At 59.4% G+C, this 125,113-nt stretch overlaps 2 protein-coding genes and 1 pseudogene across 10 annotated transcripts; 2 read left to right on the top strand and 1 right to left on the bottom strand.

Annotated features, from left to right (window-relative positions):
• Positions 1–6,026: 6,026 nt before the first annotated feature.
• Positions 6,027–84,957, top strand: AP2A2 (adaptor related protein complex 2 subunit alpha 2). Of its 9 annotated transcripts, none has more exons than XM_059151815.1 (23): positions 6,864–7,131; positions 42,200–42,295; positions 42,583–42,651; positions 51,430–51,572; positions 53,786–53,979; positions 56,754–56,883; positions 60,473–60,574; positions 64,947–65,055; positions 65,757–65,907; positions 67,257–67,425; positions 68,401–68,538; positions 70,803–70,985; positions 71,528–71,625; positions 72,399–72,630; positions 72,731–72,898; positions 78,013–78,173; positions 79,569–79,651; positions 81,141–81,232; positions 82,238–82,359; positions 83,667–83,783; positions 83,871–83,940; positions 84,070–84,204; positions 84,785–84,957. In XM_059151815.1, exons 1-23 carry the CDS (start codon positions 7,065–7,067, stop codon positions 84,860–84,862), a joined length of 2,907 nt encoding a protein of 968 aa, XP_059007798.1. In that variant the 5' UTR covers positions 6,864–7,064; the 3' UTR covers positions 84,863–84,957. The 9 variants fall into 9 exon arrangements, 8 of the variants coding, with proteins under 8 accessions (XP_059007848.1, XP_059007798.1, XP_059007808.1 ...); XM_059151825.1 differs by having other exon boundaries at positions 6,865–7,131; positions 65,760–65,907; XM_059151855.1 differs by lacking the exon at positions 6,864–7,131 and adding an exon at positions 42,072–42,117.
• Positions 48,315–48,412, top strand: LOC131823048 (U6atac minor spliceosomal RNA; annotated as a pseudogene).
• Positions 84,958–86,976: 2,019 nt separating the features above from the next.
• Positions 86,977–111,021, bottom strand: MUC6 (mucin 6, oligomeric mucus/gel-forming). The gene is made up of 32 exons (XM_059143666.1): positions 110,887–111,021; positions 107,971–108,033; positions 107,280–107,520; positions 107,084–107,210; positions 106,862–106,952; positions 106,681–106,790; positions 106,307–106,514; positions 106,044–106,166; positions 105,644–105,764; positions 105,399–105,537; positions 105,210–105,314; positions 105,018–105,090; positions 104,794–104,931; positions 104,421–104,582; positions 104,239–104,333; positions 104,016–104,145; positions 103,669–103,918; positions 103,530–103,582; positions 103,329–103,438; positions 102,688–102,839; positions 102,430–102,571; positions 102,240–102,350; positions 101,705–101,890; positions 101,389–101,628; positions 101,104–101,260; positions 100,850–100,990; positions 100,656–100,718; positions 100,188–100,220; positions 99,162–99,389; positions 89,324–98,482; positions 87,479–87,581; positions 86,977–87,154 (listed from the first exon to the last, which is right to left on the bottom strand). The coding sequence occupies exons 1-32, from the start codon at positions 110,942–110,944 to the stop codon at positions 86,977–86,979; spliced, it is 13,290 nt and encodes a 4,429-aa protein (XP_058999649.1). The 5' UTR covers positions 110,945–111,021.
• Between the last annotated feature and the right edge of the window lie 14,092 nt (positions 111,022–125,113).

The raw sequence follows: 125,113 nt of genomic DNA, 5'->3' as shown, positions 1-125,113 counted from the left end.
CCCGCTGAACAGAGAGTCCGATTTGGGGCTCGATCCCAGGACCCTGATTTCATGACCTGAACCAAAAGCAGAGGCTTAACCCACTGAGCCCCTCAGGCGCCCCCACAGTAAGGTTTAAAGTGAAGCAGAACCAGAGTGTTAGCGCCCACATAGTAAATGAAACCTGGACATGTTTGGTATTTCATGTTTCAGGAACATTTGAGACAACTTGGGGTTCAACGCATTCAAAATTTTCATCTATTGAATATATGAATTCTTTTTTAAAAGATTTTATTTATTTATTTGACACAGAAAGAGAGAGAGCACAAGTAGGCAGAGCAGCAGGCAGAGGGAGAGAGAGAAGCAGGCTCCCTGCCAAGCAGGGAGCCCAATGCGGGGCTGGATCCCTGGACCTTGGGATCATGAGTTGAACCAATGGCAGAAGCCCAAGGACCGAGTCACCCAGGCGCTCCAAAAGCTAAGTTTTGAATTTGTAACTTCAATAAATTAAATCCTATTTAAATTGAATGTTAATTGGAGTATAACCCCCTTGCCCGGTCCCTAAACCCAGGGTCCAAGCCCCATTCCGGGCCCTCTTGCCTTTGAGGCAGCCCACCTTACCTGGGCTGGCTGTGGGTACCCAGACAGAGGTTCAGGCTCTGAATTTCAAGCCCAGGTCTGGCCCGTCCTCACACTGTTCTCCTTGTCCTTGTCTGCGATGGGCACCGGCACCGGCACGGGCAAGGCGAGGGGCGGGGGGGGGGGCGGACAGAAGAGGGCAGGTACACGCCCACATGGAGCAAGGGACTGCGCAAAGACAAGCTTTCCTTCTGCCGACTGAATGACCCCTCCATGCTCTGGGGACACCCTCAGAGCCAAAGCACCCCACCTCAGAGCACTTGGCCAGCTGTGCAACCCTAACCTGGGGCTGCCCCTCTGGGACAGCTACAGAAGTGTCCCTAAGTAAGGCACTTGGCTGGCTCAGTTGGCGGAGCATGTGATTCTTGCTCTCAGGGTCATGAGTTCAAGCCCCATGTTGGGCATAGAGATTACTTAAAAAAAAAAAAAAAGAAAGAAAAAAAAGAAAGTGTCCCTAAGTAACTATGGGGAGTTCATTACACCCCAAGAGCACATGCACCTGGTTGTCAGAGGTGCCTGGTGGCTGCTGGAATTCTGGGTGCTAGGCTTGTACCTTCCCGGGTGTGGTGAGAGTGGGGTGTCCTCATCTCGCAAGTGGCCCTGGGCCTCTCCTCGTTTGCCAAGTCAGCACAAGACAAGGCCCTTCCCAGCAGGGGCAACCCGTGACTTGTCCTATTTGAACTGGGGGAGGCCTCAGCCAGTGGTTGCCCCAAGGACGGGGCCCAGCCCACTGTCACTGACTGTGTACTATCACTCCTGAACCTCAGAACGTTCCAGTTATGAGGCCGGAAGCCCAGGAAGAGAGACCCACATCAGCATTTCCTGCTGCTGAGCCCTGCCCTGCTCATGGACGGAGACATCCTCCCTGGGTCTGGGATAAGCAGAGTCCACAGCCAGAAGGAAGAAGGGGGGGGGCACCCTCTTGTGCAGTGGAGGCCTTCAGATTTAGCTTAGAGCCAGCACAGCATGCTTTCTGTCTGTGTCTCCCGTGGGAGCCCCCGCCAGCCCACCTGGCCTTGGCCACGGTGAGGGCTGTGACCCAGGTAGCATGTGCCGTCAGGTGTGAAGGTGTCCAGGCAGAAGCAAGGCAGGGGATGGGCCCCAGCCAGGTGTCCGCGGTGGGTGCGAGGCCCTGCAGGGGGCTGTGCGCTTTGTGACGCCAGTGCTGCGTTTTCTGCTTCTCATCATCCCACGACCAACCTTAAGATACCCCGTACCAGCAGCAGGGGTAGGATGAGACCAAGGGGTCCAGACTCCCTGCTGGTGGAGTGGGGCACATGGAGGACCCCAGAAGCCTGTCTGTGTCCCAAAGCCCAGCACCTGGGAAGGTGACCTTGTTTGCAAATAGGGTCTCTGATGATGTGACTAAGGATCTTAGAAAGAGATCATCTTGGATTTAAGGTGAGCCCCAAATCCAATGTCAGGAATACTTGTAAGAGAGAGGAGGGAGCTGTGAGACGCGCAGACCCAAGCGAGGACATGGAGATGACAGAGGCACAGACCGGGGATACATAGCTCTGGGCCAAGGGCGCCGGCAGTCGCCAACAGCGGGAAGAGAGGCAGGGACAGGTATCTCCCAGAGCTGACCTCTTTGTCTTTGACTTCGGGTTTCTACAACTGGGAGAGAATTGATTTCTCTCTCTTTGTTCTTTTTTTTTTTTTTTAAGATTTTACTTATTTATTTATTTTATAGAGAGGGAGAGAGAGAGAGGGAACACAAGCAGGGGTGGGGCAGAGGGAGAGGGAGAAGCAAGCTCTCCGCCGAGCACAGAGCCCAGATGTGGGGCTTAATCCCAGGACCCCAGGATCATGACCCGAGCTGAAGGTGGACACAGAACTAAGCCCCCCAGGCAGCCGGATTTCTCTTGTTTTTAAGCCTCGGGTTTGTGTCATTTGTGACGGCTGCCCCAGGCCCCTGGTGCAGTAGAGCAGGGAGGCCTGAGCTGAGGCGGGAGGCCGTGTTTGCTTTCCTGACACTGGGTTTCGTAGGCCGATCTTAAAGTGGACATGTACTGCATCAGGTCACACTTGCTGGGTGGATAAGGGCCCAGAAGGATGCCCTTTTGCCACAAAACACCCAAAGCCGTGAGGTGATGGACAGCTGGCTGGCTGCTGGCACGGTTGGTCTGGCCTTCAAAGTCACAGAGTGGGGACGCCTGGGTGGCTCTGTCGGTTGGGCATCCAACTCTTGGTTTCAGCTCAGGTCATGATCTCAGGGTCTTGAGATCAAGCCTCGTGTCAGGCTCTGAGCTCCACCGGGCTGTGGGGGGCCCGCTTGAGATTCCCTCTCCCTCTCCCTGCCCCTCCTGCTTGTGCTCGTGCTCGCGCTCTCTCTAAAATAAATAAATAAATCTTCAAAAAAAGTCAAAGAGTGTGTTTTTCAACAGGTAACTTGGGAAAACTGAAGGTCATGGGTGCTTCCTTTGGGGGAGGGGACAGGAAGCCTGATCTAGCAGCACCCTGTGGGGACAGCTGGATTTTCATAGATGGCTCCTTTAGCCCTCCCCTGGTTGGTGTTACCAGCTGCGTGGCTCCTAAAGCTGTTTGCTGATGACCGACAGCGCTCTGCAAGCCCCTTGGAGCTCCGTGGGGGTGAGTGTGAGGGGTCTGGAACACAAGCCATGGGGGCGGGGGCGTCTCAATAGGCCTTGGCTCCTACGGTCCCAGAAGCCTCAACGACACCTGAGCTGTCAGGCATGGGAATAGGTGTTAAGTAGGCCCTTGACTGGGTGAGAGGCAGCAGGGCCCCCAGTCATGGTGGCAGTAGTGTGAACACGGGACGTTTGTGGCTGGCGTAGTGACGAGCGGAGGGGCCATCGTCGTCATCCAAGATGGAGCTCCAGCTGTCAGAGCAGCCAGGTTGGAAAAGGGGGCACAGACACCAAATCCTGTCCTGCGTGTGCTCACAGTACCGTCTGCTAAGAGGTGAACCATGTCTCCTAGAAGCTCCCATGTTGGAGTCGCTCAGAATGTGACCTTACTTGGGTCACTTCAGGTGGAATTAATTGAGTTCATACTGGTGTAGGGCAGACCCCATATCCAGTGTGACTGGTGTCCTTGTGGAAAGGGGAAATTTGGACAGAGGGAGAGAGGGGGGGCAGAGAGGGAGAGCTCGTGAGGAGACACAGGGAGAAGCCCGCCATGTCCAAGCCAAGCGGGGTCTGGGTCTTGTCTTCACCCACAGCCTCAGGAGGAACTGGCCCGGCCCGCACCTTGACGTCCAGCTTCCAGAGCTGGGAGAGAAGAAATCTCCGAATTCCTTTCTCTGCATTAGACCCCGGAATTTCTGGCATCTCAAGCCTGTTTTAACCCTGGCCCCAGAGTCCAGCTTTCAGGCTGTCGCTGTTCACGCTCGCCCGGCTGACCCAGATCGCGGGGCGCCCTGGGGGGCAGGTCCACTCTCTCCGAATTCGTCCCCCACATGTTCTGCAGATTTCTGCCGGCACAAGCCTACTTCCTGTGGTTCCCTGTTCTCCTGGTGGCTAAGCCTTCCCCGTTGGAGCGTGGCTTTATGTTGGGAACCGGACTCTCCCAGGTCTGGGGTGGGGGGGCAGGGGACTTTGAGGAAACAGACTTTTCTCCTACAAAGTAACTCCTTCGAGGGACGTCATTACAGTATCTTCAAGGGCAGGGACAACTTCATCCAATGGGGGAAGAGGGGCTGTGGAGGCTGGCTGGCAGCCTTCTGCCAACGAGGGGCAGAGGCCCCTAGCTTATGCCATTTACTGTGGTCCGGTCCCTGGACTCTACAGGTGCCACAGCAGCCCTCCTGCTCTCCCACAGATTTGGAAAGGTTGGAGATTCAGCTTCTGTGGTTGCTTTGCAACAAGCCAATCCAGCGGGCTGGCTTTGAGTTCAGCCTGACGGCTGTCAGAAGTAGGCTCCCCAGACTGGGCAGCTTCCTGCCTCCCCAAGAAGAGTGGTCAGGAGTTTGAGCCCATTACTTTCCTTCTCTAGTCGGTCTGTTTCATTCAAAACAGCAGCCCTGGAGGGGCGCCTGGGTGGCTCAGTGGGTTGAGCCGCTGCTTTTGGCTCGGGTCATGATCTCAGGGTCCTGGGATTGAGTCCCGCGTCAGGCTCCCTGCTGAGCAGAGAGCCTGCTTCCCCCTCTCTCTCTGCTGCCTCTCTGCCTACTTGTGATCTCTCTGTCAAATAAATAAATAAAATCTTAAAAAAAAAATAAAAATATAAAAAAAACAGCAGCCCTGGAACACCTGGGTGGCTCTGTTGGTGAGCCACCCACTGCCTTCGGCTCAGGTCATGATTTCAGGGTCCTGGGATCAAATCCCGCATTGGGCTCCTTGCTTGGCAGGGAGTCTGCTTCTCTCTTTCTCTCTCTCTCTGACAAATAAATAAATATTAATAAATAAAATAAATAATAATAAATAAAAATAATAAATAAAAATCTTAAAAACAACAATACCAACAAAAAAACCCCCAGCCCTCCACAGAGTTCTTGAATTCCTCACGCTCAGCTGTTGTCCATGGCCGGGGACATGTTTGGTTCCCAGAGCCTGGCCTTCCCCAAGCAGGTCATTCCTGGTGACCAGGTGCCTAGGACTGCCTCATCCCTGTCCCTGCACGCTGCTCAGGTCCTCTGGTCACGTCGGGGCCAGCCCACCAGCCCCAGTTTTCTGGAAAGGTCATTGTCTGCAACCCTCTCCAAAGATTACGGGAAGCATCACTTGCGCAAGTGACCAGAGGGCTGGGTAGGCTCAGGTCTGGGACGGAGGAAGGATGGCCAGCTGGAGACAGAGAGTGTCCCCAGACACGGTGGCTGTGCTTCGGGCTCTGGGCTCCCCAGCTCTTGTTTTCTCCCTCACCATGCCTGCAGTGGGCTTGTGTCCTTACTTCGCATAGGCCAGGGACGCTGGAAAGAGACTCTGAGGTCTGCCCTTGCCCCTGGAAACACAGTTGTGACACGGATGTCCAATTCACGCCACGTAAGAAATGAGACTGTTAACGAGCACTTCATATTCTAGAAGGTGGCCTGTCCCCTGCCGAGGAGTCAGGCTGGTTAGGCAGGGCTGAGTGGACTCAGGACTGAGGTCTGGTGGTAGTCACGCCCTGAGGGCTTGTGTGTCTGGCAAGGTGTGGGAGTTAGGAGGAAGTGTGGGGTCTTTCTTATGGCTGCCTGTGTGTCTCATCAGGCTCTGGGACCCCCTCCCCGAACACACACGTGCTTGGTGGAATGCCAGGAGGCTTGGGAGGCCCACAGTCAGCACTGGAAGGGGGCGGGATGTCTGCCCAGCTCCAAGCCCTTCCTCAGAAAAGCCCTCCGCATCGGGGAGGTGGGCCCCCGCAACCTTTGGGCATTGCCCGGCCTCCAGAGGCTGCTGGGGGTGGGTCAGGGTCTGCTCATCTGAGTCCCCTGGCTTGGCCGCGGAGGGTTATCTGCTGGCCTGCGGCCTGCGCTCCCTGGGGATCTCCCCTCCTGCAGGAAGCTGTCTGCTGGCCCAGCTCTTTGGAAGGCGGTGAAATTGCTGCCTTATAAGGATTCGAGTCTGCACAGTTCCAGTCTCCCCCCCACTCCCGGGGGTCTTGCAGGCCCAGAGCCTGGGTGCGGGCCGGGTCTGCGCAAGGGGCCCCACCCCTTCCTCCTCCGGGCCAGGGTCCAGACCGGCGGACCTCTCCCTGGGAACGGAGGAAGTGAGCCAGGGCGGGACAGAGGTCTCTTCCGTGGGTTGGGCCAGTAGCAGGTGGGGGTGGGGGGCAGATAACCCACCCCGCACAGGAGGACGCTTCCCGCTCCAAGCCGTCCGGCTCCGCAGAGGCGAGGCTCAGCCCGGACACCTGCCCTGGGAACAGACTCCCTGGGGGTCCGCGCCCTGTCCAGGCCTCGGGGCCGAGTTGGGTGGTGGCAAAGGACCCTGGCTGGGCACTGAGGGATGGAAGGGAAGACTGGGCCCTGTGGTCATCCGGTGCAGTCGGGGCGGCGGTCCTTACTCCTCAGGCCTCAGGGCCCCCTCTGTCAAGGAAGGGGCTGCTGGCCCTGGACAGCGGGTGACGTGCCGCAGGCCCTCAGGGCCCCCCACGGTGGACACGGTCGTGGAGGGGGTCCTGGGGAGCCCGGACACGAAGCCCGGCTCCCAGAGCCGCCCGCCGCGCGTCTGCCGGCAGGGGGCGTCCTCGCGCCTGACTTTCTGCGTCCGCGCTCGACGGGCTCGTTCCCGCGCCGCCGGCCGCCGCCGGAGCGAACGTGCGCGTGCACGGCACCGCGAGCGTGTGTGCGTGCGCGCGCGCGCGCGGCGGCGGCGGCGGCGGCGGGCCCTGAAAGCGGCGCTCGGAGCCCGAGGCGGCTCCGGCTGAGGCGGCCCCAGAGGCGGCGGCGACCCGCTCCGCGCTGCCCGCTGCCCGCTGCCCGCTCCCCGCTGCCCGCTCCGCGCTGCCCGCTGCCCGCTGCTCCTCCGGGCGCGCCCGCCCCGGCCGTTCCCCGGGGCCCGAAGATGCCGGCCGTGTCGAAGGGGGACGGGATGCGGGGTCTGGCGGTCTTCATCTCCGACATCCGCAACTGTGAGTGGCCGCGGCGCGAGACCCGGCCTGCGGCGGCGGGGGCCCGGGGCGGACCCGGACGGCGGGGGCCCGGGGCGCGGGGCGGGGCGGGATCCTGGCTGCGGACCCGGAGGGCGGGGGTCCGGGCGCGCAGGCCCGGGGGTGCGGGGTGCGGGGTGCGGGGTGGGGTCCCGGGCGCGGAGCTAGAGGGCGGGGGTGCGGGGGCGCTGGCGGGAGTGCGTGCTGGGGGGTCTCGGGGGCGTAGGCTCGGGGTGCGGGGGCGCGGGGCGGGGCGCGGTCCCCGGTGCGGACCCGGGGGGCGGGGGTCCCGGGGCGCAGGCCGGAGTGCGGGGTGGGGATCTCGGAGGGGGGCGTAGGGTCGGGGTGTGGGGGTGCGGGGCGGGGTCCAGGATGCGGACCCGGAGGGCAGGGGTTCAGGCGCGCAGGCAGGGAGCGCGAGGGTCCCACTTGGGAACCTAGAGGGTCGGAGTCCAGGGACGTGGCTTGGCGTGTGGGGGTGCGGGGGTGTCTGGGTGCGGACCCGGAGGGCAGGGGTCAGGGGGCGCAGGCCGGAGCTGCGAGGGACCTGCAGGGCTCTGGGACGCAGGGTCGGGGTGGGACTGGGGCCTGCGGCTAAGGCAGCAGTGGGGCCGGAGTTGCGGGGTGCAGGGGGGGCTGTGGCATCGGTGACCGGTTCCGACGAGGACCCCCCCCCCCCCCATGATGTCATCGACAGCAGACTGCTGTCGTCTGGTGATGGAGCATTTAACCCAGCGTTTTCCAGAGCAGCACGGCTCTCCACTGGGGAGTGGGGACAGCCCTGTCTTGCCGGGCTCTGGTGGCTCCCCCTGATTAAAGTGACCCATTCCCGGGGGGATCCAGACGCAGGGCAGTAGAGGGTGGCATGGCTTTGGGGCGACTGGCCTGGCCGCTGTGTGCGTTCTCGGGGACATGCGTGTCCCCTCACGGTGGGACAGCAGAAGCAGGCCAGGAGGCTGGTGGGGGCACCGCGGGTCCACCCAGAAACCTGGCTTTGGTCTGCAGAGAACCAAAACGCCGTCCTCGTTTTAAATTAGACACAAGCCAGTTTCCTACCTGGTGCTTTGCTGCTGCTGTGCGTCCCGTGGACAGTTGCCTGACTTCTCACCTCTGGGCCGGCGTGGTCTCGAGGAACGTCCCCGCACCGGCCGGTAGATGCTGCCCTGTGGGGCCTGCCCTTGACCCCTCCCCTGCTTAGACCGGAGGACCCAGACGCCCGGCTGGGTCTCCCCAAGACTGGGGACGCTCAGCTCTTCTGTCCCTCTCCGTGCCGTGTGAGAAACCGAGGTCCGCGTGGGGACCTCTGTCAGAGCCGAGCTTTCACACGGAGCTTTTCCTTCCCTTGCTGTTCCGCACGGTTAGGGTTAGGGCTGGGGTTAGGGCTAACCCCAACCCTCACCGCAGGGGAGCCCTTGGCCGGAGGGCTCGCAGCCCTACATTAGCAGGGATGTCAGTTCTCCCATTTTCGGAGGAAAATGCGGTGGGCAAGAGAGACACTGAGACACTCTGCAGGGACTTGCCCACGGACCGTAGGGCAGACTTTCCCCAGCCCCACACTGTGGAGCTTGGGGCCCGGCCCTTGTCGAGCTGAGCTGCCCAGTGGCGGTGGAGAGCGGCCTCCCGGGCCTCTGGACAGTCGCTGCCTCCGTGCGACAACCACCCAAGTTGTGCAGACACTGTCGAGCGGGACACGGTCTGCTCCGGCGCAGGGCCAGGGGATAGACCCGCGCTCTCCCGGAGGAGTGTCAGGAGGGAGGCGCGCCTCGCCCTCCTGGGGGGCAGGTCTCTGTTTATTATGGCCCCTTCCTCCGGAAACACCTTTGCGACCGCACTGTGCCCTGACCTGTGTCCCATCCGTCGTAGTGCTGCGCTCCTCCTTCCGGGCAGTGTCGTGGGCTTGGGGTGCTGTGCCCGCGCTGCCCCGGAAGCCCCGTGAGGCAGGCTCCGCGCCCGTCTTGTTCGTCATGTCTGTCCTCAACTGCTTGCACAGGGTCCGGCATGAGACATGTGCCCAGGAGGAGCGTAGGCGAGCGAGCCAGAGAGGACGTCCCTGGAAGATGGTTTGTCTGACGGCACTGCAGGTGGAGGGGCCGAGACGTGCTCGCGGCCGGCCGCAGGGGTTAACCTTCGAGGCACGTGTGGGCCGGTGGCTGCGGGTGGTCTCGGAGAGCTAACCCTGGCCAGAGCCGGTCTGCATAACCCCGGTGGGGCAGGGAGAGCAGTCCCTGTGGCCCCCTTTCCTTGCCCACCTCTGATTTTGTGTGTGTAGTGGGTTCTTGGTATGATGTAGGCAGGCTCCATGCAGAGAGGTCACTGAGTTTGTGGCAGGGGTCTGGACCCTGACTGCTTCTCACCTGCTTCACGATCCAAAGCCGGGGGCCGCTGACCTCCAGGTTTCTCAGCTGATGAAGAGGGCGCATTCTGAGCTAGAGTGTCACTGAAGCCTGGTTCAGCTCTAAAACTGCGGCTCTCCTTAAATTGCTCCCTTTAAGGTCTTCAGGAGTGGCCGTGTGCCTCTGCACCTCATGTGAGTCGTTCACTTCGGGTGACTGGCTGGGAGCCTTCCTCCTCTTTTTTTTTTTTTTTTTTTAATATTTTATTTATTTATTAGACAGACAGAGATCCCAAGTAGGCAGAGAGTGAGGCAGAGAGAGAGGGGAAGCAGGTCCCTGGTCAGCAGGGATGCTGAGGCAGATGCAGGCTCGATCCCAGGACCCCGAGATCATGACCTGAGCCGAAGGAGAGGCTTCACCCACTGAGCCACCCAGGCGCCCCTCACTTGATCCGTTTTGATTAACTTCAGCCGAGAGCCGCTGAATTTGGCTAATGTGAGTTTGGTGTATGGGAGTTAATGAACTCTTTCTTTCTGTCTGTTTTTTTTTTTTTTTTTAAAGATTTTATTTATTTATTTGACAGAGAGAGATCACAAGTAGGCAGAGAAGCAGGCGGAGAGAGAGAGGAGGAAGCAGGCTCTCCGCTGAGCAAAGAGCCCGATGTGGGACTCGATCCCAGGACCCTGAGATCATGACCTGAGCCAAAGGCAGCGGCTTAACCCACTGAGCCACCCAGGCACCCTCTTTCTGTCTGTTTTTAAATTGATATTTAAAATCCTAACCCTTTTATTTAGTCCCAATTTTTAAATAATTTTTTGTTTTGAAATAAATATAGATTCACAAGAAGTTGCAGAGAAACGGAGCGACAGGGAGGTCCCAGCACCCTTCACCCCACCTCTTCAGAGGGGTCTCTTGCATAACAGTACAGTTTCAACACCAGGAAACTAGCATTGCTACACTCCACAGGGCGTAGTCACATTTTATCAGTTTTACCTAATGGGTGTGTGTGGGTGTGGGTGGGTGTGGGTGGGTGTGGGTGGGTGGGCCTTTGTACTTTTATCACATTTAGCTTCACGCAAGCCCCACATGAATCGGAGGGAGAGCTTTCCCATCATCCCAGAGCCCCTGTGTTGCTCCGTAGAGCCCGCCTACCCCTTCCCAGCTACTAGTCTGTTCTCCCAAGGAGGTTGTGTGACTCGTGTTGTGCGGTATGTGACCGGTCCAGGTGGGCTTTTCTCACTCTGCACAGTCCCCTGAAGCCCATCCAGGCGGCTGCATTGATGTTTATCATAGCCAAATGGTGGATTTAAAAAAAAAATTCTTTAAATTTTTAAAATTTATTTTATTTTATTTTTTTAAAGATTTTATTTATTTGTCAGAGAGGGAGAGAGAGAGCGCACAGGCGGGGAGAGCAGCAGGCAGAGGGGGAAGCAGACTCGCCATCAGCAGAGAGCCGGATGCGGGGCTCTAGCGCAGGACTCTGGGATCCTGACCTGAGCCGCAGGCACATGTTTAACTGATGAGCCAATCCAGGCATCCCGGATTTTGTTCCTAAAGATTTATTTATTCGCAAGAGCGAGCGAGCAAGAGCACGAGCGCGGGTGTGCAGGCGTGTGCGTGTGCACACGAGCAGGAGGGAGCAGAGAGCGGTCAGGCAGGCTCCGCCCCCCACCGGCTGCCTGCTGCTGGCGCCATCTCAGTACCGAGATCGTGACCTGAGCTGAAACCTAGGGTCAGACCCTCAGCCGAGGCACCCAGCGCACCTCAAGGGATGAATTTAAAGAAAATGAGAGAACTGCTGACATTGGGAAGAGAAGAGCTCTTTGCTCTTCAGTTACTTTGGCACTTTTGTTTACGTTCACACGTGTGCTTTGTTGGCAGACGGTCGTACAGAACTTAATGCGTGTCTTTGTGCACCGCCGTGGACGGGTCAGCGCTGTGACCGTGCTGAGAATGTAAAACCCTGCTGAAAACACTAGACTTGGAGTGGATTGCAGAGTAATCAAGACTGCAGTGAGAGAGAAGTGATAGGTCTTCATTCTTGTGAGACCCATGGTGTAGCCAGTGGGCAGGAGATCGCCACTTACTCCTCTGCGCACGTGGTGGCGGGGGCTGTGCTGTGCAGATGAGTTGAGGCCTGTCCTCGGGCTTGGGCTTGGAGGCATTTGGATTCATCCCTCGGGGCACTCCCTCGAAGGAAGGGAGACCAGTGGAGAGATGTAATCAGCTGTTTGGCAAAAACCACATTTCCCGAGTTCTTGGAGAAAGCGTGTGGTGTCGCTGCAGGTGCAGCGACAGACTGGGGGAGTGTCTGTGCTCTGCTCGTTGTGTTGGGCACAAAACGGTGTCCTTTCTGTCTCTGGTAGCCTTGTTGGCCTTGGGCATCCCTTTGAATTGGTTTTCAGCATGACTAAAGTTTAAAACACTTATTTGTTTATGAAATTCCATTTGTTCCGAGTCACAAGTTGAACGTGGAGAAACTGAACATAAAAAATTGAAGTTCCGCTTAAGCATCAGTGTAGGAAGTGAAACGCGACGTTGGTACCTGATTTTCCTTAGTAATGATAGAGATCAGAGTCAGAGTTTGCCAGTCTGCTTTTTAACTTCTACAGTTCTTAAAAAAAGATTGATGGTCATTTTCGTCTTGACAGGACGTTTAAAAAATGCTGACTTTTTGAAAAAGAATGCTCTTCTTGCTTTTTCTTTTGCACTCTTCTGCATGATTTATATTCCTTGGAAACGGATTTAGGAAGTGTGTGGCAAAGACGGAAGGGAGGGAGGGAGCGGCATGCCGGGAGGAGGAAGGAAGTCTTTGATCCAGGTTGAATTTTTCTGCCGAGGTGGGTGGTCACTGCTGCTCGGAAATACCTGTGTGTTCTTCCCCGTTTCCCTCCTGGCTCCTCTGGAGCGGGGACCCCGTTTCTTCCATGACAAGCTGGAGTGTTGTGTACGCAAGCTCTCATGCCAGGTACTTCACATCACTTCTCTTTTCTCTCTCTGTCTCTTTGTTAGAGACTTTATTTATTTATTTGACAGACAGAGATCACAAGTAGGCAGAGAGGCAGGCAGAGAGAGAGGAAGGGAAGCAGGCTCCCCGCCGAGCAGAGAGCCCGATGCGGGACTCGATCCCAGGACCCTGCGATCATGACCTGAGCCGAAGGCAGAGGCTTAACCCACTGAGCCACCCCGGTACCCCGACTTCTCTTTCCTCTTAAAGTGATTTTTGCTCTGTTGTTTTGGCGACAGCATGTGTCAGGATTTTGTAGTTGCAGAATTATTGGGAAGACTCTCTTTGGGACATTAAGTAGCATCTCCTTGGCTTTTAAAAAATTGCAGAGCCAGAGCTGAGGGGTGGATTCAGGCGTGATGCCCCCCCCCCCCCCCCCAGACAAGGGGCTCCCTGGTGGGAGCTCCTGAGTGGGCGGGGCTCGGAGCACCTTGGAATTCCTCAGGCCAGGGCTGTCTTCCCTTAGTGCAAATTTCAAAGCTTATAAGACTCCCAGAACAAAAAGTGTTTTTGTGAGTCTTTGGTGAACTCATTTGGCGAAAATACAGCGACGAAGCTCTGTGTGGCCTCCCTCCTGTGTGAATGTGCACAAGTGCATCGTGCTTCTAGGCCAGTGACTGGGTCCTGTGCTTCCTCCTAGAGTCTGAGCCCTTCTGGATTCTGGGACTCATCGGGACTTGGGTTTTGGGTAAGGGATGGCATCTGGACCTGTTATGTGAAATTTGTGGAGTTCAGAGAAATAGAATGTGTGGTCCCTGTTCCCCCGAAGAGCTTGCAGACAAACGACGAGTTCTGGCCAGTGGACGCATCCTTACTGAGCGCCGCCTGTATTCAGGACTCTGGATCGCAGAATTAGGGGAGTAAGCAGTTGTCTGGTAACAAGATGAATCCTTGCCCTGAAAGCACGTGGGGAGGTCCTAGAGGGCAGACGGAATAGCAGAGGAACACCAGGAGCTCCGGCACCTACAAAAGGTAGTTCTGAGTCAGACTTGGGAGTGTTTCGTATTTACCCTTGACCTTGTGGAATATTCTTCTTTTGTTGAAGTGTGTGTGGTCCGTTCCCTCCTTGGACCAGCAGGATGAGCTGAACGTGGGATAGCTAGATAGGAACGGTGCCTGGCTGTCCGCCTTCATGGTGCTCAGCGCCGGGCTCTGATGCTGAAACCGCAGGTGGGACGGGGCGCCTGGGGGCTCAGGGGGTTGAGCCTCTACCCTTGGCTCAGGTCAATCTCAGGGTCCTGGGATCGAGCCCTGTGTTGGGCTCCTGGCTCGGGGGGGCCTGCTTCTCTCTCCGCCTGCGGCTCCCCATTTGTGCGCTCTCTCTCTCTGACAAATAAATAAATAAAATCCTTAAAAACAAAACAAAATACACGTTTGGGAGCTAGAGTGTTGGTGGTTTCTGCCCTCTTCCGTGCAGTGTGAAGTAGATTAGATAATTTTGCCCTCACCTTAACACAACGAGTGGTGCTCTTAAGTCACTAGAATGAACAGTTTTCACTGGGTCGTGTGATGTCTGAGATTTAGGTGATCCAACTGCGCTTATTGATTCTGGCATTGACCTTTTTAAACCTAACTGAGTTCGTGATGCAAGTTTACATGGTTGAAATGTCATGAGACGTTGTATGTGCCTCTTGCTTAGGCCCCGTTCAGGGCGGACGGGTTCCGGGGGGTGGTCCGCAGGGAGGTGGGAGCTGAGGCTGAGCGATAAGATTAGCCCTTGCCCTCGCCCTCGCATGGAGGGCCGGATGGAGGGCCGAGAGGGTTCTTGGCGGTGCTTGGGGGAAATGAGCAGGGAGGAAGTGGCCTTGTTGGCCACTAGTCCTGGTCGGGAAGAAGGGCAAGGAGAGCGTGGGGGTGGCGGGGTGCGGGGTGCACGGGCCAGAGAGGGAGAGGCGAGTCCTCGCCGTGCCGGACTGTCGGGACTGCTTAGGAGATGCGGCCTGACCTTGTGACACTCGGGGTCCTGCCCGCCTTCACGCGCCACTTCCCGCCAGCAATTGGTTCTTCTTCCCTCACTGTTCTCGGCCAAGGGGACGAGGGCTGTGGCCCAGTCATCGAACCGTGGGAGTGTGGGGGTGGAGTCAGGAGAATTCAGTGGGAGTGGGGAGCTCCCAGGTGGGAAGGTGGGGGGCACGGCCGGCGAGGGGATGGGGCCTGCGGTCGGGCCCTTGGAGTGGTCGTCTGTGTTAGTGCGGGTGCGACAGGTTGGAGAGGGCATGATGTGCCCCACGAAGAGAGGACGGTCTTTGCAACAAGCCTGAGACCCACTCCTTTGCTAGGCTCTGGCCTGGGACGGCTCCCTCAGCTTCCTGCTGCCTCAGGAAACAGGGACTTGAGGGGGAAACCAAAGTTTCTGCGGGTGCTTTGGGCCAGATGCTGGTACTGCTTCCTTTCGTCTCTCACTTTTGCAAACTGTGGCTCTCTGGAGTCTGGAGTCTTCAGTTTTGCTCCAAATTTGAACCCAGGGACAGCTGTGGCGGTTTTGTGTGTTCCTTGTGTTCTGGGTGTTTCCCATCTCCCTCGTCACATGCCCAGGATTTGTCATCTGTTCACGAGTAAAAGTGTGGGGTCAGCATCCACATTGGGCTGCCTTGTTTCTGTTTGGCATCGTAAGGTGTTTTCCTTCCCATTAAACTCCCTCCTGGTGCCAGGTCAGGAGCATCATAAGGACTGGTGACGTCGCGGACCTAAAGCACTCGCAGCTCCTTAGGCAGGCAGGGCCGTATTGGGATTTGCGTGGCCGGCCTGCCTTCATGTAATGTGCTTGAGAGCAATTTCATGTTTCTAATACAGTTTAAAAAGCACAGAGAAGGGGCGCTGGGTGGCTCAGTGGGTTAAGCCTCTGCCTTCCACTCAGGTCATGATCCCAGGGTCCTGGGATCGAGCCCCGCATCCGGCTTTCTGCTCAGCAGGGAGCCTGCTTCCCCCCTCCCCACCCCCGCCTGCCTCTCTGCCGGCTCGTGATCTCTGTCTGTCAAATAAATAAATAAAATCTTAAAAAAAAAAAAGCATTGAGAAAAGATACTCAACTGATGCTGTTTTACTTTTTTATTTATTTTTTACTTTTAAAAGATTTTATTTACTCATCTGACAGAGATCACAAGTAGGCAGAGAGAGGGAGAGAGGAGGAAGCAGGCTCCTTGCTGAGCAGAGAGCCCGATGCGGGGCTCGATCCCAGGACCCTGAGATCATGACCTGAGCTGAAGGCAGAGGCTTTAACCCACTGAGCCACCCAGGCGCCCCACAACTGATGCTGTTTTAGATAACTACTGAACTGATAGAAAAAATAGAGCAGGAAAATGAGTATTTTGAAACACTTTTGGGTGGCATTTATTGCTACTGAAAAATACAGTTCTGTAGCTTTTTATTTTTTTTTTTAAAGATTTTTTTTTTTTTAATTTATTTATCAGAGAGAGAGAGGGGGAGAGAGCAAGCACAGGCAGACAGAACGGCAGGCAGAGGCAGAGGGAGAAGCAGGCTCCCCGCCGAGAAAGGAGCCCGATGTGGGACTCGATCCCAGGACGCCGGGATCATGACCTGAGCCGAAGGCAGCCGCTTAACCAACTGAGCCACCCAGGCGTCCCACAGTTCTGTAGCTTTTTAAAAAAAAAATTTTTTTTTTTAAGATTTGGTTTATTTGTGTGGGGGGGGTCCGGGGGTGCGTGCTCTCATGAGCAGGGGGAGGAGCAGAAGAGGGGGAGGGTGTTCCGGAGTCATGAGCCAAACAGCAGACGCTTCACCCATTAGGCCACCCAGGTGCCCTCCCCCCTGCCTTTCTTTTCAGTGTCAGGTACGGCACGATCAGATCAGAACCTGAGTTTGAACCTTGTTGTGCCCATGGGAATCAGAGTCTTCTGTGACAGTTCATGCTGGACGGTGCCAGGCAGGGGATGTGGTGGAAACATGCCTCCTTCCGCGAGTCTTCAACAGGCCTTTCTTCTATAGGACACATTCTTCACAGTCTCTGTTCTTTCTTTTCTTTTTTAAATTTAAATTTTTTATTTTGAAAAGATTTTATTTGGGTGGCTCAGTGGGTTAAAGCCTCTGCCTTCTGCTCGGGTCATGATCCCAGGGTCCTGGGATTGAGCCCCGAGTCAAGCTCTCTTTGCTCAGCGCGGAGCCTGCTTCCTCCTCTCTCTCTGCCTGCCTCGCTGCCTACTTGGGATCTCTGTCAGATAAATAAATAAAATCTTTAAAAAATAAAGGTTTTACTTAATTATTTGACAGAGAGAGAAAGAGAAAGAGCGTACACAAGCAGGGGAGCAGGCAGAGGGCGAAGCAGGCTCCCCACCAAGCAGGGATCCTGATGCGGGGCTCGACCCCAGGACCCTGGGATCATGACCTGAGTCAAAGGCAGACATTTACGAAGCCACCAGGCGCCGACCCCCCTCCCCCGCAGTTATTTCTTTTAATTAGCTTGTAACTTTTGTTCGAGTACCAGAGGTGGGGGGGGAGGTGATTCATTGTCTGAGGGGCCTTTTGTGCCAAGTTGTTCAGTTCCTGAGGTTTTCTCTTTTTTCTTTTCTTTCTTTCTTTCTTTTTTTTTTTTTTTTTTTGAGATTGTCACCCATGGGTTGGAGTGGTGGACCGCTTGCACAGATGCTGGTCGCAGAGGGGCAAGAGATGCTTTTCTGTTGGGTGCTCACGTCCGATGTGTGTTCTCTCCTGCGGCACTTGCTGCAGATCTAATTGAAATCTCTTTAATATTAAGTGGTCAAAAAACCAAAGTTCTTCCTACAGTGTTCTTATGGTTTTGCTATACACTTGGTACAAGCCCAAGAGCAAAGTATATTTTGAAGGCATGTGTTTCAAAATTCGTTTATTTTTCTGGATTCTGTTTTCTGATTTAATTGTACAATTCATTTGTTCGTTCATTTGCGAAATCTGTTGAGCGCCTGGTATGTGCCAGGCACTATCTCTTCTAGGCCCCGGGATTCAGTGGTTAACCAAATGGACAAAAATTCCTCTGCTTTCAGAACCTCAGTGCTTACGAGAGTAGGCGGACAAAATAGATGAGAAAAATATGTATTTATTTATATCCATTCATCTTTTTGTTGATCTGTTGTGGAGGAAAATCAAGTAGGGAAGATGAACAGAGAGGGGGGAAGGTTCTTGATATCAAAGAATGTGGTCAGGTCAGGTCGCCTGAAGAAGGTGTTTTTTTTTTTTTTTTTTTTAAAGATTTATTTATTGGGATACGTGGGTGTCTCAGTTGGCTCAGTGTTTGCTTTCAGCTCAGGTCATGATCCCAGAGTTCTGGGATCTGACCACTGGTTGGGCCTTGTGAGGGTTGCCCTGTGGGGAGCCTGCTTCTCCCTCAGCCTCTGCTAAATCTTTTTTTTTTTTTTTTTAAAGACTTATTTATTTGGCAGAGAGAGAGACAGCGAGAGAGGGAACACAAGCTGGGGAGTGGGAGAGGGAGAAGCAGGCTCCCTGCTGAGCAGAGAGCCCACACTGGGATCATGACCTGAGCCAAAGACAGAAGCTTTAACCCACTGAGTCACCCAGGGGCCCCAAATAAACAAAATCTTAAAAGAAATATTTATTTGATAGAGAGTGCGAGCAGTGGGAGGGGCAGAGTGCGGGAGAGAGAGTCGTAAGCAGACTCCCTGCTGAGCCTGGTGTACCACTGGGTTCCCTCTCAAGGTCCTGAGATCGTCTCCTGAGCTGAAAGCAAGAGTCTGATGCTTAACTGACTGCGCCACCCAGGCACCTAGCATATCTAACTTTTTACTGGATGCCAGACGTCGTGAATTTCACCTTGTCAGTCCTAAATATTGTTGTATTTCTTTAAATATCCTTGAGTTTTGTGCCAGGATGAAGCTCAACTACCTGAAAACCGTTTGATTCTTAGAAGGAGGGACCAGAGCAGCCTTTAGTCTGGGACTGATTTGACCCCACCCTGGAGGGATAGCGCTCCTGCTTAGAGCTCAGCTCCGTGCCCTGGTTTTATGAGATTTCCCTCTGGCTTGCTGGCCCTATGCTGCCTTCCATGGTTTACCCTCTGGTTTCTTTCCAGTGGCTCTTTCAACAGCCTCAGGAGCTTCCTGTCTTGCTTGAGCAGAGAAGTAGTGCGACCGAGACGCCAGGACCCTTCTGCAGCCCCCCGGCGCTCTGCTCTCCCGGCAGCAGGCTCTGTTCCAGCGTTCCTCCCTGCACGCTCTAGCCTCCTCGGTCTGTCTCCTCGCTTCGCAGAGACCTCAGGGCTCTGTTTGGGGTCCCCCTCCCGAAGCAGAAAGCAGGAGCAGTTGTAAGCCTCATCTTGGTTCTTCTCTGCCTCTTGGTGATCACTCTTGTCCGTAGTCTGCTGTCCAGTTCCTGAGAACAGGTGTTTAGTTGCCTGAGGTGGGAAGGTAAATCGTGTCCCTGTTTATCACCTTTAGGTTTTGGGGAGAGGCGTTGAGTCTGCAGTTGGATATGAATTCCAAGACTGGAATTCCGAGAAGAGGTCTGGGCTGGGGTAAAAGTACGGGGGCATTCCTTGTAGGTGTTGTTTGAAGCCATGAGCCTGGGAGCTCACCGAGGGAGTGAGTAGAAGTCACCTGTAGAGAGAGCTGTACTCTCACTCCTATAGCTTTACTGCGTGCCCGGCATGCTTCCGAGTCCGCTGCCTTCGCTGCTGTATCAGACCGTCATGGTAACCTCACGGTAGGTACTGCGGTCCTCCCTGTCCATAGATGGGCAGCCTGAGGCCCTGAGCCCATGGCCATGTGACTGCCCAGGAAGAGGTAGATCCGGGGTCACACCGGGGCGACCTGCTCCGAGCGTTCTCTCCTGAGCTCAGTGCTGGCCCGGCTCGCGGGCCGGTGGCTGGAGCTCCAGGCATGCAGACCGGAAGCCGTCAGGAGCGCCGCGTCCAGCTGGGAGGCACGCAGGCCAGTGAGGAGGAAGCAGTCTGGTGCAGAGGTGAACGTAATGCGGTCGTTTAAGGGAGAATAATTGGAAACCCGAGAGTCAACCCTCGAGGAGCTCTCCCGTAAAGGGGAGAGAGAGATGGTGAGTGCAGGTTGCGGAGGGCGAGTGAGCTCTGTCGCTGCTGCGACGGGTGCACAGAGTGAGCGGCCGGGCCCAGCCTCCTGTGCTCGCTCCTGTTTGTGGGTCAGGAGCCCTGCACGGCCGGGCCCAGCAGGGTCCTCTGCCCAGAGCCTCACAAGGCTAAGATCAGGGGGTTCCTTCTGGAGACTCTGGTGGTGACGCTGCTTCCAGTCAGTCCTTGTAGCACAGGGATGGGGTCCCCTTTCCCTGCTGGTCTCCTCCTAGAGCCAGCCCACCTGCCTTCTCAAGGCTCGCAGGAGGCCTCTCCAGGGAGTCCCTCTCAAAGCACGATCTCTCGATCTCTCGACTTGGCTCATGTTCCGCCTCTAGGCAGAACGAGTTCTCTGCTTTTAAGGGCTCAGATTCGATTGGGCCGGTCAGCAGGACGCAGGTCCATCCCCTGTCTTAATTACACGTGCGGAGTCCCTTTTGCCCTGGAAGATGTCCCAGGAGGCCCTAATTTTAGGGTGTGGGCGTCGTTGGAGGATGGGGCGGCGGGGTGGTGCGTATTCTGCTATCACAGTGGGGTCAAAAAGTTTTTTTGAGTTTAATTCATTTGTTCATCAGTTCACTGAGTGCCAGTTCTGGACAGTGAGCAAAATAGACAAGAGCATCGCTGTGTGGCTTACATTCTGGCGAGGGAGACGTGATGTAAGCACGATACTCCGCACCCCGTGCACCGCGTGTGATGGGGGGACAAGGCAGAAGAAGGGAACCGCAGTTGAGGTAGTGCAGCTGGGGGTCAGGCCCCCCCTTCAGTGCTGGGGGACAATGCGGCCGGACTGAGGGTTCGGGAGAGAGCCTGGGACGTTGGAGTTGGGTACAGGGGGCACGGGAGATGCTGGGGATCTCGTGACTATTCGGAGAGCTCTGGGTTTCATCCTGAGTGACGGGGAGCCAGTGGGGAGGAGGGGCGGGCGGTTAGCAGAGAAGGGACTTGCTTCGGGAAGAATTCTGCTGGTGGTGTTGGGAAGAGGAAGGGTCGGGAAGCAGGCAGAGGGTTAGGAGGCTCTGAACCAGGGAAGGAAGGTGAGGGCCCTGGGGCGTGGGGGAGGTAGAGCCTGTTTGTGGGCTGCTGGGAGAGAGAAAGCAGAGCCAGAGAGAAGGTGCGGCAGGGGCGGTGGTGTGGGCGCACCGGTGCTGTCGGTGGGGGGGGGGGGGGCTCTGGTGGCCAGCGGGGGCGGTGAGGGAGCGGCTCTTGGGGGTAGAGGGGAAGCCGTGGGGTGGCGGTTCAGGACAGCCTAGGAGAGCCGGGCAGGGCCTCCCTGGCTCCCCGCGCGTGCGAGGCCGGCCCAGCGACTGGGTGTGTGCTTTCCGCAGGCACACTCGGCTGTCCGGGCCGTGTGTGGTGCCAGGTGGCCAAGAATTGGATTCAGCAGGGAGGGGTTTCTACCAGGCAGGTGCACAGACAGAGAAGCAGGGCCAGGACTTGGCATGTGTGGTGGGACTGAAGCTGGCTCAGACGGGGTGACCATGGGGAAGGAGCAGGGAGGAAGGAGGGAAAGAGAGAGGGAGAGAAGATCAGGCCCTGGGGTCGGGGGCTCATGGCTGCCAGGAGACTGGGCTTACCTGCCGGAGTGGGCTGGAAGGTTGGGGCTGGCAGGACACCTGCGGTGGACCATGGGTGGGAGGGTGACTTTGGCGGGGTGTCTCGGGCGGGGACCAGACCATGTGAGGAGCCATGTGCGTGGACATTCATCACCAACGGTGGTGAGCCGGGTGTGGCGCCGAGAGAGGTCGTGTCACGGTGGGCAATGGTCTTCTCCGTGGTGTGCGTTCTTGTTATTTTCCTGTCTCGTCTGGTCCTGAAGGTTTTGAAAAGTTACAAGGAGGTTAAAATCAAGAGTGCAGTTTAAGCAGTTCCTTGTAAAACACTTGACCTCGGCCTCATCTCCCCACTCCTGAACCGCAGAGTCATTTATTTTCGTTTCACGGCATTTTTTGTCATATTTACTGTAAAAAAATGTAATTACTGAATGCCATGTTATACCACTTATGGGTGTTTCTTCCCACTTAGTTATGATTTACTGACTTCTTACTTTGGAGGGTAAGGATTTAATTTACCTGAGCTTTCCTTGTGTCATTCTCTAACATGCCGCAATATTTTGTTTAATTAATGTATAGCATTTAATGTCTGAAAATACTCTCAGCTGAGAATGGTAGTCAACTTTTTTTTTTTTCCTAAGGAAATTTTTTTAAAAAAAAATTTAATTAATTAATTAATTTATTTATCAGAGAGAGAGCGAGCGAGAGCGAGCACAAGCAGACAGAGTGGAAGGCAAAGTTAGAGGGAGAAGCAGGCTCCCTGCGGAGCAAGGAGCCCGATGTGGGACTCGATCCCAGGACGCTGGGATCATGACCCGAGCCGAAGGCAGCTGCTTAACCAACTGAGCCACCCAGACGTCCCAAGGTAGTCAACTTTTTTTTGAAGAAGATTTTCTTGGGGCGCCTGGGTGGCTCAGTGGGTTAAGCCTGTGTCTTCGGCTCAGGTCATGATCTCAGGGTCCTGGGATCGAGCCCCGCATCGGGCTCTTTGTTCTGCAGGGAGCCTGCTTCCTCCTCTCTCTCTGTCTGCCTCTCTGCCTGCTTGTCATCTCTGTCAAATAAATAAAGAAAATCTTAAAAAAAAAAAGATTTTCTTTATTTATTAGAGTAGGAGAGAGAAAGCAGCAGAGGGAGAGGGAGAAGCAGGCTCCCCATTGAGCAGGGAGCTCGACGTGGGGTTCACTTCCAGGACCCTGGGATCACGACCTGAGCCAAAGTCAGATGCGTTACCAACGGAGCCCTCCAGCTGGCTCGGTAGTTCAACTTAATATCTTTGGTGTTAATTACTGCTTTTGTACTTTTGTTGTTTTTAAAGATTTTATTTTTAAGTAATCTGTACTACTACTACGAGCCCGTGTGGGGCTCGAACCTATGATCCTGGGATCAAGAGTCACATGCTCCACCGACTGAGCCAGCCCAGTGGCCTCTACTTTTTTGTATGCATTAACGCTCCGGTTGCTTTTCAGCCGTGACCGTCTGGGTGTGAGTCCAGGTCACGTGGCTGGTCCCGGCAGCCTCTCAGCCCCTACCTTGCGTGTTGGACATGGCCTTCGTGCGGTGATCGGTTCTGCCGTCGTCGTCTGGACTGGTCGGTTCTGCTCACGCTGTCCTGCTGGGACTTCCCTTCCTTGTAGTCCCGAGGGCCTTGTCTCTGGCTGGACCTCCGTGTCTGTCCTCTGGGCTGGTGTTGCTTTGTGCTGGGTGAGAGTGTGTAGCAGGTAAAATTCTTCAGAGATTTTGCATTTTTGAAAAGAATGCATTTTTTTACCATTGTACTTTATTGAGAATTTGGCTCTGGTAGAATTCTAGCTGAAAGTAACTTTTCCTCAATTTTGAAGGCTCAGCTGTATTCCTGGTGTCTAGTGTCTGCGATTTTAAGGTGCTGTGCCAGGGGCGTGGCACATGGTGACCTTTCTCTCTCTCTGTTTTAAAAAATTTTATTTATTTATTTGAGAGAGAGAGAAAGAGAGAGAGGATGAGAGGGGAGAGGTCAGAGGGAGAAGCCGACTCCCTGATGAGTTCAGCCCTGGGACTCCGGATGGTGACCTGAGCCGAAGGCATCGGCTTCTCGGACTGAGCCCCCCAGGCTCCAGGTGACCTTTTTCGTCTGGGTGTGGGCGTTCGTGTGGGTGTGGGCGCGCTCGTGTTTTATCTCTTTGATAATTCCCTTTCACTTTCTTCTCCTTCACCGGTCTTCTATTAAGAGGTGAGGGTTGACCTCTTGACTCACATTTTCTTGCCTTTTTATCTTTCCTCTTCCATTTCTTTTTCCCTGTGCTCCTTCATTTCTGACACTTGCAACTTTGTCCTCTGGCCCTTCTTTTGAACTTTTAAAAATTTCTGCAAGTACTCTTATAATTCGAGGCCTTTCTTATTGTCTGAGTTCTCCTTTTTTTGGTGTTATCTGGTTCTTAAAACTGTATTTTCGGGGCACCTGGGTGGCTCAGTGGGTTAAAGCCTCTGCCTTCGGCTCGGGTCATGGTCTCAGGGTCCTGGGATCGAGCCCTGCATCGGGCTGTCTGCTCCGCGAGGAGCCTGCTTCCCCCTCTCTCTGCCTGCCTCTCTGTCTGTCAAATTAATAAATAAATAAAATATTAAAAAACCCTGTATTTTCTCTGTATTGCTTGGGAGTGTCTTGCTCCGTAGAGCCTCTCCTGCAGGCTCACTTTGGTCTCTGGCTCGGGCTGTGGGCACTTCCCGGACGCCTGGTGGCGGGACCCTGGTCCCTGCTCGGGAGGGGGAGGGGTCTCTGTCCCTGGGGGAACCTGCACGTCAGTGGCTCCTCAGTCTCTCCCGAGGGACGCTTCAGTCTCGTCTCTTGCCTGGTGAGGCAGGCGGGAGCTGTAAGCCCCGCTCACCCGGGACGGCGGGCTCCCCACCGGTGAGTCGTCACTCAGGGCTGCTCTGCTCGGTGCGGCCCCGTGTCCCAGCCTCCGCTGGCGTCACCGGGGCTAGAGCTTCTGTGCTCCTGCTTTTCCAGAGGGGGAACCTCTGGTCTTCTGCTGGTGGTGGCGGGTGGTTTGCCTGACAGCAGGGTGTGCCCGAGGGAGCCCGCTGCTCCCTGCAGAGGCTCAGCCCTCCTCCCGAGGCCCACCTCCCGAGGCACCTAGCGGTTTCAGTCCCAGGCCTTTCCGGTCCTCGGGAAGGCTCGTTTCCACTAGCTCTCCGTCTCGCAGGCTGGGCCCCAGCTCGCGCTGTCGGTCTGAGTAGTCGCTGCCTGGTCCTCTCTTTCCAGCATCCCTGATGGTGGTGACGGCTCTTATCGTCCGGGCTGCTTCTTTTACGTAAGTTTCGGACTGACTTTATATACATGTATTCTGTATGTATACGTGTATATGTTTATTTTATTACTTATTTATTTAAAAGATTATTTATTTGTCAGAGAGAGAGAGAATGCTAGCGGGAGAGAGAGAGTGCGCACAAGCAGGGGAAGGGGCAGGCAGAGGGAGAAGCAGGCTCCCTGCTGAGTAGGGAGCCCCATGTGGGACTCGATCCCAGGGACCTGGGATCACGACCCAGGCCGAAGGCAGATGCTTAACAGACTGAGCCACCCAGGCATCCCTGGCTGGGTTTTTTTTTTTTTTTCCCATTTAAGATTTTTATTTATTTATTTGACAGAGAGAGACATAGCAAGAGGGAACATAAGCAGGGGGAGCGGGAGAGGGAGAAGCAGGCTTCCCGCTGGGCAGGGAGCCTGATGCGGGGCTCCATCCCAGGACCTTGAGATCTTGACCTGAGCTGAAGGCAGATGCGCAGCCCTCCCCACCCCCAGGCACCCTCTTTTTTTTTTTTTTTTTTTTTTTAAGATTTATTTGCTTATTTACTTTAGAGACTGAGAGAGACAGAATGCGATTGAGAGGGCGGAGGGAGAGAGAGAGTCTCTAGCAGACTCGCTGCTGAGCTCAGAGCCTGATGCTGGGCTTGATTTCCCCACCCGGAGATCCTGATCGGAGCTGAAACCAAGAGCCAGACGCTTAACCAGTTGTGCCACCCAGGCAACCCCAAACTTAGTGGTTTGTTAGCTCAGTGTGTAAAGCTCTTGGGACAGTTCAGCTTATGATGAGTACTCAGATGTACGCCGTTGTTAACGCGTTCTGTGTGCTGGGCCTGCTGTCCTCACGGAGCATCGACTGAGGACCTGCTGAGTTCCAGGTCCTGTCCGGCGCTCCGAGGCCACACCAGTGACTTGGACGCACAAGTCTGCCTACTCGCAGGGAGCTCACGTACATTCTGGTAGAAATTATAGCTTATGTGGGAAGACAGTAAGTGCAAGAGAGAGAAGTTAGGGGGAGAAGGTGGCGGGGAACATGAGGCTGTGTTTTCAACTCCAAATAGGCTGATCAGGATTGGTCTTGCTGCGAAGGTAACTGAAGGCACTGGGCCATAGGGAAGTGAGCGGGAGAACACCTTGGACAGAGGGACCACACGTGGGAAGGCTTCCACGGCGGGGGGGGGGGGGGGGAGATGAGCGGTGTATGCAAGAGACAGGAGGCCGGTGAGGCTGCAGGAGAGCGAGCCCAGAGGGAGGAGCCGGAGGGTCGGTCAGAGTGTACGGAGCTGGGGAGACAGGTGCTATGGAGGGCCTTCGGAGAGCATCGGACTGTGGCTTTTTCTTTCTTTTTGTTTTTGGTTTGTTTGTTTTTGCACATTAAACATCGGGAATGATGAGACATGGTCTCTGTCCTCAGCGTTGCTCAAGCCCTTGAATGCATAATGTTAAGTGGTGTGAGATGAGTAGTGACAATGAGTGATGATGAGCTTAGGGGAGAGCAATCAGGTCATCCAGAGATAGTATTCGGGTCAGGTCTTACTAAGCTCACAGTGCAAGGAGATGGCCCAGGAAACTGGGGAACACCGTGCGTCTCGCTGAAGAATGGCAGCAGGACGCATGGAGTTGTGGGTGGTCTTTAGCAGGAGTAGTGTCTCGCAGGTGGTGGGGTTCTGGCAGTAGGACAGGGCAGGAGAGACAGGCCGGAGCAGAGCATGGGGGACCTCCTCTGGAAGATGTGGTCCACTGATGCATTTTAAGCAGGACAGTGACCCTATGCAACTTATTTTTTCTTAGTAAAATAGTAATTTTGAACGCAGAGGATGGATTTTAGACTAGGCTTAGAGGCAGGAAATTGCTTTGGTCTAGGAGATGGTGAGCGTCTGAATCGAGGGAGTAGGAATGGAAAGGGGTGGATTTTGGAGATGCAGAGAGCAGAATCGACAGGGTGCGGGTGGTCAAGTACTCTTTCCTAGTAGTGGCTTTGAATCTGTAGCAGACATGCCATTTACTCAGAGTGGTGGATTGAGAACCTCTATCAGTCCGTCCCGCTGTAAAGACATTGAAAACAGTGGTAAAAACGGTCTAACTGATTCTGCCAGAGCTCTGGAAATTAGCCAAAGGTTCAAACAGTGTCAGGCGGATTTATTCAACAAAACTGTTGAACCTCTAACTTGACCTCCTCTGGTTCTCCTCTCGCGTGATTTGCAGCGGCATTGACAGTGAGCAGCTTCACAACCAGGTAGCTGTGGAAAAAAGCAGCCTTGCAGCCACTGGAGAGACCGGACGGGTTCCTGTTCTTAGAGCATGGTTACTGTCTGGCCGGGCTTGTAGCTTTCCGGAAAAGCCCCATTTGCAGAACTTACCATTATTTGACTTTGTTCAGTGGGAAAAGCCCTGTCCTAGTGTGTCGTGGGAAACATTCAGTGACATTTGTTTAATATCACAGTTGGGGGCAAGCAGGCAACTGGCCTAAATCTTCACAGGAAGATGCAAAGAGTGACATGCCATCAGGGTGCTCTGACAGGCTCTGACAGGTTTCTGTGGGTCTGGAAGGCTGCCTGAGCTCAGGATTGTACGTCTGCCTGGGAAGACTTGAGAAGGCCGCAGGCTCTCACCTCCGGCCAGTCGTGAGTCCGGGTGCCAACAGGGAGTGGCGCAGAGGCAGAGTTACATCCGGCCGAGTGCTGACGGGCTTAACACCCAGAGTTCCTTGGCAGTGTCTGGGACACTTGCTCAAGGCCCTGAAGGAGATCCCCGGTCAGTCATGAACTGACCACTAAGTTAGCTAAGCCAAGACTGTGGTAGCTGTAAACTCTAGGGAATTACAGACTTTACAGAACTAGTTCAGGAAGTCACTGAAGAAACGGACGCAGCCACAGACAGAGCAACGGCAGATAACACCAGTAACTCCCGGGGAGGGGCATTTGGGTCTCCAGAATCGCCACATTATATTACCTAAAATGTCCAGTTTTCAATAAAATTATGAGATGTACATAGAAAAAGGAAGATATAGTCTATACACAGGGAAAAAAGTAGCCAGTAGAAACTATCCTTGAAAGGGTCCAGATGTTGGACTTATTAGACAAGGTCTTCAAATCTGCTATTCTAAATCTGTGCCAAGAACTCAAACTGTGTCTGAAGAATTAAAACATGAAAATGATGTCTCACGAAATAGAGCATATCAAAGAAGAGGTAGAAATCATTAAAAAAAAAAAAAAAACAAATTGAAGCTCTGGAGTTGGAAATATAATAACTAGATTGAAAAATTTACTGGAGGGGCTTAGTGGCAGATCTGAGCTGGCAGAAGAAAGAATCCGTGAATTTGAGAATTGGTTTGTTAAGATAATTAAATTAAGATCAATATCAAGGTAAGTATAAATCTAATCTGAGGAACAGAAAGAAAAAAAAAAAAAAAAAACAAAGAAAAAATGAACAGGGGCACCTCGGTGACTCAGTCTGTTCAATGTCTGCCTTTGGCCCAGGTCGTGATGCTGGAGTTCTGGGTCTGAGCCCTGCGTTGGGCTCAGCAGGGAGTCTGCTTCTCCCTCTAGTTTCTCTCTCTCGCTCGCTCAGTCTCTCTCAGATAAATAAATAAATACAATCTTTTTAAAAAAAATTGTATTTATTTATTGGACAGGAAGATCACAAGTAGGCAGAGAGGCAGGCAGAGAGAGAGGAGGAAGCAGGCTCCCTGCTGAGCAAGGAGCCCGATGCGGGGCTCGATCCCAGGACCCTGAGATCATGACCTGAGCCGAAGGCAGAGGCTTAACCTGCTGAGCCACCCAGGTGCCCCAAATAAATACCATCTTAAAAGAAAAAAGAACAGAGCTTTGGAGATCTGTGGGATGTCATCTAGCATACTGATACACCCGTAATCAGAGCTTCATAAAGAGAGGAATAGGAGAAAAGTGCACGAAGGTTATTTGAAGACATCAACTCCCTGCTTTCGGTCTCAGACACCTACGTGCGCATCCAAGATGACCTCTTAGAAGGATCGATCTAGGGAGATCAGTATCTAGACGCGTCACAGTCAGTCTGTTGAAAGACAAAGACATGGGGACGTTCTGGAAAGCAGTGAGGAAAGTGACTTCTCATTTTTGAGAGACCTTCAAGATTCACAGCTCACTTCTCATCAGAAGCCGGGAGCTCAGAAGGCCGCGGCCGGCAGCTGCAGAATGCCGCAAGGAAATGCCTGTCAGCCAAGACTGTGTCTACAGCAGGAGCATCCTTCAGACACGCGGAAACTAAGATACCATTCCGTAAATGAGAGAGGGGGTCTGTTGTTCGCAGACCTGCCCCACAATAAATACCAAAGGGAGTGCTTCAGGCCGAAACGCGGGGCATGAAGCCCTAGAGGCCACGAAGGAAGGAAGAGCCGCAGCTAAGACGACTGTGTGGGGCCTGTGTGGGTGCCTCTAAAAGCGCAGGTGGTTTGTTTTTAACCACCTTTTGTCTTTTACCTGGTTTAAAGGACAATTGCATAAAACAATCTTAATTTAAATACAGTTTAAATAGAACTGTACTGATGGGCTTTTAATGTATAAAGAGGTGATTTGTATTACAGTAGTGCAAAGGAGGGAGCGGGACCGGCGTAGAATTTCTCCGAACTGTTACAGTTACCTTCATGTTAACCCGGACTGGGTCGCTTTAAGTTAGGGTGTTAATTATAATGTCTAGGCAACTACTAGGAAAGTCGCTAAAAAAGTACAGAAAAAGAAACAAGGGAATTAAAGTAGTGCACTAAAAAATAACACAAAAGAAGACTGTCAGGGAAGAATATAGGAACAGAGGTACAAGATATATCAAAAATAAGCAAAATGGCAGATAAGAATCCTACCTTATCAGTAATTATTTTATGTAACCAGATTAAACGCTTGAATTAAACGGCAGACATGGGGACACCTGGGTGGCTCTGTAGGTTGAGTGACTCTTGCTCTAATCTCAGGTTTTGGTCTCAGGGTTGTGAGTTCAAGCCCTGTGTTGAGCCTTCTTAAAAAAATAACAGAAGCAGAGGTAGTCTTTAGATTAAAAGACAGCAAGTAAGAGGAAGAAAAATGATGTGCCTTGTAAGTAGTAACCAGAAGAGAGCTCAAGAGGCTGTGCTAGGATCAGACAGAATAGACGTTAAGACAAAAGTTTAGAGACCTAGAAGAACATTTTATAATGGTAAGGAGTGACTCTCTCAAGATACATCAGCATAAATGTAGTCCCACTTAGTAACAGAGCCCGAATTACAGAGACGAAATTCGTGATAAGCTCAAAGGGAGAAGTAGATGACTGTGATGTTGGAGACTTTGCGCGGCTTTCAGGGATCGACACACAAGCAGACATGATTAGCAGCGGATAGAGACTCCGCACTGCGGACCAGCCAGACCTGACATGTATGGACTATTTCCCCCCAGAGCGAGCGGAGTTCACACCCTCTCTTCCAGTGCACGGGGCATCCTTCAGCCTAGAGCGCCTGTTAGGCCATAAACAAAAGCCTCAGTGAATTTAAAAGGATTGAAATAATACAAAATATGTTCTTCAGCCACAATGGGATGAAATTAGAAAAATCAGTGATAGAAGGAAATTTGGAAAATTGACGAGTTTGTGAAGATCAAACACTGCCCTCAGGAGCCACCGCGTCACAGAAGAAGACACAGGGTGTTGGGTTGTAAGCTCCTTGGGAGCTTCCTGGGCATTAGTCGACGCTGGGCTCTGTTTGGAGGGCAGGGAGAGACTGACTGAAGAGCGGGCTGCTGCAGAGTGGTAGGCGGTGGGTTTCATAAGCAAAACTACTTAACAAGTGAGGACGGCTTGAGCAGCTGCAGGACTCACGGGTCTCTGTGTCCACTCACCACTCCTTACAAAGTTTCCGTAGAGGCCTTGGCTGGCTTCAGTCACGGGTACTGTCCAGATGGTCTCAGGACCGCATCGATCTCTCGAGGCTGTCCCTACACTTGCTGCAGCTTTTGGGAGAGGAGAATCCAAGGGGAACCCACATTCCAAGGACAGGGTGGCGGTGAGGAGGTGCCGATTGCCTGCATTTAGGTCTCTGGTTAACTGGGAATCTCATCTTCTTAATGATCTCCCTGAACAAAGGGAGAGTAAAAGAATAAGATAAATGAAAATAGCCCAATCTGCCAAAACGTAAGGGATGCAGTAAGAGCAGGGCTTTGGGGGGGGGGGGCTTACAGCTGCAAATACCTACTTAAGAAAGAAGATCTCAAATCGTTAGCCTAATATTTCACTTTAAGAATTCAGGAAAAAAAAAAAAGAGCAAACAAAACCCAAAGCAAGCAGAAAGAAGAAAATAACAAAGATTAGATCAAAGATTGGTTCTTTGAAAAGATCAGCAAAACTGACAAAACTTTAGCTAGACTGACCAAGAAAAAAAGGAAAGACTCAAAATTACTGAAATCAAGAATGAAAGAAAGTGGGTGCTTGGGTGGCTCAGTGGGTGAAGCCTCTGCCTTCCGCTCGGGTCGTGATCCCAGGGTCCTGGGATCGAGCCCCACATCGGGCTCTCTGCTCCACAGGGACCCTGCCTCCTCTCTCTCTCTGCCTGCCTCTCTGCCTGCTTGTGATCTCTGTCAAATAAATAAATAAAATCTTTAAAAAAAAAAAAAAAAGAATGAAAGAAGGGATGTTACTACTGACTTTGCAGAGATAAAAAGCATTGTAATGGAATGCTTTGAATAATTGTATACCCCAAATTAGGTGATTTATTTATTTTTTTTTCAAGATTTTATTTATTTGACAGAGAGAGACACAGCGAGAGAGGGAATACAAGCAGGGGGAGTGGGAGAGGGAGAAGCAGGCTTCCCGCCAGGCAGGGAGCCTGATGTGGGGCTTGATCCTAAGACCCTGGGATCATGACCTGAGTCAAAGGCGGATGCTTAACGTCTGAGCCACCCAGGCGCCCCCCAAATTGGGTAATTTAAATAAGATGGAGAAATTTTTAGAAAGACACAAATAACTGAAATTGACTCAAGAAAAAACAAAAAATCTGCATAGGTTTACAACCAGTAAATAAATTGTATTAGTAATTTAAACATTCCCACAAGTATAAATCCTGGCCCAGATAGCTCCACTGGTGAATTCTATCAAACACTCAAGTAAACAGTTCTGATCCTTCCCACACTCTTTGAAAAGACATAAAAGGGCACCTGGGTAGCTCAGTTGGTTAAGGGTCTGCCTTTAGCTTGGGTCATGATCCCAGGGTCCTGGGATCGAGCCCCACGCTGGGCTCCCTGCTCAGCTGGGAGTCTGCTTCCTACTGTCCCTCTGCTGCTCCCCCTGCTTGTGCACGTGTGTACTCTCTCTCTTTCAAATAAATAAATTTAGAAAAAAATCTTAAAAAAAAAAAAAAAAGAAATAGAAGAGGAAGGAATACTCTCTAACTTATTCTGAGGTTATTATCATTATTTTTAAAGATTTTATTTATTTGACAGACACAGATCACAAGTAGGCAGAGAGGCAGGCAGAGAGAGGAGGAAGCAGGCTCCCTGAGGAGCAGAGAGCCTGATGCGGGGTTTGATCCCTGGACCCTGAGATCATGACCTGAGCCGAAGGCAGAGGCTTTAACCCACTGAGCCACCCAGGCGCCCCTCTGAGGTAATTATTATACTAATAACAGGATCAGACAAGCACATTATAGGAAAGAAAACTACAGTATGAAATCTGTTGTGAATCTAGAAGCTAAAGTCTTGTTTGTTTTTTTTTTTTTTAAGTTTATTTATTTTTTAATCCTGTGATCATGATCTGGGCCGAAGGCAGATGCTTAACTGACTGAGCCACCCAGCTGTCCTGCAAATACACTCTTAGGATAGAAATACTCAACAAACTAGAAATATGAGGGAGCGTCTTGATTTGATAAAGGATATCTATGAAACGTCTGCAGCTGAGATCTGACTTAATGGTGAGAGACCGAATGTTTCCCTTTAAGATTGGGAACATGACAAGGATGTTTCTGCTGTCACTGCTCCCGTTTACTCCTGGAGATTGTAGCCTGGGCAGTGAAAAGAGAAAGGGAAAAGGGTATCCAGGTTGGAAAGAAAGAGAACGGACCCCGTGTGCATAGAAAATCCTAAGGAATCCAGGAGAAAACTGTTAGAATTACAAATGGGTTGAGCAAGGTTGTGGTATATAGAATTAATAGAGAAAAGTCAGTTGTATTTCTCTACACCAACCATGAAGGAGACTGTCCTATTTATAATAGCATCAAGAAACAAAATACAGGAGCACCTGCCTGGCTCAGGTGGCGGAGCATATATCTCTTGGGGTTGCGAGTTGGAGCCCCAGGACAAACTGCGAAGGAATAAGCTGTAGCAGCATGTGAGGCTCGTACAGTTAACTGCAGATAGTTGTTGAAAGGGAGTAAAGGTGTCCTAAGGACGCCCCATGTTTGTGGATTGGGAGACACCAATAATCCCCCATTAACCTAGGGATTTAGTGCACCCTTATTAAAAAAAAAACCCTCGGTTCCCCCTCCCCCTTGCCTCGAGATAAGCTGATTCTAAAATTCACATAAAAATTCAAGGGACTCATAGTGGTCAAAGTAGTCTTGGAAAGGATAAGCAGAGTTGATGGATTCACCTTTTCCAAAACGTAATACAAAGTAATCAAGACAGTGTCGTTATGGCATAACGGTAGGTATAGATTAATGGAATGATACTGAGAAGACAATACATTTTACATTTTTGGTCATTTGATTTTTAAAGATTTTTTATTTATTAATTTGACAGAGAGAAATTACAAGTAGATGGAGAGGCAGGCAGAGAGAGAGAGATAGGGAAGCAGGCTCCCTGCTGAGCAGGGAGCCCGACGTGGGACTCGATCCCAGGACCCTGAGATCATGACCTGAGCCGAAGGCAGCGGCTTAACCCACTGAGCCACCCAGGCGCCCCTGGTCATTTGATTTTTGACAAGAGTACCAAGTGCCGGTTCAGTGAGGGCGGAGAAGAGTCTCTTAGTTAACGGTGCTGGGAGAACCGGACATCCACGCGTAAAAGAATGAAATTAACCCCTGCCTCACACTCGCCGTAAAAGTTAACTGAAAATGGTCATAAGCCTAAATGCGAAAGCTAAAGCTATAGAACTCTTACAAGAAAATACAGAAGTAGATTTTGGTGACCTCGGGAAACGGTCAGACACACTGACAGAAGTGTAAGTGACAAGAAAATTAGACTTCATCAGAATTGAAACTTTGATGCTTCAGAATGCTATCAGGAAAGTGAGAAGCCGGGCATCTGGCTGGCTCGGTCAGTGGGCCATGAGACTCTCAATCTTGAGGTTGTAAGTTTGAGGCCCACGTTGGGCACAGAGATTCCTTAAGAAGTGAAACTTTAGGGGCGCCTGGATGGCTCACTCCGTTGAGCCTCTGCCTTCAGCTCAGGTGGCCACCCCAGGGTCCTGGGATTGAGCTCTGCATCGGGCTCCGTGCTCGGCCAGGAGCCTGCTTCTCCTCTGCTTCTGCCTCTCCTCCCTGCTTGTTCTCGCTCTCAAAAAAAATAGAGTATTAAAATCCCAACAAAATGGGGGCGCCTGGGTGGCTTGTTTGGTTGAGCGTCTGACCCCCCCCCCCTTTTTTAAGGCTATTTCTCTCTTTTTTTTTTTTTAAGATTTTATTTATTTGACAGAGATCACAAGTGGGCAGAGAGGCAGGCAGAGAGAGAGGGAAGCAGGCTCCCCGCCGAGCAGAGAGCCTGACGCGGGGCTCGATCCCAGGACCCTGAGATCATGACGTGAGCCGAAGGCAGAGGCTTAAGCCCCTGAACGTCCGACTCTTGATTTCAGCTCAGGTCATGGTCTTAGAGTCTGAGTCGAGCTTGGGTTGGGCTCTGCTCTCAGTGCAGAATATGCTTAGGGTTGTCTCTTTCTCTCCCTTTCCCTCTGCCCCTCCTCCCTGCTTGGAGGTACGCTTTCTCCCAAATAAATCTTGGGGAAAAAAATATCAGAACATACTAGTGATTGCCATGGAGGAGGTTTGGGGCTTGATCAAAAAAGGGGCAGGGGGTTAAAAGGAACAGACTAGCGGTTATAAAATAAATCAGACATGGGGATGTAATGTATGGCTCATAATACATAACCGCTTAGTAGGATGACAGACGGCAGCTGGATTTAGAGTGGTGATCCCTTTTCTAAAAACATTACAGAGAGAAAGAGCCTGTGACTGCAGGAGCCGCGCACCAGAGAGTCTCAAGCAGACGCCCGCCTGGGTGTGCGGCCTGGGGCCCCATCTCACCACCTGGCAGATCCCGCCCTGGTCTAAAGCTGGGAGTCAGACAGTACCTGACTGAGCCAGCCGGGTGCCCCAGGGGCGGTCCCTTTGGAATGTATATAAACGTTGAATCCGGGTGTTGTATACCTGAAACTAACACGATTGTGTGTCAGCCATATTCAGTGAAGAAAAGCAGGTCCGGCGGGCCATTTGTCAGAGGTCAGGTTGTCTTTATCTCCTGTGGCAGAACGACTTTGACCTTGGAAGTCTTTTCTTCTGATTTGTGGTGGTCGCTGAGGGTTTCTGTGCTGAGACCGCCCCTTCCTGCACAGGAGTAAGGAGAAAATGTGCAGCGTATCCCCGAGGAGGATTCCTCAGCCCTTCTGCGCTCCCGGCGCTGTGTGCACTTTTTGCTTGTTCCGGCGCGTTGAAGGATGGTCGTCCCCTGTAAGGAAGGAGAAATTGAGGCACGGCAGGGCCACGCAGCTGCGGAGACATGGGGCAGCATCCGGTCCCGGCTCGGTGGCCGACTTTGTGGACCCCCGTGCTTGCCCCTTCCGTGGAACTTCAGCAACAGTATCTTTCTTCAGAAATGGGTTTTTGGGGATGTGCGCCTGGCTCGGACAGAGAGTGTAACTCGTGATCTCGGGGTCCAGTGCCAGCCCCACATTGGGCGTAGATTGCTGAAAATAAGTAAACTTAAAAAAAATAGGCTTTTGTTTGGTAAATTTTGGGCTTTAGGTTTACTTAGTGAAAGCATTTATATACAGACCAAAGTTCTCTATTTAGACCAAATTTTATTGTGAATTTCATACTTACACCCTTCACGTTTTAGTGGTTTGGTATCTTTGGTGAGTTGTGATGGGCTCCTGTACTCTCTGTTTCCAAAGTTGGGGTCACAGAACACATTACTGTCGGTTGATTAGTTCAGCATGGAAACAAGAAGAAATCATTAACCAGCATGTTATTCCAGAAGAATGACCAGGGGCCGTAATTCTGAAAATCCAGGAGCTTTTATCGAAGCCTCTCCACAGAGTGCGTTCTTTGCTACTTACTGGGCACAAATTGTAGCTCGTTTTTGGGCAGTGGTTTTGGGCTAGTCCAGGTTATTCATTAGCTCGCAGAGCCCTAAGTTCACTGTGGGTCGGATTGCCTGCTAGGAGCTCAGTGCCCTCAGCAGCTGCCTGACCTGCTGCGTTTAGATAGAGACACACAGGGTGGCCGAGACCAGAATGTCTTCACCGTGGAGCAGGTCAAGCCGGTGAGGCTCGTCGCCGTAGTCCAGTTACTCTCGTCGACAAATTTTCCCTTCGGAAATTGGTTTTTGAAGTCGGGGCGGGCAGTAAACCTCTCCCATCCTGAAAGCTAATGCTTCATCTGAAAAGAGGTTTTGCTAGATTTGCTCCCAGCAGTGTGGGGTGGCTTGGTTGCTCTTGGTGTCCTCTGCCTGGAGAGAGGTACAGAATGAGTGAGCAGGACCTAGCCTTTGCCAGGGAAGCCCTTGCCCAACCCCGGTGGACAGGTTGCTCTGCGATGTCCTCACGTCACAGACAATGGTGAATTGATGGTGCACCGTGGAAGGGGCCTCCTGCCTGGGCATTTGGTAAATTTAGGACATCTTGTTGGTTTGAATGTGTTAACCCTTATATGGATTATCGGTCACTTGCAGTTATACTAGATTTCCTTATTTTTTATTTTTTAACTTTTTTTTAAAAGATTTTATTTTTAAGAGAAATCACAAGTAGATGGAGAGGCAGGCAGAGAGAGAGGAGGAAGCAGGCTCCCTGCTGAGCAGAGAGCGCGATGCGGGGCTCGATCCCAGGACCCTGAGATCATGACCTGAGCCGAAGGCAGTGGCTTAACCCACTGAGCCACCCAGGCGCCCCTATTTTTTAATTTTTTAAAAAAGATTTTATTTATTTGACCCACAGAGATCACAAGTAGGCAGAGAGGCAGGCAGAGAGAGGAGGAAGCAGGCTCCCCACCGAGCAGAGAGCCCCATGCGGGGCTCGATCCCAGGACCCTGAGATCATGACCTGAGCCGAAGGCAGAGGCTTGACCCTCTGCGCCATCCAGGTGCCCCTAGATTTCCTTTAAAACTTACCTTAGACCGGCACGTTCGAGCCCAGTGCAGCAGGTGCAATTCCCCTTTGGCGTTTTCAGGGTTGATGCTTGGGGATGGCCTTGGTCAGTGGAGTCCGAGCCGCCCCGTGTCCAGTTAAGGGCTCCACCTGTGGGCTGTGTTGTGAGGGCTGGTGCTCCTTGGCCTCCATGGTGGTGTCTCTGCGTGAGATGGTGGCCCTGGGCCATAGTCTGGGCCCAGCCCAGTGATTTGGGTGGTCTGGCCTAAACCTGAGCCCAGGGAGGCTCCCGCACTGGGCCCTCCACTGAGGTGTCTGTGCAGCATCTTGTGAGTTCCCCTCTTGCTGGGAGTCCCTGCGTGGGCTGATGGGCTCCTCCCCTCGAGAGGGAACCCCACTCATCCTGCCCAGCCTCCTTTGTCTCTGTTGGTCGCCAGCCAGCCCTGTGGCAGGGGGTGTGTGTGTGTGTGTGTGTGCGCGCGCCTGTGCAAGGCTGTTGAGGTTGGGGAGGATCAGGTGGGGGCAGGGACAGGAAGTGCCTGGGAGACTGAGGTCACTGTGGCAGCAGGCGTGAGGGGCACCCCACCCTGTTCGGAGAGGTCGGGGGTGTCTTGAGGCTGCCATCCTCACTGCTTAGTTGGGAGGGGGAGGGGACGCGGCTGCAGAGCACTCAGGGTCGGGGGAGAAGGGCATGGCTAGGGGTTCCAGAGAATCTCTGTGGGTCCCCCTTACGGGAGCGTGATGCACAGTGCGCGGGACCTCGTGCGCAGGCCGCGCTGGAGGCGTGGATGGCCCCCTCCGCCCGTGGAAGAGACTCGGGTTTCGTGCAGGGGAAGCTGTGGTCAGATGCACCCGAGGACCCAGCAGGGCAGCGTCCAGCTTCGGCGTGAACATCCCTGCACGTGGGTCCACTGCCTCACTAGGCAGTCTGCTCTTCTGTTCTCTTCGTTGTGCAGGAAAACAGGAGGCGTCCCGGGAAACCTGGGCCTGGAGGTTCACGAGTTATGCTAAGGGGAACACCCTCGTCACTTCTACCGGGGTGATGGCCCCAGAGGCCCTTCCACGTGCCCTTTCCCATTCACCTCCCCAAAACCTACTGCCATCGTTGGGTACCTCTGCACCCCTTACGGGTCTCTCACACGGGTGCCCCTGAACGCTGTGCTTCGGTCTTGCGCGCTCCTAAACATTTCCTGTTCTTCAGTATTTCCGTCCGCGTTCCTTTTCCTCACAGCAGGCTGTTGAAGACCCAGGACGCGTAAGGGGCGTTACGTTGGGAACCCCTAGTGGGGTCCCCCGTGCTCTTGGCCGTCTGGCAGCTGGGGACGGAGGCCAGATCACATGTAGCTGACACCTTGGCCAGACTCGAGGTGCTGCCCTGCCGTTCCGGGGGGCTCGTGCTGTGTCTGCTGACGCCCGTGACCTAGCCGCTGTGCGCCTCCCTGCTCTGTCCCAGGCAGTCCTTTGGGAGGACGCCCGATGGTGGTCGGCCCGTGCCTTCCATGGACGTGTTGGGATGCTTGGACCGAGAGCCCCTTCCCTTCCTGAGCGGCTGCCCGGGGGCGCTTCATGTGGAAGAGGCACGACAGCTGCTTGGCTCTTTCTTCCAGTGCCTAGTTTCCAAGTTAATTTGTTCCTTAATATCCTCAGCTAATGAGGTGCTTTTTTTTTAAATAAAATTTTGAACTCACGGATTTAATTGTTCTTGTGAATTTTGGCCACGGCACTTTTTATCCTTTTTGAAGCTCGGGCTGTCCCCCCTTTGGCTCATGGCGTCTCTCCTCTGGGTGCCCAGTGTTCCCGACGTGGCCCTGGTGGTGTGCGCGCTTTGAGAGTCCTCGTCAAGTCCAGGTTGCCGTGGGCCTCGCCCAGTCGTGGGTTCGGCAGTTTTGCCGGGAAGCCTGGCTTCTTGTAGTGTGACATGGTGCTCCCGGAGCACAGCCTGGAGGTGGGGGTGCGCTCGGCCACCGACATCGTCTTGTTCTGAGCCTCCTGTGAGGACAGCTGGAGGGGACACACGTGCGCATCTCGAGGGGAAAATGCCTCACGAGGCCCTTGTGGACTCTAGCTCAGGTCGGGACAGCCGGGCTTTTCTCCTGAAGCTCGTCCGCCCCAGGATCTCGAGGACGCTGGGGGTGCTTGGGTAGGCTATGTCCTGATCGCTCGTGAGTGACCTTCATGCTGTTGCAGCACGACAGGCTCTGAGCCCGCCACCGTCAGTGTGGTGACCGGGCCACCTGGCCCAGTGCCGCTCCTGGCCCGCCCGGCCGCGGCCGCGCTCACGTTCGCGCCGCCGCCTGCGTGTTTTCCCCTTTCCTCACTGCCGTGCGGCTCCGTGGCTGTCCCCGGGAGCCTCGGTGCCCTCTCGCTGCCATGGACTGTCGCGGGGGGCCTGCGGCACGCCCATGGCGCTCTGGACCCTCGCCCTCGGTCAGGTTTGCGCCGGGCGCGCGGGGGGCTGACTGTGCTGGATGGAGAGTCCCGGTCGCACGTTTCCTTGCGCGGGGCTCGGCCGTCACGTTTGCTTCTGTGGCGGGGCTCGGCCAGACTCCGAGTGTCTTCGATTTTCCTTCTCGCGTGAGCTGCTTGCGCTTCTTCGGTGTTCAGAGGACTTTCCCTTTGCAGTCGGGCGCTGTCATGAAAGTAGGTGTCGGTTCGTGTTATTTGGGGTCAGGACGCCCAGGTACAGGTGTGGAGGTTTCGGGGAGGCCGTGGGGTGACAGCTGCCGTTTGCCCTGCTGCCGCGCTGGCCCTTCCCTTCGGGGCTCTGCTGGCCCCAGGGTGGGTCTCGCTCCGCCGCGGCGTTCGCAACTTTTGTCTTGAGTCCTTCGTTGCGGCCTTCGTTGCTGCGCCGGGAGCGTCCTCGTGTCTTCTCCTGCCGAGACCTCTGTCATCTGTGCTCGTATCGCTGCCGCGCTAGTCTTCGTTTCCGGAGCGTGTACTTGTGATTTACTTGACGTCTGTTCCCGGATGCCTGAATTTTTCTAGTGGACTGTGTTTTCTTCGTGTCTCTCCGCATGCTTTGAAGGAGAGGGCTCTGCTTTTGCTTGCTTCTGGCCGGGGGCCTTCCCGGGGCCCTTTCCTTGTTCCTGGGGCTGCTGGTCTGCTCCCGCGGCCTCTGCTCTGACGTCCGCTCCCGTGGGAGGTGAGCCCGGTACTGGCTGTGGCTGACGCGTATGTGAGGGCAGTTTTCTGAGCGGATGGCGGGGGCCAGGGTCGGTGCGGGGGGCTTTTCCGCAGCGCTCCCCGGCTGCGGCCTCGGCGACCGCTTTCGCAGGTTCTGGGCTTGCCCTGCTTCCCGGGGCCTTCCCCGACCCTCCGCTCGTCTGCTGCTCGGCGGGACTCGGAGCAGGCCCCGGTGTGCGCGCGGCGGGCGGCGGCTCAGCTCCCCTGGGCCCCAGGCTCAGCCTTCGGAGCTCGCGCCGGTCCGCTTCGGGCCTCCCTCCCTCCGGTCCGGTGGGCCGGCCGCTCTCCTCTCTCCGACCTCGGCCGACGAGCTGCGCGGAGGCCTGTGGCCTTGGGGGTTTTCCCGGGGAGGGAGTGCGCTGCCGGGTGACGGCAGCTGCCCCCGAGCAGCGAGTCGGGCCTTGCGCGCCTGGCTCTCCGGCCCCCCCGTGTGTGCACCCATGCCCGTGCCCCTGTCCAGGGACGCCTCGCCGCCGGCCGTGGCGGGACAGCAGCGCGTGGTTGTGTGTTTGCTGGGAAGCAGCCGCTTTGAGGAAGCTCTGGTGCGAGGCCGCCGCCCCCTCGGTTGTGTTCTGCAGCCGCCGCCTGGCTCGCTTGTGTTTTTCCGTCTGTCCTGGTGGTAACGCCTCTCGCTTCACGCGCTTCTAGTTTGATTTAATGCTTTCCAGTCCCGGCTAAGACCTGTGGCTCCTACGACAGCTGGTCCCGCTCATTTAGCGTCACTTCTAACCCCGAGCTCCACTCCGGACCGACCCCTTACGGCTGCACAGCACAGGTTCCTGCCCCTCCGGCTCTCCAGCCCTGTAGGGCCGCGTAGGTGCGGCCGGGCGGAAGTGGATTCCTGTACGCCGGTGAGAAGCGCGCGTGCACAAGGGGTCACGGGTGTGCACTCGCGGGTGCACGCTCACACCCAGACACACATCCGCGCTCGCACACAGGCACGCTCGGCCGCACACGCCTGCACAGCGGTTTGCCGTGGGTCAAGCTGCCTGTCGTCAGCAGGGGCCGCCGGGGCGCTGTGGCCATGGCCACCTGCTCCAGGTCGGGAAAGCGGGGTTTGGCAGAGATAACCCTGTGTAAGAAACAGGTGGCCCTTGACCTGCCGCCCTGGGCCGTTAAAGCCCACTGCTCTCACCTGTTCCCTGTCCCTTCCCCGACCCTTCAGGGAGCCTTTGGCTGCTCCTTCTGTTACTCCCGCGACCAGCTCTGGCCTGCGTGACATCAGGGCCAGTGCCGGTGCCTGCCTGCGCCCCTCGCTCCCCAGAGCCGGCCGCCGTGCGTGTTCTGTTAAAGGTCTCCTGCCCTCCCCCCTGCCTGAAACAGTGACTCCCCAAGCGCAGGAAGTGTCGTTTTTTTTTTTTTTTTTTTTTTTTTTTTTAAAGATTTTATTTATTTATTTGACACAGAGAGATCACAAGTAGGCAGAGAGGCAGGCAGAGAGAGAGGAGAAAGCAGGCTTCCCACCGAGCAGAGAGCCCGATGCGGGGCTCGATCCCAGGACCCTGAGATCATGACCTGAGCCAAAGTCGTAGGCTCAACCCACTGAGGCACCCAGGTGCCCCAGGAAGTGTCGTTTTAACCTACCTCTTGGCACTCAGATGGCGCCTGGTGAGTGAGCCGGCCACATGGCCCTGTCCTGACCAGCTGCTCTGCCGGGGCTTTCTAGGGCCCTGTGTTTTAGCGAGTTGGTAGTAAAAGAAGAATGATGTTCTGGGAGTGTCCCGGACAGGAGGAGGTCGCTTTGCTGGAGGAGGTGACGTAAGTTCCACGAGGGCTGAGCATGTGGAGAGCGTTTCTGGAGGACACGGATGCGCCCTGTGTCTGGACAGCTGTAGAGCGCGTCGGGCTGGCGGTGCTCGGGGGGGCTGCTCTGGAGGCCTTTGCTCCCCCTGCGAATGCGGTGGCAGTGCAAGGACTAGCCCGGAGATGGTGCTCCAGAGGGAACCTCGTCCTGCTCCCACGCAGTCGGGGGTTTACGGAGATGTGCTCTCGTCTCCAACTCACTGTGTCCCGTGGGAGGAATCCTTTCTTCGATTTTTACAGTACTTGTCACCTGTGTAGCCCTAGAAGGTCTCCCACGCTCTCTAGGCCTCCCTTTCCACACTTGGCCACGGCAGAGTGAACCCGAGCGTGGCCTGATGGCCGTTCTTCCTCGGACACGCGCCACGCGCAGACTTCGTGGGGTTGGGTCCGGTGCAGCGTCTGGGGCTGTCAGGCATGTGGCGTGCTCTCCGTCTCCTTTACACGTGGTGCGGGAAACTTCCAGATCTCATCCCAGATGGTAGAAGTGGATTTATCAGACTTCGTAGGTTGGTGCATTTCGTAGAGAAAATTAGAAGCATATTATAGTTAAAACTTCATACTTTTAAAAATTGCCTGTGGCTGTAACAGTCAATTTTAGGAATAAACTTTCAGCTGATAATGACTCACTGTGGAAAGTGTTTAGCAGGTGTTTGAGTACTCTCGGTTCCAGAACTGTGGCAAAAGGTAGGATTGAAAATGGCGCTGTAGAGCCCTCCTGTCCTGCTGTGGCTGCTTTCCTGTGTGGTGCTTTTACAGACTTGCCCTGTTTTGACCCGGGGGCCCTGTGTGAGGCCCCAGCTTCTGTCCCAAGCACTTCCCTGCTGGTTTCGGCTGCTGGGAGATTGCTTCTTTCCTTGCCTCCTAGAAGCAGTGGTTCTGCCTTTGATTCTGACGTGTTGGTCTTGTCAGGGGACAGATGTTTGCATAGAAATCAGTTAAAGTAAAAATGCATTTGTGTTCTCTTTTTTTAGGTAAAAGTAAAGAAGCAGAAATAAAGAGAATAAACAAGGAACTGGCAAACATTAGATCAAAATTTAAAGGTAAGTATGTTCAATCTTTTTCATAAAAAGGGCTTTTTTTTTTTTTTCAAGATTTTATTTACTTATTTGACTGACGGAAATCACAAAGAGAGGCAGGCAGAGAGAGAGGAGGAAGCAGGCTCCCGGCTGAGCAGAAAGCCCGATGCGGGGCTCGATCCCAGGACTCTGGGATCATGACCTGCGCCGAAGGCAGAGGCTTTAACCCACTGAGCCACCCAGGTGCCCCAAATAAAGTCTTTAAAAAAAAAAGAAATCTGCTTAAAAGATTTTAGTTTTTTATTTATGAGACAGAAAGAGTGAGTGAGTGAGTGAGTGTGAGGGGCAGAGGGAGAGGGAGACTGTCACGCAGATTCCCTGCTGAGTGCGGAGCCCGATGCTGGGCGGTGCAGCCCTGAGATCAGGACCTGAGTGAGATCAAAGGGTCCGACGGTCAGCTGACTGGGCCACCCCGGGCCGCAGGAGTAAGATGTGTTTGAAGTCAAGCCGTTGGTTGCTGTTGACGTAGACAGCTCATGTGGAATTGACCAGGTCGGGCGGCCCCTCGCTGGACACAGCCTTGTCCCTGACCCGGTTCAGGTGGAGGTCTCAAAGAGAGGCGCCACCGGAGGCTGCTCGTGGGTTTGGGGTGCAGGTAATTAGCAGCTCCCATACGGAAGCCCGTTTGGCTTTGTGGATGAGGAGTGGACGTGACCTCACCCTCTCAGTAGACCGCCACTTTCCCTGAGAAAAGACCCCCATTTTGAAGAACTGTCAGGCATAGGATTTTAGTCTTGACTGGAGAGCCTTGGTTGGAAGCCTTTGCTTTTTCTGAGTTTGAGATCCGGTTCAAGCGTTCGCGCAGCCCGGAATTAGCAAGTGGAGGAGAGGGCTAGGCCTGAGTCCAAGAGCTGGAGGGGTGGGTGGCAGGCGGAATTTCTAGGAATGGATGGCTTTTCAGGACTCGAGAATGGATATCCTGTGTCATTAAGTGATGCAGAAACCAGTGGAATTGGGTATTTCTCTGTTGAGTGCTCGGGAAAGTATTGTTTTCTTTTCCTTTTTTTTTTCTTTCATCCGCTGCTTTATTTCAGGGCTTGTGGCTGACAGCGCTCCCCGACCTAGCCCCCCTCTGCTACAAAAGTAACTGAACTTGCAAAGGGGTTGTTCTGGCTACAGGACGTGGCTTGGAATCTCAGCCCACAGGCCTTGGAAGTCAGGGGAGGAGGGAGGGCAGTCCAGGTCCAACAGGCAAGTGCAGGTGAGGCAGCCTTGCCCTTGCCCAGAGTGTTGGGACACTGGCTCTGAGGAGAAGCAAGCATGTTCACGGCTTTCTTAGCCAATGACGGTCTTCAGGGCCCTGGGGGACCCAGCAGCGCACCCCTCCTCCAGTCCGTGCCCGCAGGCACACTGCCATGCTTGCGGCTGTACACACTCACACTCACACTCACATCCACTCCGTACACGCGGAGGGCTCTGAAGGTCTGGATCCAGAGCCCGGACCCTGGAATGTCTCTGGACTGGCAGGCGGTGGGACAGGACCACGGCAGGTGGCGCGGCCAGGGTTGTGGGTCCTCTGCATTGCTGTCGACTGGCTGCCGCCCGGGCACCTATCCAGTCACGGTACGTGCCCCTGCTTCCGACAGATCGTGATAGGCATCTGGGATGCCCCTGGGCGCACAGTGCGAGAGATGACTCCCGTGTTGCAGGCGCGGTCCTTTTCTTATGGCAGAAGACTTGCTGGGCTTGCAGAAGGGGCAGGTGGACTGGGTCTCTGGAGCGCGGGCCGTCCTTCGGGGGCGGCTTCTATTCGGAATTTCTGCACCCTCGTCTTTTCTCCTCATCGTGACAGCCTTGTTCCATGTTTTCGTATTTTTAACTGGGCCTGAAACTCCTGAAATTGTGTGTGAGGTTTGCTTTTGCATATATGTACGCACACATTGGAATATATGTGTGTGTGTGCGCGTGCGCATGCATTTTGGGGGTCTGTAACTTTTATTGCTCAGATGTTTTTAGAAAAAAATTTTTTTTTAAAGATTTTATTTATTTATTTTACAGACGGAGATCACAAGTAGGCATAGAGGCAGGCAGAGAGAGAGAGGAGGAAGCAGGTTCCCTGCTGAGCAGATGCGGGGCTCGATCCCAGGACCCTGAGATCATGACCTGAGCTGAAGGCAGAGAATTAACCCACTGAGCCACCCAGGCGCCCCTAGAAATTTGTTTTTGTTAAGATTTTATTTCTTTAGATTCATCGTGAAATTGAGAAGAAGGTACAGAAATTTGCCGCATGCCCCTGTCGCCACATGCGCTCCCCGTTACCGATACCCCACCGGGCTGGCGCATTTGCTGCAGCTGATGAACCTACATGGACACATCGTCATTGTCATTGTCTTCTTCTTTTTTTTTTTTTTTTTTTTTAGATTTTATTTATTTATTTGTCAGAGAGAGAGGGAACACAAGCAGGGGGAGAGGGAGAAGCAGACTCCCCACTGAGCAGGCAGCCTGACACGGGGCTGGATCCCAGAACCCTGGGATCATGACCCGAGCCACCCGTGCACCGCTAGACCCAGAGTCCACAGCTGACTCGCGGTGTGTGTTCTGTGGTTCTGCACGAAGGGGTGATGGTATGTAACCACCATCATGGCGTCAGGCAGGTACTTTCACTGCCCTGAAAATCTTTTGTGCTCTGCCTGTTCCTCCGTTCCTTCCCCTCAAACCCTGGCCGCCACTCCTCTTTTACCGTCTCCGTAGTTTTGCCTTTCCCGGAAGCTCAGGACGCGGCCTTTCAGACCGCGTCAGGTGCCCGCAAGCTCCTTCCCACGGCTTCACGGCTCCTTTCTCTTTGTCACGGATGCACAGGCCAGGGTCAGCCTGGGCCACCTGCTGAAGGACACCTCGGCGGCTTCCAAGCTGGGTCGGTTACGGAAGTCGCGGCACGAGCTGTAGACAAAGCTGCCGCGAGCACGCCGGGACAGGTTTTGTGTGGACGTCAGCTCCCGGCCCCTTCGGTGGAGACCAGGGGGCGTGACCGCCGGATCGCGCGGTGACAGTGCGTGTCCTTGGGTGAGAAGCCGGCAGACGGTCTCCCAGGGTGGCCGCTCCACCGTGCGTCCCACCAGCCACACAGATGAGCCGGTCTCTGGTGCCGCCCGTGGGCTGGCTTTGGGCCGTCCCGGCAGGTGCGCACAGGGAGCGCACGACTGTTGTGAGGATTTTATTTATGTATTTATTGGGGGGAGGGAGTCTCACTTTCGTTTTAATCTGCGTTTCCCTGATGGCGTGTGTTGTGCGCTCGTTTGCCGTCTGTGGGTCTTCTCGGGGGAGGGCTTGTGGCTTTCATTGTCTCTCCAAGGGCCAGCACGTGGTGGTCCAGAGTGAGGGCGCTCTGCCCGCCTGCAGATGTCTTCCTGCTCCGATGCTGGTCGCGTCACGTACCCTGTGTCTGCTCAGCTGCGACGTGTGGTGTTGATGACCTTCTCGGGCCGGTTCTCTGTGAAGCAGGTGCTGAGGTGGGCTTGGAGGACACAGGATTTCGGAGAGAGGAGGGCCCGTGAGAACTGAGGGAGGGAGAGGGCTGGAGGCAGGCGGAGGAGCCCGTGGAGCCGCTGGCCTGTTCGCGAGCTTCGTGGTGCAGCTTGCTGTGAGAGGCGCCTGCATTGGGTGGGATCGGCTGGGCGCTTGTTGCATCCGCTTGCTCAGCTGTGGCTCGAAGCCGAGGAAGGCAGCCCCGGACAGGACCGACCCTGCCGCTAACCACACTCCGCAGCTCCGGTCCTTAACTGAAGGAGGGTCCGCGTCCGCTGCACAGGCTACATCTACGTTTGGAGATCCGTAAAAATCGCTGCATAGAAAGTGAATGCCTAATAGGCGTTAATCGTGTTGTCATTGAGAAAGAGTTCACGGCCCTTCGGATGGTCAGCCTTCAGATTCTTGGTGTAAATGTTTTGGGGGCGAACAAGGCATCTGTTGTTTCTTCTGTCTTGGTGCCTGCCTGAGCCAAGCTGTCCTAGATGGGAAAGAGCTTCCCTCTTCTCTGTGGAGCAGTTGGCATTGCTGCATGTGTGTGCCCTGACCGGTGACAGAGACGAGAAGACCGACCTTGGTCTTCAGGAGCGCGCACCCCGGGGCGTGTGCTGCAGTTAGGGCCGATGAGCAAAGTCAGGTCTGCGCCATCCGGGAGAAACGGAGTGCACGTCACTAACGGAGACATACGCGTGCGTCTCAGTTTTCTAGTAGCCACATTTAAAAGAGAAGCAGATGGAACTAATTCTGGGGGCGCCTCGCTGGTTCGGTAAGAAGAGCACGTGACTCTTGACGTGGGGCTGTGTGTTTGTGCCCCACGCTGGGTGCAGACGTTACTAAAAAACAAAAAACCAAAACTTAAAGAAACCTACTTTTAATTTACTCAGTCTAGTATGCCTAAAATGTTGTTGCAGTGTGTGGTCAACAGAAAAAGGTCTCTCTTCCTATAAAGAGGTATCCTACATGTTTTCCATGCGAGTCTTTGGACTCTGGTTATGCTCAGAGCACACTCGGTTCAGACCGGCCACGCTTCGGGGGCTCAGCAGCCGTGTGTGGCCGGAAGCCACCTTGCCAGACGGTGCAGACGTCAGCCATGTCTTCTGCGGAAAACAGAAAGACACAATCGTACACAGAACTTTGAAAGTCTAACAGAGTGACAAGAAGAAAGGGGGCTTCCCTAGGCTGCTCTAGGAAGACGTCGTGTCCACAAAAGCGAGGACAGCCCTGAGCTGTTTGTGCCTTGAGAGCGGCTGCTGACCCCGAAGAGCGAGCCGCGAGACATTTTGGTCTCCGTGAGGGTTGAGGCGCGCTACCTCTCAGCGTGCTGTTGCCTCCCCGGGGACACGGCCACACTGGGAGGCTGCCGTGACCACCGGGAGCCGGTGCGTTGCTGCCGTCTGGCCGGCAGAGGTCAGGGAGGCTCCTCGCTGTCCTACCACGCCCAGGACAGATGCAGCGTGCGGCCGTGGGCAGTCCTGCTCCAGGAGAGGATCAAAGCCTGGAACCCCCCCAGAAGGGGAGGGTCTGCCACGTTACACTGAGACTCTCAGAGGCAAGGTCCTCAGGGCAGGAGCAGACTGTCGTGGACGTGCAGCGGGCCTTCGGGCCCCCGAGTGCCCCACAGAACCTCAGACTTCACACCGGCTTCGGGTGAGGAGACGACCCCTGCAGGAGGGCACACGTGAATCCTAGACCCGACTTCTCACGCAGCATGTCCGGTATGTCGTCGCCGTGACCGGCGCGTCACGACAGCACGAGCAAGAAGCAGAGGCGGAATTACCGGGAGTCTGAGACCGGATTTCAGATCACAGTACCAAAGTCCATCTACCATTTTTCAAGAAAAGGCGTGCTTGAACTTTTGAGCAGGAGACTTCTGGTGGGAAAGGGGACGTGGCGAATCGTGGTAGGACCAGACGGACCTTCCAGAACCGAGGCCTGCAGTAACCAGAAAGAAGGACTCAGGGTCTCAAACAGCACCCGTGCTTGCGGCGGGATTCGTGCTCTGAGTGACAGGCGAGAACCAAACCCGTCCCAGGTACGGGAGCCCGGATGCGGCGCAGACGGGGCAGACGGAGGCCGCAGAGAGGGGACCGCTGAGAGGGTCTGGGAGGCGTCATTGGTAAACCAGGAGGAAAGGGGGGTGTACAGCTTTAAGATCGTGGGAAGTCGTGTGTGTGAGGAGCGAGGGTCTGCGGTCCCCTTGACGAGGATGGAGGAAGCCCTCAGGCCAGCACCGGTGAGGCTTTGCCGCCGTCATTTGTTTCTCCTGAATCCTTTGAAATCCAATTCCTAATTCTGCCTTTCTAGATTTTATGCATTGACAATTTATTTTTCTGAGTTCAAAAGATTGTTAGATATTTTCAATATTTTAATAAATTTGTGTATCTTTTAAAAAATGCATAAAACTTACCGTACTGCAGTGAAACGTGTGCGTAGACACGTTACTGTGGGATTGCAGGCGCGCTGCGTCGGGTGGTCCGGGGAGTAGCCAGGCGGGGGGTGCCCTGTGCTGCCAGGCGGTGGTGCGCATGGCGGACTGCCCGACGGCCGCGTGCTCACCAACCAGCTGGAGGCTGTGCCCTGCCAGCGTGTCTTCTAAGAATGAAGCTGAAACGGACCTTTTTCAGACAAAAATGGAGCCCACGAAATTCTGGAGGATGTGTTTCGGGCCGGAAGCAAATAGTCCCGGAGGAGAAGCCGGAGGGGCGGAAGAGAGGGAAGGAGTGGCAGATGCGCATGGAAACGGAGGCGATCTTTGTGCAGGAGACCTCCTTGGGGAGTTACAAATACGTGTGCAATGAAGCACTTGCCAGCAAACAAAAGGTGATGAAATGTGACTGTCCCAGGAACACCAGGAAGTTGCATCTCTGATCCCAAACCTTGTCTTCAAGAGAGCTGGAGGCTGATGGCTTCACCGGGGAGCTCTGCCGCAGGGGAAAGGTGTGGGGCTTGGGCATGTGACATGGCCCACGGGCTGTAGACAGTGTCTGTGCGCCACTTCCAAACCTAAGCTCGTGGCCACTCGCCCCTTGGGGGTCTTCCCGTCGCCTCCATGAGAAGAACGTGCTTTGGGGCTGCTGTGCGAAGAGAAGGGAGGCATCTGCACGGGCCTAGATCTGCCCTGACTGGAGGCCGCCCCTGCTGATGCTCATTAGCAAGAAGTTGGCGCTTGTCACCTAAGCCCCTGAGTTTTGGGGTGGAATGGGGTAGTTCTGTGCTGGGAGCCGGCGTGCTGTCTTGAACCCACTGGAAAACGGCTGCTGACTTAGTGTTGACAAGGACACGATGATGGCGCGTCTCTGCTCGGCTGCAGTCTACCAAATGGTAGACGCTACCGGAGTGGCCACTGGGTGGCCCCTAAGTTCTAGGGGTGCACGTGTGAATAAAGAAGTGCCCACGAAGACCTCAGGTTACTGTGGGTGTGGCGGGACTGAACTAACCACGGCTTTCCGTGGGGAGCGTGATGCTCACGGTGAGGCTGCAGCGCGCCGGGGGCTCGGCGCGGGTTTGGCATCGCCTGTGCTCATCTCCCCGGTGCGCTCGACCGTCGGCTTCACGAGACCTTCACGCACAATACATTGTCCTCAATGTGCACTTCGGATTCTGGAAGCTACGTGTATTCCTGCCGCCGCCGGCACGCGCGGGCAGATCGTTTCCAGCACGGCGAGGGTTTGCCTGTGTCCTGTGGCTCTCAGCCGCCTTCCTCAGCCCCCGCAGCCACAGGCCGCCACAGGCCACGGGAGCGTCGCTGTTTCTGGAAAGGTCCTGCTGAAAGAGCCCTGAAGGGGGTCTCTGAGGGCCACGGTGCCACCAGGGGGCGCTCTCGCTGCGTGTGTGTGTGTGTGTGTGTGTGTGTGTGTGTGTGTGTGCGCGCGCGCGCGCGCCGGCCGCTCCCCACCGCCCCTGGACTCGCCTGCCCTTGGCCCGGCGCCCGGGTTGCCGCCGGCTCCGCGGTCCTGCTTCAGCTCCGTGTTGGCCCCTGGGGAGGGGGCTGTAGAGAAGCTGGGGGGCCCCAGGGGCGCAGACTGGACCCTGAGCCTCAGTCAGACGCGGTGCGGTGCGTGGCCGGCCTTCCCGCCGCCTCTGTCCTCTGGTCCGGGCAGGAGAGTGTGATTTCGGGGTGAGAAAGTCCTGGCCTAGAGGCGGTTCTCGCCCGTGCTAAAACCAACATTTGGAGGACCCCTAGTCTGGTCTGGTGAGGAGAGTGGAACCACAGTGGGTTAGAGGGACGGTCACTGGGGGGAAGTCCTGAGCTCTCCTCAGGGTGACGCAGGAGGGAGTGTGGCCCCTTGGGCTGGAGGAGAGTCCCCCAGAGGACAGAGTTGGAGGCCCCTCCTTGGAGCAAGGGGGTCCCTCCCTGGAGAGCAGAGAAGGTCGCTGGTTTGGCCTGGCCGGGGCCAGGCTGTCAGGAGCGCAGAGGGGGACACTGTCCTCAGGCAGCCGAGTGTCCTGGGCCTGCACAGGGAATCCGGATGCCGGCGTGGGCACCGGGGTCGCACCGAGGGGCTGGGTGCACGTTACGGGCAGGGTGGGGCCTCGGAGGGGCCTCGGAGCTCCTCCTCTCCTCACTGCAAACTGTGGGAGGCCCATCGGGCAGCCGTGTCCCTCGGAGGCTTTCTGCCGAGACAGCCATGATGGAGAGGTCTGCAGAGCTCTTTTTTTTTTTTTTTTTAAGATTTTATTTATTTTAGAGAGAAAGAACAAGCTTGGGCATTGGGGGGTGGAGCAGAGGGCAGACGGACAGGGACAGGCTGAGTGCAGAGCCTGGCATGGGGCTCAGTCCCCTGGCCCTGAGATCACGTCCCTTGAGATCACGATCTGAGCCAAACCAATAGTCAGACGCTCGAGGGACCGAGCCATGCAGGCGCCCCTCCCCGCCCCGCTGCTCTTGTGTGATTTCCGTGGGTGGGTGATTTGTCCTAAAACTGAAGTGAAACGGGGGTCACCTAGAGCACTGCTTACCTGCCTATGTTAATAAACTTATTTGAAAGACTGACTTTTACGTATAAGTTGGGGCTCTGTTAGGCCGGAGGGAGGCCCCCCGGGGCCTGGCCTGCCCCGCCCCGGGCTGTCTTGGGAGGGAGCTCTTGCTGCCAGAGATTCCGGCTTCTGTTTTGGGTTCTGATGCGCACCGTCCGGTCTAGAAACATCACTGGCACTCAGCACTGTGCCGTGCGTGTGGCAGGCGCCTGCCTCTCTGGGGCAGCCCCCGCGCCCTCTGCTGTCTGGCTCTGGCTGAGGACTTCCCCGCTCTCCCCACCCTCCCCACCTGTTCCGTAGGCGACAAGGCTCTCGATGGCTATAGTAAAAAAAAATACGTCTGCAAGTTGCTCTTCATCTTTCTGCTGGGCCATGACATTGACTTTGGGCACATGGAGGCCGTGAACCTGCTGAGCTCCAACAGATACACGGAGAAGCAGATCGTGAGTGTTGCTGAAGGGGTGCAGGGCTGGGGTGGGGCCGGCAGAGAAGACTGGTGAGGTGGCTCCAGGGCCTCCCTCTCCAGGAAGCCGTCCTGCCGATGGAAGGGGCTCTTTCCCCGTGGGACACTCTTCTGGTGAGGTGGCCATTTCTTCTTTCTTTTTTTAATTTGAAATATTTTATTTACTTACTTGCCAGAGAGAGGGAGAGCACGAGCTGGGGAGCAGGGGGCGGAGGGGGAAGCAGGCTCCCTGCCGAGCAGAGAGCCCGATGCGGGGCTCGATCCCAGGACCCTGGGATCCTGACCTGAGCCGAAGGCAGAGGTTAACCAGCTGAGCCACCCAGGCGCCCCAAGGTGGCCATTTGTTTTCTAGTTCTTTCCTTCTTTTTTTCTTTCTTTTTAAAGATTTTACTTACTCATTTGACAGACAGAGATCACAATCAGGTGGAGAGGCAGGCTCCCTGCTGCTCCCCACTGAGCAGAGAGCCCGATGCGGGGCTTAATTCCAAGACCCTGGGATCACGACCTGAGCCGAAGGCAGAGGCTCAACCCACTGAGCCACCCAGGCGCCCCTCCCTCTTCTTCTTCTTCTTTTTTTTTTTTTTTTTTTTTGAGATTTTATTTGTTTCTTTGACAGAGAGAGAGACAGAGATGGAACACCAGCAGGGCGAGTGGCAGAGGGAGAGCAGGCTCCCCGCGGAGCAGGGAGCCTGACCGCAGGGCTCAGTCCCAGGACCCTGGGATCATGACCCGAGCCAATGGCAGACCCTTAACTGACTGAGCCCCCCAGGCGCCCCTTTTCTTGATCTTTCTTTACAACCCCCCTGCAGTCTGGGAATTCGCTGCGGGTCTGCCGGTGCCGCACGAGGCCTGGGTTGGACGTGATGGGTGTTGTGGGCGTGCCTGTTTCCCCGCAGTGCCGGGCTGACGCGCTGGCACAGACCCCTTCTCCTGGTGGCCTCTTGCACAACTTTCTGTTTCTGACAAGGACACGACAGCTACACGGGTTAAGAGCTGGAGCTGTAAATGGGTGCGCCTTTGCCTTGCTCCCGGCTTCTGGAGGCTTCCTAGATGGTGCCAGTACCTGGGTGCCTGAAGCGGTCTCAGACTTCGTAGCTTAAGGTCTATCGCCTCTTGGGATGATGATACTTTTATGTTTTCTGTCATGTTGCAAAATAACAGTTTTTTCTGTCTAAAAATTTAACTTACAGCAAGTAAAAAAGAACCCAAAAAACAAACAAAAAGCTAGGTCCCCCAGGAATTTTGTAAAATACTGGTATTTACCCAGTAAGAATTTGGGTGTCTTCTATGGACCACGCAGTTCGCTGGGAGGCCTCTGGGGACATAGGAGCCAGAAGCAGATGTGGGCCCTTCTCCGTCCTAGTGAGGAGATGGTGTCATCCAGCCCACAGATAGAGAACTAACAGCTATGGCCGGTGCGCAGGGAACAGGCCCTCCGGGAGCCGGCAAAGGGGGTGGGCGAGTACGGAGGTCCCCTGGGCAGGGCGTTGGGCGTGGGCCCGGGCGGAGGAGGAATTAACTGGGGGATGGGGGCAGCCAGAGCAGGTAGCACCTGGCCAGGGGCACGGGCAGCGAATGTGGGGCAGCAGTGGCTAGAGTGGAAGAGCGGACGTGGGTGGGTGTGGGGGGGGGGGCTTTCCCCCAAGACCAGCAGGAAGCTGCTCAGGAGTTCACCGGCGTGGTCAGGGATCAGATGAGTCTCAGGAAGGCCACTGTGTCCCCCTGCCTGGGAAGGGTGTGGATGAGGGATGACACGGGACTGGAGTCTGGTCAGTACTGAGTGGAAGCTGAGGGCAAGAGGCTAAAGCTGCAATCAGCAGGGTTTCTGGAGCTCGCCGACCTTTCGTAGGGCCTTCTGGTCAGGCTTCCCCTGTTCAGGGTGGCAGTGAGTCCAGTTTGCTCACATGGCACCACGGCTAGGTGAGTGGGACGGGTGGCGGGGGTGGGGACCGGGGGTCATCTGGCTACATGCCTCTTAGATGTGTCCTGCAGGGTTGTCCTGACGGCAAAGCTGGAAGCAGACCCTGCTTCTTCACGGAATGGCTGTTTTCCTCAGAGCGGCCTGACTCCTTGTGCGGGACACAGGCAGACTGGAGGCTTCGGGAGGCTTCCCGAGGGCTGCACATGTGTGCGTTGCTGTCCCGTGCGGGCTCCAGTGGTCACGAGCGTCTGTCCTGTCTCTCTGGAACCCAGGGCTACCTCTTCATCTCTGTGCTGGTGAACTCCAACAGTGAGCTCATCCGGCTCATCAACAACGCCATCAAGAACGACCTGGCCAGCCGGAACCCCACCTTCATGGGTCTGGCCCTGCACTGCATCGCCAACGTGGGCAGCCGCGAGATGGCCGAGGCCTTCGCTGGGGAGATTCCGAAAATCCTCGTAGCTGGGTAGGTCTCCTGTGTGAAGTCAGTCGGGTCTGTAATTACATGAAGAATTTATCGGAGGAGTTGATCTGCCTGTTTCAGGTGTGGGAGGCCTGTGCGTCTAGGTGCTTGGGGACGTCCACTCATACCCTTGCCCCCCGGTACATGGCAGTTGTAAAGTACGTGGAAGAAGAGCCTGCCGACCACAGCTGACCGGGAAGGGCCGCGGAAGGAGGGCCGCAGTCGCCCCGTGGTGGGGCCCAGGGCCCCTTGCTCTCTCAGGAGCGTTACTCAAATCCTGAGAGTCCTCTGCCCCCTTGAGTCTGGGGAGAGGCCGTGCGGGGCTGAGCAGGCAGTTTGGGAGGACTTTGACACTGGGCTGGGCTGTCCGGGGCCGTGGGGCGCGGCGGAGGTGGGGTCCTGCTTGGTGTCCCAGGACTCAGCTGAGTTGGGCCACACCCTGGTGACGCGTGTGGCTCCACAAGAGCCCCAGTCCCGGGCAGTTCATCAGGACTTGGGGGAACAGCTTCTCTGGGGCGACCGGCAGTGAGCAGACTACGGCCAGCGTGCTGTGGGCGTGGGTTCTGGGGGTGCTGGTGCGCATCTGGTGGTGCTGGGGATGCCCCGCCCCAAGGGTCCGCGGTGCCTCGGGGGTGAGCCCTGGCCTAGATGAGCAACAGAAGGGCTGTGGCCTTACAGGCCATGGAGGGGTGTGTGAGGCGTGTGCCAGAGGCAGACAGGCCAGGCTGGACGCGAGGCCCTGGAAGACTGGGAGTGGGGCGGCTCCCAGACGGTGCGCCAGTGTCAGGTCGTGCACTGGAAGGGGCTGCAGAGCTGAGGAACCTGCTGGGGGGCCGAGGTGATGCCATTCCACGCCTGCTGATGGGGGCTTCAGGGCACGGCGGGCACCCCGAGAGCAAAGTCACCGGGACGGAAGAGGCTTCGGGTCCGTCCGGAAGATGGCCGGGGTCGGTGTGGGCTCAGGGCCTGAGGCTTCTCTTCCTCCTCGTTAGGGCTGGTCCGGGTCTGGCAAGGCCTTCCCTCACCGTCTTGCTCCCTCCGGATGCTGCCTAAGCCCTTCCTTGTGCCTGGCGCACGCCAGCGAACGCGTCTGTGTACTGTCCGCCTCCGCCCTCAGAGGGAAAGCTCACTGGGGCCCGAGGGTTTTGTCCACTACGGCTGCTGATTTATTTCCAGCATTTTGAACCATATCTGGTATATGGTACAGGCTTGATAAATACCTCTTGGATGAATGAGGTGTAGAACAGGTCATCTCTGGTAAGTATTCAGGTGGTAATTCAAGAACCTTCTCCTGAAATAAAGGATGGACACATTTGCAGATTGAAAGGACGCAGAGGGTGTGCAGCGCGGCCCGGCCTCGACAAGCCAAAGCGGATGGGCGAGAGGAGAGAGAGGCCGCTGCCAGGGGACAGTTGTGTCTACAAGTTGTGAGGCCTGGGGCCCCAGGTGGGGCCTTGCCCTGCTGAAGTGTCTGTCAGAGTCCAGGTCACAGAGTCAAGTCACTGTGTCAGAATTGGCATGTTGGGGATGGGGTGGTGTAGGGCTCAGCTGGCACTCGGCTCCTGGGCCCTGGGTCTGAGACAAAGCAGGCAGCGCTCTGCCTGGGCTCCCCAGGGTCACTGGATGTTGGACTTCCCTCTCCGTGAAGGTTCTTCCCCTGCTGGCCATGGAGCGGTGCGGGAGCGGCGCGGTGGGGAGGCGATCCCGAGCGCAGAAGCACGCTGGCTAGAAGCCGGCACAGTTGGGCCTCGAGGCCTGCGGGGCGTGCTGCCCTGCGACTGCTTACGAGGACGGTGTGTGGCCTGAGAGGGGCACGGACCTGTTGCTCCCGGGGCTTTTAGTATCTGACGGAGCATTTGACTGGGGCGATTTCTCTTTGGAGTAGAGTGGGGAGCGGCTTGGGGATTCTCACCTTGGCTTGGACTCATTTAGGAACGAGAAAGCAACCATGGAGGCGGATGGTAAGGCTGACCCCCAGACCCTTCTCTTCCCTGTGCGTGGGAGCGCCTCCGCGGCTTCGCCCGGGACTCTGAGAACGCCGACTTGTTCTCTCTCCCGCCGCCTGCGCGGATTCTCCTAGGCGGGCCTGTGGCTTCCTGGCGGCTCGCGGAGTTCGGCTGGGCGTGGTGGGCAGGGGGTAAACGGGCATCAGGAACATTGTGTGCCCTCCGCGAACATGGACGCCTGAACAGGAAACCCTCCAAACGCCCCTTTCCTGGGGTGTGCGCCCTTCTGACCTGGCTTCTCGGGGTTATCGGCGTGCCCGGGACGCTGGCTGCCGCGGCGCAGGAGCCCTCCCTCTGGTCCGCTGTGCTTAACCGCCCGGGGCTCTGTGGTGGTCGCTGCTCCGACGCTGTCTGTTTCGACTGTGTGTTATTAAGTGCATTGTACGCAGAAGTTCTCTGGAACCCAGACAGAGAGGAACAGTAGCTGAGTCTGCTCTGTCTTGCACAGCCAAGGTCCTGGGCGGCAGTTGGGAAAAATACCAGAACGGACATTTCTGGAGAAGAGAGCTTCCTGGCAGGGCTCTGCTGAGGGTCGTGGTGGGGTCTGAGGCAAGTCTTCGGAGCAGACAGCCGTCTCGCCTTCCGGGCCCGGTCCACACCAAGACCTCTCGCAGGAGGGGGTGTGGACTTGAGCACATGGAGAGGGTGGAGCCTCCTGGTCCCCCGGTTCCTCTGGGCTCTTCTCTGTGAGGCTCGGGGCTATGCTCGGCTAGCCGGGGCCGCGTGGGGAGCCGGCTGCCTTCTTGAGTGACGCTGGTGTCTGTCTTTCAGAGATACCATGGACAGTGTGAAGCAGAGCGCCGCCCTGTGCTTGCTGCGTTTGTACCGAACGTCTCCTGATCTCGTCCCCATGGGAGACTGGACGTCCCGAGTGGTGCACCTTCTCAACGACCAGCATTTGGTAAATGTCTTTGGACTCGTGTCCCCCCGCGCCCCACCGAGGAACCGTTTCTGGAATCGCCATTGTGAAAGCAGCTCTGTGTGGCTTCTCATAATGCTGGGGGGGGGTACATCACAGCTCAGCCCACTGAGTGTGTGAGCACTTGGGGGCCTCTGTGGCTGGGGGAGGGGCTCCCCGCTCCCCGGGGACGGGATAACGCAGATGCGGCCTCTGGCTCACTGCAGAGCTCGTTATTGGAAGGGCCTCCTGCATGCTGCGGCTGGGCAGCTGAACAAGACAGAGACCAGTGTCTTCTGGAAATGCCCTGTCTGGCGAGGGCACTGCAAGCGTGTGCTTCTCTCCCTGGGGTTTTGAGGGGGTGTCCTGTGACCTGACCTATGCTCTGGCATGGCCACTGCACAGGCCAGGCCCGTGTGTCCTCCCTGTGTCGTCGGAAACGACAGGGAGGTGCAGGGCGACTTGGTGATAGTGGTTAGACATGGGTCATGGGTGCTGTCCACACCCGACGGGGCACACAGGGACGTGACCTCCCCACATGGAGTCAAGTTGGAGCAGACATTGGGCGCGGCGGCTTTGTGTTGCATGAATTCTGTTGTATAAATGAGAATTGAAATTCAACACAGATTTTTCTTGAGTCGATCAGTGTGAGTATGTTAGCTGGTTTCTGTATTATTGCTCAGGAGGAATCTACCTTAAAAATTAAATTAAAAATAGGGCGCTTTCAGCCAGTTGAGCATTGGCTCAGGTCGTGATCCCAGAGTTAGGGAGTCAGGCCTTGCAGCGGGCTCCGTGCTCAGTGGGGCCTGCTGGAGATTCTCTCTCCTCTCTCCCCTCATTCCTTCTCCTCTCCAAAAAGACGATTGACTAAAAGTAAACAGTCCTGGCATGCAGACTCAGAGGAGAGAGCTCGTGGCTGTGTCGGGACACTTGCTGTGGGGTGGCAGCCCCATGGGCTGTTCCCACGTTGTCATGGCCCACGCATCCTGGGATGTTTGTATCCAAGCGGGGCAGCCTTTCCTCAGCACGGAGGCCGGTCAGCGCAGCCATGTTGTAGGGCGAGGGGGACGCACCTGGGAGGCGGTGTTGGGAGTGCACGCCAGGTTGCGTGGGTCCCTCTCAGTCCGTCCAGGTTCCGAGTCCACCAGTGGAATCTTGAAGCCGCGCAGGAGGCTGTGAGGCTCGAGGCCGCAAGTTGCCCACCCGGCAGCCCTGGGAGGCGGGGGCGCTCTCCAGTCCCGTGCCTGTGGGAACGCGGGCTCAGAGGGCTGCAGTGGCTTCTGCACATCTGGACTTGGGCCAGGAGGTGCTGAAGGCTCAGAGCTGGGGCAGCGTAGGGGGCCTGCGCCTCGTGGCCGACAGGTGTTGAGCGCTGCTCAGAGCAGTGGCCGAGAAGGGCCTCTCCTCTGACACGGCACGATTCGGTCGCCCCAGCTGTGTGGTTCGCTTGCACAGTTGGACGTGCACGACCGGGTCTCACCGGCCGCGCTGCCTGGCACATGCTTGCTGTGGGCCGCCAGGGCCCAGCTCGGAGAGGAGAGGGAAGAGGCGCTGGCCCGCTGGCCCACAGGAAGGCCCAGCCCATCACCCTGTCTTTTTCTATCTCTCTTCTCGTCCCATGTTCTCTGGTCTCTCGGTGGCTGTCCTTTATGTGGTTGTGGCTTCTCTGTCCTGTGCCTCTTGGCTTTGTCGCTAAAGATGGCCCGAGATTTGGCTGGCTTTGTCTCCGGCTCAGGAGTGTTGGCTGGCTGTGCCGCCAGAGGCCAGTAGGCCCCTGTGTGCCCTTGTTCTGAGAGCAGAGCAGGAGCCCGGGGGGTCTGCGTGGGGCAGGCAGGGAGCTGTGGCCAGAGGGACGGCACTGGGGGCCATCTGGGCTCCCCCTGGTCTTGTCACGCTGCCCTTCCCACGAAGACTCCGGGGACAGCAGAGGATGGGAGAAGCCCAGCTCGAGCCAGCGAGTCCCAGCTGACTCTTGTCAGAATACGGAGGCTTGTTCTGTCCTCCTGGGGGGCCAGGTGGAGCCGCAGACGCTCAGGAGCTCTGCTGCATGTCTCTGCCCGGGTGGGACGGGTGTTTGCAGATCCTGAGTTTGTTAGAGCTGTCCTGCGAGGGAAACCCGTTCGCTGTTGCTTGCCAGGACATGGACATGGAGGCCCGTTCTATCTGTGCCTTTAATGCTGCTTTCACGTTGTCCTTAGAAAGCCGAAGGAGCGCTCCGTCGTGGCCGGGGCTCCCTCCCTGCACCTTTGCAGCTGCGGAAGCGGCCGGCCTTCTCCCGCCCGCTCAGGAGCCTGGTGGAGGAGGGCCAGGGGCACCAGCAGTGGCCCAGTGCTTGCTTGAGCTTTATTTGCATTTTCATTGCATTCCTTTTTTTTAGAGACTATTTATTTGACAGAGATCACAAGCAGGCAGGGAGGCAAGCAGAGAGAGAGGGGGAAGCAGGCTCCCCGCTGAGCAGAGAGCCCGATGCGGGGCTCCATCCCGGACCCCGGGATCATGACCCAAGCCGAAGGCAGAGGCTTTAACCCACTGAGCCACCCAGGTGCCCCTGCATTCCTTGTTTTTATCTATTTCGTATTTATGAGAGAACTTCTTTACTTAAGCAGTGTTTTCCTTCAAGACACAGGGATTGGTGGGAGTGACTTCTTGTCCTGGGACAAGAGCAGGTGTCCCCGTGCTGCCTGAGGCCAGGTGCCGCATGGGCACTCTACAGGGAAGGGGCCTCACTGGGCCTGGGCTGCCGCAGGGAGCAGTGGGGTGGATCTGTTCAAGAAAGGCAGGGATAGGCCCCCCAGCTGCTCTTCTCCATGGTCACACTTCTGGGTTGGAGAGATTCAAGTGAGTCCAAGGGTAATGTTTCCCTTCCTGGTCCATACAGAGTTGATTTCTTTTTTTCTTTTAAAGATTTTATTTTTAAGTAGCGTCTGTACCCACATGGAGCGCAAACTCACACTCTGAGATCAAGAGTTGTGTGTTCTCCTGGCGGAGCCAGCCAGGTGCCCCTATGAGGAGTGTTGTAAGCGAGGGGCAGCAGTGAGTGCTGCTGAGCCCAGACCCCGAGAGGGCGGCAGGGCAGGTAGAGACCCAGCCGGCTGCTGCGGCGCTCCGCAGGCCTCCACTGAGGCAGGGGCTGGGTCGGCCTTGCTGGACGCCCAGGTTCTCGGAGAGAAGCTCCAGAAGGAAAATGACAGACGTGTGCTGTCTCAGACACGATGGGCCAGTCAGAGCAGTTTTGAATCTGGCCCAGGGTCTCTGGGTCGTTGCTCTCGGTTTAAAGTTTTTTTTTTTTTAAATTTAAATTTTTTTAAAAGATGTTATTTATTTATTTGACAGACAGAGATCACAAGTAGGCAGAGAGGCAGGCAGAGAGAGAGGAGGAAGCAGGCTCCCCGCTGAGCAGAGAGCCCGATGCGGGGCTCGATCCCAGGACCCTGGGATCATGACCTGAGCCGAAGGCAGAGGCTTAACCCACTGAGCCACCCAGGCGCCCTTCGGTTTAAAGTTTTACCTGGAAAATGAGTTTACTGTTGGAAGCCAGCCGCAGGCATGTTGGCTGTGGTCACAGTGCGTACTTGTCGTGTGTTTGCTCCAGGGTGTGGTGACCGCCGCCACCAGCCTCATCACCACCTTGGCGCAGAAGAACCCCGAGGAGTTCAAGACGTCTGTCTCTCTGGCTGTCTCCAGATTAAGCAGGGTAAGTCTGTCGATGGGGAGCGGGTCTCAGGATACGTGTTCGTCTGAGTTTTTTATTGAACTGTTAGCTTACTGTTTAGAACGCAAGATACTGAACTCAGTTTGTGAATCCAGGGTGAGAACTTGTCTTGGTTCAGAATTTGTTGGGTTTTCTTTCCACCTTTTTGCCACTTGAGAAATGTTCTGTCCCTACGGGAAAGTGCCCGCAGTGAAGCGGCAGAGCCCACAGTCATGTTGCCCGAGCGCCGCTCAGCCCCTGTGCCGGGTGGGGCGTGGGGGTGCGGTGGCGCCCCCCAACGCGGGGAGCCCCGTCCTCACCCGCGCTGCCTCCCTCTCACTTTCCTTTGCCGCCTGAGCACGTGTCCCGCACTCGGACACCCGGCTCGGACGCTGTCCCGAGTCGTGCACAGGGACTCCGCAGCAGCCCGTGTTCTTTGTGTGTGACCCGTAGAGCGCAGCACCGCGGGGTCGGTGGGCTTGTGCGCGTGCCGTCCCTTCGTGGCGATGCCATGGAGCGTTTCACCAGTGCCGCACAGCCGACGGACCCGTCCCCTCGTCTGACCCTGAGGCGATGGGGAGCGGCCTGCTGCGATCCGCTTGGCTGGGTCTTGGCTCTTGTATGCAGATGGCTGCGAGACAGGTCCCTGGAGGTGGCGTCGCTGGGTCATGGGGCGGCTGTGTGCCTTGGGCGCGTCGGCCGTCCGTGGGTGAGACGGCGTCTCCTTGTCATGTGAGTCTGCGTTTCTGTTGTCACCTTCCAGGTGGAGCAGCCTGGCTGCTCTTTTTTTTTTTTTTTTTAAAGGATTTTATTTATTGACAGAGACACAGGGAGAGGGCACAGGCAGTGGCAGAGGGAGAGGCAGAAGCAGGCGTCCCGCTGAGCAGGGAGCCCGATGCAGGGCTCGGTCCCAGGATCCTGGGATCGTGACCTGAGCCGAAGGCAGACGCTTAACCCACTGAGCCACCAGGCGCCCCTTCTTGCCTTTTTGAATGTCTTTTGTGAAGTGCCTTTTCAGTGTTTCGCTCATTTTTCTGCCGTCACCTTTTTGTTGTTCTGTAGAAGAAATTCCTTATCTGTTTTAGGTACGAGCGTTTTGTTGGTTGCGTGAGGTTGAACCAAGCCGGCCACATGTCTCCAGAAATGCCGTGTGCGTGTGCTTCAGTCTGCTCTGTGTTTAGAAGAGCCTTGTGCTCCTCTCTAGCTGGCCCTCTCACTGCCTGGGTGAGGTCTTCTGTGATCACGGACCCGCAGCTCACTGTGCTAGCCCTTCTTCTGCGGCTGGTGCTTCTGCTGCCCCATCTGTGGCGTCTTTCCCTATCCTGTGGCTTCACGTTTAGGTTGACAAGCTGCCTTGGGACGGGTTTCTGTGTATACCAGCTGTCCCAGTGCTCCTGCTAAAGCCTCTGCACCCTCACCCCGGCCCCGCCTCTGCAGCAGGGACCCCTCGGCCTTGGGCTGTGTCTCTGCCCCTCCTCCGCTGTCTCTGTTCATCTTGCACAGCGACATGCTGTCCTAGTTACTGGAACTTGACGTCCTGTGGAACACGCCCTCCTGTCTTGCTCCCCCACTCCCCAAATCCTGTTGGGACTGGAGGGGCCAGTTTTGAGAGAAGTAAAATCTTTACAGTATTGAGTCTTTGAATCCATGACCATGGTATCCCTCTCCGCCCATCTGGAGAGTCAGTTTAATTTTTCTCATTTGTGTTTTGTAACTTTTTGAGTAGCAGTTCCTTTATGTGTTGTTAGGGTTATCTCCATACAGTTTATTTGATTTATTTTATTTTTTATTTTTAAAAAATATTTTATTTATTTATTTGACAGAGACAGCGAGAGAGAGAACACAAGCAGGGGGAGTGGGAGAGGGAGAAGCAGGCTTCCCGCCGAGCAGAGAGCCCAGTGCGGGGCTCGATCCCAGGACCCTGGGATTATGATGTGAGCTGAAGGCAGACGCTTAATGACTGAGCCACCCAGGCGCCCCTATACAGTTTATTTTAAAAATGCTATTCCTAATGACATCTTTTTTTTAAAAAGATTTTATTTATTTGGGGCGCGTGGGTGGCTCAGTGGGTTAAGCCTCTGCCTTTGGCTCAGGTCATGATCTCAAGGTCCTGGGATCGAGCCCCCGCATCGGGCTCCTGCTCAGCGGGAGTCTACTTACCCCTCTCTGCCTGCCTCTCTGCCTACCTGTGATCCCTGTCAAATAAATACATAAAATCTTTAAAAAAAAGATTTTATTTATTTGAGAGAGAGCAAGCAAGCATGAGTTGGGGGAGGGGTTAGAGAGAGATGGAGGAAGCAGGCTCCCCACTGAGCAGGAGCCTGACATGGGGCTCGATCCCAGGACCCCGAGATCAGGACCTGAACTGAAGTCAGATACTTAACCTGCTGAGCCGCCCAGCGCCTGAGTGATGTCTTAAATGTGTTCTGTAACCACTGTGTGTTGGTTTGTGCAAGTGATTCTTGTACATCGATCTTGGAGTTGGCAGTTCTGTCAAACTCACTGATCTAACTTATTTTTTTTAAAGATTTTATTTATTTGTCAGAGAGAGCACACACAAGCAGGGGGAGCGGCAGGGAGCGGGAGAAGCAAGTCCCTGCTGAGCAAGGAGCCCCAGGAGAGACTCGATCCCCAGACCCCGGGATCATGACCTGATCTGAAGGCAGGTGCTTCCCTGACGGAGCCCCCCAGGTGCCCCCTCACTTAACTGATCTTAGTGATTTCTTTGTAGATTGCGTTAGGTCTTCTTCGTACTCCCATCAGGTCTGTGGACGAGGAGTTTTCTTTCCCAGCCTGTGTTTATCTGTGTTTCCTGCTTTCTGGCACCACTGGGCCCTCCATGCAGTGTGGACCACGAGAGAGGATTTTCTTCGTCATCTCAGAGGGGGGTCTCCAGTGTCTCACCGTGACGAGTTGTGTTTGCTGATTTTGTTGCCGTTGGCTCGCTTTGTCACAGGAAGGAAATTTCTTTCTGTTTCTTGGCTAACACTTTTATCTGGAGTTAACTGGTGAAGCCATTTGAAGGTAGGGTTCTTTGTGGAACAGTGTCTTGTTTTGGATCCGACTTAGTTGATAAGGTGTGGGCGCTTGTGTTTTCTGTCCTTTCATTGGTTTCGGCTGCGTTGGTTTTCTGACGTTTGCAGTTTGTCCGGATGGTCAGCGTGCGGTCATCAGTGTCCGTGCGTGCCGGCCGCGGCGGCGGCGGGCCGTGGAGCCACCCCAGCTCGGCCCTGCTCTGGGGCTTTTGCTTTTTCACTTCCCCGATGAGCCTGTCATGCGTGACGCCTTCTGACTTGGTGGCTCTCTCTGCTGTTTTTTCTCCCTGGCAGCTTTCTGTTCCTATCCTTGTTTTGCTTCCTTTACTTTCTTAGGTTAATTTGCTAGTTCATTTGTCCATTTTTGGGGTGAATTCTTCATTGCTTTTATTTTTGTATTTGGCTCACATGTGTGCGTTTCTAAGTCGGACGCTTCTGAGCGTGGCTTCAGCGGCGGCCTGCTCTGGCTCCTTCCGTCCTGTGGTGCTGCGTGTCCCCTGGCTTCCTGCTCTGTGTGCCCGTAGGCTCTAAAACCCTAACCCTAACCCTAGCCCTGTCCGTGCCTTCCCCAGCGCGGAGCTCACCTTCCTTCCCAGGCCACGTCCTGGGTCTGGGCTGCAGCCTTGCAGCTGAGGGCGGGGGTCATGGTGAGACCTTCCCGAACATGCTTATTACATATGACCTCAAGTGTCACAGCTGGGAGCTTGGCCAGGTGGTGCTCCTCTGACCTCCCTGACTCGGGGAGTGAGGAAGGTGTGTCCATGGAAGCGAACTGTCCTCAGGGCAGTCGGGTGTGCAGGAGGAGGAGGGCGGGTCTGCCCTGCCCAGGACTCTGACGGCCAGGGAGATGGAAGCGGGAGTGAAGGAAGCTTGCTCTCAGGCCTCGGTGAGCTCTCGGCGGGGCTGGCGCTGGAGGGCTGTACTGGGGGTGGAGGGCATGGGCTGGGTTCAGAACACCAGCTGCGTCCTGAGAGGACCAGAGTCCTCCCTCTTGTGTCTAATCTGCCTCCTGGTCCACGAAGGAGAGTTTGGGTTCCCAGTGCAGGTGCGGTTGGGTTCTGGAGCAGTTCCAGGTCAGTGGCACGGGCCGGTTTGTGCGTGCGGGGTAGGGTGGTCATCGCAGAGCAGGAGTGTGTGGGGCCGCCCCCGATGACGATGGTGGCCAGCTGCTTGCCCTGTGAGTGCAGTGTCGCCGTGCCCCCTGACCTCGGGGACAGAGAGCAGTGTGTTAAATACCCTCCACTCATCAAGCAGAGCCATTTTTCAGGCAGTGTGTGATCCGAGGACCCCACGGAGGGCTTCTCTTGGTGACACCTGCCCGCCCCTGGCGTGTCTTACAGATCGTGACGTCTGCATCCACAGACCTGCAGGATTATACCTACTACTTTGTCCCGGCCCCCTGGCTATCTGTGAAGCTCCTGCGGCTGCTGCAGTGCTACCCACCCCCAGGTAACCGGCGCGGCCGCGGCCTCTGGGAGCTGCTTCGGGGCTGGGCTTCGTGGCTTCTGTCTGCTGCCTTTGTGAGTCCTTTCCTGGCGCTGGCCCTTCCTCTGTGGCCCCTTTGTGATGCTGCTACACGTCTTGGCCTTCCCAGAGCAGCTGGTACAGAACTCCCTGTATCTTTTGGGAATGAAGGTGGAGAAAAAAATCTTTTGGTCCGTCTTTCAAACTTTTATATTATGTGTTTTGTCTGTGTCTCTGAGATTTTATTTTCTCTCGATTTGTGTGCTCCGTAATGCCGCGAAAATGTCAGACACCTTATTTGCTTTAAAACACATGGGGAGGGGCGCCTGGGCAGTTCAGTGGGTTGGGCCTCTACCTTTGGTTCGGGTCATGATCTCAGGGTCCTGGGATTGAGCCCCGCGTCAGGCTCCCTGCTCGGTGGGGAGCCTGCTTCCCCCTCTCTCTCTGCTGCCTCTCTGCCTACTTGTGATCTCTCTCTCTGTGTCAAATAAATAAATAAATAAAACATTTAAAAAACCCCACAAAAACTCATGGGGAGTTACCCTAGCTTCTGAACCCTCTCATTTGAAGTAGCTCCGCGGTTGGACCAGGAGCTCCTGCTGGCCGTCTGCCCCTTGTTGGGAGGCACCATGGCTGGGAGGGAAGGTGGGTGGGGGCCTGGCCTGACGGTGCTCTGTCTCACCCAGAAGACCCGGCAGTGCGAGGTCGCCTGACCGAGTGCCTAGAGACGGTTCTGAACAAAGCTCAGGAACCACCAAAGTCAAAAAAGGTGCAGCATTCCAATGCCAAGAACGCCGTGCTCTTCGAGGCGATCAGCCTGATCATTCACCACGACAGGTGCGTCAGGGTCACTGTGCTCTCCTTCCGCTGGCCGCGCCCCGTGGGAGGACGCGCCCCTCTTGAGCACGTGGAGGTGTTCTGTTCTCGTTGATGCCAGGCCCGCGGGGTGTCACTGAGTGCTCCCCTCTCTCCCGATGCGGACGCGTCGCCTCTGCCCTCCGCAGACGGGTGTGGGCTCCCTGTGTTGCCCTTTCTCTGCTCCCCTCCAGCACCTCGTGCTCTCTCTGGCCTCCAAGCTTGCGCCCTGTTCGCCGTGGCCCTGCCTGTCCCTGAGGGCCTCTCCTGTTCCTCCTGGTGCTCTGGTCCTGCCTGGCTTCTCCCATGACCTCACAGGAAAGGCGAGGGTGGGTGGCTGGTAGCTTTCCTGTGACACAAAGCCACACTCAGTGTTGGTCTGAGGCCTTTCTGGGGGGTGGTGGGCAGCCGTGTGCGCCAGTGCGGCACAGGGAGACGGTGGCCGCACAGCGGTTTGCTTCCTGCCTTGTCTCCTCAGCTCCCGGAGTCCTGTGGTCTGACTGTGGCCTTGCGAACGGGTCTTGTTTTAGAGTTTGCGTTAGCATGCTGGTGTGGCTGCTGGGTGGGGGCTGTGCGAGATGCCACCTGGGTCCCCACAACGACAGAGGGCTGCACCCCACCCCAGGTGGGGGCTCAGGAGGCGTGGCGGAACCTCTCCCAGCCATCTTCCGCCTCAGCATTTCTGGCCAGATGTGTTTCTAGGGACAGAAAGCCCTACTGAGAACCCTACATCAGCAGAGTTGGGAACTGTTGAACTGTTGAAAATGGAGGCTTTGATTTTAGAGGAAGCCCTTTGGTCTGTTATTGAAGATACTTAGCGAGCAACAGTATCATGAGGGCGAAGTCGAGATTAAGTAGCCGCGCAGCTAGACTCCTTGGGAAGCGGTACTGGGGCCTTGTCGACCGCATGCCTCTGTGTCTGTGTGCGTGGCTCTCAGGAGTCTGCTTGTGGGCAAGGCCTCTGTTCGCCCATTGGCCAGGGCTTGCTGCCTCCGGCTGAGATGAGCTCTCTGGCCCCTTGGCGAGAGCCTGAGTGTTCCCTCTGCGAGCTCAGCACAGAGGCTTAGGGACGCTCAGCTTGGGAGTGTGCCACTTCTGTCACCAGCTCCTAGGAGTTGGTGGAATTCTGCAGATGAGGTGGCTGCGAACAGAGCAGATGCAAAACTGGCCTCAGCGTTTAAGTTCAGAGCTTCTGTGGTGGGGGGCCCTGAGGTTTCCCTTCAGCAGTGTGCTGGCCGTGAGCGCCGCCTGCCGTGCTGACCTGTGGGCGGCCCTGTCTGTGGGGCACGCGCTGAGGAGCCCCTCCCCGCCCGCTTCTGCTGTCCATGCAGTGAGCCGAACCTGCTCGTCCGCGCCTGTAACCAGCTGGGCCAGTTCCTGCAGCACCGGGAGACCAACCTGCGCTACCTGGCGCTGGAGAGCATGTGCACGCTGGCCAGCTCCGAGTTCTCCCACGAGGCGGTCAAGACGCACATCGAGACAGTCATCAACGCTCTGAAGGCAAGTGCCTGTGCCTGGGGCCGGCATCCCGGGCCTCGCTCTCTCCTTGCCGGTGGGGCCAGCTGGGAGCACGCAGTCCGGAGCATCCTGTTCCGCACAGAGCCGAGTCACGGGAGATGTTTGAGTCGATGCAGACTGTTCTTTTTTGTCGAAAGAGAAAATATTTCGTCCTTGTCTCTGAGAAGACTCACCCTTTGCAAAAGAAAATTCACCTTTCTTAAGGAATTTAAGTTCCAGAGTTGGAAGAGCCAAGTTGAGGCTGCCTGCTCCCGTTCCTTGCCATTCCTCTGCGGGCCGGCTGCCCTCGGGGGGACAGCACGGCGCCCCCAGCGTTACTGATGCTGGCTGAGGTGCGCCAGAGAGTGAAAGGCAGGGGGTCCGCTGCAGAGCCCCTGGTTCTGACCAGACTCACAGTTAAGAGCTGTCTGACTCTGTCCCTTTGGGGTTTCGCATGTTCGGGCGGTGTTTTGAGCAAGAGGCCACAGAAGTGCTGGCAGCTGAGCTTTTTGGTTCTGGGTGCTCCTGGCCCTGGCTTCACTGCCAGGAGTCAGAGAGACCTGCCCTCACCCTTGCCTGTTGCTTGGTGGTTCAGCCGTGTTTCCCAGCCTGTCCTGTGCTGGGAGCAGCTGGGGTCTCACTACATTGTGGGGGCTGGCGGAGCAGGTCTCGGGAGGGGCCCGAGAGCGGCACTGTGATAAGCTCCCAGGTGGTGCCGGTTGGCGGCCGTGCAGTGGAGGCACCTCTCACCCACCCCAGGGATGTGCTTGATTCCGGCCAGTCCAAGGCTGCTGGGCCCACGTGGAGTGAGGGGCTCTGCGTGAGCGCAGTGTGTCGGGGATCCCTGGGTCTGGATGTGCTGCAGGGAGAGCCGGCAGCGAGCGCTGGGACGGAGTAGGGGGCCTGAGCCGCGGGGGCCTGGCCACCCCACCCACGGTCTGCTTGAGCGGTTTTTCACGCTGTGCCTCACTCCCCCAGACGGAGCGGGACGTGAGTGTGCGACAGCGGGCCGTGGACCTCCTCTACGCCATGTGTGACCGCAGCAATGCCCAGCAGATCGTGGCCGAGATGCTGAGCTACCTGGAGACGGCCGACTACTCCATCCGAGAAGAGATTGTGAGTCAGACGGCCGCTGTGCCTCCAGCCCGGTCTGCCTCTCCCTAGTGCGCGTGGCTCTGTTCGACGTTGTCCTGAAATTTCCTTGGTTCTGGGGAGAGATGCCTTCACCGTAGCTTCCCGTCTGCGTCCTCAGCGGAGGCTTTCAGTGTTTCAGGAGGGACTTTAAACAACCTGTGCAACAGGGACCCTCACAGTGAGATACTTGTGCAACTCAGGTGACCATGAGTTCAGAGTCCTGTGGGCCAAGGTGTGCAGGTCTGAGCCACGGAGCTCCTGCTTACGCGCGGGGCCCCTGCTCTCTGCTCCATTGAGCACAGCCGCCAGTTCCCTCCGGGCGGCCTGCGCTGCCGGCAGCGGTCGTTGGCGAAGTGGCTGCACATGCCGAACACCTTGTCAGGGTCCTGCACATGCCGGCTTGGGGAGAGGCTGACGGCGATGCAGAATTGGGGTGCGCCGGGTTCCAGGTAGCCTGTGGCCAGCATACGGGGGGCCCGAGTGTGTGTTGTGATTTAGAGGGCTCAGTGGAGTATGTGTGGAGAGATCGGTGGCCACGCTTCTGGGTACGAGTGTCCCTGCATGCGGTCGGACACTCAGGCTTCCAGCCCATCACTTAGGGAACGGCTGTGGCCCCCGTGGCCAGGCTGGGGCAGGTGCTGGCTCTTCAGTGCTGAGTGGCATGCTTTGGTGAGGAGCAGGGCTGCCCTGGAGAAGGTGGTCAAGGAAGGCTCCTGGCGCTGAACGGACGCCCACCCAGGAAGGAGGGCTTGGGCACGGCAGGGGAGCCGGGAGGGACGGGGAGGAAGATCCAAGAACAGACATGCAGGGGAGCGTGGGGTGGGTGGGGTCAGGTCTGGAGGGCGGTCAGGCAGCAGGGCTGAGGCTGGATGCCTGTGCAGGTGGCGCTCGCTCGCTCTGGGGACCGTAGTCAACGGGATACGGCTTTCTTCACTGCCGGGTGTGTTCTGAGCAGAGACAGAAGGGGCATGTTCTTCCAGTTAAGGTCTTGAACGTTAGCCAGTGCCGTGTTGGCTCTTACTCCCTTTCAAATGACAAGTGACGTTCCTCAATCTGCTTTCGTTGAATGAGGAGTGAAACCAACCTTCTCAGTTTGCAGGTCAGTGCTCTGTCCGTGTGCCTGTGCAGCTTGGCGTGTCTGAGGATGTGCCCTGGGGTCGCGCTGGCTGCTGGGCTTCCACACCTAGGTGTGCCGGCTGCCGTGCTCACAGGGGGCCTTTGTGTGCATAGGGATGGCAGGTCCTATAGGCAGGACAGTGGGCCTGCTTGTGGTGTGGCTGCGGACTGGTGGAGGCAGGGCTCGGACCTGGGCAGGGGGGCGGCTGGGGAGGAGCTGTCACGGGGTGCGCAGCATGGGTGGCAGCGGCAGCGAAGATGCCGGCCTGTGTTGAGACGGCGGGGAGGCCCTGAGTGCTCAGCCTCAGGGGCGAGCTCTGGGTTTGAAGGGTTTGAAGCCAAGGCAGTGACACAGGGAGTTTTGGAGCGAGGTGCCGGGATTACTGTGGAGAGCCGATGTGGGTGCCGGAGGGCGGGCAGAGCACATGGCTGGTGGTCTGGGCTCTGGCAGCGGCTCTGGAACGCAGTCAGAAGGCTGACGGAGTAGGGGGGGTGGGCTCTGACAACAGGCAGCTGCTTGAAGAGCAGCTGGTGCCGTTCAGGGGAGTTCGGCGCCCCAAGAAGGTGACTGGGGGAGGGGGCGTGGTCTGCTTTTGGGCAGCTCAGTGCTGTTGCCCTGGGGCAGTGCGTGGGGTCCATAGAGCCCTCTGGAACGCATGGGGGTGAACGAGTGGGTGCGGCCTCCTACGAAGAATAGAGGGGACAGTGTTGGGAAGGGCCGGCCGGAACAGGAGGAGACCCAGCGGGCCCTGGCGCTCCGAGGATGGGGCTGCTGAGAGGAGGCCCCACGCCAGGGTTGCCTGGACTGCAGCCTGATGGCAGTGCAGGGCACGGCTTGCTGTGCCCTCCTGCAGCCGTAACCCGACCCTGTTGTGTTTCCTAGATCCTTCTAGACTAGGAAACAAGGCATGAGCCTCCTAGACCTTCTGAATCTATTCCTGGAGGGTGGTCTGGCTTTCCCCAGTTAAGCCACCAGTCTTAACCTTCTGGGCTCCCCTGAGAACGTGGTGGAGGCTTCTTGCACACCCAAGCTTTGGCACGTGCGTAGGTCCTTCCGAAGCCCTGGAGTTGACATGGGGCAGCATGCCGTGGGGCCCAGAGCACCTCCCCTGAGCAGCCGCCCCCTGCAGGTGCTGAAGGTGGCCATCCTGGCGGAGAAGTATGCCGTGGACTACACGTGGTACGTGGACACCATCCTGAACCTGATCCGGATTGCCGGTGACTACGTGAGCGAGGAGGTGTGGTACCGCGTCATCCAGATCGTCATCAACCGGGACGATGTGCAGGGCTACGCCGCCAAGACGGTGTTCGAGGTGTGGCCCGTGTGCCTTTCTCTGGGTAAAGCGTGGGGTTCCGGGGGGTGTTGCAGGGCACCATGTGTTCCCTGCCGGCTGTTCTGGGAGGTTCCAGCTCGTGCTGTGGACGCCTCCTTTGCTGGAGCTCGTCTCTGGTGTGCATGAGCCTCCGTGGTGTGGTTCTCAGGCTCCGTTGACGAGGGGCGTGGGCCCCCAGGAGGATGGGGGTGCGCACCTGCTCCTCCAGCCCCCGGCCGGGGCCCAAGTAGAGCACAGGCCCCGTTCCAGGGCCGGATGGGCCGTGTCTCTGCCTCGGGGACTCCCTTGCTGAGGACATAGCTGCAGAAACGGGAAGGGAAGGAAGGGTGTATTCGGGCGCCGGGAGGGTCTCCTGGAAGCTCTGCCGGGAGCTTGCACCTACATAGGGAACGTGACCTGCATCTTGTTTCAGTGTGTCGCCGTCACTACCGCTGCCCTGCTGGCAGATGCGTCCCCACTTGTTGACCTGGGCAGGTCGGGGCCGCCTGTGTGTCAGGCTCATTGGGCTCTCTGTCTTACAGGCTCTTCAGGCCCCGGCGTGCCATGAGAACCTGGTCAAAGTCGGGGGCTACATCCTGGGGGAGTTCGGAAACTTGATAGCCGGCGACCCAAGATCCAGGTGAGAGAGCCCCCTGGGAGTCGGGCGGGTACTGTGGCGTATCGTGGCCCTGGGCCTCCGCGGACTGAAGGCTGGTGAGGGTCCTCACCTGCTTGTTGGCACAGCCAGAGCCAGAGCACTTCCGCTGCAGGAGACTGTTCCGTCTTCTCTCAGGCTATACCGACGGGGTTTCTAGTTGACCAGAGGGGAGGTTTGCGCTTAGTTTGGAGCTGGAGGTGCCGGCCCAACCGCGCACTCTTGCACGTTACCGGGGTGGTTCTGGCGTGGTGTGGGTCCTTTTCCCAGTGCTGCTCCATGCCCACTGTGACGGTGAGAGGCACAGGTGCTGGGGTGCGCAAGGGGCATAGGAGACGAGGGGCGACGTGCCCCCACTCTGCCTGTGCCCTGTCTGCCCGCCGCAACCCCTGACTCAGTGCCCTGTGTGCCCTCTGTGTGCCCACTGACCCAGTGCCCTGTGTGTCCCCTGCAGCCCCTGACTCAGTGCCCTGTGTGTCCCTGGCAGCCCCTGACCCAGTGCCCTGTGTGTCCCCCATCTGCCCCTGACCCAGTGCCCTGTGTGGCCCCCGCAGCCCCTTGACTCAGTTCCCTGTGTGTCTCCCGTCTGCCCCTGACCCAGTGCCCTGTGTGCCCCCTGCAGCCCCTTGACTCAGTGCTCTGTCTGTCCCCCGTCTGCCCCTGACCCAGTGCCCTGTGTGCCCCCCGTCTGCCCCCTGGCCCAGTGCCCTGTCTTCCTCCTGCAGCCCCCTGACCCAGTACCCTGTGTGCCCCCACAGCCCCTTGATCCAGTTCAACCTGCTTCACTCCAAGTTCCACCTGTGCAGCGTCCCCACCAGGGCGCTGCTCTTGTCCACCTACATCAAGTTCGTGAACCTCTTCCCGGAGGTGAAGGCCACCATTCAGGACGTGCTGCGCAGCGATAGCCAGCTGAGGAACGCGGACGTGGAGCTGCAGCAGCGGGCGGTGGAGTACCTGAGGCTCAGCACGGTCGCCAGCACTGACATCCTGGTAGGCCCTGGCTGCCCTGTGCCCCTGCTGTGCTGTCCTGGGTCTCGGGCTTGGAAGCCACGGGGCTCGGAGCCATGGCGACCGGGGCTTCTTTCTCCAGGCCACCGTCCTGGAGGAGATGCCGCCATTTCCGGAGCGTGAGTCTTCCATCCTGGCCAAGCTCAAGAAGAAGAAGGGCCCGAACACTGTGACGGACCTGGAGGAGGCCAAGCGGGAGAGGAGCGCGGATGTCAACGGAGGCCCCGAGCCTGCGCCAGCCAGCGCCGCGGTGGGTGCCCTCCTGCTGGGCGGCCCGGTCCCTGAGAGTCAGGGCCGGCAGAGCCTGCGCCAGTTTGAGAATTCTGTATTAAGTGTTACAACGTGTGCCAAGAATGAGGCAGTGCATCCAAGCTTAGGTCTTCACCTCTCTTTCACTCGTGACCTCCAAAAGCTCTTTTCACTCAGACACTGTGGCCCGTCTTCTAGAACATCTTTCAGGTCGCTGTCTTCGGTCCAGAGTCCACTCCCAGTTCCTCTCTGTCTTGTCTTTGGCTCAGATGACGTGGTCACCTTTGCGGGATTGCCCTGTGTAGGAGGCCTGTCCAGCTTTTTCTTGTTGGTTGAGAACAGACCGAACCCGACTCGTGCTGTTCTTAGAGGTTTTCAACAGTGGCTTGGGTCAGTATCAATTTCTTTTTTCTGTGTGACATGGTGAGAATATTCACGTGTGAATGAAAACTCATCTCTTGGTGCTTGTCAGGTGGGAGACGTAGGTCCAAGAGTTGTATCCGCGTATTGTCTTTTCCTGACCGGAATAGGAGTTTTCGTGAGAGCGTGCACACCAGCCCTGCCACGTAGCTGCCACCTGGGCGCTGGGACTGGCTCCCCAGGACTGGGGGCTCTCTGCTCGGCCATCACGGAGGGGATCCTGGAGAGCTTTGTTTCCTGTCTGGGATCTTGGTCCCGTGACGTGAGTGATGCTACTGGCGGTATCAAGTGGCTTCTGTGAAGAGGAGTGTCAGAGAATGTGTGCCGCATGCAGACAGACCAGGGCCTTTGCTTGTCAGGAGCGTGCTGATGTCTGAGCCCTGGTTCTGCTCGGTGGGGTCTGCTTGCGTGGCCCCATCGACCGTGTGTCCGGCCTCGCGCCGAGACTGCCCAGCCTGCCATGAGCTCTGTATTCAGTGCTGCTTCTCCCCTGACTCGAGGTCCCTGCTGCAACAGGGGTCCCTTGAGCCCTGACGCTCTCTCTCGGGGGGTGCCTTCTTTAGTCTGAGCTTGCTGGCGTGTTTGCTTGTGATGCCTGTGGTTTCCGGCAGCCGGATGTCGCGCGCTAGTTTCTCAGTGAACGTTAGATCCACGCTTTTCTCCAGGTGGTCGTCATCCCTTTGTCCCTGAGGAAGTTAACAGGGTGGCTTTTCCAAGCTCTTTGCCTCTGCGCCTGTTCCCTGGGCACAGAGTGGACCCGAGTCTTGAAGGCCTTGACTGGCTTCCCCCACCCAAGTACGCAGACGCTTGTTTGTGAGGAGGTCCCGACGGTCACCATATGCCAGGGTGCTGGCGGTGGCTGGCGTTGGGGAGTGGCCTGACTCTGGAGGCCGTGGCTCTGCGGCTCGTGCGTGGACTATGTTCATGCCCCACCAGGTGGAGTCTTCCCACGGTGCTGGGTGGGGGCTCCCCTGCCAGCGGTGGCATCTAGAGCCGGACACACATGATGCAGCATGGGGCTGTCTCCCAGGAGCAGCAGGGCTGGCCTCTCTGTGCCCGCACCCTCCTCTCCAGCAGCCCCAGCGCCAGCCCATCGCGCGGACGTGAGCGCCGAAGGTGGGCTTTAATGTCTGTTCTCACCGTTGTTAGTGGTGTCTTCTTATTTGGTTCTTGACTTTTCTGGAGGGGCGTGTGTGTACCAGCTTGTGGGCCACACCTGGTTTGCCCCGCTGTGCCCAGGCTATGGCACTTGGGGGAATCTGTTGGCTCCCTTTCTGACTCGGGATGTGAGTGGTGAGTCCCACTTTGAGAAGGCAGGAGGGATAAGATTTAACAGGTTGTTGTTAGGGTACGTTCTCCGGGATGGGGAGTGGCTGCCTCTCTTCCAGGTTCACTTGGCAAGTGTTTTACACTCCGGCTGTGAGCTTTCTGCTTGCCTGTGAGCGGTGCCCAGCAAGTGCTTGGTGAGTAGATGTTTGTGGTTGTGAGCTGAGAGCTGGCAGTGTTGTGGACAGCGTCACGGTGACAGGAGCGGTGATCTGTTCCCAGTGCTCAGGTGGCTGGGGATGTGGTCAGAGACCCCTCCGAAGGGGACAGGAGAAGCAGGACAGAAAAGGGGAAAGGTCCCTCTGGGCTGAAAGTCTCCTCTGGTCTTCCTTCCCACCTCAGAGGAGAGGCCCTGCCTCGCAATGGCCTTGAGGCATCTGGATTTTACATGGAGAACGGTGTGTTGCCCTGTGGTGTGGTGCTGGTCAGACTGACTCACTCGGGGCCACAGACAAGGCTGGAAGCATGTTGTCTTTGCAACAGGCAGCTCTCCGTGCGTCCACCTTCTGTGGGTCTGGGACCTCGGCCCTGGGGTCTCCCAGTTACTTGGCTGTGCGTGGTGAGCACACGCGGCGAGCGTCTCTTGGTGGCACCAGGACCATCGCTGGTGGATGTTTGGAGACTGCCTGGTGCCCCTGGGGCTTTCCGGCTCAGTGGAGCTTGGAGTCAACATGCAGTCTGTAAGCGTGCGGGGCTCTTGCTGCTGTTCTGATTCTTGCTCTTGCTGCCGTCAAAGTGAGGAGAGGCGGCTTGTGCCGATGGGCGCTGGGCAGGCTCCCCGGGGACTGTCTCCCTGAGTCCTGGAAGGAGGAGGTGGCCGCGGAGAGGCAGTGGGTCTCAGCACGCCGGCCTTTGAGCAGACCTGCTCCAGGGATCTGGGGCAGGAGTGGTCGTCCAGGGAGGTCCTCCCAACAGAACAGCCTTGCTTTAGTTTGTTGTGATTTTGGGGGGGCATATTTGACTTAATTGGACAAAATATTTTCTTTTTTCTTTAAAAATGTTCAAAAATATTTTTGAGAGACAGTGTACCTTCGTATGCTTGGTGGGGGTTGGGGAGGGGCAGAGGGAGAGAGAGAGTCTCAGTCAGGCTTCTTGTGCAGCTCAGAGCCCGACGTGGGGCTTGGTCTCACGGCCCTGAGCCAAGACGAAGAGTCAGACACTTAACCGACTGAGCCACCCAGGCGCCCTGGACAAAAGATTTTCTTTAAGAAACATTTGGGGCTCCCGGGTGGCTCAGTCGGTTAAGTGTCTGACTTCGGCTCAGGTCATGATATCGGGGTCCTTGGATCGGGCCCCATGTCGGGCTCTCTGCTCAGCAGGGGGTCTACATCTCCCTCCCCCACCCGTGGTCCCACCCACCTTGCACACATAAATAAATAAAATCTTAAAAATCTTAGAAATCAAACAAAAACATTTGAATCAGGGCATCTGGGTTGTTCAGTGGGTTAAGCATCTGACTCTTGGTTTTGGCTTGGGTCACGATCTCAGGGTCCTGGGATTGCGCTCCATGTCGGGCTCCGTCCTTGGCATGGAGTCTTCCTGGGACTCTCTACCCCTGTTCTTCTCTCTCTTGCAAATAAATCAAGAAACCTTAAAATGAACATTGGAACCATTATTCAGGAACCAGTGGTAAAGATCTTGCAGTAGGTGGTGAGGGGAAATAATCCCCATTTAGGCTGTAGGTCTGTCGGCTGTGGTGGTCCCCTTCGGTGCTCCTCAGATGGTCAGACTCCTACGACGACGGTGTTAGGAATGCAGTGCCGTGAGGAGCTGTGCTCCCAGGAGCACTGACACAGGTGCAGGGCGGGCCAGGAGCCACCTGGAGAGGTCACATACACACCCTTTCTGATGGTGCAGAAGTTTCTGGCATTCCTTCTCGCGACAGCTCCTCTGTGGTCCCCATCCCTTCTCTGCGGGCCCATGTGACTGATGCCGCTCCTCTCCTGGGCCTTCCCCTTCCTGAGGAGCCCAGCCCGTCTGGTGCGCCAGGAACAGCCGCGGCCTCAAGGAAGGAGGGGCGTCCCCGGAGCAGGCTTCTCGGCCCTGTCAGAGCACACGCTCTGCGCAGAACACACGTTTTCGGATGCCTCCTTTAGCTTGGAATGGCATCGCTACGTGATACCACCTGTGACACGAGATCCTTTAGAAGTTCAGTGTGACGTTGTCACTGAGCGTGGAAGGGAAGAGACGGATATCTGCAGCAACGGAGACGGACATTCGTCCCCAGGCCCGGGTGGCCGTGCCGGAAGCAGGCGGCGGTCAGAGGCCTTGGCTGCGGTGCGACCTGCCAGTGCCCCCGGGTGGGCGCTCACGTGCTGGGGCAGGCGCTCGGCCTCCCTCGGCTCACGGGGTAGTCGTGTTCCTGGGGGGGTGTGTGTGCTAAGGCCCAGCAAACGTGAGCGCGGCGGTATATGGAGGCCTCAGGGCCTAGTCCGGGCATCCCAGACTGACTTGTGCCTCCACGGACATGCCGTGAGCGCTTAAAAGTCATTCCAGACGTATTCTCAAGGCCGAGTGGCCCGCCCCGGGGCTGATGAGAGCCTGCTTGCCGCCCGGGGTGCGGGGCCAGATGTTCGCATCAGCTGAGTGAGTGCTTTGTGCGGCAGTGGTCCCCCGTGGGTTGGCTCTTTGTCTTCTGCTTAGGATCAAAAAGCAGCCGTTAAAAAAAGTGTGTCCTGGGACGCCTGAGTGGCTCAGTTGGTTAAGCAGCTGCCTTCGGCTCAGGTCATGATCCCAGCGTCCTGGGATCGAGTCCCACATCGGGCTCCTTGCTCCACAGGGAGCCTGCTTCTCCCTCTGACTCTGCCTGCCACTCTGTCTGCCTGTGCTTGCTCTCGCTCGCTCTCTCTCTGACAAATAAATAAATAAAATAAATAAAATCTTAAAAAAAAACAAACAAACAACAACAACAAAAAAACATATATTAAAAAAGTGTGTCCTGTAGGTTTTTTAATCTGCTTTTTCCTCTGTGACTCAGTAGGATTTACACACGGGTAGACTGAGAGCATGTGCTGGCCGCTCGCGGACCCGGCTCTCAGCTCACTCCCCCTTTGGAAGGGAGGAGTGGAACTGAGGCCTCAGTTCTTTCTGGCCTCCTTTGTGGCAGAAGTGTTTTCAGAACTTTTTTTCCCGTTCAGGTAATCTTCATGATAAAAGGTTGCTCTTTTTCTGGTTGTGTGAGATTATGACTGACCCTCCAGCTGGGGGCTGCAGGCTTGACCCTGGGGTACAGACCCAGTCCCGTGCTGCGCGCTGGCCCTGCGCAGCCTGGCGGGAGCCGTGGGCGGGGGGGGGCGCAGGCACCTGTGCCTGCTTGGCTCTGGCGTGTGTGCAGGTTTCCTGCTGACCCTCACCTTCCCTGTTTTCCAGTCCACGCCTTCTCCATCGGCAGACCTCTTGGGTCTGGGGGCCGCACCCCCTGCCCCCGCAGGCCCCCCACCCTCCTCCGGCGGGCTGCTCGTGGACGTGTTCTCAGACTCACCCTCCGCAGTCGCGCCCCTGGCTCCCGGCTCTGAAGACAACTTCGCCAGGTAGTTGGTCTCTTGTGTCCTCGAGACTGGGACTCTCTCGGCCTCTGGCTCCTGCCCGGGGCCCACGGTCTGCACCAGCTGCTGGCAGCGGGCCTCGGTCCTCACTGCCCAGAGCGTGCTGGCGGGTTTGCTCTGGACCTGGCCCCATGCTCATGGAGCGTCAGTCCTCACTCGAGAAAGGTGGTGAAGTTTCTGAAGAAGAGACTTCTATCTGTGAGCGTGCCGGCGGGTGCCCGGCCTGCCCTTGTGTTCACGCGCACTCCTTAGCACGCCCTCCTGCTTTCTCCCTGTCTGTCTGTGGCGCCGCCACCCTCCCCCGCCAGCCCTGTCTTCCCTGCCTCATCAGGACATCCCGCCCCCACTGTGCATGGAGCCCTGCTTGCTGTGAGCCCTCCGCGGGGCGCTTTGTCCCCGTCTCCAGGACATGGACATCACAGTGCCCTTCCCAGCGTGTTTTCTTTCCTGCTTTCTTTGCTGTGTGGTTCCGTACCTTCGTTCTGTCTGCTCTCTGTCCCTTGTGTGTCTGCCGGTCTTCAACTGGCCAGGAGGTGTGGGAGGGCCTGGCCTGGGGATGGGGTGGGCCGGCCAGATGGAGTGTCTTCACAGAGTGGCCCCTGTCCTTGGCTGTCCCGATGACAGCAGCAGGATTTGTATCGTTTTGTGGTTTTCCGGTCTCTTGGTGTTTGTGCTGCGTGTGAATTCTTGCTTCTTGCTGCTTGTTGGAGGTGGTGAGGAGATGTGGGTTCGGACGGGTGTGAATTATAGTCTGTGGCTTCTGGAAGTGTGGAGTTGGGAGATTGAGAAGCATGCATACTGCAGGCCGCGAGGCCTGGGGACAGAGCCGGGCTCTACACTGGACGTCCTGTTCTGGGCAGTGGTCTGGTGTAGGGGCGTCCCCCGACATTCTTGGCCCTTGGGTGTGCAGGTGCACATGGTGCCTGAGCCACAGGCCTCCTCACAGGGGTTGGGGTGTGGGATGCGTGGTGCTGTCTGGCGGCAGCTTGCCCACTCCCCAGCATGGCATCTGAAGTGGGGGATCCTGGCCACTGGGGCCTTGTGGCCACACTGGTGGTCAGCCCTAGAGCCGTGGCCAGCGCCCTGCACCAGCTCTGGCCTGAAAGCACGTGCAGGCTACACCGTGTGCGCGTTGGAATGTGGGTTGGCGTGTTTGTGGGGGACAGAGCCCCATCCTGTCCTGTCCTGTCCTGTGTGGTCACATCCAGGTCTCCAGTGGGCACCCTTTTTCTGGTGTTTCTGTAATACTTTCCTACCTTAACTTTACTCTGAGTCCCATAGAGGTTTTTCTGGCCTTTTTGTTAGACTCTTTTTCAAAGCAGATCTTTAGATTTCCATTGGGTGGCTCTGAGGGATTCACACTCTGTCCCTTCCCCCTAGGTTTGTCTGTAAAAATAATGGTGTGCTGTTTGAAAACCAGCTGCTTCAGATTGGATTGAAGTCTGAGTTCCGGCAGAATTTGGGTATGTGCTTTAATTACTCAACGAAAACCTTCACTTAGGAGCTATGGGCAGAAAATATTCACAAGTCACGCATCCAATAAGGGCTTAGTTTCCAGAATATACAAAGAAGCCCTAAACTCAGCAACAGAAATACAACCCGACTCAAAGATGAGCAGAGGACTAGAGCCAACACCCTCCGAGAAGAGCCTGCCCACAAGCTGGGATGCGCACATCAGAGCTCCGGTGATGACCCGGTTCCCGCCGTCAGGACGGCTGCCATCCGCAGAGAGCGGGAGCCCCGCGTGTGGGAGGGCGTGCAGGCTGGACCCTGCACCCCGCACGGTCAGCGGAATGGAAGCCGGGCAGCTGCTGTGGAAGACGTCGTGGCGGTTCCTGCAGAAATTGAGAATGGAATGACCGTGTGATCGGGCCGTTCCTCTTCTAGTTATGCACCCAGAGAACCGAAAGCAGGGACGCGTGTGGACGCTTGCACGCCCGCGTTCACAGCTGCTGACCCACGGGAGCAGCCCCCACGTCCATCGACGGACACGTGGGTACACGTGGTCCATCCACAACACCAGCCTGTCCCTCGGTCCCACGGAGGGACACACAGACACCTGCCACAGCGGATGGACTTGGGGGACGTGGTGAGGAGTGAAATAGGCCAGACACAGAGGGACAAATACTGCAGGATCCCACCCAGATGGGGTTCCTTGTAGTCTCTGGATTCGCAGGGACAGGGAGTGATCGGTGGGCGCCGGGGAGGGATGGGGGTCAGAAGCTCAGGGGGAGAGAGTGGACGGTGGGCACTGGTCCTGGGGGAGGGATGGGGGTTGGTGTCTCTGGGATGGAGAGTGGACAGTGGGCACCAGGGCTGGGAAAATACGGAGGTTGGGGTCTCATGGGGACAGAGTCTCCATTTAGGTAGATGGAAAGTTGTGGAGAACCTTGGTAAGGACGGCTACACTACATTATGAATGTACTTAGTGCCCTGGGCTGTGAGCCGAGAGATGCTGAAGATGATCCATTTTATGTGTGTATTAGCATGACTTTTAGAAAATGCTTTTGAGGCTTTCCCCAGAACGCACTGTTGGGGTGCTGCTGGGGGCACCGGTGGACAGACAACAGCCTGTCTCCCTCTTGGGTGCCGCCTCTGAGCCGTTTGAGGGCGGTGTCTTCTGTGTAGGACCAAGTGTGCGTGGGGACAGAGGAGAGAAGTAGTGCATCTGTCCTCCAGGGATGCATTAGGGACTCTTGGAGGTCAGCAGAAGCGTCCTCCCAGGGACGTGCCCCCTCAGGGCCGGGGCTGCTGCCTGCTGTGCTGCCCTCGTCCTCAGGAAAGGATTTGAGACGCACTTTCCGGCCTCAGCAGGGGGCGCTGTGACCCCATGTCGCCCCGAGTCCCCGTCCCGCCCCCCCCACCCGGAGCTCCGCCCCAACACGGGGCCTCTTGGGTTTTCACCGTTCCGGTGCAGGGTGTGTATGAGACACACTGTGTTTTCTCTTCTAGGTCGCATGTTTATATTTTACGGAAATAAGACCTCCACGCAGTTCTTAAGTTTCACTCCAACGCTGATCTGTTCGGACGACCTTCAGACCAATATCCTTGGTCTCGTGTCCTCTGTGCCCCCAGCAGACAGGCACTTGGGGCTTAGAGGAGGGTTTTGGGGAACTTGTTTTTTAAAATGTATCTGACCGAGAGAGGGACAGCGAGAGAGCGAATGGAAGCGGGAGCGGGAGCGGGAGAAGCAGGCTTCCCGCGGAGCAGAGTCCCATGCGGGGCTCCGTCCCCCGCGGTTGTGACGGAGCCACCCGGGCGCCCCAGGGGACTGTGTGTGTTTGCTTGTATCAGGAGAGCTGGATGCCCCAGCTGCCATGGCGGCCTCCAGCCGCTGTCTCGCCTCCCGAGGGAGCTCCTCGCGGCGGGTGGGAGGCTCGGAGGAGTCTGTGGGGACCGGCACGCAGGCCTCCAGCCCCAGCCCTCGGCTTCCTTGGAGTCACTTGGTTTTCCTTGTTCTGTCCTCTTGTCATGTGATGTTCAAGCCCCTCTGAGCTCTGGTCTCCCCTGGGCGTCCCCCTGAGCGAGCAGCTGCTGAGAACACGCGCGCTCGGGCCGCGCACTCCTGCCGCGGTCTCCTGCCGCGGTGCTCGTCTCCGGCTTGGCTCGTGCTGTGCTGTGCCCACACTGGAGCCTTGTCCCCAGTAAGTGCCCGGAACGTGGTTGGAACGTGCCAGCCGAAGCTGGCTCTGCTCTCCAGATCTCTGTCCCAGGGACCGGCTGAGCAAACCAAGTGAGGCTTGGGAGCGCCCCCCGCGCGCCTGACAAGGGCGTTGCCTCTCCTGAAGGAGGTGTGCGAAGCAGTAACCTGCTTGCCGCAGGCCAGGCCCACTTTTGTTGTAAGGTGACAGTTGAACACGGATTGTTAAAGCAAGTGTTTCTGATCGATCATTAGAAATAACGTGTACGTAGAATCAGCTGTACCAGAGGTTTCTTCCAAGACCAGGAGCATGAGCTCTCTTACAGACCCTGTTCTAGAACGTTCTGGGGCTTGCTCAGCTTGGGCACAGTTCCCCAGTGTTGACACGGCCTCCTTGACACATACACATCTGAGCTTGCAGACCAAGCCCGTGGACCCGACCGTGGACGGCGGCGCACAGGTGCAGCAGGTTGTGAACATAGAGTGTGTGTCTGACTTCACGGAGGCCCCGGTCCTCAACATCCAGTTCAGGTGAGCAGCTCATGGGGCTGTGGGCCGGGTGACCAGCCTGCTCTGCTCCGGAGCTTGGGGCTCTGGGGTCGTGCCTGCACACGGCCATGTCCCTGGGAGTCCTCTGTCCTCACGGAGTCCTGACTGCGTCCTTCCTTTGGAGGCTGTTGTGAGGGCTGAGGGGGTGATCTAAGTGAGTCGCGGCCCCCACCGCGCACGTTACAGTGTTAGGTAGGTGCACAGTGTCTGGAAAATGAGGGAGAGGCAGTATGTGCAGGGTCCCGGGAGGCCACTGCCAGCGCTGTGTTGCTCAGGTCCTGTGCTCTCCAGCTGAGCAACAGGAATGGGGTGGGGGGTGCTGCGCTATGGGGCTGGGACCAGCTGGGTCCTGTGTGCCCCTGCGTGGCCACTGCTCTGTGGGTCTCTTGTGGGGATGGCACCCCAGGCTCTCCATCTGGGGGTGCATTGTTGCCTGGTGTCCCCTACGTGCCGCTTGGTCATTACCTTTTTTAAGACTTAACTTACTTTAGAGAGTGAAGGAGAGCAGGGGAGGAGCAGAGAGAGAGACTTTCAAGCAGACCCCACTGAGTGCAGACCCCACACAGGGGCTCCATCCCCAGTGAGTGCAGACCCCACACAGGGGCTCCATCCCGGGACCCATGAGTCAACCCACTGAGCCAACCAGGTGCCCTGCGTTTTATTATTTTTTAAAATATGTTTTCTGTCGCTCCTTGGTTTCGGGCTGTCCTTTTCAGTGAGTGGGAGAGAGTATGTGTGAACAGCCGAGTCCTATGGGCGTGTGTAAGGTTGAAGTTTTGGAAGAGTGCATTTTCAAACATTAAAAACAGAATTGAAGACTGTGTACTCTATAGAATTCAGGGGAATTTCTGTTTTATTCTGTAGGCAAATCCTTGGCTTCGTCTCTTTTCATGGAAAAATGAAAAATCCCATATAATCTAAACCAACTTGGAGTCGTAGAAAATGGGCTGTGGGGAAAAGTGAGATGTAGAAACCCAAGGTTGGGCCATCCCTGACCTGGTCTGATGGGCCCGGCGGTGCCCGGTCGGAGGCACAGCCCTGGCCGCACTCACAGAGGCAGGCGCGGTGCGCGGTTGGTCAGTCCTCGTCTGCCAGTGACGCTGCACATGGGGATGGACTGGGCCTCTCTGTGGCTTCGTGCCACCCTTCCAGAACACTCCGTGCCCACCTGCCGTCTCCCACAGCAGCGGGTGTTCCTGTGCCCGCAAACTAGTTCGGGTGTGTAGCTGAGGTTCAGAACTTCCGGCGGCTCACGTGCTCTGCTCACTGTGTCTCTGTGTTGCTCGTAGGTATGGGGGAACCTTTCAGAATGTGTCTGTTAAGCTGCCTATCACACTCAACAAATTTTTCCAGCCCACAGAAATGGCTTCTCAGGATTTCTTCCAGCGCTGGAAGCAGCTGAGCAGGTGAGCGAGGGGGCGCCAGGGAGGGGCAGGCCCGGTCCTCCTGAGCTGACGCGGCTTGGCGTGGTGACCCTTGATTTTACCTCACAGTCCCCAACAGGAAGTGCAGAACATTTTCAAAGCAAAGCATCCGATGGACACAGAAATCACCAAAGCCAAGGTAGGGCCCGTTGATGGGTATTCCCAGGGTCGGGACGCCCGCCGGGGCTCCGGAGGGCGGCCGGTTGTGTTGCTGTTCCTCTGTGGCCGCGGTCGCGCTGCCCTATGCACCTGTCTCTCTGTGGCACAGATCATCGGGTTTGGTTCTGCGCTCCTTGAAGACGTTGATCCTAATCCTGCGAATTTCGTGGGGGCCGGCATCATACACACCAGAACCACCCAGATCGGATGCTTACTGCGTTTGGAGCCGAATCTGCAAGCCCAGGTCCGACTTGTTGAGCAAATTGCTGTGCGTGGCTGAGCTGTGTTCTGGTTGTGTTGTGCTGTGGGGCCCGAGCGGAGTCCTCTGACGACTTCTGATCGATGTGTGCCCCTGGGTAGCCCCTTGCTATCCTGCTGGTACAGAGAACATTTCCATCACTCCGGAAAGTTCCCTGGGGGCCACTCGCCCTCCACCCGGCTCAACCTCCTCTAGAGACTACTGCCATGACCCCGCGCTCCAGCCCTCACCCTGGTGGCTCTTCGTGTGCCCCGTTAGCTGACCGAGCCCCACGGAGCTGCCTGGGGCCGTCTGGAGTGGAGCCGCGGTGCGGCTGTCCATCTTCCCTTCACTTGGGAAGCGATTGGGCTGGGGGTGCGGACCCCGGGGCTCCCAGCGTCTCCGCACGCAGGCTGCGGTTGGTTGCTGTCAAACTGCCTGTGTCGTGGCTGTGTGACAGTGTGTTTGCTACGTCCCTGCGAAGCGCTGGCTGCCCGCGGGGGCGCGCTGAGCTGCGGGAGCTCGGGAGCCGTGGGCTGCGGGCAGGAGCCTGCGAGCAGCCGCTGACCTGCGGGTCCCGTTGCAGATGTACCGGCTCACGCTGCGCACGAGTAAGGAGGCCGTCTCGCGGAGGCTGTGCGCGCTGCTGTCCGAGCAGTTTTGACCGGCGAGGACGGAGGACCGGGCTCCTGCGCGCCATGCTGTCCCTCGTCTTTGTCTTCGCTGTCCTGTCGCGAATAAACGGGCCTGTCCCAGGTGGCTCCCAGCCTCGTTTCTCCAAACCGGATCCCTTTCGGGTCAGGATGGCGGGACCTGCGTGTGTTTCAGAGCCAGCGGCTGAGCCCGCACTGCAGTCGGGTCAGAAGGGAGAGTGGGCCCCGTGCTCCGTGTTCACAGAGGTCAGGGCACTTCTGAGCGGCCTCTCCCAAGTGAAGGGAAGTGACAATCTGAATGAAAATGCAGATTTTTTTGAAATGGTGTCGAAACGCTTCTGCCCTATTGGTCATAGTTCATCTCCGATTCTCAGAGAGACGCAGCAGCAGCTTGTCCGTACTGGGGTGGGATCTTCTCTGGGCCATTTGGCTGCTGTGCTGGGTGGTGCCAGGGGCAGGAGGTATGTGACGAGGTCCACGGGCATGTGCGGCCCGGCTGCTGTCTTCAGGGACCTGGCTGTGGGAGAACGGTGTGCGTGGGCTTGCTGCAGTGGCCTTAGGGGGGGCCTTGTGGGCAGGGTTTGAAACCCAGAAGCTGCAAACATTGGGTGTTTTTCAGGATGACCCACAAGACCGTGTGTGCTGACTGGGTGGAGGTCTGTATCTCTTTCCCCACACGGTGGTGTTCACGGGGTACCCACAGCGCGCGGTGTCTGAGCGTTTTGAGGCCCTGAGTTTATGGCCCAGCGGTGGGAGGGCTGCTGTTGGCTCGGAGGCTGTGTAGCTGGTCTTGCTCAGCTCTGGGCTTTGAGGAAGTGCGCCGTGACCATGGTCCTCTTGGACTAGTTCCTGGTTTTGATCAGAGGATCAAGTGTGGGTGGCAAAGCAGGTTCTAGAGGGTGAGTTGGTCTCTTTCCTGGGGCCCGCGGGCCCTTGTGTGGGTGGAGGAGGGGCTCGTTGTGTGGTCAGGGAGCGCAGAGCCATGCCGAGGGGGAGCTGGAGCCCGGCCTTGGCTCCGCCGGCCAGCCTGGGCTGTTCTTGGCCTCGGCTCTCACAGGCTGCTGGCACTATGAGCCGCCTGCCCGGGCACCTGCCTGCAGCCTGAGGGGCCAGGCCGGGAGCAAAGCTGAGCCAGGGCCTGTGTTCTGGGATGGCCGTGCCGCGTCGCTGTGGGGGGGCGGCAGGCCCGTCCATCCTGAGCAGGCATGTCTGTTCTCAGCACCTGTGGGCCCAGGGAGAGCCAGGCTCGGTTGTGGGCTCCTCTGGCCAAGCAGCAGGAATTGGGCTCCTGAGAGGCAGGCCCTGGGGGCCTTTTGGGGTGGTGGCAAGGGGCACAGGCAGCCCTTGGCGTGGGTCTCGGGGAGGCGGGCGGAGGGCATCCCAGTCTGGTGCTGGTGCCGCTGCAGAGGCCCGCGCTCAGGGTCCTGGGCCTGTCACTCTGGGGGTGTGGATTTGGAGGCTCACAAATGCCGCACGTGTGTGGGAGACGACACAGACAGAGCATTCGGGCCGGCACCTGTGCGTTGAGCAATGCTGTTTATTCCTTGTCTGTACACGGTGGGGCTGTCGTGCGGAGCACACGTGATGCCCGTCCCCAGGCAGAGCTGGCTTGCGGCGCAGGTGCTGATGCCGGTGGCCCTGCGCCTCCCGTCCCGTCCCGGCTCTGGCTCCGGGGTCCTCTTCTCGCTGCCGCCCCTGCCTCTTTCTGCCCGTCCCAGCGCAGGCGTCCTGCACGCGTGGGGCCGGTGGCCCCTTCCTCAGGCCTACCTCTAGAGAGGCCTTTCTCGCTACGCCACCCAGGTACCTGCTGCTCTGGCTGTTCCCAGGGACCCGTTCTGGGAGGGATGAGAGGCCTTCTTCAAAGTCGGGGAGGCTGTGTGAACAATCTGCGGGGATGGTCAGGAGGCCACCAGTGTGGTTCAGCTGGCTGGGCTTGGTCAGGGTCTGTGGCCCCTGCCTGGCAGCCCCCTTTCCCTCGGCTGCCCCGGTAAGTCACGTGCCAGGGCTCTTTGAGGCCTTGCCTTGTGGAAGGAGGGGGGCTGCCAGGCACGGCAAGCCAGCGCCGGGAGGGGGGCGTGGGTGGTGGGAGCGCTGCTTTGCCCTCACGCCGGGGGTGCCGTGTGCCCTAGCCCCCACAGTGCTGTGGGCTGCATGCACAGCTGCTGAACATCTGTAGGGTGAGCACCAGCTGCCGGCCCTGCGCTTCAGGGTCCGGGCAGGGCAGCACAAACTGCTTCTGGTAGGAGCCGAGGGGTTCGCAGCAGCTGCAGTGGGTCTCCGGCTGGTTCGTGGGGATGTCAAAGCTGCAATGAAGCAGGAGCCAGGAGCCTGGGTCAGGGCCGCTGCCCCAGGAGTGAGTGCTCCTGGACGTCCCGGACCACTCCAGAGAGGAGGGTGGGTCCCAAGTTCCCCGGAGGGGCCTTCGGGCCTGCCCTACCTTCCTGGCCCTCGCCGCCCTCCCCGGCTCTGAGGCCGTCGGCCGGGGTCTGCCTTTGCCTTCCGCAGGTGTGATGGAGGGAGGCTGCTGGCCAGGGCGACCTGACTGCTGGGGAGCTTTCTCCTGGGTGGGGCAGGCTCTGCGTGTCCGGCCCAGCCCTGTGGGGAGGCTGCTCGGGACCGGCACTCACCTCGTTGAGGAGGCACAGAAGCCCTCACAGCGGGTCACTGTCACATTGGCAGTGCACCCTCGGTAGGTGACCTCCTGCTGCAGCTCCTTCACATCACAGACGCCTGGGGGACGAGAGAGGTGCGGTCAGATGCCAGGCCAGGGCGTGGCTGCGGGGCTGACAGACCTGCCGCCGGGCACAGGACCTGGCAAGGGGGATGAACGTGGCTCAGTTGGGTAAAGCTGTGCGGCTGCTCACGTGGGTCGAGTAACCCTTCCTGCTGCGGTGGGTCCTCCCCGGGCTCTGCCCCCTGCACTTGGCGGCTCCAGGTGGTCTCGCCTTGTCCCCACCGCGCTAACCTCGGACCTCAGAGCTCTGCATGGGAACAGACGCTGATGGGCTCTCCGTTTGGGCGTTCCTCCTGAGACCTGGGTACCCTGGGAGTCCCCCCAGGTCAAGAGTTTTCTGAGCTCTGGTGAGCAACCCTCAGGCCCCTCCTCTCGTGGTCCAGCAGCAGCCTGTGGGCATCTCTGGCCTGTTGGAGCCAGAGGCTGCCGGAGGGATGGGGGCAGGGTCTGCACATCCGTGGGGGGGATGGATGGCGCCCCAGGAGCTCCCTGCAGGGGTCTGTGCTCTTGGAGGGGCGGGGTGTGCACCCGGCTGGAGACCTTGGTCTGCTTGGCGAGCTGCCTCGGCCGGCCTGGCATTAGGAGCTGCCCGTGGAGAGATGAAGTGACACAGTGAAGGCGTTCCTGAGCAGACTGCCCAGTTGGCCTGCGTGGCTGCTGGAGGAGGGGAAAGGAGGGCCGTCTCCACGGGTCCCTGTGGCCCTCAGCTGTCCTCTGACCCTGTCTCCTGCTTCTGCTCCCACACCCCCTGTCTGCTCACGGGCAGCCTGTGCCTGGCCTGTCTCCCAGGAGGACGTTCGTCACTATGGACAGGCCTGCATGGGGGACGGCAGGGCACGTGTGAGGGGGAACCCACAGTACAGTGCAGTGAGCACCTGGAGGGGAGGGGTGTCTCTCGAGGACGGTGCGGGGCAGGAAAATGGTGGAGGCCTCGGCTGCTCGTCCTGCCTGCCGCCAGTGCTGTCCAGCGGGGACACTTGTAGTTACGGCGCTTCCTTTTTCTCTCTCCGTTTTCTCAGGCAGGGCGATACCTGAGACGGGACCCCTGCCACCCCTGAATGCCTGTGAGCTCCCGAAGGGGCAGCCATGGAGGGCTTCTGAGCGAGCTGGCTCGCCCGGAGGCCGGGACGATGGCAGGGCATGGGTGGGCCAGGCACGGGGCTGGCGTGCAGGCTCAGGTGACGGAAAGGGTGCCCCAAGGGGAGGCCACGCACCCACTGTGGCCACATGGCAGTGTCTGAAGAGAGGTGTGCAGAGAGACGTGGGGGGAGGAGGCAGCTAACGGGAGGCTGTGAGAACTGTCCTAAGGACTGGGGACACGCAGAAGAGGGAGGCATGGCGCAGTGCCTCCCTGCTGGGGGATGTGGCCTTCGCAGACGCCCGGAGGACATGGGGATGCTCTGAGGGATGACTGTGGCCTTAGGTCTGAGCTTAGTGTGCTGTCTGCCTGCTGGCCTCAGGAGAATGAAGGCTTCAAGGGGAAGAAAGCAGGTCACATGCAGGATGACCAGGGAGCTCCTGTCTGGGGCACGCACGTCGGGCTGGGACTACGTATGGCACAGTGAGGAACAGACTAGGAGGCAGGAGCACAGCCCAGAAGGGGATTGGGCAGTGCGAGAGGACAGGGAAAGGCAGGGACTCTGCGGGAGGGCACGACCGTGCTCTCCAGACTGAGGATGCAGAGCCGGAAGATGCGGGGCACCAAGGTCGTGAGGTGGGCGAGAGTCCTACCCCTTACCTGGAGAGCGGGACGTGGCTGTCACCTGAGAGGAAATGGATGGCGCCCCAGGAGACAAGGACCCCGTGGAATGGAGGGATGAGCTTCCGTGGACAGAGGTCAAGCTGGCGAGGGTCACGGTGATTGAAACTCCAGTGCTACTGGGTTGTCCGGTGGTGAGGTTCGTGACTGGAGAAGTCGGGATGGCTGTCACCCCCACGGTGGATGAGAAGAGACTGGATGGAGGGATTCGGGTGGTGAGGGTCGTAGACTGGGAGGTCGTAGACAGGGAGGAGAGGGTGTGGGACATGGGGGGGCTGGGTGTGGTCCTGGGCAAAGAAGGAACAACGTTGGTGCTGCCCAGGGGGCCAGGAGTCTGATCGGGAGGAGGCGTGGAGGATCGAGCAGGGGTGGAGAAGGCGTGGGTGGGCGGGGAAGGCACCGCGGACAGTGTGGCAGTGGAGGCGTCTGTGGGGGAAGCAGAGGAAGAGCTGGAGACTCCACTCGCTGTGCCTGGGGAGCGTGAGGAGCTGAAAGTGGGACCACGGGAGCTCGAGCCTGTCGCCGGTGCGGACGGAGACGAGCCCGTGGGTCTGGCCGTGGAGGGGGAGTTAGAGGTCACCTGCTGCGTTGGCATGGTGAGTCGGTGGGTAGTGGGAGTCACGGAGGACGTGGTAGAGGGGGCAGCGTGGGTGGAGATGGTGGTCTTGGGGTGCAATGGGGTGGATAAGGCTGTGGTCGTCCGGAAGGAAGTCCCCGAGGGGGGACCTGTCATGTGTGTGCTGTTGGGGACAGGGGTCGTTTTTGCGGAGTGAGACGTGTGCGGAGTGTGTCGCTTGCTGGTAGACTCCGTGGCCGTGGCGGTGTGAGTTACGGAGGTCAGGGTTCCCGTGGCTGGTGGTTGGTGGGAGACAGTGGGCTTGGTGGCAGAAGAGGTTTCATGGTTGTTGGGTAAGGAAGGGTAGGTCTCTCTGGACGTGGAGGTTTTGGCTGTGCTGACGGAGTTCGGGGTGTGCGTGGTCCGAGTGAGTGGCGGGGTCGTGTGCGTGGGCTGTGTGCCCGTGATGGGGACGTGCGGGGACAGAGATGAGGAGCCCGTGGGTCTGGACGTGGAGGGGGAAGTAGGGGTCTCCTGGTGCGTTGGGGTGATGAGTCGGTGGGTAGTGGGCGTCACGGAGGACGTGGTAGAGGGTGCCCCGTGGGTGGAGAGGGTGGTTTTGGGGCCTGATGGGGTGGGTAATGCTGTGGTCGTCCGGAAAGAAGTCCCCGAGGGGGGACCTGTCGTGTGGGCGCTGTTGGGGACAAGGGTCGTTTGTGCGGAGTGAGACGTGTGCGGAGTGTGTCGCTTGCTGGTGGACTCCGTGGCTGTGGCGGTGTGAGTCACGGAGGTCAGGGTTTCCGTGGCCATTGTTTGGTGGGAGACGGTGGGCTTGGTGGCGGATGAGGTTTCATGGTGGATGGGTGCGGAAGGGTAGGTCTCCCAGGATGTAGAGGTTTTGGCTGTGCTGACGGAGTTCGGGGTGTGCGTGGTCCGAGTCAGTGGCGGTGTTGTGTGCGTGGGCTGTGTGCCCGTAATGGGGACGTGTGGGGACGGAGATGAGGAGCCCGTGTGTCTGGCTGTGGAGGCGTATGTCGGAGTCTCCGGGTGCGTTGGGGTGAGGAGTCGGTGGGTAGTGGGCATCACGGAGGACGTGGTAGAGGGTGCCCCGTGGGTGGAGAGGGTGGTTTTGGGGCCTGATGAGGTGGGTATGGCTGTGGTCGTCTGGAAGGAAGTCCCCGAGGGGGGACGTGTCGTGTGTGTGCTGTTGGGGGCAGGTGTCGTTTGTGTGGAGTGAGACGTGTGCGGAGTGTGTCGCTTGCTGGTGGACTCCGTGGCCGTGGCAGTGTGAGTCACGGACGTCACAGTTCCCGTGACTGGTGGTTGGTGGGAGACAGTGGGCTTAGGGGCAGATGAGGTTTCATGGTGGATGGGTGCAGAAGGGTAGGTCTCCCAGGATGTGGAGGTTTTGGCTGTGCTGACGGGGTTCGGGGTGTGCGTGGTCCCAGTGAGTGGCGGGGTTTTGTGTGTGGGCTGTGTGCCCGTGATGGAGGTGTGCTGGGACAGAGATGACGAGCCCGTGGGTCTGGTAGAGGTGGAGGGGGGTCTAGGGGTCTCCGGGTGGGTTGGGGTGAGGAGTCGGTGGGTAGTGGGAGTTACAGAAGACGTGGTAGAGGGGGCAGCATGGGTGGAGACGGTGGTCTCGGGGGTCGATGAGGTGGGTAAGGCTGTGGTCGTCCGGAAGGAAGTCCCCGAGGGGGGACCTGTCGTGTGCGTGCTGTTGGGGACAAGGGTCGTTTGTGCAGAGTGCGTCGTATGCGGTGTGTGTCGCTTGCTGGTGGACTCCGTGGCCGTGGCAGTGTGAGTCACAGACGTCACGGTTCCCGTGGCCGGTGGTTGGTGGGAGACAGTGGGCTTGGTGGCAGATGAGGTTTCATGGTGGATGGGTACGGAAGGGTAGGTCTCCCAGGACGTGGAGGTTTTCGCTGTGCTGACGGAGTTTGGGGTGTGCGTGGTCTGAGTGAGTGGCGGGGTCATGTGCGTGGTCTGTGTGCCCGTGATGGGGATGGGCGGGGACAGAGATGAGGAGCCCGTGGGTCTGGCCGTGGAGGGGGAAGTAGGGGTCTCCGGGTGCGTTGTGGTGAGGAGTTGGTGGGTAGTGGGCGTCACGGAGGACGTGGTAGAAGGGGCAGCGTGGGTGAGGACTGTGGTCTCGGGGCGCGATGGGATGGCTGAGACTGTGGTTGTCCGTAAGGAAGTCCCTGAGGGGGGACCTGTCGTGTGGGCGCTGTTGGTGACAGGGGGAGTGGGTGTGGAATGAGACGTGTGTGGCGTGTGTCGCTTGCTCGTGGACTCCGTGTCCTTGGCGGTGTGAGTCACGGAGGTCAGGGTTCCCGTGGCCGGTGGTTGGTGGGAGACGGTGGGCTTGGGGGCAGATGAGGTTTCATGGTGGATGGGTGCGGAAGGGTAGGTCACCCACGACGTGGAGGTTTTGGCTGTGCTGACGGAGTTCGGGGTGTGCGTGGTCCGAGTGGGCGGCGGGCTCGTGTGCGTGGGCTGTGTGCCCGTGATGGGGACGTGCGGGGACGCAGACGAGGAGCCCGTGGATCTGGCCGTGGAGGGGAAAGTAGGGGTCTCCGGGTGCGTTGGGCTGAGGAGTTGGTGGGTAGTGGGCGTCACGGAGGACGTGGTAGAGGGTGCCCCGTGGGTGGAGAGGGTGGTTTTGGGGCCTGATGGGGTGGGTATGGCTGTGGTCGTCCGGAAAGAAGTCCCCGAGGGTGGACCTGTCGTGTGGGCGCTGTTGGGGACAAGGGTCGTTTGTGCGGAGTGAGACGTGTGCGGAGTGTGTCGCTTGCTGGTGGACTCCGTGGCTGTGGCGGTGTGAGTCACGGAGGTCAGGGTTTCCGTGGCCGTTGGTTGGTGGGAGACGGTGGGCTTGGTGGTGGATGAGGTTTCATGGTTGTTGGGTAAGGAAGGGTAGGTCTCCCAGGACGTGGAGGTTTTCGCTGTGCTGACGGAGTTTGGGGTGTGCGTGGTCCCAGTGAGTGGCAGGGTGTTGTGCGTGGGCTGTGTGCGCGTGATGGAGACGTGCGGGGACAGAGATGAGGAGCCCGTGGGTCTGGCCGTGGAGGGGGAAGTTGGGGTCTCCGGGTGCGTTGGTGTGATGAGTCGGTGGGTAGTGGGCGTCACGGAGGATGTGGTAGAGGGGGCAGCATGGCTGGAGACGGTGGTCTCGGGGCGCGATGGGGTGGCTATGACTGTGGTTGTCCGGAAAGAAGTCCCTGAGGGGGGACCGGTCGTGTGTGCGCTGTTGGCGACAGGGGGAGTGGGTGTGGAATGAGACGTGTGTGGTGTGTGTTGTTTGGTCGTGGATGCCGTGGCCTTGGTGGTGTGAGTCACAGTGGTCAGTGTTCCCGTGGCCGGTGGTTGGTGGGAGACGGTGGGCTTGAGGGCAGATGAGGTTTCATGGTGGTTGGGTGCGGAAGGGTAGGTCTCCCAGGACGTGGAGGTTTTGGCTGTGCTGACGGAGTTCGGGTAGTACGTGGTCCGAGTGGGCGGCGGGCTCGTGTGCGTGGGCTGTGTGCCCGTGATGGGCACGTGCGGGGATGGAGACGAGGAGCCCGTGGGTCTGGCCGTGGCGGGGGAAGTAGAGGTCTCCGGGTGCGTTGGGCTGTGGAGCTGGTGGGTAGTGGGCGTCACGGAGGATGTGGTAGAGGGTGCCCCGTGGGTGGAGAGGGTGGTTTTGGGGCTTGATGGGGTGTGTATGGCTGTGGTCGTCCGGAAGGAAGTCCCCGAGGGGGGACCTGTCGTGTGTGTGCTGTTGGAGACATGGGTTGTTTGTGTGGAGTGAGACGTGTGCGGCGTGTGTCGTTTGCTGGTGGACTCCGTGGCCGTGGCAGTGTGAGTCACGGACGTCACGGTTCCCGTGGCTGGTGGTTGGTGGGAGACAGTGGGCTTGGTGGCAGAAGAGGTTTCATGGTTGTTGGGTGCGGAAGGGTAGGTCTCCCAGGATGTGGAGGTTTTGGCTGTGCTGACGGGGTTCGGGGTGTGCGTGGTCCCAGTGAGTGGCGGGGTTTTGTGTGTGGGCTGTGTGCCCGCGATGGAGGTGTGCTGGGACAGAGATGACGAGCCCGTGGGTCTGGTAGAGGTGGAGGGGGGTCTAGGGGTCTCCGGGTGGGTTGGGGTGAGGAGTCGGTGGGTAGTGGGAGTTACAGAAGACGTGGTAGAGGGGGCAGCATGGGTGGAGACGGTGGTCTCGGGGGTCGATGAGGTGGGTAAGGCTGTGGTCGTCCGGAAGGAAGTCCCCGAGGGGGGACCTGTCGTGTGCGTGCTGTTGGGGACAAGGGTCGTTTGTGCAGAGTGCGTCGTATGCGGTGTGTGTCGCTTGCTGGTGGACTCCGTGGCCGTGGCAGTGTGAGTCACAGACGTCACGGTTCCCGTGGCCGGTGGTTGGTGGGAGACAGTGGGCTTGGTGGCAGATGAGGTTTCATGGTGGATGGGTACGGAAGGGTAGGTCTCCCAGGACGTGGAGGTTTTCGCTGTGCTGACGGAGTTTGGGGTGTGCGTGGTCTGAGTGAGTGGCGGGGTCATGTGCGTGGTCTGTGTGCCCGTGATGGGGATGGGCGGGGACAGAGATGAGGAGCCCGTGGGTCTGGCCGTGGAGGGGGAAGTAGGGGTCTCCGGGTGCGTTGTGGTGAGGAGTTGGTGGGTAGTGGGCGTCACGGAGGACGTGGTAGAAGGGGCAGCGTGGGTGAGGACTGTGGTCTCGGGGCGCGATGGGATGGCTGAGACTGTGGTTGTCCGTAAGGAAGTCCCTGAGGGGGGACCTGTCGTGTGGGCGCTGTTGGTGACAGGGGGAGTGGGTGTGGAATGAGACGTGTGTGGCGTGTGTCGCTTGCTCGTGGACTCCGTGTCCTTGGCGGTGTGAGTCACGGAGGTCAGGGTTCCCGTGGCCGGTGGTTGGTGGGAGACGGTGGGCTTGGGGGCAGATGAGGTTTCATGGTGGATGGGTGCGGAAGGGTAGGTCACCCACGACGTGGAGGTTTTGGCTGTGCTGACGGAGTTCGGGGTGTGCGTGGTCCGAGTGGGCGGCGGGCTCGTGTGCGTGGGCTGTGTGCCCGTGATGGGGACGTGCGGGGACGCAGACGAGGAGCCCGTGGATCTGGCCGTGGAGGGGAAAGTAGGGGTCTCCGGGTGCGTTGGGCTGAGGAGTTGGTGGGTAGTGGGCGTCACGGAGGACGTGGTAGAGGGTGCCCCGTGGGTGGAGAGGGTGGTTTTGGGGCCTGATGGGGTGGGTATGGCTGTGGTCGTCCGGAAAGAAGTCCCCGAGGGTGGACCTGTCGTGTGGGCGCTGTTGGGGACAAGGGTCGTTTGTGCGGAGTGAGACGTGTGCGGAGTGTGTCGCTTGCTGGTGGACTCCGTGGCTGTGGCGGTGTGAGTCACGGAGGTCAGGGTTTCCGTGGCCGTTGGTTGGTGGGAGACGGTGGGCTTGGTGGTGGATGAGGTTTCATGGTTGTTGGGTAAGGAAGGGTAGGTCTCCCAGGACGTGGAGGTTTTCGCTGTGCTGACGGAGTTTGGGGTGTGCGTGGTCCCAGTGAGTGGCAGGGTGTTGTGCGTGGGCTGTGTGCGCGTGATGGAGACGTGCGGGGACAGAGATGAGGAGCCCGTGGGTCTGGCCGTGGAGGGGGAAGTTGGGGTCTCCGGGTGCGTTGGTGTGATGAGTCGGTGGGTAGTGGGCGTCACGGAGGATGTGGTAGAGGGGGCAGCATGGCTGGAGACGGTGGTCTCGGGGCGCGATGGGGTGGCTATGACTGTGGTTGTCCGGAAAGAAGTCCCTGAGGGGGGACCGGTCGTGTGTGCGCTGTTGGCGACAGGGGGAGTGGGTGTGGAATGAGACGTGTGTGGTGTGTGTTGTTTGGTCGTGGATGCCGTGGCCTTGGTGGTGTGAGTCACAGTGGTCAGTGTTCCCGTGGCCGGTGGTTGGTGGGAGACGGTGGGCTTGAGGGCAGATGAGGTTTCATGGTGGTTGGGTGCGGAAGGGTAGGTCTCCCAGGACGTGGAGGTTTTGGCTGTGCTGACGGAGTTCGGGTAGTACGTGGTCCGAGTGGGCGGCGGGCTCGTGTGCGTGGGCTGTGTGCCCGTGATGGGCACGTGCGGGGATGGAGACGAGGAGCCCGTGGGTCTGGCCGTGGCGGGGGAAGTAGAGGTCTCCGGGTGCGTTGGGCTGTGGAGCTGGTGGGTAGTGGGCGTCACGGAGGATGTGGTAGAGGGTGCCCCGTGGGTGGAGAGGGTGGTTTTGGGGCTTGATGGGGTGTGTATGGCTGTGGTCGTCCGGAAGGAAGTCCCCGAGGGGGGACCTGTCGTGTGTGTGCTGTTGGAGACATGGGTTGTTTGTGTGGAGTGAGACGTGTGCGGCGTGTGTCGTTTGCTGGTGGACTCCGTGGCCGTGGCAGTGTGAGTCACGGACGTCACGGTTCCCGTGGCTGGTGGTTGGTGGGAGACAGTGGGCTTGGTGGCAGAAGAGGTTTCATGGTTGTTGGGTGCGGAAGGGTAGGTCTCCCAGGATGTGGAGGTTTTGGCTGTGCTGACGGGGTTCGGGGTGTGCGTGGTCCCAGTGAGTGGCGGGGTTTTGTGTGTGGGCTGTGTGCCCGCGATGGAGGTGTGCTGGGACAGAGATGACGAGCCCGTGGGTCTGGTAGAGGTGGAGGGGGGTCTAGGGGTCTCCGGGTGGGTTGGGGTGAGGAGTCGGTGTGTAGTGGGAGTTACAGAAGACGTGGTAGAGGGGGCAGCATGGGTGGAGACGGTGGTCTCGGGGGTCGATGAGGTGGGTAAGGCTGTGGTCGTCCGGAAGGAAGTCCCCGAGGGGGGTCCTGTCGTGAGGGCTGTGTTTGGGACAGGGGTCGTTTGTGCGGAGTGCGTCGTATGCGGCGTGTGTCGTTTGCTGGTGGACTCCGTGGCCGTGGCAGTGTGAGTCACGGACGTCACGGTTCCCGTGGCTGGTGGTTGGTGGGAGACAGTGGGCTTGGTGGCAGATGAGGTTTCATGGTGGATGGGTACGGAAGGGTAGGTCTCCCAGGACGTGGAGGTTTTCGCTGTGCTGACGGAGTTTGGGGTGTGCGTGGTCTGAGTGAGTGGCGGGGTCATGTGCGTGGTCTGTGTGCCCGTGATGGGGACGGGCGGCGACAGAGATGAGGAGCCCGTGGGTCTGGCCGTTGAGGGGGAAGTAGGGGTCTCCGGGTGCGTTGTGGTGAGGAGTTGGTGGGTAGTGGGCGTCACGGAGGACGTGGTAGAAGGGGCAGCGTGGGTGAGGACTGTGGTCTCGGGGCGCGATGGGATGGCTGAGACTGTGGTTGTCTGTAAGGAAGTCCCTGAGGGGGGACCTGTCGTGTGGGCGCTGTTGGTGACAGGGGGAGTGGGTGTGGAATGAGACGTGTGTGGCGTGTGTCGCTTGCTCGTGGACTCCGTGTCCTTGGCGTTGTGAGTCACGGAGGTCAGGGTTCCCGTGGCCGGTGGTTGGTGTGAGACGGTGGGCTTGGTGGCAGATGAGGTTTCATGGTGGTTGGGTGCGGAAGGGTAGGTCACCCACGACGTGGAGGTTTTGGCTGTGCTGACGGAGTTCGGGTAGTGCGTGGTCCGAGTGGGCGGCGGGCTCGTGTGCGTGGGCTGTGTGCCCGTGATGGGGACGTGCGGGGACGCAGACGAGGAGCCCGTGGATCTGGCCGTGGAGGGGGAAGTAGGGGTCTCCGGGTGCGTTGGGCTGAGGAGTTGGTGGGTAGTGGGCGTCACGGAGGACGTGGTAGAGGGTGCCCCGTGGGTGGAGAGGGTGGTTTTGGGGCCTGATGGGGTGGGTATGGCTGTGGTCGTCCGGAAAGAAGTCCCCGAGGGTGGACCTGTCGTGTGGGCGCTGTTGGGGACAGGGGGAGTGGGTGTGGAATGAGACGTGTGTGGCGTGTGTTGCTTGCTCGTGGATGCCGTGGCCGTGGCGGGGTGAGTCACGGTGTTCAGGGTTCCCGTGGCCGTTGGTTGGTGGGAGATGGTGGGCTTGGGGGCAGAAGAGGTTTCATGGTGGATGGGTGCGGAAGGGTAGGTCTCCCAGGACGTGGAGGTTTTGGCTGTGCTGACAGAGTTCGGGGTGTGCGTGGTTTGAGTGAGTGGCAGGCTCGTGTGCGTGGGCTGTGTGCCCGTGATGGGGACGTGTGGGGAAGGCGACGAGGAGCCCGTGGGTCTGGTAGAAGTGGAGGGGGGTGTAGGGGTCTCCGGGTGCGTTGGGGTGATGAGTCGGTGGGTCGTGGGCGTCACGGAGGACGTGGTAGAGGGGGCCCCGTGGGTGGAGAGGGTGGTCTCGGGGCGCGATGGTGTGGGTAAAGCTGTGGTCGTCCGGAAGGACGTCCCCGAGGGGGGACCTGTCGTGTGGGCGCTGTTGGATACAGGGGGCATGGATGTGGATTGTGAAGTCAGGGCTCCGTGTGGCCTGCTTGGAGTGGCTTCTCCTTGTGTGGTCCTGAAGGCCGTGTGTGTCGAGTGCTGTGTGGGGGTCGTTTGGTTGCTATTGTTGCTGCTCGTGCTCTCCTGTGACGACGTTCCTTCTGTGTGTTGTGTCCGTGCAGTCTCATGAGCGGTTGGGGTCCTCGTGTGAGTCGTGGCTGCTGGGGAAACATTATTTGTCAGTTTGTCCTGTTGCTTCTGAATGCGCAGTGGCGATCCACGCTTCCTGTCCCCTGTGCCTGCCTATGGCCCTACTCTCCCGGGCTTCTCACATCCCCGATGGTGATGGTCCAGGAGTTTTCGGAGTGTGTCTGTTCACGCATTCTAAATGGTTTTTTTAATTGTTTTTGTTACTCCTTTCAGCATAGTTGTCAGGTACTCATTGTGGTCCCTTTTGTATGGCCCTTAGTGGCACCTGTGACATTCCGTACTCTCAGGTTCTTCCTTTGGGTTGGGTTGGGCTTGTCCCCCTGGACATCCCCTTTTTGTCCTGGGACGTGTGTTTCTCTCAATGCCCTGGGAAGACTGGGGTTGTGTTGCCTTCTCTGAGGGTGTGGGAAGTGTGCTCTAGGTGCATTGTGACCTGTGGCATGACTTTGGGTTTGTGGTCACGTGGGATGCGGTGGTTGCGGTGGGTTGGGGCTCTGGCGTTGTGGTCGTGGGAAGTTGGGTGGCGTGTCGCTGGTGCTGTGAGTTTGGGGTTGTGGCTTGGTGGCGCACTGCACATTTTGGCCCATTGTGGCCCATGCAGCGCCATGCCGGCCCCTACAGCTTTGGTGCGTTGCAGGCATATGAGCTTCTGCCCCTTTCTGGGGACAGGCATGAGGGTGTGCTTACTCGGTGGGGGTAGTGTAGAGGTCTCTGAAGTTTCTGGGGTCCGTGGGAAAGCCGTGCTGTGCTCTGTGGACTGAGCTGTCGATCGCGTCACTGAGCTGAGTGTGGATGCTGTGGACTTCGTTGTGGCCCCTGTCACCGTGGGTCCTGTGGCCGTGGACTTGAGAGTTACCGTTGGGGCTGGTTCCGACGTGGGCCGTAGAGTGATGGCAGGGATGGTTCGAGGTGACTCTGCAGGGAGCAGTGCTCAGAACATTCCTCCAGAGCTCGTGCACTTCCCCCCTGGACCTGGGCTCCCTGCCCCCCTGACTGCTGTATGCTGTGGGAGGGTTGTGGCTGCCCCCGCAGACACCCCCGGCCGCCCTGGCTCAAGTGGTCTCGCTGCTGTTTTCCAGGACCCTGCGCTCACGGGGCCACTGCCTCTCCGTCCACCCACCATTGGTAATAGAATAGATGGCCTGTTCCCCTATGGTTTCTGGGCTGCTGGAAGGGGTTCTGCTGGGTGGGACAGGGTGGGCTCCCAGGGGTTCTCTAGGTGACCTGTCCTACATGTGTTTTCTCACTAGTGTCAGGCAGCAAAGAACGGTCCCATTCTGTGACCAGTTATCCTCAGAAACAGGCTTTCACGGAAACCAAGCCCTGGTCCGAAGCACGGGGGCTCTGTGGCACGAGTGAGCTCATGGCGCGTTCTGTCTGTGGGGAGGTGTGGGGCCCCGTACCCCTGCCCTCACCTAAGTCCAGGTCAGCCGTCTTGTTTCCCCTGGCTACCTGGGGCTGGGCGCTCCGGCGGGCCCCTTCCCCTCTGCCGCCCCCTCCGTGCAGAGCGGCCCCAGGGGCGGGCCAGACTCCGTCCCTGCCCTGTCCCACACCCGATGGCTGGAGCCGCAGGAACGGCAGTGTCGGTGGCCAGGACCCTGGGCCCCGCAGTGCCCGAGAGACGCAGCCTGGGCTGGCCGGGGGCTGTCCCGCCGAGCCAGGGCAGGGCTGGCGTAGGCCTGCTTCACCGTGGCACCCAGTGTGTGCAATCACCTGTGCTGGGCCTTGGCGTGCTGGGCGGCGGCGCTGCAAGGAGAGGAGCCGTCAGGAGCGCTGCGCCTCGCCCGGCCGAGGACCCCGGGGGTGAGCTGCCATGGGGGGCCGGGCCCCTGCTCCTGGTCTTCACCCCCATCTTTTCCCGGCCCCGTCCCCCCATCAGCAGCGGCCCGGGGGACCTGGTGCTGAGGCCCCAGCAGGTTGTGTGCCCACACGTCCCAGCCCGCTGGTGCAGGGGAGGCGGGGGTCTGCCCTGTGGCTAGCGACTGGGGCGGAGCGTGGAGGCTGTTGCCTTTCCTGTTTCTGCTGCCCTGGCCCAGGTTGCCGGGGTTCCCAGGAAGCTCCGCACCCCAGGGCACAGCCCTGCAGAAGGGGCTGCCAGGAAGGAGGCTGGAAGTGTGTGTGGGCTGGCAGCTCCTGCTGGAGGCTGGTGGGTGGGGAGGCTGGGTGGCCCGCGGAGCTTACTGCAAGGAACGCAGGTCCCCGTGCCGTGGTCGAAATACTCGTGCTGGGAACAGTTGTAGCAGCCTGGAGAGGAGGGGTCCAGAAGGTGATGGGGACGCCCCTGTTGCCCGGGGCCTGGTCCCTCCGCTCTGTCCACCCCCAGCCCCCGCCCGTGCCCGAAGCCTGGGCGCAGGGGCTCCCTGCTTGGCCCGTACCTTCGGTGTTGGTGTCTGGGACGCTCTGTGGGTACCCGGGGCAGAGGCATGGCTGGTAGTGCCACGTGCAGTCGGCCTCCTGGTCGTACTGGTACCCGCCGTCTCCCGGAGCGTGCGTGTTGTAGAAGTCGCAGTAGACAGCTGGGAGAAGGGGCTCCTGTCAGGCCCTCGGTGCGCGGGTCGTGGGGTCCGAACCCGCACCTGTGCCTGCCCCAGAGTGTGTGGTCCTATGGACAGGGGCGGGGGGCACTCACGGCAGAAGTCCGGGGTCCTCCAGTCCACACACACGCCTTTGTCCAGGCAGGCCTTGGCATACGCGGCCACCGCGTCACACAGGCACTCACAGTCGCCGCTGGTGTCACAGCCACACGCGTCTCGCACACAGGCTTCGTAGTAGGGCAGATGGTACACCTGTGAGAGCCGGCTGTCAGCGCCACCTGTGCCCGGTGCTGGGTGCTCGGGAGCCGGGGAGCCGGGCGCCGGGACATGGGGAGTCGTGGGACGGGGAAGCCGGGAGCGGGGGACGGGGCCGGGCACACCTGGCTGTGGCAGGCAGCGAAGGTAGGGCTGTTGATGATGCCGCACTTGCGCGTCGCCCAGCTGCGGCGGAAGGCGTTGAGGCTGCAGGGGTCCAGCGCGAGGCCGGCGTCCCCGCACAGCGGGCTGTCCTTCCACGAATTCACGAATTCCAGCTCACTGGATGCCACATAGTTGCTGCGCGTCTCAAAGTCGTCTTTCATGTTCCCGTTGTAGTTGCCGCACAGGCCGCACAGGGCACCCTGGGGGGGTGCTGGCGTCAGGCCGGGTGCTGCCCCTGCCCGTGGGTGGACCCGGGCCCCGGGGCGGCGCCAGTACCTGGCTGCCGCGCGTGACGCTGATGGAGACGGTCATGCGTTTGTTCCAGATGAGGGTCAGGTTGTAGCTGCTGCCGACGACGACGTCCAGCACCAGGTTCAGGGGGCTCGTGGCCACCCGCAGCCGCACGTGCGGGTCTTCCCCGTGGACCGTGCAGTTTCTGTCCGCCAGCACGACGGACACACCCTGTGGGGCGGGGCGGTCACGCGGCTGCCTGGCCCCCAGGCTTAGCGTCCCCTGCGCAAGTTCTCTGAGGCAGGGGGACCCCATCTGTAAGGGAGCGTGTGGGCCAGGCCTGCCCGGGCCGGCTCTCTGCTGGGGGCCTGTCCTCTAGACACTGGGGTTGGCAGAACGTTCCAGAAAATGGTGGAAAATGCACCAAGGGCTGAGGGTGAGGCTTCTGGGAGAAAACCTTCCCTTCGCACAGCTGTCCAGCCCCAGGAGACACGGCTACCTGCCCTGCGGACGGGTGATCTGGGGGCACCCAGAGGCTGGGACGTGGGGCTCTGGGGGCTGGGGTGCCCGGCCCACTCACCCCCAGGAAGATCTTGATGGCCCGGGAGCAGGTGACGCCCGACTTTCCACACACAACATTCTCCGTCAGGACCGTGAAGCTGGGCTGCGAGTGGTTGGTCCCGCAGCCGTCCTGTGGGGACACGGGTGCTGAGGAGGGGCCCACCTGCGGGCCCCTGGGCCCCTGCTCCCATGGCCTGGGCGGGCCTTACCGTGGCCAGGATGTACCCACAGCTGCCATCGAACAGGAAGCGCTGGCCGTCGAAGGTGACCACGTGGCCCTCCCCGTAGAGTGTGCAGGTGGAGGGGCAGCGGGCACTCTGCCAGCACGTCCACTGGCCCCCGGAGCAGGTGCTGTGGACGGAGGGGGCTGTCGGTGGCTGCACATGCATTCCCCTTGGACCAGGGCCTTGCTGGGGCCCCAAGGGACAGGCCCAGGCCACCAGGGGCTCCGGGCAGGTGTGGCTTACCATGTCTTACAGTCGGTGTGGAGCTCTGCGCCCCGGGGGTAGGAGACCCCCGCAAACTCGCACGGACATTCCTCGGGAGGTACGCAGTGCCCGGTGGCGTTCTCGTAGAGCCCCTGGGCACAGACGCAGCCAGGCTCACACTTGGTGGGTACCTGCAGGGAGGGGTCAGTGGCCTGGGAGGGTGGCTTTGCCGACGGCCGCCCTCTCCCCGGGCCCCTCTGAGACCCTTAGGGCTCCCCCCGGTCTGTTCCCTGCGTGCCCCCTGCTCCAGGCCTCACTCTTAGCGGGGCCATGAGGCACGTTCTGGTGCCTCTGTGTCACTCCTGAGCTGTTTTGTCCCCTCTCCAGGCGGTGGGGGCTTGGCCCACAGTCCTCAGGGGCTCCCTGACAAAAGCACACGCCCCCTCCAGCTCCTGGCTGCCAGGGCCCCTTCTGACCCTCTCAGTCCCGTTTGGGCACCAGCCACCCTCATCACAGGGCGATGGGGACAGTGGGACAGCGGGCCCGGCCTCCCTGGGGAGTTTGTGAAAATCTCTCCAGGGAGAGGCCCTGGGGGCGGCCTCCACGACCAACTGGCCATCCCACCCAGCGGGGAGCACTCTCTGGGAAGCGCCGTGTGCCTCACTCAGCCCAGGCCTTACGCAAGGGGTGCCGGTGGCCAGCCTCTGACACGTGGGGGCACAGGCTGCCCCAAATGTTCTCTCTGATGACTCGTCACAGGACTGGAAGGTCTTAGGGGCCGAGCAGGTCGCTGCAGGGAGGGGGGCAGAGCTGGGGTGAGGGGCTCGGAGGGACCACCGCACCGGGCAGTCCAGGCCCCTGGCCTCAGGGCAGCTACATACCCAGGAGCAGTTGTGGGCGCCCGGGGCAGCTCAGCCTGCCGTTGACACAGTAGCTGCAAGAGGGGGCCGTGTGAGCGCGCCAGCCGCGGGCTGGGGGCTGCAGGCGGGGGGCCGGCCCCCCAGGGAGCCCCACGCTCACCAGATGGCGCCGTTGACCATGGTGGACTCGTCCGCCGGGATGAGCTTGCTGCCGTCCAGGAGGCAGGGGCACTGGGCCTTGCGCACACACTGGGCCTTGTGGTTGAGGTAGGTGCCCTCGGGGCAGGCGCAGCCGTCCATGGGCACGGCGCTCGGGTGGCACTCGGCCATGTGGTCCGACAGTGATAGGCATGTACGGCCGCAGGCCCTGATGTTGTCGCCAAATGTCTGGTTGCCCGTGCAGGGGGTGGCTGTGGGGGGACTGGGGGTCAGGCCCTCGGGGTGCTGGGTGGGGCCGGGCGGGTGTCCGCTCGCGCCCACGCCAACCCCGCACCCTCCGGCACGCACTGCAGTTGACGCTGTCCCTCCAGCCCCGCAGGAGGCGGCCGTGGGTGGCACATGCGCGGGCGTAGTCACTCAGGGCGGCGCACACGTGGGGGAGGGTCTCCTCGTAGTTGCAGGCCTGGTACACGCACCTCTGCGGTGGACATGGCATGGTAGCCGGGTGTCCGGCCCCCAGCCCCCGCTGCCCGCCCCCCGGAGCCCTCCCTGGCCCGCGGGCCCTGCCCACCTTGTAGAAGGGCCTGGGGTTCACGGTGGCGTGGCAGCTCTGGAACACGGTGCCGTCCCTCACCAGCACCGAGCAGTGGGTCTCTGCACACACCTCTGCGGGGACGGGGGTGGCGTGGGTGTCTCGCGTGCCTGGCCCGGGCCTCACGCCCACCCGCAGGCCTCCCAGGGCCCAGCACTCACTGTTGAGCTGGCTCATGGAGCAGGGGTCTATCTCGCGCTCCAGCGAGGCCGGGCAGTTCCCTGTCCGCCAAGAGTCCACGAAGAGCGGGGCGGTGCCCTCCACGATGCCCGTGCTGGTCATGAAGTCATCCGTCGTGTCCCCGTTGAAGGTGCCACAGAGCCCTGCATCGGCCGGGCCGTGAGGGGGCCGGCCTGCACTCCTGCCCCACCCTGTACTCCGAAGCCCATGTCTTCCCATCACCATGCCCGGGACACAAGGCTGTCACTGGCCTCTCCGAGGGCCAGCCTGCGGTCATGAGTGCTGGAGGTGAAGGACTCTGTTGGGCTCTTTCTGTGCTGTGGCCACGCTGGGCAGGGACGGGGAGGGGCTCACCTCTGGTCTGGCCTCTGAACTGGGGCCCGACAGTGACATACGCCTGGAACACGGGCTCCAGCTGCACCACGAGCTCCAGCCCGAAGGTGGTGGTCATCTGGAGGTGGGTGGACGTCTGCCTGAAGACCGTGATGTTGCCTGGGGGGAGAGGGGCTTAGGAAGCAGGCTGCTTTGGGGCCCGGCCCAGTGAGGTCGTAGGTGCTGGGCAGGGGCTGAGGACGTACGAGTCTTGTACGGTAGCCACTTGGTGTTCCCGCTGTTGGTGAGGACCTCGTCCCGAGAAATCACGATTTTGTCCTAGAGAGAGGGTGGCTTGAGTCACGGGGGTGCCGAGAACAGGGGGAGGCCTCCCCTCCTGCCGGCCCGGCGGGACACAGTGGGGAGGGGCCCGAGGCAGCGTGGCGGGGTGGCCTTACTTCTCCGGACATGTAGATGACGGCGGCTAGGGCGGTCTCGGAGTGAGAGTATCCAGACTTGTCGTACGAGGCCACGAGGGAGCCCCCATCAGGGAGCTGTGGGCTCTGGAGGGGGGTGGTGAGGCTTAGTCCAGGGGTCTGGGGGTGCTTCTCATGACCTCCCCCCACCCCGGGAGCCACATGTCCCACCTGGAGGAGGATGTAGGTGCAGGCGCCGTGGAAGCGATACGGCCGGGCGTCGAATGTGGTGACGAAGGAGCTGCCTTCCAGGGAGCAGCGCCCAGGGCAGGGCCGCTCTGTGCACACCCAGTGGCCCAGGGAGCAGCGGCTGCAGGCGGGGACTGGCTTACCCAGATGGCACCCCCAGACGCTGCTGGGCCGAGGGTGCCCAGGACCCCCCGTGACCCCTCGCTCCCTCCTGCCTTTGCCCTTACCACGTCCGGCAGGCGTCTGTCACCACTTCCCCGGGGGCGTGGGCCACGCCGTGGAGCATGCAGGGACACTGGGCAACCGGCACGCAGGTATGGTTTTTGGAGACGTCATCCAGAACCATACCTGTAGGACACAGGTTTCCTGGGCCCGTGGCTCGGTGCTCTCCCACCAGCCCCGGCCCTTGAGCTTCACGCCCCCGAGCCACTGTGCCCAGACCCACACGCTGCCCCTAGTTGGGTCAAGTCCCACGTCTTCCAGGGCCACCCATCTCTGCCCTGCTGCAGGGCCTTCCCTCCCCTGGGGCGAGTCGGGCCTGGCTCTGACGTGTTGGGAGTTGGGTCGGGGCCTCCCCTCTGTCTCTAGGTGAGTTCCGAGGGGTCCCGGGGCTGCGGTTGCCCTGACCTTCAGGACAGAAGCAGCCGAAGGTGCAGAAGCTAGAGCAGGTGTGCTGTGGGTTGGAGCAGGTCCTGGCGCAGGCTGCGCCGCACTCCTGGTACACCTGGTTGGCCGGGCACGGGCCCACGGCTGTAGACATACAGGGGCTCTGAGACAGGGCCCCGGGCGGGGGGCAGGGCCCCCGGCCGCCTGCCCTGCCCCCTCCCCAGTCTCCTTCCAGCTCCCAGGCAAGGTTCCCGGCCCTCCCCGCCGCCGGCCCCAGGACTCACAGCAGAGGCCGGGGCGCCGCCAGTGGCTGACGGGCTGGCCGGCCATGCTGCAGCGGCGTGAGTACTCGGACAGCGAGGCACAGGCGCAGTCCCGCCAGCCCCGCGGCGCGCACTCGGCCATGTCCGCCTGGCAGCTCCGCACGAAAGGCTCTTTGGGCACGCTGCACTCGGGGGCCACCTGGGTCAGCAGCTGGGCGCAAGTCTGGGCCTGGCCAGAGGACCACGTGGGGTCATGGGGGTCGGGGCCGCCTCCCATGCCGGCGGGAGACCCTGCCCCACCCTGGGGGCCAGCCATAAGCACCAGCTTCCCCGTCCCCCCGCCTCCCCTCGCCCGCCGCCACCTGTGGCTCAGGGGCCCCTGCGGCCTGACGTACGTGCTCTGCCTGTGGGGCCTGGGGCCTGGGGACCGGCGTGGAGGTGCAGATCTCGTTGGGGTCGTCCAGCCTCTGGAGGGCAGCGTACGTGTGGGGTTCCAGTGGTTTGCCTGGGGAGGGGTTGGGTGCGGTCAGCACCGCGGCCTGGGCCGCGGGGGCTCTGGGCCCGGCCCCCACCTACCTTCCTCGCTCAGGAACTCGTCCGTCCGCTTGCCATTGAAGTCCCCACAGAGACCACACAGCTTGCCCATGTGCCGCTTCTCTACCAGCACCTGTGGGCGGGCGGGCAGTGCTGTCAGAGCGCCCCGGGAACTTGCCCAGCAAGGTGCCCAGAGCCACCGTCGGAGCCCAGGCCCACTGCCGGACTCGGGACCCCAGCCTCCCCGACGGCCGGTGTTCTCACCAGCAGGTGACTGCCTGGGCCCCACATGACCACAAGCTCCAGCTCGAGCTGCTTGGCCACCAGCTGCACGCTCCGGCCGAACGGTGTGATCTGGAGCCCGGTGCTGCTGTAGGGTAGGCTGACGACCCTGCGGGGGCACAGTGGTCAGGGGCCACCCCCTTGGCTCCCAGCCTCCCAGCCCAGCCACGTGGCCTACCCCACATCCTTCACGGAGATGACCGCCTTCTGCACGGTGACCGCGGAGGTGCCCAGCTCCACAATGATCCGGGAGATGTTCCCGCTGGGCCCACGCCGTAGCTGGACACTGAAGGTGGGTGACGTGTCCTCGCAGGTGGCCGCAAAGACATAGTTGCAGGTCCCCAGGAAGTCATACACGTGGCCGTCGAACGTGGAGAAGTGGCCGGCCCCCCAGGTGGAGCACCAGCCCTTGTCTGGAGCTGTGGAGATCGTGGGCAGCGTCTTGGAGCCCTGTGTCCCCCCCCTCCGCCGGCTGGTGGGGCAGGTGTGGGAGTCCTCACCTCACGAGCTGGGCCCTTGGGGAGTTCATGCTCCTTTCCCAAGTCCCAGGCACTCCGGGTCGGGCGGGAAACCGCCTCTTCCCCTAGGGCGAGCCCCGTTGCAGGCGGGGTCTGCTCCCCACCCCCAGGCCTTACAGGGGCTCAGCCGCTGCCCTGCCTGGGGTCTGTGGGATGCCTGTGGCAGCTCGGCTCCTGCCCAGGGCCCCCCACCCTCCGGGAAGCCCGGCTAGTTTTCCTTCTGGGCGAGGGGCTGCTGGAGCTGCTGGAGTTGCCTCATGGAAAGCCCCAGCCACGGCCACTCCATGGTAGGGCCGCGGCACATGGGCTCTGCGTGACTCTGGAGGACGGGAAGCTGCCTGTGGCCCTCACCTGTGGGTGGGGAGTCCTGCAGCCTCCGGAGGTCTGGGCGCACAGAGGACGTTTTGTTTAGACCTGTGTGGACAGGGGCTGTGGTCAGCGCTGGGACCGCCTGCTTCTGCCCTGCCCGCGGTGTGCAGCGTGTGGGCCCGGAGCCAAGGGGTGGGGAGGGCGGTGTTGGCCGTGGGGCTGACCCGGCTCCGGCTGTGCTCTTCGCCCTCTCACTGGCTGGGTTCAGCGCCTCAGCTGTGGAGAGCTGGGCCCATCTGCGAGCCCAGAATGGCAGGGCTTTGGGGCCTGGGGAGGGGGAAGGGTCGGCAATTGCTGGTGGAGGGGTGAGAGACCCCTGGGCGGCGGGGGAGAGGGTGAGCCTTTCTCCCCATGGCCAGTCCTCTGGGTGGAGTTGGGGGAGGAGCCCTGGGCCCGCTGCGCGCCCTACTCTGCCGGCCCAAGCACAACTGGCTGTGACACAGAGCGGCCCCTCCTGCCCCCCGCCCCCGCCCCCCGCCCATGTAGGACAGACCGGCAGCCTCGACAGCCCGGGCTCCAGGGGTCTGTGGTTCTTGTGGACCGCAGGTGGGAGGGGCCCTGCTCGGGGAGGGGCCTGGCAGGCTTTGAGCAAGAGGCCACGGGAGACCTGGGGAAAGGTGTGCCGCCACCTGCCAGCACAGGGCTGGGGTTGGCGTGCGGCTGTCCAAGCTGTCCTTCTGTCTGGCTGCACCCCACCCCCGAGTTCCCAGGATGAGGTCTGAGCCTCCCCCGTGGATGTCTCCCTCTGTCGGGCTCTGAAAGTGGCTGCTTAACTGCTTCCTCCTTCCTAGACAGTCCTGGGAGCGAGATGACCGTTGCCAGAGAAATAGCCAGGCAGCGTCAGTCCTGTGACTGCAGAGGCGGGAATCATGACTTCACTGGTGACGCTAGGGCGGCTGGAGAGGGGAGGACTTGCCCGTGGGTCACTGTCTCCTTACCCCTCCTCCCGGCCTCACTGTGGTCCTGGCGCTCCCACCCTGCAGACCTGCGCAGGGCCCCCGGTTCGGCCGTGACTCCCACCCGGCCCTCGGGGGTCCTGACCCTGCCCGCTCCCCACTCTGCTCGGCGGTGTTTTTGCGTCTCTGGGTGATGTCAGGGAACAGGGAAAAGAGCCGGCTGCCAGGGGGTCCCTGGGTGGGGCGGGCGGCACACAGGCTCCCGCGGGCCAGTGCTCTTGCCCTTGTGCCCCTCCCCCCGTGTGCGCCACGTGGGTCCCTGTCTCTGCTCGTCCTCAGCTCACGACCCACCCCCAGGACACTTCCCGCGGCCTCCACCGCCCGCCCCCAGTGGCTTCACTGCTCTACTTGCAGTGGCTCCTCTGCCGGCTTTCCAGGCACCAGCCTCACACTTGTGTGTCTCCGGCTGTCAGAACGCTGCCGGCCCCTGCCCAGGCCCCTGCGGGCGGCGGCGCTCCAGGGACCAGCCAAGGGACTCTGTACCTCCCGCTCGGAATGTCAGGACAAGTGCAGAGTCCCTGGCCCCATGGGGCCTGCAAGGTGGCCTGGTCCGCCTCCTCCAGCCCTTCCCAGCCCCGGGACAGGCCAGCGACTGCCGGAGCTTGCGCTGTTCCCCCTGGGCGCTTGGCTGCCCTGCCCGCCCTGGCCGGCGGGCTCTGCCCTCCACCTGCCTCAAGCTCCAGGTCCCCCGGGGCTCTTGCATCTGAACTCATGCTTTTGAAGCCTCTGGTTCAGGGGGCAGAGCCCACCAGTCCTCAAAGGGCGCTGGCAGATATGTGGCCGGACCCTGGCCGTCCCCCTCTGCTACAGGACTCTGGCCGTCCCCTTCCACCGCAGGTACAGCCGGACCCCCACGGCCCAGCCATGCTGCAGCCCCTTGCCACACCAGTACCCCACCCCGGCAGGCTTCCAGGAGCCTCCCTTCTTGTCCTGCTTCTGGGTCCAGGTCTCAGAGGGACAGGCCCAGGCCCGGCCCAAGTCCTGAGTGTTCAGAGCCACAGGCTTCGTGGGAGGGAAGGGGTGGGGCAGGCCCAGGGGAAACCCACTCGGCTCAGCCATTCATAGCCCAGCCCCAGTGGCTGGGTCCAGGCTGGGGAGCAGGCTTGGGGGCCAAGGCTCTGGGGCCACCGAGGAGGGGCAGTAGGGAAACGTTGTGGAGACAGGAGAGACACGTCCTACTGGGCTCTCGGGCAGAATAGAGAAGACGCAGAGGGCTTGGTGCCTGCCGTCAGCGAGGAGGGGCTGTTCCCTGGCCCACCGTGGGACCCCTCGGGGCTGGCTGCCTCCCATGCTTGGGGATGCTTGGGGCCTGGGGTGGTAGCAGAAGGCACCAGTGGGTTGGGGGGCGGGGGGGGGGGAGAGCGGATGCTGCTCTGTGGGCAAGACCCGGTGGGCGCTGGGAGGGGCGGTCCCTTCTGAACCTCGTAAAACGGTGGGGGTCCTGGGCCCTCCCGTGTGTTCCTTCGGCCCTTTTGTTTAATCCTGCGGTAGCCACGTGAGGGGCGGCTTTCCTCCACTGTTACAGATGCGGAAAGTGCGGCCCTGCCCTGGCCGTCCGTCCTACAGCCCTCCCAGGGCCCAGTGGGGAGAGGGACGCCGTGGGCTCTGGGTGCTGGGCCCCCAGCACGCCCCTGGCCCACACGCTCACTGGCGCTGAGGGAACTGTATGTCCCCGAGGAATGTCTGCCCGCCACAGCCCAGCATCGTGCCTCCCTGGCCACTATGCCCAGGGCGGGGGTAAGCGGCAGCCTGGGCACAGGCTGGGCTGGGCTGGGCTCGAGACCCCGGCCTTGGCCGTGTGGGATGGCTACAGGGCAGGGAGGGGCCTGTCGTCCATCAGCTGCCTGGAGGCCAGCCCGACTCCGGCCCCGTCCGTGAGGCAACAAGGGACCCTCTGAGGGCTTCTGTCCCCCCTAGAGTGTGGCCGTGGGCCCCCACTCACCAGTGCCGAGCAGGGCCCCCCCATAGGACAGGAGCAGCAGCAGCCGAGCCCCGAGCATGACGGCGGAGAAGAGAGGTCACCAGTGGCCCTGGCCCCTGCCGCAGCAGGACAACGGGCAGGCTTGTGTGAGCTCCGCCGGCCGGAGAGGCCGGCCCTGGATGCCTTATGTAGGGGCTGCAGTCCCGGCCCTGGCCGCACCCACGGGGCGCACTGGTGCCAAGCAGGATCTTGGGCTCCGTGTTATCAGGACTTGGCCTTTGGAAAGGCCCTCGGGGGGCAGTTGCCGCATCATCACGGGCCTCCGGGCAGCGGTTGGCACAGGCCCTCCAGAGCCCTGCAGACATGTCCTGGGTTTGCTCCAGGCTGGCACGGCCGGGGCCATCCTGGGGGCGAGAAGATCTGTGTGGGCATGTCAGCCGTAGCTTGGGGCCGAGGGGCATTTGTCCAGGGTATGTGATTGAGGCCCCTGGGCACCCCTCTGCCCCTGTGGGGGGAGCCCAGAGTGCCGGGACAGCTCCTGGGGTGAGCTCTACCCTCCCTCACACCTTACGGCCCTCAGAGGTGCCCATATGCTGGGCCCTACCCCACCTGGAGGAGGGGCACCCCCATGGGAGGACTCCCCGAGAGGGGAAGCCGATGCAGAGTGCCCTTGGGGGTGAGGTTCCAGGGTGAGGCTGACGGCACAACCAAGGGCAGGGCTGGCCGGGAGCGTGGAGAGTCGCGCTGTACCCAGAAGCGCCCCCCAGTATGGTTTTCTAATCCTCAGGGCTCTGAGCTGCTCGTGGGCACAGGAGAGGGATGCAGTGGCCTGGGGGGCTGGCGTCCTGTCTGGGAGGACATCTCTGTGGAGGCTGGGTGCCAGCCTCAGGGTGCCGACCTCCCGGGTGGGGGAGCAGGGGTGTGCCTGCCACCCCCAGGAGAAGAACATGGTTCCTGGGACAGAATCTCGGGGAGCAGGGAGTGGGCAGGACACATGCCAGCATCATGAGGGGTCAGGGTGAAACCCAGGATGAGAGACATGATCAGGGCAAAGTCAAGATCACGGTCAAGGTGAGGTCAGGAAGAAGGTCAAGATCGGGGAGCGTTACGGTCAGAGTGAGCTGAGGTCAGCAGGTGTGAGTGTCTCAGATCTTGTGGGATCCTCTTGCAGGTGGGGAGCAGGTGTGGGTCTGGTGACTCTGGGGCAGGCTGGCCCTAAGTGGGAGCCTCTTTGGGACCCCGTGTGGGAGTTTGGGGCCCTGGTCCAGGGGTTCCCCCTTTCCTGAGGTTCTGGCCCCACGGAAACTTGGGGTGCAGGAACCCCCCGGGCTGGGAAGGCTGCGCCCTGCCTCACAGGCCCCCTCCCCCCAGAGCCCCAGCCACGAACAGTAGATGCCCTGTGTTTACCTTAAATAAACTTTAGGTTTTTTTTTTAAAAAACACTATTTGAGAGAGAGAGCATGAGCCAGGAGAAGTCAGAGGGAGAAGCAGGCTCCCCACTGAGCAGAGAGCCCGATGTGGGACTCGATCCCAGGACCCTGGGATCCTGACCTGAGCCGAAGGCAGAGGCTTAACCCACTGAGCCACGCAGGCGCCCTGTAAACTTTAGTTTTGATAGAACCTTGTTTGGACAAAGAACGGCGCGTAGCGGGTGGCCAGCCCTGGCCAGGCGGATGGGAGGTCCCCAGGCGCACTCGGTGCTCCTGTCCCCTACTTCACTGGAAGCAGAGGTGGGTGGGGAGGGCACAGTTCTGAGACGCTGTCTTGGATGCTCTGGCACCGCTGGCTGGGGTCACGGCAGCGAGGGCCAGGGGACACAGCCTGGGCTCTCGGTCCACAGGCCGTAGGGCCGCCTCGTGCTCTCCCTGACCTCGGAGAGCTCACTCTCTCATCGGGGGGCTTCTGAAGCTCTGAACCACGGGTGGGAGCGGGGTGGGCCCTCCTTGAACCTCAGTCCTGGCCAGGGAGCTGGGTGGGTGGCACCCAGGTTGGGGGGCAGGGGGAGGAGACGTGTCAGGTCTTGGAGCGAGCAGGATAAGGAGAGAGGCCAGAACCCCGCTGAGAAAATGTCCTGGGGCTGCCGGGGTCCTCCCTGCCGATTAAAGCCCCTCCTAAGGTGGGCGGCTGAGGCTGTGCTCCTCGGTCCCGAGGCCAGGGCTGAGGGAGCCCCAGGCCTTGCTGGTCCCCCAACTGCTTTACCTGCTAGTGGTTGTCCCCCGCAGCACCCCCAACAGGCACCCGACCACAGGGCCTGGGCACGGGCTACTCGCTGCCTCCCTGCTGACTGCCCCTCTTAGCACCTCCCTCTCAGCACCCTGCGCAGAGTGTGCCGTCCCGTCTCCCACAGTGCCTCGACCCCTCCCGTCCTCCACGTGTCCAGGTGTCCCATGGCCTGGAGGGTGCCCTTGCCTCGGGATGCGCCAGGGGGCAGGGACGGATGGAACCAGAGGCAGGGGACTGTGGTCACGTGCACACTCTGGGGAAGGGGCCAGGGCTTGTGGCAGGCCGGGGGTTCCCATGTTGGAGTCCCCAGTGTCACCCCCCAGCAGCTCAAGGGGCTCAGGCTTGGCCTCAGCAGGGGTGGGGACTGGGACTGGGCTGCCCACGCGGCCGGGAGTAGAGAAGCCTGGGCACGTGTGTACGTGAGACTCTGAGTTTCCTGGAAAATGTTACTATGCGTTCCAGTGCCCGTCACCGCGGGGCTGGTCACGCTGCGTGTGCACGGTTAGCGGACGGCCCTTGGCCTCCAGCATTGCTCATGCCCGGGTCTGGCTCCATCCCGGTGGGGCGGGGGCTCCTTGGCGGTGGGCCCCATGTCCCTTTCTGTACACCGGTGCCACCCCGGGAGGCTCGTGTGTGCTGGGCAAACAGCGTGAGATAAGTGTGTGTGTGCGGCCATTGTTCCCTGGCCGTGGGGGTGACAGAGGCCCCTCCTGCTGGCCAGCCTTGGGCAGCGGAACCCGCGGGCCGCACAAGTGTGTGATTGTCCGGCCTCATAGCCCGGCACAAACCCCCTGCCCTCGTCCTCGGTCTGCATGGCCGGGCCCTGAGCCGCACCCTTGGACCCAGGCCCGGCTGACGTGGTGCAGGGAACTGGGGCGGGCCTAGCACCAGCCCCTAACCCAGTGTGTAGGCTCTGGGGCCCTGCCCACCGTCTCCAGCTTCGGGGCTCAGTGGAGAGGGTGGGTGCTGGCCCCGAGGCAGTGGCTATCCCAGCAGCCTTGCCCTGACCTTGGTGTGGGATTGAGAGCCTACCTGAGGACTCTGGCTTCCAGAAAGCTCCTGCCCAAGCTTGGGGCCTGGCTCTCGTCCCAGGCAGGGAGCCCCCAAGACCCTGGGTTTGCTGGACTCCGGTTTCCAGAGGATCCCGAGTGCACAGTGGTCGGCTAAGCCCTCTGGGCCCCACCTGTCAGTGTGACGTTCTTTGGGGACGGGTGGGTATGGCTTCACCCCCTAAGGCTTGGCCCCCCGATCCCTGTCACATCAAAAGACTGAAAGCCATGGCTTTGGGGTGTGTTAGGGATTTCCATGTGGGAGCCAGGCGGTGGCTTTGTGACAGCTGTGCCCCTGTTTGGTGAGCTGCCACTACCTGTGGGAGTGGGGGGCCAGCGTCCGGAGGCGGGCTGGTGTGTGCGGCCCTAGATGCCCCACTGCTGGGCGCAGAGCGGGGCCGTCTAGACCCCTGGCATCGGGCAAGACTGAGGGGCTGGGGGCAGGGCGCCCCTCCTGTGGCTCCCCTGGGGGTCAGGCCCAGCCCCTCGGTGCCCGCTGCTTGGACAGATGGTGGAGGCCAGGAGACCCTGGGTCTAGAGGGGACCTGCAGACCAGGACCTCAGGCCTGCAATGAGAGTCATGTGTCTACCCCGGCTCCGCCTTCACCCCAAGATCCGGGGGCAGCTGGGGTCCCAGCAGGTCCCAGCAGGTGCCCTTCCTTCTTTCTCCTCCCAAGTGTCATTCTCGAAACCCGGGTCACCCTGCTGCCCTCCCACGACTGAGCCGGCTTCGTCTGCACGCTCAGCCTCTTCCTGCCCTTGGACCTGGGTTTGGGGTGGCTGTTGCCCAGCCCTGGCCTCTGGTGGGGCAGTCTGAACACTGATGCCTGCGGCCCCACTGTGTGGCCATCAGGTGGACAGACGTCGTGTTTGGGTCTGCAGGAGGCAGTCGTGGAGGCCTCTGGGCCTGGAGGGCAGGTCAGGGAGTCCCCGGCAGGGGAAACTGTCGCCCGAGCTACTGGCTGGTGGCCGCAGGCCTGGTGGAACCGTGTTCCGGAACAGGGTGGTGAGTGCCCTGTATGGCCTCTCCCAGGCTCCTGACTTTCCGTTCCTTTGCTGGGCCTGACCCTGGGCTGAGGCTCGGCTGGAGGAGCTCCAGGGCAGCTCGAGCCGGCGGTGCTGGGAGAGCAGGCTGGGGGCTGGACGACCCTCCTCTTCCACCAGGGCCAGGCTTGGGGGGGCAGCGGGCGGGGGCACCCACGCCGGACCCCTTGATGTCTCCCACCTGTGGTCAGGGCTCCTCAGAGTACCCAGCCCTCTGTTGGGGGACCCTGTGCGGCTCTCCCCATCCGTCACTGGCTCACTCCCCCGAGCGCCCGGGGCGTGAGCGCTCCCGGCAGCTGTGGCTTAACAGCTGTCCCTCAGCTGGGGGCCAGCCGGGAGCGGCCACGGTGGCGGGCCACCAGCCGCTGGTTGGCCCCCAGCGGCCCCCCGGCCTTGGCTCAGTGCTACCTGCCTCTCCGTGCCAGCGGATGTCGAGCGGAAAACAGATAAGGTTGGTAAGGCAGGATTCGGGGTTTGGGCCCGTGGCCGGCGGGGTGAGGAGCCACCCTAGCCGGGCCAGGGCGTGCTCTGCGCTGCCTCTGCCTCCCAGGTTGCGAGTGCGCGTTGCCACCGAGGCGGCCGGTGAGGGGCTCTGCAGGGTGGGGAGACCCAGGCCGCTGTCCGTGTGACCCCGGGAGCAGGTGGCCTGGTGCTGGTGGCCGCCAGGGCAGGGCCGGGGTGCACATGACCCCGTGGTGATGGAGCATAGGGGAGGGGAGCCCCCAGGGCCAAGGTAGGGAGAGGCTCCCCAGACCTGGGAGTGTTTGTGCCGTGTGGGAACATTGGTGAGAGGGCGGGGGCCAGGCCAGAGACGATCCTGGCCAGAGTGAGCTGGGAGAAATGGGTAAACCCAGGGGCTCTGCACAAAGGGGTGACACTCCAATTCAGGCACGGTGGGCTGCACTGGCCCCCTGAGGCCTCCAGATGGACGAGGAGTGGGCCGGCGCTCCCCTGGCCACAGCCGTTCTACGTGGCTGCTCGAGGAGAGCTTGGAACTCTCTGTGGGGCCAGGTGGACCTCTGGGCCGGCCCGGGGGAGCCTCAGGGCCTGGACCTGCCGCCTGGGGGCCATGCTGTCCCGCTGACAGCAGGGGGGTGTCGAGCAAGTACCCGTGACCGCTGGCTGCCCGTAAGGGGCGGCTGCCGTGGGCCCCACCACACATGGGACGGGACGGCCAAGGCCCCGGAAATGCCCGGTCGGGGGGAGGCCCCCAGGGGTCAGAGGCCCCAGACCCACCTGGCGTCAGGGGAGGTGCTGAGACAAGCAGCCACTCGTGCGGCCCCCTCCTGCTACAGCAGACCCGCGGCCGGGGGTTGGAGGAGCAGGCTGCTCCCCTGCTCAGGGATCCTGACCGTCCCCCGGCCCTGAGCACAGGTGGGGGTGACGAGGACGGTGCCGACTCACCCTCGGAGCCTGGTTTGGGGCATTGACATCTGCTGTGTGCGGGCGGTGGCCTCTGGGGCCTCGGACCCCAGGTGCAGGAGGAGCCGAGAGAGGCCCTGGGGGCCGGTGGCTGGACGCAGGGCGCTGTGGGCCCCTCCCGGCCACGCAGCGAGGCAGGATGGCCCTCCCTCTCCCTGCTCTCGGCCTTCTCCAGGCTCAGAGCCGGGTCCCAGGGACCCCACAATCCTCTGAAAGCTTCCAGAGATCGTGGGAGCCACAGGCCTGGGAGGGAGCCTTCCCTGCCGGCAGGTGAGAGCACGTCCGGGAGCTCTAGCCACTGTAACAGCTGCAGAAGCCCGCTTGGGTGCAAGAGTCCCGGTGAGTGGGCTTCGGCCCGCACCCATCCCCTGCGACCATCCCCGCCATGGCGACAGCCACCCCGGAGGGCTGCTCCCCTGTGCCCGGGGCCTCGTGCCCTCTGGGGCCTCGTGCGCATCACAGCACAGCCACCTGCCGCGGTTGCTACACACGAGACGAGCACACGAGGCGCGCCAGGTTGGTCTGCGAACCTGGCTGTGTGTCTTGAGGGACGTCGCTGGGGTTCAGCTCGTCCCCTTGTGCTGCCGGGCCTCCGTGCTGGCTCCCCTGGCTCGGGGAACGTCCCCCGATGACTGGAGCAGGCGGCTGGTGTCCTGCTGGCTTTTTCGGGACCCAGCCAACCCCCCGCCCCCCGCCCAGCACCCCCCTACGCAGCCCTTTCCCCACTGCATGCCCTGCCCGGCGGGTCGGAGGGCCTCCTGCCTGGACCCCGCGTCTGTTGTCCGGGGCGGCAGTCGAGCTCCTCCGGTGCCCTCCATGCGGTCTCCCTCTCCTGGGACGACGGCTCTTACTGCCGAGTCCCAGCCTCTGCACGACTGTTCCCCACACTCTGTTCCACCTTCCAGACTCAGGCTGCAGGAGAACCCAGGCTCTACTGCTCTCCTTGCCGGAGACGGAAGTCCTTGATGAGACGGAATTTAAATTAAAAAAAAAAAAAAACCTGTACTGTGCAGAGTCAATTTTTTATTGAGAGTCACTCAGTAAAATGTGGAAAGACGCGGAAAGGCCACAAGAAGATAGACACGCCCTTTGTCCAAAGCCATGAACCTTGTCTGTGGGCCGTGCAACTGTCCTGGGGTAGCCACGACACCAGCAGTGTCCACCTTCCGGGCCCTGGGGACCCATCCCAGCGTGGGCAGGGCTCGCTCTTGCTGCGGTGTCCCTCCCCTGGCTGCTGGTGGCCCAGGCTTCCTGGGGCTCGCTGGTTTGTAGCCGCACGCCACCTCTGCCTCCGCTCACTGGCAACCCTTCCTTTCCCTGCAAACTAGCCCAGTTCAAGTTTCCCTTTCTCGTAAGGACGCAGTCGTATCAGATGAGGGGCGTGCCCTAAAGACCTCACGTGCAAGGACCCTATTCCCAAGTCAGGTCCCATCTGAGGTCCTGGGGTCAGGACCTCCCCTGAGGAATGTGGGGGCACGACCAAGCACCAGATATAGGCTTTTGTGCTCAGTGACATGTCGCGGGGTCACGCTGCAGGAGCTCCTCTGCTCTTTGGAGACCGTTCTGGCGGCTGTGTGGTGCGGCTTTTTCATCTTCCAGGCACCGGGTGGGTGGGCCAGTCCTCCCAAGGCCTCTGGGCTTGCCCTCCGTTGTAGGCTGTTGTCACAGAAGGAGGAGCCCATTTCTGGAGGCCCTTTGGGCTGTTGCTGAGGGAAATGCAGGCCTCTGCCTTGCCCGAGAGGCGTCTGCGCTGTGGGTACCCCTGAGCTAGGCCTTTCTCCCCCAGGCCTCCTGAGCTGCTCACAGGCTGCCCTGCCCCGGGGCCCCCCAGGGTATGAGTCTCCCTCTCCCTCACCTCGTCCTGGAGATCGCCGAGATAAATGTGGGACCCCGGGCCTGGGCCTGGACGCCAGAGTCAGTCCCCAGCCCCCAGGGCCCCATAGCCTCCCTGGGGCCCTTGAAGTCTATAGGACAAGGGTGCCTGTGACCGCTAACCAGGGCAGCCTGCACTTCTCGCCGGGCTCTGCTGCCCGCGTGTCTGAGGCCGGTGTTCTCTGGGCTCCCCAGGATCTCCACCCCCAGCCCTGACCCCATGCCGGGTACATAGGCAGCCCCACGAGCCCCATCGCCGATGGCTGACCCCGTGCTGCATCGACAGGCCTCCACCAGGAACCTCACCTCTGGTGCGGGCCCCTCCAAGCTGCCCCTTGAGAGCTTTCCGCTGACTTTCCCCCCCAGCCCCCTCTGTAATCTGTAATCAAAGGCCACATCCGCTTCTGGGAGACCTGTGCACGTGGCCACTGGCAGAGCCCCCCACCCTTGCTGTAGCTGGGCCACCATGGACCCTGGCCTCTGGTCCAGCTGTGGGCCCTGCTTCGTGGGGCCCTGTTCCCTCCTGGGAGTGGCCGTCCCTGGCTGGCTGCACTCCCTGGCCACGGCCTCTCCTTCAGGGAGATGGGGCTGTTGGAAGCTGTCCCATTGTGGCTCCCCAGCCTGTGGACGTGGCTGAGGCTGGCTGGGCCCCTCCTGGGAAGATAGCCTCCCTTTCCCTGGGGCGGGCCGTATGCGTTTGAGCGGCTCCGCTGACCGATGGGGAGCGGGGGGCTGTGCGGCAGGTGCAGACAGGTTCCATCTCCTCCCTCCCCCGGAGCCCAGTGGTCATTCTGGGCATGCCCCAGCCTCACCAGCCTTCGGACTCATCATGCGTCCCCTGCCCCAGGGACCCACTGCCCGGACAGCCCCGGCTTTGCCAGGGTGGGCCCTGACGGTCCTCTGGGAGTTGTGCTGAGCCCTGGGGCCTCTGGGTGGGGCCTGGGAACCCCTCCGAGGACTGGTGTTGCTGCTCCTCAGGCCGAGTCTCAGGAATTCCCTCGAGCCTCGGTCACCGTAGCCCAGTGGCCCAGGCTTGGAAGCCGGTGGCCCTCCGTGGGATAGGAACCAGGCAAGGAGGGTCCAGGGCCGTGACAGAGCAGGGGATCTCTGGCCTCCTGGGGCAGAGTCCCCATCGAGTGTGACTCTCAGAGCGATGGGTCCCTGGGCTGCGAGTGACCATCACTGTCCATTCAGCAGAGGGAGAAGGAGCCACTGTCCCACGGACAGACAGGGGACACACCTACCCTGCATGCAGGCCGCAGACCTGCGTGTCCCTGTGGCCGTGGGGCCTGCAGGCGGCCAGAGTGGTGGAAGACGCCCCTGGGAGCCACACTGCACAAGGACAGAGGGCATCAGGTCACAGCGGGATGTCCTCCAACCCGGTTCCAGGGACATGAGGCTGCTGGCCTGCCTGACCCCTGAGGGCGGGGGTCCCAACAGCGGGGCCACGCACTGTCACACTCACGCTCGTGCACTCAGGGCTCGCCCTTCCCACGCCCCTGGGGCCCACACGCCTGCTTGATCTCGTGATTTCGCCGATCTCGCGACCCCACGCCCCCCGCGCCCCCCCCCCCCCGCAGGGCTGGAGCTGGCGCCACCTGCTGGTGGCCTCAGCACCCTCATGGGCCGCCCTCCTGCGGAAACTTCCAGTGGCCTGGCTCAGGGATCCGGCTGGACCCAGCTTGGTTCGGGGTGGGCGGAGGGGCTGCAGGGTGGCCCGGACACGCCTCGGGGTGCCTGGGGGCCAGGTCTCTGCACATCAGGCTGTCGGAACCCCTGGACCCAGAGCACAGCCCAGGTAGGCACATGGGCCTGGGACCTCGGGGCCGGCAGGGCCTGGGCGTGGCTCGGGGGGCGGAGGCCAGTGTTTGCACCCGAGGGACTCAGAGCCCTCTCCTGCTGCAAATATTCAAGGCCCCAGACACTGGACAGCTGCTTCCCACCCCTGCTGCCCACAAGGACCGGGTGGCTTGATGACCCAGGAGGTAGGAGCAGTTTCCTGAAGATCAAAGGAAGGTCACCTAGCCTCCAGCCCCTGGGGGACCCGTGCCCAAGGACTCGGGCGGGGTCTTCCCCCGTATCCTTCTGCTACATTGGGTGCTGTCCAGTCTCCTGGACACCCCTCCCTGCCTCATCACCACCCAACCCCGTTCTGCTTTCCCTTCACCTCCCAGGGGTGCCCCTCCCCTGCCCCTGGGGCTTTGCTCCCCGCCCCCAGATCTGATTATGCCCCTTGGGAAATGTCCACAAGCTTTGGTGGCCCCCAGACCCACCGTCCTGTGCCCCCAGGAGAGAGAGTCTGGGGGGCTGCCTTGTGTGCTGTCTGACCCCTTGGGGATCCGGGTTTCTGCAGAGTGCGGTGTGGTCTGGGGCCTGGCCCGAGACTCTGCATTGTTCACCGAGTACCTGGCAAGTCTAGGGACATGGGGGTGGACTTGGAGGGGTGGAGCTGGTTTCTGCCTCCCCAGCCGGCCTTCCTGGCTTCGTGGGGGCTCCAGGTCATGGTGCACAGGTTCCAAAATCTGAGGTACCCCCTTCTTCCCCTAAAGCACCCTGGTGGTCAGTCTCTGTGCTGTCAGAGCCGAGGCCGAGGTCAGTGGTCTTGGGGCGCGTCAGCCCAATGTGGTGGGCCCCAGACCCCAGGCCCGGGCACCCCGGCCCCAGGGGGAGGGCTCTCTCCACAAGGCTTTTCAGGATGGGACCCCCTGGCGCCCCCACTCCTGGGAACACTGGCAGCGGACCCTGCCTGGTCCAGCTCTGCCCCTGGTGGGACCTTGGCCTGTTTCCTCATGCACCCCAGATGGGGACGAACCACATCAGGGAAGCGGGTGACATTGGGTCATGCCCTTCAGGAGCCTGGTCCGGGCTGGTCCCCTCAGGCCCAGTCATCTTGGTGGTCACTGTGATTTGGGGTGCTGTTGGGGGCAGCAGCTGAGGGCCATGTCTGGCCCGAGGCCCCCAAACTCCCAGCCAGACACGTACCCATTTCCCAGGTGGCCCCTTTCGGGGGCCCCAAAGTCACTGCCTGTTTCCTCATGGGCAGACCCCTCCACGGAGGCCCCCATGGGATGATGAGACGCTGGCCCATGGCCTGGTCCTCAGCAGCCCAGCTGTGGGCGGCCTGTGCCTCCCAGGACCCTGCTGTCCCCTGGCAGTGTGCAAGAGACCCCCAAGAGCCCTCGCTGACCTCAGGTAGAGATGGAGATAGGAAGTGGCAACCCACACGGGCACAGGGACTGTCCTCTGCCATCAACAACCATGAGCTTTTATTAAACACCAGCTGTATGCTGAGCCTGCAGCGGGGGAAGGCCCCAGAGCAAACAGTGGGTGGGCTCCGAAGAGGCCAGTGAGGGTCTGTGGCTCCAAACGCCCCAGAAACAGGCACCTCCAGCCCTGGGGGCTTGGGCCCAGCCCCTGGTCCTCCCCTCCCCCACTTCCTTCTTCCTCCCCAGCTTCCGGCTGTTTGGGGTCCCCCTAGGGCACCTGGCTGAGCTGCTGCAGGAGTTGGGGGCCCAGGGAATGTGGCCACTGCCCCCCCCCCCGCCCATGCTGGACCTGGGAGAAGATGACTCTGAGGGACCTTACTGGGTCTGGAGAGGTGGGTCCCAGCGGACGGCGGCCTGGCCACTCTCCCCCGCCATGGCTGGGCAGGGCCCCGCCGGGTCTCCTGGGCCCTCGCTGGAGGGAGTGGTGGGCTGGGTGTGGCCAGGGTCCCCCCGCCTGGGGACAGACGCAGGACTGGGGAAGGCCCTCCCAGGGCACCGCGTGGCACTGCGTCCTGCCCTGTCTGGTGGCTAACATGGGGCTCCTGACGTGGTCGCAGCTCCCTGACCCAGCTCCTTCCCTCCCACCTCAGCCAGCCTGGCCCTGCCCTGACTGCTCCCAAGCCTCTCACCGGACCCCGTGCCCACAGACCCAGCCCTGGGCCAGCCTAACCTCTCTCCAGGAAGCCCCCAACCCCCTGGGCTGACCCCCCCAGTTGTGCAGACTCTTGTCCTATCTATGCCCGCAGCCACAGCTGGTTGGTTACACGGGGCTCAGGGGAGGCAGGTGGGTCTCCGCTGAGGCTGCGACCCCAGTGTGAGTGTGAGACACGCGGGCCGTGAGCCCCGGCCCCCTCTGGCTGCGTCTGGGATGCCCACGGCATGTCTGCCCTGGCCCAGAGGACAGCTCGGACTCCGGGGGAGGTGCGCAGAGTGGGGCTGGGGATGCCGCATCACTGCCCGGTTCTGGGGTCCAGACAAGGGGACGACTGCCCGTTTCCTCCGTGTCGGGGGAGTGAGAAGCCGAGGAGCCGAGGTTCCCGGAGCCGAGGTTGGTTCCGGCCGATGCCAGGAGGAGGAAGGGTGTTGGCGCTGGACCCGTGCCCGCAACAGGACCTGGCCATAAACTGGGACAGGGTGGGGCCGTGCTGTGGACAACAGACCCCGGCCGGTTCTCGCCGCAGCCTGGCCCCCAGCTGTCAGCGCTTCCCAGGAACTGGCACCTTGTTTATCCTTCGAAGGAGCGTGGTGGCTTTGCCTGTCTGAGCCCCGGCAGGCTCCTCGCTGGGTCCCTGGCAGGTGGGCCGGTGGGAGGCCAGGCTGTCCCTGAGCCCTGGACCTGGGGGCGGCAGACACAGAGCCCGCCCCTCCCACCAGCAGGGCCTAGTGACCAGGGAGGGAACCGGGGCCCAGAGAAGACGCTGTGTGTGTCCAGTGCCCCCAAGCGGCTACCGGCTTGGCCCCGAGCAGGGAGCGGGAACCCGTGCTCACCCTCTGAGTGGCCTGGCCTCGTCTCGGGTTGAGGAAGACGGCGGCCCATTGTGGCAGAATTGACCATTGTGATTTATTTCAGGTTTTGGAGGGACCCCTGGAGGGGCTGGGCCACAGAGCTGTCCCCAGCCCACAACCCCGTCCGGGCGTCCACATTCACCAGGTGATTCTGATAATATCGCCCCATGTGGGCGGTCTTGGCCGCTCTCTAGCGAGGCCCGCGATTCCGTGAGGGCCCTGAGACCCTCTGGGGGCCTGTGAGCTCCGGACTCTCTTCACGACAAGACGGAGAAGTAATGTGCCTTATTCACCGGCTCACGTTGGTGCTAAAGCGGCCCTGGGGAGGGGGTCTCTTGGCTCCTTTGCAAGGACCAGGCTTGGTGCACCCCTTCCCCCCACGCGCGCCCGGGGCGGTGCGAAGTCCCGGGGAACAACCACCTCATCTCTCTCCACCCAGCCGTGCCCCGAGCTGAGGCCCACGGCCAGGCCGCCCCAGGCAGCGCTCTCCTGCCGCGGCCGTCCTGGCCCCTCGGGAGAACCCGGCCTCCGTGCCGTGGCTGCTCGGACCCGGGGTCCCGGTGGCCCTTCTCCCCAAATGAACGAGGGGCCCCGTCGCTTCAAGGAGAACAGGGGCCGGCGTCGTGGCCATGGTGAGTCGGAGCGTCCGCGTCAGGCGGGTGGAGCCCCACGCGAGACGCGTTTTCAGGCAAGTCTCCCGTGGCCCAGCCCCAGGCTGCAGACAGGGGCCGGCCACGCGTGCAGAGGCACCCACGGCTGCAAACACGGGCCCCCCGCCGTGGCCACGCGGGTCGGTCAGTACGGGGTGACTCCCGCCCCTGTCAAGCGAGCCAACGACGCGGCCTCAGGGCCCGAGCCCGGCCGCCCAGCGCGGCCACTCGCAGAGTCTTCGTTTCCAGTCGTCGTAAAATACACAGGACATAAAACGTGCCGTCTTCCCTGTCTCTAAGCCCATGGCTCAGGGCACGAAGCACATTCACACTGTTGTGCGGCCGTCCCCACCACCCGTCTCCAGAACTCTCCATCTTCCCAAACGGAGACTCTGTCCCCGTGAGACACCGACCCCCTCCCTCCCCTGGCCCCAGCGCTCGCCGTCCACTCTCTGTCCCTGCGAATCCGGAGACTCTAGGGACCCCATCTGGGTGGGATCCTGCAGTGTTTGTCCCTCTGTGTCTGGCCTATTTCACTCCTCACCACATCCCCCAAGTCCATCAGCTGTGGCAGGTGTCTGTGTGTCCCTCCGTGGGACCGAGGGACAGGCTGGTGTTGTGGATGGACCATGTGTACCCACGCGTCCATCGATGGACGTGGGGGCTGCTCCCGTGGGTCAGCAGCTGTGAACGCGGGCGTGCAAGTGTCCACACGTGTCCCTGCTTTCGGTTCTCTGGGGCAGCCCTTGGTGGCGGGACACACGGAAGCTCCGTGTTTTACCCCGGGGGCCCCCTCAGAGTGTCCCAGAGCACCTGCCTCTTCTTGCCAGCAGTGGAGCACGAGGGCTCAGTCTGCCCACACCCCTGCTAACACTTGTCATTTTCTCTTCTGTGTTGTTTGGTCACACGCAGCCCAGTGGGTGTGAGGTGACAGTCTTCCGGCTTCAAGTCTATTCTCAGAGGCTGAGGGGCTTGGGGAGGACGGCGCGGAGCCCGAGGTGGGTCTCAGGCTGCCCGGCTCCTGAGCCCTCGGCTTGCTGCCCTTCTCCTCCCTGGGGAGACCATCCCTGGCTCCTGTCTGGTCAGAGGCAGAGGGGCTGAGCCACACACCTGTCTTGGGGGCACTGACCCAGGGATCGGGGAGCCCCGAGGCCTTCTGCCCCTGGAATGCCCGGTGGGTCCGTGGGTCAGAGCCGAGGCCTGGACGTCTGGCTGG

Source organism: Mustela lutreola, chromosome 1, assembly GCF_030435805.1.
Source record: "Mustela lutreola isolate mMusLut2 chromosome 1, mMusLut2.pri, whole genome shotgun sequence".
NCBI lineage: Eukaryota > Metazoa > Chordata > Mammalia > Carnivora > Mustelidae > Mustela > Mustela lutreola.
Note: the sequence above shows the minus strand (reverse complement) of the source record. Positions and strands in the feature narration are given on the sequence as shown.

Coding starts and splice junctions, on each gene's coding strand:
- AP2A2 (XM_059151815.1), top strand. CDS start 7,065: ATGCCGGCCGTGTCGAAGGGGGACGGGATGCGGGGTCTGGCGGTCTTC. Junction 70,986..71,527: donor CCGCCAAGACGGTGTTCGAG/GTGTGGCCCGTG, acceptor TCTGTCTTACAG/GCTCTTCAGGCCCCGGCGTG. Junction 83,941..84,069: donor CAGAAATCACCAAAGCCAAG/GTAGGGCCCGTT, acceptor TCTGTGGCACAG/ATCATCGGGTTTGGTTCTGC.
- MUC6 (XM_059143666.1), bottom strand. CDS start 110,944: ATGCTCGGGGCTCGGCTGCTGCTGCTCCTGTCCTATGGGGGGGCCCTG. Junction 103,919..104,015: donor GAGGGACAGCGTCAACTGCA/GTGCGTGCCGGA, acceptor GTCCCCCCACAG/CCACCCCCTGCACGGGCAAC. Junction 102,572..102,687: donor CACACCGACTGTAAGACATG/GTAAGCCACACC, acceptor CTCCGTCCACAG/CACCTGCTCCGGGGGCCAGT.